Source organism: Lycium ferocissimum, chromosome 4, assembly GCF_029784015.1.
Source record: "Lycium ferocissimum isolate CSIRO_LF1 chromosome 4, AGI_CSIRO_Lferr_CH_V1, whole genome shotgun sequence".
NCBI classification, from domain to species: domain Eukaryota; kingdom Viridiplantae; phylum Streptophyta; class Magnoliopsida; order Solanales; family Solanaceae; genus Lycium; species Lycium ferocissimum.
Window position 1 is genome coordinate 37,749,092 of NC_081345.1, and position 144,179 is coordinate 37,893,270.

Here is a 144,179-nt window from a genome sequence, read left to right on the forward strand (position 1 = left end):
TTATGGACTAATCCACTTTAATATAAATATATTTGTACACGTGTGTGAGCACGATGGGGTGTCCCCCTACTATTTCTTTTTTGTTTTGTCTATTTTCAATTATTTTTGTTTCAGGTGGGAGAGAGGATTGAAAATGGTACGACTAGTATACGTGATATGTAAAATACCTTATATTCTGCATGCTTTACTCACTTCATTTTCTTTTCCTTTTTATAGCTCACATTTTAAAGGAGTCTTCTTGCTACGCATTTTGATTTCTCACTTACTGCTAATGAGTTGATCACGGATTTCTCAAAATATTACTAGCAGAAAATCGCTAATGTATGTTTTGTAAAATATTGACTCGTCAATAAGAGATTTTGACAAAAATCAGTTAAAAACGTAATAGATGAGCCAAATTCCGATAGATTCCGATACCTTTCCTTTTGCCCTAAAGTACACTATAAATACTTAAATGTAGGTTCTGTTTTTAAGTTTTAAGAGTTATTTTGGGGTCATTCCAACCTCCTAATGATAGTTGGCCTATTCAATGGAAATTCGAATTAATTGAATTCGTTGGTTATGAATATAGAATTATTTGATTAAAAAATAGCTTTTAATGATAGAATAAGGGAATCAACTAGTTGATTGTGCGTTAGACAAGTAGACAAATCTATGTTTCATGCAAAAAAGAGATTAAAATAAAATAAAAAGTGGAGGCACTAGTAAGGTCAAAGCAGCTAATATAAGAAAAGATAGCGTCAAAAAAATTCTTTGTCCACTTTGCCTTCTTGATCCACTACCCAAATCTCACTTTTCTACCACATTCACGTGTCATTCAGTAATGCTGTTTAACATTGCACTCATCAATAATTAATTAAGTGGTCTGATTTATATATACTTACGCTGTAAAGTATTTATCTTTTTGCAATTAGTAAACTTAATAACATATTGTAAACAAGTTATCTACTTTAATTCTTTAGGTAATTGATTTCACTTATTACTTGCAGTTACTTCTAGTTATTTTCTAATTACCTAATGATATGATTAGTGTAAAAGTTAAATCTTTAATTAAGAAACAAAGAATTTTGAGCTAAAAAATAATTCTTTGAAGGTTAAACGCGCAATCTAGCCTGAAAGTAATCATGTGGTGAGAGGGAAAGAATTAGCATAAAATATTGAACTAATAACTATCTTATCATTTTAGGAGCATCCTGAACTATTACGATAAGTTAATATCACATTCTTAGTTAATAAAGTGGAACTTGGTTAAACAAACATACATATCACATATCAAAAGCTGCAGAATGATTTTAATATTTTAAAATTAGCACCAAATATATTTCTAAAGTTTCTTAATGAAAGTAAAACAGAATGATGCTACATGGATGACTAGCTCATAAGACTAGCTACAAGTGTCTTAATGGTAATCGCTTACTAGATTTTATCAAAAGTTGTGAATGATATGAAATAAACTGGGGTGTAACTCAATCAAATGAAAATTAATTTAAGAAGTGATGATTATCCAAATTAATCATATAAAAAGATCAATTTTCCATCGCCTAATTGATGCAGGACTTCAACACTTCTTTGCATATTCAGAACGGGACATCTAAAACGTGATTAATATAATATGAGGCTCATCGTAGAATAAATTAAGAATTGAGAGTTTCGCTTTGATTTTATAATAAGAAATGAATGTTGGACCTAATTTAATTATAAAAAGTAAAAATTAATTAAAAAGGTGAGAATTATCCAAAAACAATATAACGATACAAATTTTCCCTCCCAAAACCAATATAGGACTTCAATGAGTGGTGACGGTGAAACACTAAAAGACAAATTATGATACCTGAAGCAAGACAACTGAGTAATCCAACCTCATTATTGTCTGTTCAATTTATGGTCTTGTAAGTTCATGATCTAATTTACTGAACTAGTCAGGCAATTATATACTCTGAATTTAATCATCTTATAAGACTCGCAAATGAAAAAGATTGTCACAGACGGTCTGTTGAAATGGAAAACAACAAAAGTAAGTTCACTCGAAAAGTAGAACAATACCTTAACACTGATTGAACCGTCTCCCCCGTAAACGACAACTTCTTAGCCTTCTCAAATGTGCAAGTCTTTGTTACCACTTAATTTGAATCTATCCACCGATCACTTTGCCTACGTGTTGAGGCATCACAAATCTTCCAATCACATTTGTCCATTTTAATATGACCTGGCAAATGAAAGCCACGTCACCCTACTTTTAATATGGCCTAAATTTTAATTGATGTCATATTATAGGCTAGTATGGCATATTCTCTTCTTCGAAAGACCCGCCCGACGATATTGACGAGCATCAAATTAATCTATATATACTAGTCTCACGAGGCCCGTGCTAAGCCCGGGCCCAACTCAAGATATAAAAAATAATATTTTAATTAAAGAAATATAATTTATGTTGGTAATAATTAAACTTCAAATAAGTATATTTTCAATATATAAAAACAAAACTTTCATTTGACTCCTTTAATATCTTAACTTTCATTTTGATGAAATTATTTACTTCAAATTAAATGGGGAGCCATAATTTGAAATATATGAGTTTCGAATCCTAATTTTTTAAGTTATTGAGCTCTAAATTAATAATTTATACATATTTAATGAACTTTTAAGACAAATATAGAACTTGAATCAAAGTGCTACCGAATCTGATCAAATCGGTAGCTGACACTCTAATTTCCCCCTACTTCAGACTCATTTTGTGTTTAAAAGATTAATTTTAGTTAACCAAATAAGAGATTTTAAAGATAACTCGATCTTGAGTGATAATGTTGTCTTCATTTTCAACATTATATGAATCATTTAATAATTTTTAAAACTATCTATAAATCATTTTTGTACTAATTTTGGTAAACACAAATGAGCTCATTAAAGTATAAATATAAAGTAAAAGAAATGTCTACATATGATTAAAAGAATTTTTAGAAATTCTCAAATTTCATAATACAAATATAGAGTAAAAGAAATACTTACATGCAAAAATCTATAATAAGCAACAAATGAAAAAGAAGAAAACAAAGAGCAACAAGAAGCAAAAATATCTAGCGAAGAAATGACTATTTTTTAGGTTAATAGATAAGAGCAATAGAAGAAAGCAACTGGGAAAATAAAGTGTAGCGGATGGGGATATTCCTCCCTTAATCAGGGGTCTCGAGTTCAAGTCTGAGTATGAAAAAATCCTTGGTAGGGAGCGCTCTTGGTAGGGAGCGCTTCGCCCAATTGGGCCCTATACGACGCGAATCTGGATTAGGCTAGCTCCAATGCGAGTATCGGATACAGGATAGAAAATAGATAAATAAGGCAGAATGTTCGATAGCTTTTAAAAAGTAAACCTGAAGAACAAAAAATAAATTTGACTTTAAAAAATAAGATCGGGACCTAAAAGTAATTAATTGAAAAGTTTGACATTTTTTTGGGAAAGTTTTGTGAGGACTACAAAAGCCCCGGCCGGGCTTAAACGCAAGATATAAAAATAGTTCTCCTCCGTTTCAATTTATATGAACCTATTTTCTTATTAGTTCGTGTAAAAAAGAATGACCCATTTCTATATTTAAAAATAACTTACTTTATGCAATAATTTATAACGCATAAAATATATTTGACTCATTTCATTTAACATCCGTCATGTTTTTAAAGATCTTTTCGTCTTTTTTAGTTAAAGAAATATAATACGTATCATATTCTCTTTGTCGCATAATTAATACTCCCTCCGATTCAAGAAGACTGTTATTTGCACACCCCTTAAGAAAATATTAACTTCTAGGCAAAAAAATAGATAATTTGACTAAACTATCCTAAATTATATGATGTTTTAGTTTGGACACACCCTTAAGAAACCACTTACTCTTAGAAAGGAAGAAGTATTTTCACTAAATTACGCTAGATTAATTCTACCAATTTAATATAGATTCTTGGTGATGTAAAAATTCACTTATCTAATAAAGATAATTTTGAAAAGCAAACTATTGATACTTTCTTGAATATAAATAATTACTATTTTTCGGACTAAATATAACACTTAAAAAAATACCGGATAGTATAAATCAAAGAAAATAAAAGGCAATAAAGATTCATCAAAATTGCTGACAATATCCAACGATTGACACACATGATTGGACTTAAAGAAAAAAATCGTGCAAATGGCAATTGGCAATAGCATAGCAGGAGCACCATAAGGAAAATTACTTGTATGACCACAGTTATGAGGACAAAAACATTGTCATCCTCACTTATATATACTAAATAATATTTAATATTAATAAAGTTATATATTTTTAAAATATAAAAGTTATATAAGTGTACAACAACAACAACAACCACCATATACCCATAGATCCCATAGTGGGTAGTTATATAAAAGCAAAATTTTCATTCCCACTTTAATATTTTAACTTCCATTTTGATGAAATTATTTAATTCAAATCAAATTTGGAACCAGAATTTGACATTATAACTTATGTATCCTAATTTTTGTTATTTAGTTCTAAATAAATGATCTATACATAGTTAATGAACTTTTAAGACAAATACATAATTTAAGATAAGGGTCCTCTCTTAATTAGGGATTAGGGGGTTCGAACATGGATATGGAAAAAAATCTTTGGATAAGCGCTCCCGATAAGTACATAATTATTTTTTGGGCCAACATAAGTATTCTCGTGAAAAACTTTCGACGACTTTTAAAAGTAGACTTTAAAAACAAAAACAAAAAAATTGACATAAATAAATAAAGACCTAAAAGTAATTAATTAAAAAGTTTTAAAAAAATTTGAAAATTATTTAAAGGACTACAAAAGTTCCTATTCGATTTTTTTGTTAGACTTTAAAAACAAAAAAAAAAAATTGACTTAAATAAATAAAATTAGGACATAAAAGTAATTAATGTAAAAGTTTTTTAAAAATTTAATTACTTTATCCATATCCTCTTTTTAGGGATTAGGGGTTTATGGATATGGAAAAAAAATCTTTAGAGGAAGCGCTTTCCGAATTTTCATACATTAAGTAAAAATAAAGGTGAAAAAAGAGGAGGTTCGATGGTTGAAAAATATATTTAAAAACAAAAACAAAAAAATTGACATAAATTTCTAATTAATTAAAAAGTTTTTAAAAAATTTGAAAATTTTGGACCAAAACGATTTAAAAACTAAAAACAAAAAAATTGACTTAAATAAATAAAAGTAAAATAATTAATAAAAAAGTTTTTAAAAAATTTGGGAAATTATTGTGAGGACTACAAAGTCTCACATTCCCTCTTATATATAATAGTAAAATAATATTTAATATTAATAAACTTTTTTTAAAATATAAAGTTATATATTGCAACATATTAGATTTTTTGCTAGACACTAGATTAATGTATATGTTATGGACGTATAAATTATGTTGACTTTCTAAACGACAAGTACATCTAACAAATTGAGATAAAGAGTGTATAATCGATAAGTACATTATTTTTATCCAACATAAGTATTCTCCAATGGACTTGCGGTCTTGCCGAAATAACAAGTTTATGATAAGAATCTCATGACATCCTTTAAAGTACTCGTTCCTATTCATTTTAGATGGATTGCTTTTAAAGAAGTATTATGTAAAAGGATAATTTAATTACTTTATCCATATTTTTTTTATGTCAGTTTAATATCGTTTTTCCTTTCATACATTAAGTAAAAATAAAGGTGAAAGAATTGGTTAATATATTTAATCTTGATTTTCTAAAATAATTATTATTTTGGAATTTCTTCCATCCATGAGATGATTCCCCATCTTGTAATCTCCTTTGCCATTTTCCCTCTCCCTACCGCTTATGTAATAATAATAAAAAGAAGAAGATGGATTGAAGAGAGTGAATACGTCGAGGCGACAAACTAGACAACTGAATTTTGACTTTTTTGAATTTTCCATCCATGAGATGTCCCGGTGCACTGGGTCGATGAATAAGTTAACACAATTATAAGCTTGTAACCCTTATAGAAATAAACTTATATTACGTGTTCGACAAAATATAATAATTTTGATCAAAACTATGCATTTGAGTGAAGCAACCCACTTAATATACATAAATAAGATTTTTTAAAATTTAGAATTCAAACTCAAAATTCTAGATCCGTTAAACACCAGTGTATCAATACATTCATTAATTTTAGAACAACAAAACTAAGGACCCGTTTGGCCATAAAAATAATTTACTTTATTTGTAAATCAGTGTTTGACCATGAAAATTTCAAATTCAATTTAAAGTTGTATCTCAAATTTGAAAAACAGCTTATAACCTATTTTTCAACTCACTTTTTTACTTTTTAAGTACATTCAAGCACGGATATTCTTTGGAAAAAGTATAACTAAACACAATTCCATCTTTAACGTGAACTCCATAAATTCCAAATAAAGTGAAAAATATTTGAAATAAATGGCCAAAATTACGCAGGCGTTTGGCCATAAGAATTATTCAATTTATTCCGGAATTTTTTTTTCACTTTTCAGCGTTTGGCCATAAGAATACCAAAAACTCAAAAAACTTGTTTTTCAAAAAAATTCACTTTTTTACAACTACATTTCACCAAAAACTATAATTTAAAAAATTATGGCCAAACACAACTGTAACTGCAACTCCAACTCCAAAATTCCAAAAAAAGTGAATTTTTTTTGGTTTCTATGGACTAACGGGGCCTAAGTATTGTTTTGGCATAGGTTATGTTTCAAAGTTTTTAACTCAGAAAAAACATTTTTAAACCTTAATGCTACTCCTAATTAAGCCACAATGAGAGTAAAGATAAACCAATATTATTAAAATGGCTGAGATAAGAAAATCCTGGTAATAACACGATAGTATATTAGTACGAAGAAAAGGCACAAGTATCGGGTCCGCAGTTTCTTGTTTCCATAACTCTCACTTCTCTCTCTATTTTTTGTCATTCTTTTTGTGACCTTTTTCGCTACAGAGGTCGACAGGTACGTCTAAAACTTTGTTGATTTGGATCGGTAAATCAAGAAACAAAATGGGTTCTCAATTATTGAGAAATCAGTCCGATGAGCAGGTACAAAATTGCTTTGCTTCTTCTTCATCATCTTCTTTGTGTAGCGAAACGCAACGTGGTTGTTCAAAAGCACAGAATTGTCTGTTTAAGATTCTCAGAATAATCTCCACTGTCCCACCACAGAATAATACTACCCCAACAACTCCACCTTCTTTCAGTTCCGAAAAATCCAATGGATTTGCTATTGACTTAAACACTGGGTTTAATGTAACGGAATCTGGGTCTCCGTTTAACGGCGGTTTAGCCGATGAAAAGAGTTCTGTTGCGGCGGAGAGTGACGGCGTTGATGTTGGGAAATGCAAAAAAGTGGAAGAAGAGAAATCGTGTAGAAGTGATAGTTCTGTAGTTGAAGAATCAATGGAAAACGAGGAAATAATAGAAAGTTTCCAGCTTGAGAATTATGGGGTTTCTAAAACGAGCGATTCAAAAGAACAAGGATTTATGGGTTTGCTCATTGAAGCAGCAACATTGATTTTTGGAGACTTTGAAAACGAAATTTCCAAACCTGAATGCGAGACAAAAAGCTTCAAATCTGAGAAATTAAAAATGGATGAAGATGATGATTATGTAGCCGTTAAAAAGCAGGTTAAACGAAGAAATTACGAGTTTACAGAGGAAGCTATAGAGGATAAATCATCATATCCAGTGGTTAGATCAAAAAGGGGAAGGATTCAGGTTTTGCCAAACAAATACAGGGACTCAATTCTCGAGCCATTAACGCCATTTTCAAGAATCCGATCAACTGTTGTCCCTAATAAACGGCGATCAAAGTAGTAAGATCAATCACCGTTTAACTTTATTTCATATTTACTCGGAGTATTATGATTAGTATATTAAGCTCATAATATTAGCAACAGCTATGTAGACTAGTAATAGTCATAGAAGAGGAGAAAAGGAAGAGTCAATGGGGATTTTTGCAGAAGTTTGAGGCTTCTGGAATCTTGTAGAAGTCGAACTAGTTTACATCTTTACAAACAGTCGTTTCAATTTCTATTGTACTTTAAACTTATCAGTTCATCTGGTGTTTTAAGTGTTGCAAAATTTATGTCCATTTTTGCTTTGGAGAAAAAACTGGATAGGTATGAGTTTGCTCACATTATCGGTTCCAAGTAATCACACATGAGAGGTGTGGTAGGCATTGACAGTTAGCGCAAAATTAGTTAATTTATTATGAACTTTTACTCTACATGATAAGTTACGACGTGCTCACCTAGACACGTGTTATGATTCGGCTAAAATAGAGCCACATTGATGACGAAGATTCATAAAATTGAAGCAACTTTACTTTGGGGTTGAGGTTTAGTTGTTGTTGGTTTGTATTATGGAGAAAAATATGGGAGGATTTGTGTTATTGCTAAATCTCGAGTTGATCTTACAAACCTAGTTCAATGTGTTACAACTCGGAAACAATTGAAAACGTCAAATTTGTTGGTCAAACAAGGTAGTGCCAAATTAGGGTTCGAAAAGGCAAAAGGGAGGACATCCAAAGTCGAGACTTATTGTACTCTTGATGGGAGGCATAAGAATAGTCTCACATTGAGGTTCACAATGCCCTTGCCTCTGGGGAGGTTCGGTTCATGAGATAAGGTGGGATATCTCATAATTAAGTTTGAGTATAAATTTATATTTTGTTTAGGTATAAATATATATTTTGTTTGGGTATTATTTTATCCCACATTGTAGGTTGGATATATTAGTCCAAAGATTATAATTCTAGAACTAAAAAATTTGAGATAACTTAATCCGCGAACCAAATAACTTGTGGTCTAACTAGGTTTTGTCTTCTTTTTTTGCTTCACCTTTTATCATTTTTTTTTTTTTTGCACGGATTTCCCTTCAAAGGCACTGGTCTTTAATTTTTGTCCCTCAAATTTTTGTCTTTCGCTTAAAAATCCATGGGTTCCGGGTTCAAACCCCCTTCAGTCAAAAATCTAAAAAAAAAAAATAAAAAAAATCGCAAAGTCAGAGTTATGGATTCAAACTCTACCTTAAGGTAGAGTTTGCCTTATGACTGAAGGCAAACTGAGAGTTCTGCCTTAAGGTAGAGTTTGCTACCTTAAGACAAACTCTGCGTTATAAGGTAGCAAACTCTGGCTTACGAGAGAGTTTTGCAAGCAATTCTGCCTTGCGAATCCAAACTCTGTCTTGTGATTTTTTTAAAAAAATTTTGACTGAGCGGGAATTCGAACTCGTAACACATGAGTTTTTAGGCGAAGGACAAAAATTAAAGACCAGCAATTTGAGGGACAAAAATTAAAGACCACCCCCGAATAAGGACAATCGTGCAAAATTGCCCCCTTTTATCATCCAATACTATTAATGTATATTCTCGTTTATTTTCTACATGACTTGAACTTCCAATCTACATTGTTAATTAGGTCTAATTTCATAGAACAATTAAAAAAGAATTCTCTAAGGGCCTGTTTGGAAAGCCACCTGGTAATTGGAATTGGTGTAATTACTAGGGTAGTAATTACATAGCCTAGTAATTATACATTAGTATAATTACAATGACCTGTTTGTTTGTCATAACGTAATTACAGTGTAATTACAAGCATGTTGTTTGGTTGCACAAGTATAATTACACAGTTAGTTTAATTTAAAAATAAAATTTAATTATAAAAAATTTAAAAATTAATATTTAAAAAATATTTACCTTTATAAATGATATTAAATTAGTTATTTAATAACACATTGTTTCTTGAAAATATATTAATTAATAATCATATATTTGTATTAATATTGTAAAAAATAATTGAAATATTTTTCAAATTAATAATATTTAATTTTAATTAATTATAAAACTTAAAAGAAGTATTTTATGTGAGAACATCATGGATTGAATGTTTGACAAAAAAATAATATTTATAAATATAATGCCATAACATTATTCAAATGTTTGACACAAAAAATTCATCAAATGTAAGTCAAAAATAAACAATATGCAATGTGAAAGCAAATAACTTAAAATTGAAAATATAACCTAAATTCAAAATCCAAAAGAAAAAGTTTAACATAATACTCTTATGTCAAATTCCAACATTATATAAGTAAATTCCAACGTAACTTAAGTAAATAATTCAAAAGAAAGGGAAAATATAAGTCTATAACCTCATTCACAATGAAATTCTACTTTAATAACGTCACTCGTTATATGTCAAGTTTGTTAATGACTCATTCTTTCCAATATTAAGAGGTGTAGTTTCCAAAATTAGAATAATAACACGGTTATGCTAAATGAATAAAATAAAAAATAAAAAAATACGAGCAATTACATGGAACCACAAGAAGTAAAGGTTGGAAGGGGAAGAAAGGAAATGAAAAATAAATAGTATAAAAAGAAAAATGCATTTTAAAAAATAAAAATAATTAAAAATTAAAAATTAAAAAGCAATTAAAGTAATAGAAAAAAATTAAAAATCAAAAGAAATTAAAATAATAGAAATAAAAAATAAATTAAAAATAAAAATATATTAAAATAAACAAAAAAGAAACAAACAAAAAAGTAATCCTGTAATTACACCCAATTGTCAACCCCCCCCCCCCCCCGAGAATTGGAGAGTGTAATTATACTCAATTGCCACCTAATAAGATAATTCTTCGATCAAACAAAAAGACCAAACTGTGTAATTACACCAATTACACCCGATTCCAATTACTTGGGTGACTTTCCAAACAGGCCCTAACTATTTGTCGAAGGAAACACGAGGAGCAGCTTTTGGACCCAGAAGGAAAAAAAAATGAACATGCACAAAAGTTACAAGAGAGAATATTACTTCTACTTTAATTGAAAGTCGCTATCTTGAAGCGTGGAGGGGAAAACTTGGCCATGGAAGACTTTGACGGGAAATATAGTTGATTAGGTCGACAAAACAACCGTGTCCTATTTTATCATCCTCTTAAAATAACAAATACTACATATATACCCTAGATTGAAAGTGTAGAAATATATTCGTCCTTAACAATCAACGGTCAACATTGTTGAGTTAAGCCAGTTCAAGTACACGCTTAACATTGTGTGATATTATTTATTTTAGGTTAAATTTGCACGATTTTTTCTAAAAAGTCCCACGTCATTAATATCCCCGAACCTTATATTTGCCTTCTTCTATTTTCTGATCAAATTCAATTTGTCAAAAAAGAACCTGCTTTTTCTTTTGGTTAAAATATTTTTCACCATATCCAAACTTGATATAAATAATTGAGGCTAATTTGACTTCTTCTTTTTTGTCGAAAAGTTTATTAGTTGTCCTCTTTAATAAATAAACCTAAATATTCAGAAAGTGCAAATTATACCATTTTCGTTTTAAAATAACATGAAAGTTTATAAAACAATTTGTCAATCTTTTTGGCGTAGATCTATATCTAATGTGAATCTTTATACGCCCTTGTGCGGGTTCACTCCATTGCCAAATAAAGTTCCTCCAGAAATCAGATCTCAGACCTGCATGTGTCCCCACTTGGCCAAAAACTATACTGCTACTAAAAATAATTGGTTAAGGATGGAAACACAGGTTGTTTTTGGAATAAAAAAAAAGGTTGAAGGATGGAAACAGAATGTTCTTACTATCATGAAGTTACTCTTCGGTTTGACTACATATAATTAGGCTTAATACTACTACAACAAAAATAACAACATACCTAATATTATCCCACAAGTGAGGTATAAGGAAGGTATGATGTACGCAAACCTTACCTCTACTTTTATGGGGCAGAGAGGCTTAATACATCAACATTTCCTTAAAATTGCAAGTAAATCCTATTTAGACACTCAAATTATGATTTATTTCAGTTGAGCACCTGAGCACATGATAAAGTACTTCTATTGAACACTGTCGCTTCAAATTTTGAAAAAACTTTTGAATGTGTTCTCAAGTATTCATTACGTAGTAAGTTAACCCCTTATAATATGGCAACTTCTTTAATTATACGCATTAGCCTCAATAAGTCAAAAACCTCGAGTTTGTTCCAGGGGCTGACCCACGTGTTATGGTACAGTGCTCGAGCACCCGTTAACCCGAACGCGAACTATGTTTTTATATATAGAAATTTCTCCAAATTTGAACATATGGGCTGAATAGAACCCACCGTTCAAAACTTGGGGTGGATGCTTTGGTTCAGTGCGTTAGTTGAAATTGCACGGTTGGCTGAGGATGGTAGGTTCGATTCCCAGTGCCCACAAAATTTAAGACTCCCCTCTTTTTTTTTTCTTGACTTTTCCTTAAATAACTTAAAAAATAGGTAAAAAATATCATGTTTCTTAGTTGTTCCAGCTGACTTTTCCTTCTTTTTCTCCAAAATATTTATCTTCTTTGTTTTACTTTTTTTTTTTTTCCACTTCTCACCTTTAGTTTTTTACTTTTTCTTAATGTTCTTCGTTAGTTTTTTCTATTATTGTGTTTAAATAATTTTGCATTTCTATTTTACGAGAGAAAGCAACTTTACGGTAAAGAAACATCAGCACCCATGACATTAAAATGCTGGGTCCGCCACTAGTTTCAATTGAGACAGATGTGTATAATTAAATGAAATGACATATTTTATGTGGTTAACTACCTATTTGACGTTTGAGAACACGTGTAAAGATTCCTCAAATTTTGAAACCGAAAATGTCTAATGGGAATACTTTATCATGTGTTCATGTGCTCAATTGAAACAAATCTTAATTCGAATGTCTAAGTGAAATTTAGTAGCAAATTTAAATGGCTGCAGATATACTAACAGGGGCGGAGCCACGTTAGCTCCAGGGGTTTCAAATGAAAAAAATTTTATTTTCAAGTCAAAATTATTTTATTATGTATATATAGTAGATGTTGAACCTGACTTTTTCGTGTATTTACCTTTATTTTACTACAATATTAAGCCTATAAATTATAGTAATGCAACAACTTGCACTCATAACTCCGAATTTGCCTCTCATCAAGCATTAGCAAGAAATCATAACAGGAACATATTAATTTTCTCTTTCAGTCTGGTTTATTGCCTTAATTACTGTGCTCATCTCAATTTCGGGCTCCAATTATTCAGTTGGGGAAGTTACACGTCTGGCGGCTCAACAAAAAATATTTATAGCCGCTAATCAATATAAATATATTATACATTTATCGGTCTCTTTTTTTTTTTTTTTTTTTTTTGAAGAGTCATTATTTCAGTTAATTTCTCTTTTTGAACCACACCTCATAACAACCCAACAAGATTTGACAACCTAGAATGAAAACATTTTTTTGCGTGGATTGTCCTTCATTTGGGATGGTCTTTAATTTTTGCCCTTCAAATTGGTGGTCTTTAAGTTTTGTCTGCTGTCAATGCGAGTTGTGGGTTCGAACCACTTCGGTAAAAAAAAAAATCGCAAGGCAGAATTTGTAAAACCCTACCTTGCAAATTTTTTTAAAATTTTTGACTGAGTGGGGATTCGAACCCAAAACCAAATTTTTTTTAGCGAAGGACAAAAGTTAAAGACCATCAATTTGAGGGCCAAAAATTAAAGACCACCTCCATCGAAGGACAATCCTAGAAATTGCCCGAATGAAAGTGCTCTTTATTTAACAATGGAGCCCATTGCAGCTTCATAAATGGCCCAAAGGGTATTTAGATACATGGAAAGGAAGAAGCAATATAATTATTGCGCAAATAACCTAATAACACCACTTAAGATTCTGTATTACAAAATATAAAAATATTTTTTCTTATTGACAAAACATACCAACAAAATTACAAAATATATCAAATTTGATCTTAATGGAATACCCACGATTTTGGCCTTTTTTTAGGAATAGAATCTAATTTTTAAATGTGAGCTTAATACTAGAATACTTACCAATCAGATTTTTCTTCTTTTCAAAAAGATCTCTCTCTCTCTCTCTCTCTACAGAGGTTGATAGATCCCATTTTTCGGACCTAAATTATGTTACATTAATAGTAGAAATCTTTTGATTACTGACATGCGTCTTGAATGTATATATATATATATAAATTGGTGTACCGTTTTGAGATATATACGGTCTCTGTGCATATGAAATCTATACAATGTTGAAAACTAATATATGTATGAATTTTGTATTAATATAATATATACCATTTTTGAGATATATGCAGTCACAATGTGTATGAAATGCGAATAAATTCGATATAAATTAGTCTTAAAAATATTAAAAACTGATATGTGTGTGAAATGTGTATGGAATATGGTTTGTATTAATTACAGAATATGTTATTATTATTATATACACACACAAAAAAATTACAGAATCATTTTCAAGTGATATCACTTCACTGTTGCAATTGAATTCGATTTCATCTAGCACCAGCAAGCTACTTCTGTTCTCCATGTTTGAAGATGTAGCAAAATTATAATAAAGTTGTATTATAATCATATGTTGAGTTGTATGAAAATTATATTTTGCAGTTATATATTTTATAATTAGTTCCATGAAATTTGTTTTTAAGATGTATATTGTTGTCTATATTTGAAGAATACAATTTTAATATAATTTTTATACAACCGAGAATTACCAATTAGAATAGACTTTTGAGCAAAAGGTGAAGAAAATCAGGGAACAATATCTCTTAATTTTGAATGGAGAGAGAAAAGTGGATAAAATAAGGGAAGATCAAGGTGGAGAAAATTAGGGAACAATATCTCTTAATTTTGAATGGTAGAGAAAAGTGGATAAAATAAGAAAGATCAGTGTCCTCATGTTATTTTCATGATTGGTGCCTAATTTTTATTAGTTGCTTTTTAATTTACCTAATTAGTATAGAATTTGTAAGAAAACTGTTGATATATTTTGTAAATTAAAAAGTATCGTCATGTTCTGTAAATATCTTTCCTTTCTCCTCCTTTCCCTAGCAAATAAGCAATTTACTTTTCGAAAAAAAGAAGAGGGAATTAATCAATAAATGGTTCCTACTAACCTACCACGTGTCCTCATTTTCAAAATTACTCCTATTAGTACTAAGTACTAACTAAAATGAGAAGCTGTAGTAATATTTAATTTTCACATAAAATTTATTTTCTCATTTTCTCGGTTTTGAAAAGTATGGAACTTCTTGATGAACCCATAAGTTAGAAAAAGTAATCTATATCCTTTTATTAAGTATAAGCTGAAGCATACGACTTTCTCGCTGTTTTTACGGCCAGCAAATGAGATAAAAGAGTCGAACTAATTCCATCAAGAGAAAAAGAAAAAAAAATAAGAAAAAGAAAAGAAAAGAATACATCCAAAATCATGTAAAATAAAATGGAAAAAGTCTTATAGGGAAAGTGAACGCTACAAACAATATACCTAATTTCTAGCGTTTACACAGTTGTCCGCTTGACTTAATTGCTTGAATCGCCGTCCTTTTGATCCTTAATTTCGTACTAATTTCTTGCTTCTAGCTCTGAACTTCACCAAATATTATTTAAACTATCACATGGAACATTACAATGCTAACCAATTATTTCTTTATCTTTCGGCGAATCAATTAATCTTTCAATATGCTCTAGAATTTCATGTATAATTACTTTTAAGATTCGGAAATATCTTACGAAACCATACTTTAAGCGTGATTCAAATCATTTATCTTATGCACTTAAAGCTTATCTTATTAATCCTTTTGTGATACATAATTCTTGAATATGTCCTTTTCTTATTCATTCGGCTGACTGTCTTTTTACAATAGTTAATGCATCAATTTCTGGTGCGAATTGGGAAATTGATTTTATGACATTACATACTAGAATTTATTGAATTTTCCCCACCAACTATTAAAGGACGGGAACATTTTTTTTTTTCATATGATCTTAAATAATCTTTACCTCTTTATGTGATCTTAAACAATCTTCCCTTCTTAGACGCAAGATCTATTTTTTTTTTTTTTTTTAAAGTTACTTAGGTACAAGATTAATAATATCAATTGAATATATTATTTGACTCTCTAAATACTATTCTGTGGAAAATTCATGGGGAAACTTATTTATAAGCTCTTTCAAATAATCTCCATAATATTTGTTAGTTCACTCGCCCCATTACGAAGTGGAAGAATTTTATTGTTGATATAATTAGTATTTTAATTTTCAAAGATATTATTTGATGAATGAAACTTCTTCACTTTTAACTAAAAGTTTTCAAATTCGACGAGTCACTTTTCTTTTATGACGTGAATATAAATGAATTGTGTCAAGTGAATTTATTTTATTTTCTGAAGAGCTAGTAAGTTTGGTGTCACCAAATGTGTGGAAGTCCTCCAAGACCGACGTCTATTTCATGAACTAAAGGGTCGTTTGGTACACCATATAAGGTGAGATATCCAATATTAATTTTGAGATTAATTTTATACCATGCTTGATAGAAGGTATACATTTATCCCGAAATAAATTTATACCTTCTATCAAACAAAGTATAAAACGAAGCTCATATGAGATATCCCACCTAATTCTATTAACCAAACGACCCCTAGCAGTCACGTCGTCTCTCGAGCCACTGAACAAACATTACTTAAATCATCGTTACAGTTATATTAACAGGTAACTGGCAGTTACCCGCTACGCCTTTAGTGTCTTAGGGTTATACTTTGTTGCCTTGGGCGACTGAAGTACTCGGTTACAGGTTGTCTTACCTAATGACATCATCCATTTGACTTTCCGAAATGCTGCTCTATTCAATTTCCCCCAAATAAATAGGCCTATGCATAACCCCCATTTTCTTCTTTCCTTCTCCTCTGATTTATAAGCTTTATATTCTGCCCTGTGTTTCTTCCTTAATCACCATTCTACCACTCTGGTTGTTCTAGCCGCTGCTCACCGGAAAATATCGTACTCCCTTCTCAATTTAAGTATCACTTTTTTTTTTATATGTCGAGAAAAAAATTTCTATTTTTATTTTTAGTAAGTTGACAAATATCGCAAATTCAAAATCATAAGATTTAGATGATATTTTATTACATTAGACATATCTTTAATCTACCGTCATAAGATTCAAAAGTTTCTTTTTATTCAAACTTTATGCACAATCAAACTAAGACACTTGAGTTGGGGACGGAGAGAGTATTTTCTACACTGTGATGGCATCTCCGAGAAGTCACCGGAAACTAATCGATGAGAAGAATCGAAAAGGAAAGTTATCGGAGAAATTCATGTCGTTTCAAGGAGATATTTCAGGGACCGTTTCGGAGATGTCGCGAAGGCCTAGAACTGTTCCAAACTTGTTTTCCGGCAATGGACCTAACGCCGGTTCTCTGCCGGAGTTGCAGGTTAGGCCGAAGTTGACGAAGTTGCTGTTGAATGTTACGATTCAGAGGAGTCTAGGCCCTGTACAGGTGTTGATATCACCGGAATCAACCGTAGATGATCTAATCGCCGCCGCTATACGGCAGTACTCGAAGGAAGAAAGACGTCCAGCACTTTGCTCCATGGATTCCTCCGGTTACGGTCTTCATTACTCGCAGTTCAGCTTAGACAGTAAGAGCCGTTCGATTACCTTTACTTGAATAATCACCGTTGAATCTGAGCCTTCCTAATTGCCGCAATTTGATTGGACAATGAATTGATTCTACTCCATTACTGCCCTCGGTTTTTCGTTTTACTTTCCTTTTTAATTAGTTTAAAAAAATTGTCCTCTTTTTTTCTGACTTTTTAATTTCAACTTCCCCATGCTACTATGTTTAAAGAGGCATCCCGGTGCACTAAGCTTTCGCTGGGAAAAAACCGGACTATTAAGGTCTATTGTACCCAATTTTACTCTGCATGCATGCATTTCTGGAGGAGACTGTTTTTATAACTTGAACCCGTAACTTCCTTGGAAACAATCTCCCCATGCTATATTTAAGATCATAAAATTAAAATATTTTGATACATTCGACATATTTTTAGTTGAACATCACAAAATTCAAAACTCTTTTTTACTTTCTTAAATTTCATGCCAAATACAAACAAATCGGAACCGATGAAGTACTATTGATAGGTATTCACCATTGAATCTGAGCCGTCCTAATTACTGCAATTTGATTGGATAATAAGTTGATTCGACTCCATTATTATTGTTTGTGCTAATATTTGATTGGTGGGTGCAGGTTTGGACAGTGCAGAGAAGCTGATGGCGTTGGGAACAAGAAACTTCTTTTTGTGCCCCAAAAAATTAGGCCCTGAAACTTCGATGTGCGGTGAATTAACGGCGTCGTCTTCAAGATGTAAAAAACAAGCCGACATTGATATCAGTATGTATTTGCCTTGGCCCAAATTCATGGATTTCTTGCTGTGAAAATTTACAGCTTCTCAACATGGTAACTTCTTTTTACCCCCTCAGATTTCTCAAGGGCGGATTATAGGGCAATTTATGGTGCCTGTGAACTCATGATTTCTTCGCCAAATTAGATATTTTATGTACATATTTTCTAGAATTGACCTAATATTATCTGCTAGTATCCATGCTCCAAAAAGGCTAAATATGATGCACTTGATTGAATGCTAAGTTATTTACTAAGTTACCTCTGATTGTACATAATCCTAATCACTGTGGAAGCTCCGTGTAAACGAACCCCACATGTAGCAGCCTTTCAGGTTGTCTTGATGTAATTAGTTCAATCTATTCTGTACAGTTATTTGTAAATATTTTTTATGTGACCTCAAAGTATAAAATTTCTCTTGCAGCTTTCTCTCTATAAAAGTAAACTCATTATATGTATGCTATCTTTCTTGGGTTTTCAAGTCCGTATACTAGCACCCACCATCAAGAATTTGGTGGAATTGATAAAATTTCTCTGTTCTCAACTTCAGTTCTCGAATTTATGCTCTAGGTAAGGCGGAACCCCTCAGATTTGAGCCATAGGTGTGCATAAACTCTTGATAGAAAGTGATTTCCTCTTTAATGGCCATATGTGATACGAATTGAAATTAGTAGGGCCAATAGTTTCAAATACCATATGATTATTAGAAAAAGTCGTGTAGTACTCATTTCTCACTCTTTGCAGTGTACAAGAAAATAAAGTAAAAGCTTATCCGCACCCAAAGTTTATACCAAACTTACTACGATTAAGTCCCAAAGTAAGGTTAGAATGTATAAGTTTATACCAGAAATAGTGGCTCCAGTCTCTTTCCTGGATTATTGCATATACTGGTTGGCTGACCGAACACAAATAATATTATCTTATTGTTATGGTCATCTTTCATAAATTCAATGAATTGTCAAGCAACCAAACCAGAAAAGGACATGATTTTAAATTTTATTCTAGTTTTGAGATTTCAATTTATTGTAAGTTACGACCGCGACTATATGTGAAGTTAAAAGTGCATTCGGGCTCGGTCACGAAATCGGGTACTCGATATGACCACGGGCTGTGTGTAGCTATCCTCCACTCCCACCAATTCGGATCACGTCTGCAGGTCTCGATCAGAGTGTCGTAGCAGAAAGGCACTTGTCTTTGCAGTCTTGTCACATCACACGAGTGTTAGGGTTGAAAAGTCCAAAGTTGGTATATATGGTAGCTAGTAAAGAAGGAACTGGGATTTATTCTCATTACTTATATCTTGGCTCTTCCCCTTTGTAGTACTCGATATGACCACGGGGTGTGTGCAGCTGTCCTCCACTCCCACCAACTCGAGTCACGTCTGCAGGTCTCGATCAGAGTGTCGCAGCAGAAAGGCACGTTGTGCTGCAGTCTTGTCACATCACACAAACGTTAGGGTTGAAAAGTCCAAAGTTGGTATATATGGTAGCTTAGCAAAGAAGGAACTGGGATTTATTTTCATTACTTATATCTTAGCTCTTACCCTTTGTAACATAAAGGACTTCTTTCCGAGGAACGAACACGGAAACAATATTTTTCTCTCCTTTAGCTATTTGAATCTTAATTTATTCCTTGTTATTTGTTAAAACATGTCTCACGATCCAACTTACTCTGGACTAGGCTCGTACGAAAAGTTATCGGGATTGAATACGGCTCACTTGTCTTCGAATTCTAGAAAAACAAATCTCTAACTGATTTTTCGGTTAAACCCGATTTCGCCGGAAAACAATGACATCACTTATTATGATGCATATAAATATTTGATTGATGGTTTGTTCTCATATTTAATCCGATGGACCTACTGTTATTTTTCTCTAGAAAATATAGCACATTTATGAGAACAAATCAAAAGAAAAAAGTAAAAACAAGGCCTCCTCTTGGTGATGGGTCAATTCAGCCAATTAATTGATTTTTTCCATAATCTGCAACTTGGTGTTGTATCTTGAATTCATGAACAACCAGCGGAAAGTCAGATGACATGGATCACGTTAAAGGAATTATAACACCTACCAATAGCTGAATAGTGTATTCACATTTAGGTTATACTAGCTTGAAGGTTACATTTATTTCTGGGGATCCCTCCGAGCTATATTAGGTAAAAACTTATTTGTACCTAAGTTTATCAAATAAATGAATGTAAGAGGTGTGTCCGGCATATAAATAGTTTGTCACTTAATCATGTTTAACTGATATGTATTCTCATTTTTATTTATGACTTTTATGGTTAAATTGATTAATGTAATGTAAACGTCAGATATGCATACAAGTACTTACTATATTTTCCAGCGAGAAGTTGAAATACTCCGGTCATTGATTCTACAAAAAGAAAAAGTGTTTTTCACTGAGCAGTCACTGCACATACAGTAAGATTATAGGACGGAAGCAACTTATTCATTTATCTTTATTTATTATTATTTGGTGTTATAATTGGATACGGTCATGACAAGTCATTCCCCACTTGTACTAATACTACTCTTTAAGGCAAGACCAGACCGTTTGCCTTAACTCCGAGTATAATTGAAGGAGAATCAGAGGTAGATGTCTAAACACAGGAACCAGATAATAAATCAAATAAATAGAACTGGAACACATTACGCTGTTTCTTTATAATACCCAATCGATAAGGAAGCCCAAATTGCACCCATATGCGTCGAGGCCCAGACAAGTTTTGGATTGTGAAACAAGCCAACCCAATTTCAAAACATTTTTTTGCGCGGATTGTCCTTCTTTTGGGGCAGATTTTAGATTTGCTTTCATGCCTTTAAATTTTGTCCTTCGCAGTAAACTCGGCGTTACGGGGTTCAACCCCCGCTCAAGCATAAAAAATAATTTCGCAAGGCAAGACTTGAGAAAGTTATGCCGGAGCCGGCATACGCGCGCTTAAGGCATGACTAAGCATGTCAGTTATGCTTGTATCCAAGAAAACTTTTTGTGACAAGTTTTGGTGCCTTATGGGGTAGAATTTTAGTTAAGACATAACTAAAAGTATGACCCATAAGGCGGAATCTTTCCTTAAGGCATAGACTTTGCCATATAAGGCCTAACTTTACCTTAAGGAAAAGTTCCGCCTTACGACTTTTCATACGGGGCTAGTTCGGTTATGCCTTATAAGCACTAGTTAAGGCATAACTAAAAGATGTCCTATAAGGCTTAACTTTTCCTTAAGGCATAACTAAAGCTTGCCTTGCAAAGTAAAAAAAATAAATATATGCCTTAAAGAAAGTCTGTCGCCCTGCCCGAGATACATGGCTATCTTTAAGCGCGCTTTTATGCCAATTTTCGCATAACTTTCCTTGCCTCGCGAAATTATTTTTTATTTTTATGCGGAGGCGGGGTTCGAACCCAAAACCCGGCGTTTCTACGCGAACCCTGCGATTTCTACGTGAAGCGAAAAATTAAAAATCAAAGAATTGAGAACAATTAAAGACCGGCCCAAAAGAAAGCAAGGGTCCTGCGAATTGCCCATTTCAAAACCCAATGAGCTTGTGGCAATTTCCTCTCCATTCGACTTAGGAGCACCAACCGTCAAAATTCAACTGTTTCTGTTATGTTCAGAGGGGGGTGGGGAAGTGAAAATGCTTCTTCCAATAATTTTAATATAGAAAATATACCAGTATAGGATATTCACGTAAGACTTTTATTAGTGCATTTGCAGCCAGCACCCTCTCTAAACTGAATATGAACATTGACCACGTGAATGCAACGTAAAATACAAGTACCATAAGTCCATAACCTGATCTAATCTAATTAAGAGAGACAAATCCATAAATAGATAGATAGCATGCAAGTTCCAGCTTGAAATTCCAATCGTAGATAACTACTATATATACAAAAGTCAAGTACGTATATGATAAAACTTTTCAATTCACGTTTGCTCCAATCATCATTCCATAAAAAACAGATTCTTTTTCTCAGATGCATCAATAGGTAGAAAACCAGCGTTAGGTCAAGGATCCATAAACCTGAGATATATTAGACAAGTTATTATTTCAATCGACAAATCAACCAAATAGGCCTTAATTATAAACTAGATGTGGTAAAGGGGTGCGAATTCCAGGCTCATCACAATTGGATTGTTTCAATGACTTACCTGCTGTGGTCCATTTGAATGTTGTTTGCTAATAACCATGAAATATAATGAAACAGTTAAACATCGAAGGTGGTTTGCCCGAGTGGTTAAGGGGGAAGACTTAAGATCTTCTGCACATAAGTGCGCGTGGGTTCGAACCCCACAGCCACCACATTACATTGCTTTTTGTTTTTTGCCTCATTGGTCCGAGACAATATCCGTTCTCTTTCTCTATTGAAGAAAAATATTCTTTATAGAATTTTTTTTGGAAGCAAACGCACCTAAACTCGCATAATATTTAAACGATTTATCATGTCAAATAACCTGCTTGGTGGTGAAAAGAAAATGGTAGGTATTTTACTTCATTTTAAGCTTTGATAAGAATAAAAGTCCATGCAAGTATAGTTAATGCAATGCAGTGTTTAAAATTTTATCCTCACAGTATGTGATTGGTAGGAATATACTGTGGTAGAGGACTAGAGGTATTGAGGGCTGGTAGTATTGAATAGATAGTTTGTTTTCATTTGATAGGTTTTTGTTAACATTGTACAAATTTTCCTTGGTAATTAATACTAACATGTTTACTTATTAGGAAAAAAAAGAAAAGAATAGCAGCAAGATGGATCATCATTGCAAAAAGTGCGTCTGCCGGGAGTCGAACCCGGGTCTATTGCTTGGAAGGCAATTATCCTAACCGTTGGACTACAAACGCTGTTATTGTTTGCCTGTGTTCAGTTGAATTCAAACCAACTTGACTGTAAGGAGAGGAGGGCATGAAAATTTGACTTTGATGGCACGACTAATAAAATAGATTCCCGGTAACCAGCCGGCATTCTACCAAAGCCATCACCCTTTAAGATTAAGACCAAAGGTCATACGAAGAGATACATACTCCTCCATTCTTATAATCAGAAGGTCGAGTCCAATAAATAGATCTAGTCGTCTTTGATCGGAGCGATTTACTCCTAAGTGGGACTTCCAGACACAACGTCGAATTTGTCAGGCCCCAAATTAGCTAGTACTAAACACCTCGTGGTAAATTTAAAAAAAAAAAAAAAAAAAACTACTCTTTAAGATTCATCTCCTTTTTACCATTAAAATTAACATCGTTTCCTTTAGTTCAACCTTTATATATGTGGAGTACGTAGCTTAAAACCTTAAAGCAAATCAATATTTGGTAAATGTGACCAATTGTAGATTTTGGAGAGTTTGGGACTTGAAGTTGGATTAAAATTAACTTTTCTTGTCGCATGTCTTAGGCATAACGGATACGAGCCTCGACTTACTATCCTTATCCGCACCCAAAGTTACCCTTTTCATTCAGTAGAATTGAATTAGATATTCGATAGTTGGAAGAATTGCCTAGATATCTAGTGCACAAATGAGACCCGATCACCTTATTATACGTCATGAAATGTAATGTACGTAAAATCAGGGGAGCACGCCACCTCATTTGACTCGAGGTGGGCCCATCACACCCTAGTAAGATCGGGGTGTGACAAAAGCAAATTCCTTTAACATTCAAAATATTTAAGACAGTGGATAGAGTACACTAATGCCTTAATAAATTCCATTAGTATGTAGAAGACTCTTAACTTCCTTCAGACAGCAAGTAAAATTGGAAGTTAATAAAGGTTGGGAATCACGTTCAATGATAATTAAAAAGAGAATATTCTGTGGGGATATATATAGACAACAATAAGCGACCCCTTTATACCAGCAGTGATGGGGTTGGGGTTAATTAAGGGGCTTGGAGTTGGAGCAATCATGATATTAAATGGAGGAGTACTAGCTAGCTAGTTTGTAATGCAACTTAAGAACAAAAAAGAAGACAGCAAAATGAGGGAGACCTCTCAACCAACAAATTCAGTCTTTCCTTAAATTGTTTCATACGTACTCTTGTGATTCACCAACAAATTCAGTCTTTCCTTAAATTGTTTCATACGTACTCTTGTGATTCATTCTCTTAATTGGATCCCACCTTACTATACTTGTCATTTGTCATTGTCTACATTTCGTTAATGTATGTGAACAGAAAAGAGCCCTTTCATCTGGAAAAGTCATTCACCTTGCTGACTGTAAGTGCCACGCTACTGCAACTCTGCAAGGATATAGTACATACGTATTGTGCTTTGGGTACAATTAAGTTGGGATCCGTTATAAGAATTCTCACCATGTTTATTGGGTCAAGCATTAATTCAGTGCTGGCTCTATAGCAAGGCAACTAAGGCATATGCCTTAGGCCTCCAATTTTGGGGGGCCCAAGTTTTATCAAGAATAAATTATGTGATAATTTTTTTAAAAAATAAAATTGATTATTTATGATAAAAAGTAATAGCATTTTTTTTAAACTTATATTATTTTATTCTCTTTAATCTTTTTCAAATAGAAGAAATTAAGAAAACGCTTTTTTGCCTTCTTGCATTCTGTTGGCTCACACTCACGTTATTTTATTCTCTTCAACTCCTTTTGTATCCTCTTTCTTAAAATTTCTGATAAGTTATAGTAGTACTCTGTCAGAAATAAGAGTCAGTAGTCGAAAGTGTTGAACAAAGTGAATTGCAGATTCTTTTTTGTTTCTTCGTAGATTTTATGGGAAGACAACAAGCATACTAAAGTGGGGTATACCAAGTTATCAATTTTTTGAATAAGATTCTATTGTTCTAACTCTATTATTTTTATCTAAAATTTGTCAACTTATTGCTTATAGAATTATGTTAACAATTTCTGTAATGATTGTCTCAGTAGAAGGATGTTTTTCAACATTCAAATTAATAAGATTTTACCTAAAACTAACAATTGAAAAAGAAAATTATTCGAAGAAATAGATTATAAAAAACTTATTAAGTAATAATTTAGCATCTAAAAAAAAGTTAGAAAAATAAATTTTGAATAAAATATAAGCATATGAATTCTTTAGGTTTTAGGTCTCTAATTAAAATTTCGCTTTAAGCTTTCAATTATGTTAAGCCGCCCCTTAGCATTATATAAAATAAATAGTACTAAAAGTTCTCTATATATTCTATATGGATGTACAATCTCTAATAAGGCTAAAAGACATGTACTGTGAGTAAAAGACATGTATTGGACCACATCACTAGTTGGTCCAACCTTTTGCCCTTTTGTTTTTGGGCCTTATGGCTCAACAGAAACAGTAACCTCTTTAACAATAAACATGATCTCCCATCCTTTGATCACTCTTATAGATTGACTGTTGAATATGATAATTTGGGCAACCATTAGGGTAAAATCTAAAAACATGAATCTCCATTAAATGGGAACCCCCTGATAGGGGCACCTATTAGCTTAACACTGATGGATCTTGTCTTGGTAATCCTGGAACAGGAGGAATTGGAGGAGTTTTTAGAAACAATAATGGGGACTAGATAATGGACTACTTGAAAGGCATACCCAATGCCACCAATACTTTGGCAGAACTAACCGTTATTCTGCAGGGACTCCAAATTGCTTTGGATAATCACCTAACACCTCTGGAGATAGCTACAGACTTAGTTGAGGTAATTACTATGCTACAAAAAAGCCATCTAGCTTATAACCCCATTATTCTTAAATGCAGATCACTAATGGAGGAGCTGGGTCATCCGGTAGCTAGGCATAACTACCGGGAGCAGAACAAGGTCGCGGATCTTTTGGCAAAGGAGGGAGCGCAAAAGCAACTTTTTGGACGAGCTCATATTCTCCCCGTTCTCCCCATTTTTGTGCATGATGTATTTTGGGCAGATGTCTCTAAAACTGCTTATGATCTTTTCATTCCTCTTAATGTTTCAAACCTTGATACTCTGGGCGGGAGCTTACAACCTCATGCAATTATGTAATTTTGTTAAGCAGTTATATATATTAAGTATATGTTCACCAAAAAAAAAAAAAACATGTATTGTGAGGATTCATCATGAATTGACATATTAATTTTACGTTGATTACCAATTACTGCAATATCCATTCTTTATCCAGATTTTAGATTGGCAATGTGAGCAAGCTAAGCTCACACAGTACAAATTATTATACACAAATACAAATTCATATGTTTCGTCTTCAGTGGCTATCATAAAAGAATAATTATTAGAGAAGAAACCTAATCTTGCATACGTTGTAAGTGCATAATTGATTAAAGGGAAATCGGACCATTAATTCGAGGTGGGGATTTTTTGTGAATTCTGGCCACTCATCAATGTGAGGGTGAGGCAGACACAGCCTCAAGATAACATGTTGTTTCCTTTACAAAAACATATTGCAATGTGAAGAAGAAAACTCCATGTGACTTCTTGACCTTTATTGTAGCTAAACCCCAAAGAGAAGCATCACATAATCTACTCAATCTGGACATATTACCATAAAACCCCTTCTAAAGTAAAGTTCTCTTGTCGACTATCCAAATATCTCTAGATCGAACCTACTAAAATTTACTGTTCAAGTAGTAATTTCTAGTGGTTAATTCAAGAAAAGGTTACACAGTAGAAATTATTATACACACATACAAGTAGATTCTAATGCATGCTAACAAATGATATATACCTTCAAAATTATTTTTCACCTTTTTACTTCATACATAAGATTTGTTTGTTCTATAGATAAGTGCATAATATAGATTAAAGAAAACGGCGGGAGGGTGGGGGGGTGGGGGGTGGGGGGTGGAGGGAATATTATAATACTAATAAAAAAGAGACAAAGATAAATAATTTAGAGGATACATTATATATTTAAATGTTCAAGTGAAATTAAGGGAGGAGAATGTCAATTATTTAAAATTGGAAAAAATTAAATATTCATTTCTTAAAGAAAAATTAAAGGTAAATATGATTTTCACCATAATTATAGAAAGTTAACTAATAGGGGAGGAAAAGACACTCTTTGTGTTTCATTATTACTCATAAATAGACAAAACATAAACAATTAATCAAGGTCTGCATCATTCTGCCGACAAAGATAAATCCACCATTCGTAAAAAGTGGTAATAATTCTGTTTCTTTCCCTTTTTTCTCATGGTTACAAGAAAAAGCAAATAAGATGTACTCTCGTCCTTTATTTTTTAAGTTATCGCCTGGTATTTTCGAATATTGAATTTCAAGGACAAAATATTAGTGTAGTAGGGATTCATCTAAACTTAATAATTTTGGCTCAAATCCTATAAATTTATTAAAAATTCCACTAAACTAATATAAAAGGAGATTTAAATGAACTATGATAGAATTTTGAATTCGAACTCATAAAGTTTCAATTCTAAATTCGCCTCTGTGCTTGAATTCGAGCCACATAAGAACCATTAAATATGAATGTGTTCCCAATTTATTTCATTTTGAAGCCTCGAATCTATAATCTGTCTGATGCCCAATATGTTTTGCTTAAAACGTGATAATGCTGACATATATATCTAAAGAAAAGATGCCTTTCATTTGTCCAGAAAATGTCTAACATACCAAAAGACATGCAATAATTTGAGGGTCCTATGATTTGGGTGAATATCAGAACTAAATTTTTAAGTCACCATCATCAAGGATTTGATTAGAACATGGAAAGCGACGATGAAATTGTGCAGCATATTTCCTGAAAATAACACTGAAAAAAGTTAATAAGAAAAACTAATTAATAAAGGCAACATTTTGCACTGTGTAACTTTATTTAAGTGGACCACTAATAGTACAATTTTTACACGCTTTTGTGGATTTCAAATCCAAAGTTTTGATTAAAATGTTACCAACATATGAAAAATCCAAAAATACCAAAAAGTCCCACTATCATTAAAAAAAAAAAAAAAAAAAAAAAAGTAAAGTGAATCGCTTGTGGACTCAATCTGTTCGCTTTTTGCACTTCAATCTAATTATGCATATCCATGCATGCCCAATAAATTGTGTTTAGTCAAGGTGATTTTCTTGAGGATGAAGCTTAATTAATCAAAGACTTTTATAGATTAGGTTAGGATACAACAAATATATGGCTGCTAATTATGTATAATAGAAAAATGATATTAAAGGCAATGATTCAATGAAACTTCATTGTGACCCCATCAGCCAAAAAAATAATATTTGAGTGTCTGCCAAAAGCATAAGGTAATTACACAAATAAATGTTCAGTACTCTAGTCTACGTTGTTTGTCCTTTAAAGTAGCAGCCTTTATATGACATTGGCTTTGCTTATAGAAGTTTCCAAAATCTCAAATCAACAAATGATTCAACTGCTGGTATCCCAAATCCTTTAAAAGAAAAAAAAAATTATATGGTAGGACAATCTTTCATTAAAATAACAACTTTTTCTTCTCTATTAGCAAAAGCTAAGATTCTACTCATGTGCTGATGAAGTACTCTTGTAACAGAAGTAAAGCACACCAATCAATTTATCAGCAATCTGTTGGATAAAGAAAGGGCATAACGCCTTGTCTAAATGTACATATGAGCTAACTATGTTCTTCTGAAAGTGCCTCAATATATAGGCAACTATAAAGATTTTTGTTTTCACATTACATTAGCCAAAAAGAAAAAAATATAACAGCAAAACACTCTTACTTATAATTTTTATAGTAAAAATATGTTAAGAAGTATTTTAAAAAGAAATAATCATTTTAAAAGGAAAAAGATACAAATTCTTACGTTAACTTTACAATATTATCCAGCTATCTTTTTGTTTTGTTGGGTCAAATTTACCCTTGCCGATAGATAGATTTGCCCTTACTGACGAACAACATATGTTGTCACACGTGCGGATTTTTTACAAAGGTAAAGGTACAGATTTGCCCTTGAACTATACGAAATTGTCCATATTTACCTCTGGACAAGCTACTGGATATCTACGGATTTTCACGATCATTCCTGTCAGGACACCATCAGAAATTCCGCGGGCAATACACATATAGTGAATCGGGAGGAAATATACTCATGAAGTTGAAAGTATCAAATAATAGCCAATATGTGAGATTTTCTAGCTAAAGAACAGAAACTGCATACCTTGTGAAGCTGAGTTCACAAACTTCATTTCAAAGTTGAGGGAAAACTGTCACTTTGCCCAAGGGTGCTCTCTGATCATCACATATTGGTGAAACAGAACTGTGTTTGGTTCTTGATAGAACTGAATATGAATTTATACAGAAAATCTTTCAGACACCAGTAAATTACTGAAGCTGTCAAATATTTCAAAACCACTAGCTCCTGTTATATACATATTTGTGGAGTCTTCATGATACAATGATCATCAAAAGAAAAGAATTGAAACTAGAATGACAAAAACTTGATTACAAGTTTGACCCTTTTCTCAATATCCTGAACTTATGTCCCCTCTTGAAAGCCAAAGACAAAGGGAACAACAAGAAAAAAAAAAAATACAAGCTAAAGAATTACAATGTCTCACAACTTAAAAACTTCAAAAGAAGAAAAATACAACCTATCTAATTCCACTAACGCATCTGCTTTATCTGCTTCTTCTGTGTTCTGTGCTAATAAAAACATCTCTTGGCTTTTTCATTCTTTTTTACCAGCATTTTATCTCTAGGAAAATTCTCCGAAAATTGTTGCAGGAAAGCACTCAAACATATATTTCTGTGTAGAAGAGGCACTACAAGAAAACTTTTCGGAAGTTTCTGCTATTATGATGGGACTATGGTGCCAATGTAGCCAAATCCAGCAATTGTAAAAGTAATGACTTGGAGGAAGATGTAAAGGAAGTACTGGCTTTTCCCATAGAGGACATCATAACATCCGCAGAAGAAAAGGAAAACTGCAAATCCCAATTCTTGTGGAAGAATCCTGTACAATTAGGCCAACCGATAATGAGTGGTTAACAAATTGGTGCAATATTCTAACGGTTCAATGTTATAGAGAACATGAAAATAAAGATTTGTTCAAGAGAGTTTCCTCACCTGTCTCCAAATAGAGATCCTCGGGGTTTCTTGCTTTGTTTTGTTTTCTCTTTGTTCTTGAGAGCGTCGCCTAATTTCTCTGTGACAACCCATTCATTAGCCCTCTTTGCTTCTAGCAAGCCAATAATTGTAGCCTTGGTTCGTTGGAAAGCCATCACGTTCTCGAAGAGAATCCAGTAGAAGAGTAGATGAATTGACCTGTAAATTAAATTCCCAAATCAAATTAGAAAAAAATAATTCTGCATAGAAATAAAAGAGAACTTGTTAGGCATATTATAGTAGACCTTGGAGTTCCAACAGAATTCAAAGTGGTGATAATGCAGGGGATGTAGATGGCACCCCATATAGGGACTTCAACTTCGGGAACTAGGAGGCTCAACGGAAGAACAACACAAAAGAAGAAAAATGTAACCATGTGAGCAATAATCTTTCGGACGAAGAAGAAGCTGTAGATCACGTAAAACTTCTTCCAAATATCCACTCTCTGCAAACACGAAACAAAACAATTCAGAGTCTTTTATTATTGTCTTTCATCCGTTTTCAAAATGGGATTATTACATTGCAATTTGCATACCTTGTTCCTAACAATCTCCATCACCATTTTTCTGAACAAATTGGCAGGGCCACAAGACCAACGATGCTGCTGAAAACGGAAGGCTTTGAATGTACTTGGAAGTTCACTTTTCACCTAGAGTTACAAAATTCTGTTTAGTAACTAGAGATCATCTTCAAGTAAAATTTGGCAAAAACAAGTGATTCTTTGAGGAATTTTATTAAACACCTGGAGATCACCAAGATAAAGAAACTTCCAGCCTTTGAGACTAGCTCTAACTGCAAGGTCCATATCCTCTACAGTTGTTCTGTCTTTCCATCCACCAGCTTCATTAATGGCTGCTATTCTCCATACTCCTCCAGTTCCTGTAAAATTAAGACTTCTTGTTAGGAGTACAAAATTGTACGCGGACCTTGTGGTCCTCTTTCTTACGTATCCGCATGAGCGGGGCTTAATCTTGTGAATTCTGTCTTTTTTTTTTTAAGCAAATGCTGGGCAAATTCAATCAAATTGAACAATTTTTTATCTTGTTTAAATTAACATTACCAAGCTCAATCCCCTTAACTTCTTCGCATGTTTATTATTTATTTATTTTTTATATATTTTGAATTTCTTTAATGAAATCCTAGTTCCACTACCGGTAACCATAACGGGGTAGTAAGTAATACATGTCTGGCTATTGATTGGTTTCAAGTACCAGTCAAAATGTACACTAAGATGGTAGTGAAGGGTTATCAGCTTGATTTTAGCAAGAGCTTCATATAAATTACGTACTTACAATGATTAATTGCTCTTATCTTATGTTATTAAATTGAAGTCACTGCCTACTAGAATATATTCAATGAAGTGAGTTAATTTAATTTTGAGTATGTAATAAGTAATCAAGTACTATAATTAGACTTCTCTATAACAACCATCCTTTATAATTATATTTCACTATAGCAATCAAGTTTTCTTTAGAACCGATTTTTAATATATTGTTAATATATTTTTGCTATAACAATCACAAAATATCCAAACAAAAGTCGTTATAAAAAAGTTTTACTGATAGTGCAAATTTTTCAATTACCATTGAACCCAAAGAATGCATGAGTAGATGAACCCACTTCTTGCTCCACCGTGAAATGGTAATCTAGTGACATCTCTTGCATTCTCGTCAATAAGCACTCATTTGCATTCACTGTAACAAACAAAGGATTAGCTCAGTTAAAGATGTACGGAGTACAAATTTATTTTACACTGTTAATACTTAAATGAAATGAAAATTTATTTTCCACGTCATCAGACACCATGAAAAAATCATTTTCAGTTTCCATATGTTGTCTTTTACATGTACACATCACACATGCTGTTCGAATGGAAGTGTCGGCGATAATAGCACATGAAGACACTTCGAATGACGAATTTACCCCTCCATTGACCTCACATTTGACTAAATGACAAACCTACCCCGGATATGTAGCAGTTCCTCGCCGGTAACTGCGGGGTCTATGACTCGGTCTCAACAAATAGACAGGATAATAACGTCATTAACCATTGCTGACACTACTCATATATCCAAATAAACAACGCTCTGACAAAATCTTCAGAAATCTCCTTTTTAAATGCCTAAATAAATATTTCTTGTGTTTAGGAAAATTAAACTAGAAATCTAAATTCGCACTGATCATTTAAAGAATGAAAATGGTCTTACTAAATAAATATTAAATACTAAATCATTCCACTTACGGCTAAAATACGATTATTGGTTGCATGCAATCGTACAATGATTCCATAGAAAACCAACTACACCATACACAAGATCAATATTGATTTTGCTACAACTAGTCATACCGTTGTACATATTAATTAACCATCTAGAGTTGAGGTTTAACCAAATTAGAGTTGAATTAAAACAAGAATCTCATAATTTTTTTTTTTTTTTTTAGAAATAGTGTAGTTGCTAATGTGGAATTGTTATGGTCTAACACGAGGTGCACGGTGGAAAGTAGAATGGTTGGGCCCACCACCCGTGACTGATGGATTCGTCATGGGCCCACACAAAAATAATTAACCAATCTTTAAATAATCCTAAAATTTCCACACAAAAAGATTTTTTTTTTTTAAAAAAAAAAGAAGTTACACAGCGGTGACCAATATGCATAAGCATAAACGTGCAGTAAAAGTAATCAGCTAACCCCAACAGTGGAGCAAGAGCACCGACACTTTGGTTATATTAGCAATAATGTATTTAATGCTACTAATTGATGTAAATGATTAGCTTAATCATAGTTAATATTTGAGCTTACCAAAACGCCAACGACCTTGAACAAGTGCAATTTCCGAGTTATGTACAAGAAATGGAATAGCTCGCCGTAGAAAATCCGGTTCAGGCCGGAAATCAGCATCGAAAATGACGACGTATTCGCAATCTTTAACATAATCACGTTTTAATCCTTCTTTAAGAGCTCCAGCTTTGTAGCCTCCCCTGTTTTCTCTAATTTGGTATGTAATGTTAATCCCCTTGCTTGCCCACCTTAAGCATTCTTTCTCAACCAAATCCTTCAACATTAATAAATGCTTCATTAATTATTTATTCATAGATAAGAAAAGTGAAGGAAAAAAAAAAAGGGAAAGGAACCCATAATCATTTATTGAGTGTGTATCTACTACATGAAGAAATTGGAGGGAAAATGTTGGTTGTGGTGGGTGAAAACTGAAAAGTGGGTAATAAAAGCTAGACATTCTTAATCAAATTAAACTGAAATGCATTAAATTAAAATTTAATATAACTGACCAAATGTTGTGGAGCTTAGAATATTATGGGAAGAAGTAAACATCAAGAAAAAGACAAAATTACAGATCTAATGTTGGATTACTAAGTTCATGCCAACAAGATTACAAGAAGCTGAAACTTTCAGTAGAGAAGAAAGAAACAGAGCACAAGAAAATAAAATTGACAAAAGAAGTGCCACAATCCTTTTCTTGTTTCCGCCTGGGCGTTAAGTACCCGCCTTGACTCTTGATTAATTTATATTTGTGCCACATAAATAAGTATTTACTACCAGAACTTTTCCTATAAACTCGAGATCTCTAATTAAGAATGAACTATCATATTCATCCTACCGTGACTCTAATAGTATCAGAGTACATATGCTTATATTCGAACGGAAAATCAAGAAATTTATAGTTAGAGTTTCCAAAGAACTACTGTATACCTTAATGAGAGGATCAGTAGAATCATCAAGAACTTGAATCACAAGTCTATCAGATGGCCATGAAAGGTTACATGCAGCTCCTATGGAGATCTTGTAAACCTGTCTCAAACACCATAAATTTAACTTTAAAAACTGTTTCTGCAACATAATAAACTTAAAATAATAAAATAAAATAAAAACAAGAGAAATGCAGACCTCTCTTTCATTGAACATGGGGATTTGAACAAGAACCATAGGAAAACTTGCATTCCCACTCTCCAAATCCTCTCGCATTGGTTCCCAATTATACCTTTTTTCTGGTTTTTTCATAAAGAGTTTAACAAGAATAATAACTATACCCATATAAAGCCTTTCAATGAAAAGCATAAGTTCCATAGCTAAACATATGTACATAGCAACTCTCAATAATGGAACTATCAATGGGGCTCTAATAAATTCCCACATTAACCCAATTTGCCCTGCTATATCTACTGCTGTACCCTGAAATGAGTCTTGTAACAGAGCATTTGTAGAAACCTCTGTCATTTTTTTCTTTAGCTCAAAACAGAACAAAAATAGATCTCTGTTTCAGCCAAAAAGCAATACTCCTCTTATCTTTTTTCTATAATAAGATAGAAGAGGATTGCAGCATTGTGCAGAAGAAAGAGAATATGTATGTGTTATGTGTAATGTAATGTGTTGAGTGAGTGACTGAGAGAAGGAGAAGGGGGAAGTTTTATAGTAGTATAAGTTTTGAGCTTATTTTAGACTCTTCTACAGTACAGAGGACACTGACTTTTCAGTTTTACCCTCCGCCCCTATTTTCTCTTATTTTTAACTAAACCTGGTTTGTGACCTTTTGTGTTAACAAAGTATAGTATAGTAAAAATCGGAAAGAATCGGCACCGGTTTACCGGTTAAAAACCTGAAACCGGAACCGGTCCGGTTCAAACACGTCCAAAACCTCTTTTTTTTATTTTTTGTATAGTATATATATATATATATATTATAGTATTTATTAGTATATTGTAGGTATATTTACATATGTTATATAAGTTTATAAGTAAAGTTTATATATTTCGGCAACGATGGTAATAAAAATAATAACTCATACGCATAAATGTGTATATATATATATATATATATATATATATATATTAAGTTATATGCTTAAGTTATTTGATCACATATATCTAAAATATAGTAAGAATATACCTAAAATATAGTAAGAATATACTTATATATTTCAATATACTTAGGTTATATATATATATATATATATGTTTAAGTATACTATATATATACTTATAACTTATATATTATAACTTAAGTTATTTATAGCTTAATTTTTTTCTAAGTTTATAAATTCGTATATATATATATATATATATATATATAACTTATATATATATATTTAACTTATAATATATATAACTTAAGTTATATATTTTACTATAAATAACTATATATTATAAGTATATTCTTAGTATATTTTAGTTATTTTTCAAGTATATAAATTTCTAGTTTTTAATTTAAGTAGATGTATATTATAAGTATATTCTTAGTATATTTTAGGTATATTCCTAACTTAATATAAGTAAAAATATGAACACAAGTAAATAGAAGAAAGCTCAATGAGCCATATATTTTATTCATTCTTGGATAACATTTATTTACTAGTTGTAGTTTTTTTTAACTTGCAAATAATACATGAGTTGTAAAGAAATAGTAGAATAATAAAATCATCAATTCTCAATCATTTGGTTAATTTCCCCATATCATATTCGGCCATAGAGATATCTTCAAAGTCTTCCATTAGCCAATTCGGTCCACTTCTTTATCAAATCTTCAATCTCTTTTTCGCCTTCCTAACTTCTAAGTTTTGGTTGCGTGTCGATCTAATCCAATCCCAAATGCATATTTTAGTACTTGCAAGCTAAAGCCGGATAATGAGTGTCTATGGTCTCCAATTGTTGTCTTCCTTGGCTAAATGCACTCTCGGCCACGGTTGATTTTGACCGTAAGGATATCTCGAGCCATTCTTGAGAGTATCGGATGACTTGCCTTGTATTTCTTCCACCATGCTAAGACGTCCAACTCATCTAGTTCCTTGATATCCACATTTATCATTCGCATCAAATAAAAGTTATATTCATCAAAGTTTGCACTACAAGAAGGAGTTATTTTTGAATGTAAAACTTTTAAATCGACAAACGACAAGCCCTTTTTGCTACTTTGAGAAGTAGTAGGGCGTGGAGCAACGGGTGTAACATGTTCTTCCAAATTAGAATAATGAGTAAAAACTTTTCTAAACTCGTCATCAATAGCGAGGTTTTTCCATTAAAGATGGTTGAACTCCGCTTCAATTTCTAAAAATGTATAAATTTGACCAACCAATTTTTAGTATAAACACTTTTAAACAAGTATTTAAAAGAGAACCCAATATAAATAAAGTTGGGATGGAAAAAAAATACTTCTTAAATTTTGTTGTCATATCAAAAATAGCCGCTTGATAATCGGGTTTATATTTATATTCTTGTAAAACTCTAGCTATTTCCGCTAAGTAGGCTAAAATTAAGGTTAATGTGGGATAGAATTGTTTAGAAAAAGTTTGCATTATAAAAATTTCTAAGTTCAACACATTCCTTAACATCTTTGAATATAAATTTAACCAATCATCATTATTAATATTATATTTATTGTGAAAAACTTGTTGTAAAGTGGTCAAACTTTAGCTTGTTGTAGCATAATGTAAGTGTAGTTCCACCTAGTCTCAATTTCTACTTGAATTTTGAACTAGGTCTAAAGTTATTTTCGAGCATTCTTAAAATCTCTAAGTCTTCCCCTATTAGCATTAAAAAAACCTTTTAACACCATCTCTAACTTTTGAATAAAATCGTCAAAACACACAAGACCATCTTTAACAATTAAGTTTAAAATGTGACATGATACATCTCACATGAAAAATATTTTTTAGTGGAGGGTTTAATTCTCTTTTTAAAAGACAATCGCCTTTGTATTATTAGAAGTATTATCTAAAGCAATACAAAGTATTTTTCTATAAATGTTTAAAAATCTCATAATAGTAGACATTGAATCCGCTAAAATTTTTCCATCTTCTGACCTTTTTTCTTCATCATATAAAAAAGATATAATTCTTTTTTACACTAAGTTTTCATCAACTCAATGACATGTAATAGCAAAAAAATCTAACTTGTTAAGACTAAGACCCAAATCGACGTAGAGAAACATTACAATTTAAAGAATTAAATACATGGCGCAAATAAAATCTATATTTTTTATATAAACTATAACATCCGCTCTACGTTTAGGAATCTTCAAATAAGGGATTATATCGTTGAATGTATGAAAAAACCCACAGAAGGAAAGGAAAAAAAAAAATCATAAGCTACCATTTTAGCTATTTCTTTTTTTTCTTGTCATACTTAAAATTTTTTACCGGTTCAAATCGTCATTTGAATACCCCACATTTGAACCCGTTTGCTCTCCCAAACATCCATATGTTTCTTTGGTTATGACCATTTATTGTTCAATAAATCTAAACTTGCCTAAAAATAAAAACTTGTCCACTTACATTGAGCTATTTGACAACCTTAGTCATAAATTTTCAAATTTTAGCGTTATGTACGAGTTATAACAGGCGGTTTGTCTTGTGTATGTGATTGTACGGGACATGTAAACTTGGGATTTTCGGGGGCTTGTGTTTCATCATCATCAATTTCATTAAAAGTGTCGGTATAATGTTGTTGCATTGCCTCATGACCTAAAAGTGAATTATTTCCACCAACATCAATACCTAAATTAGGTGTTTCTTATACAAATATTTTCTCATTAAGCCCAGTAACTTACCCTACTTTGATTAATGTTAAATCTCTTCAAATTATTAAATAGAATTAATTTAAATCACACTCAAATAAATCACAAGAAAATAAATTGCAACAAATTAAATTGCTAGAATTAAATTGCAAAAAATAAAGATAGAGTTGGAACGAAGGTACCAAATTGCCGGACTAATTTCCAACAAAGTGAAGGCGGCTAGAATTGCAAATCCACCAAAACTAAAGCGGAATTGTTGCAAAATCACCAACTCCACCAACAATATTATAATTGCAAAATTAATAATTGAAACTATAATAAGACTTTATAATATTTATTTTTTGTTGGGCTATTTTGTTCAAAGTGATTATTTGGAGATTGAGATTTGAGAGTTAAAGATGAGAGAAGAGTGAATTCGTGGATTAAAATGAAAATTTGGATTTATATAGGGGTGGGGATGGGTTAAAGTGTTAAAAAAAAAAAAAAAAAATTGGGGGTTGGGGGGGGCAAAAAATGGGTTTGGGACTGTTTGTTCAATTTTTTCCAAATGGACGTACATTTCTACCAAAACAAACGTACCTACAATTAAAAAAATAAAAAATTAAATCGACCGATTTTGGTTTGGTTACGGTTCAAAAATAATGGGGGTAGTTAATATACGGTTAATCGGAGGGTTAAGTGAATCATTCTTAATCAATTAATGAAATTTTTACCGGTTGATTATTTTTATTTTTAACGAGTGGTTTGTGATCTTTTGTGTTATTAGTAAGTATAGTATAGTAATTTAAAGTGTCAAACTAAAGCCCAACTGTTCATGATTTTCTTTTTGTTTCAATATTAGGATTGTTAATGTACTTGTAACTTTAGTTTAAATCATTTTTAACATTACTTCTTCACCTTTTTCTTGAAGAAAATAATAACTCATAGGAAAAATGGGTAATTTGACTAACTCGCTTCTAATTAAATATGTATTTGGATTTAATCTTAGCACTTAATAGGGCATACTGAAAAAATAAGGTTCTCTTTCTGCTATTTAATAAGTCCAATCTTTTTTAACAAGAAAAAAATGTACTACTCTTTTTTATAAGTATTTGTATTAAGAAATTCACTAGATATGTATAAAAAAATCAAATACTCATACTTAATTTCATTATTCTAGATTTAGAACCTATAAAGTTCAAATTTTAACTACGCATCTCTCTACTAATTTGGATTTGTGTTGTGTAAAATCTATTAAAAGAGAAAATGTTCCGTACCAATTTTTTTTTTTTTTTTTTTTTAGGGTTTTAACTCAAATCACTAGTTAAAGATGGAGAGGTTATCCATCCTACTGCAATATTTGGTAATAGTTGTTCATGATCCAAATGGATGGATAAAAGAATATAAAAAGAACAGAAAAATGAGGCAGGAACCGTGTCAACTGTTCCAATTTCCGGTGCTAACATTTTTACCAAAACAAACTGTACCAATAACGAATAGGTCAACCCTTTTGGTTTTGGCCATCAGAAACACCTTATGGGGGTGTAATTGAACATTGTGAGGAATAAGTGAGTAATGCTTAATCAATTAATGAATTTTTTACACCACTGATTACTGTGTGAGTAATAAATTTATCTGATTTAATAGTATAAATTATTTTACGCTATATATAGATATTAAACTCCAAAGTAGATATATTGCTCGATATTAATTATTAATGTACTTGCTAGTAAATCATGGTAACATTACTTCTTCACCTTTTTCTTGAACTTACATTAATAAGTGCACATCTATGTGTCTATGACAATCGCCCTAATGCCAATCTTAATTTTTCTTGATGCATATTGAGAGAATATTCTCTTTCTGCTATAACTAATCCAATCATTAACAAGCAAATGTACTAATTAAGTCCATAAGACAGAGTATTACTCTTCTAGCCACTCATACTATGCATATAATTCTTAGACAATAATTGCATATGCTCCAGAAATGGTAGATCTTGCATCCTATACCTCCCTAGGCACTAGTACCACTTCTTGTGTCTCTGGAGTCTAAATCAGTCAGTAGGCAAAGACCTTTTGTTCAATGAATGTCCTGCAATTAAAATTATTTTTAATTAAATTATATATATGGATAGTGTAATGATTGTTATAACAATTAAAATCGGTGTTTAACATATTAATATCAAGTAATTTTTCATTATTTATAGGTTACCGGTCAATGTTTCTGTAGAGTACTTGCACTTACCTTTTAAGTGGCCCTATTATGTAAAATCAGTGATATCATATAGTTACATGTAATTACGTTTTAAATCACCAGATTTTGTAGAATACTTTTTTAGTTCTTGCTTTCTGATTGGGGAGAACACTGGCACGCATGGACATAGATAAAGGATTAAAAGCAATAAGCACAGAGAATTAGTTTCAGGGTAAGTACTCATCGAATCAGATGTTCACACTAAATTAATTCAATTTATTATAATTTAATGAAGTGAATATATGTTAATTAATAAAAATTAAATGATAGTTGTGTATGTTCACACACATATCATACATTTATGAATTTAATATAAATAGCCGATACAAATTTACTCTAATTTGATCAGTCACCTAAAGATTGAAAGGGAAGGTGAGGAGTAGTTTGATTGGATCAAGATTCATGTGAAAAACAGATAGACAGACAGGGTTCTCAAATTGACACCAACACATGATGAAATTTTCCACAAGACCACAACCGACTTTGATGTCTTAACCGCCAAACTTTCCTTTATGTGGTATTTCCTTTTATTTTGGGCTCTCCTTTTTTGATCGGTTGAGGGTGATGTGATTAGGCATGTTTATTATTTTATGAATTTTTAGAAAAACGAAAATTGGAATTTGTAAGTAAAACTTTTTGGAAAATTAGAAGGTCCTCATTTTTTTAAAAGATAATATTTTGGAGAATTCTTAACTAAGTTTTTGAGAAAATATAAGTATCTCTAAACAGTGTTTTCTTTTTATATTTTTATAGTAATAATAAAGAACTTGAAAAATAACAGTAGTTATAGTGTTTCCCTTTTTATATTTTGTAATCAAGAAATCATCGCAAAGGAGCCGCACTGGTTTGGGCGTAAATTAAGCATGGAGTTTTGTGTGCGTGTCTCCCTCATGCATGCGCCTTATAAACTTGAAACTTATCCCATATCCTGCAAAAATAATTGAAAAAGAGAATTATTGACCGATGCTTTTGGCTCTACTCAAAAAAATAAAAACAATTGATGAAGTGAGGAAAGATAACTGGAGTTCAAATATTTTTTTTCTTTTCCAAAGAAAATTGATTCAACAATATTTGCTAACTGTCGGCAACTAAAATGAAAAGAGCCAAAAAGAAAAAGATGACTTAATTATCAATCTATTTTCAACTCTATAAATAAATAAGACGTATCTCAAACTTCAACCTACTTAGAGCTTATTGATGTGAGCGTGAGCAGAGCATCATATTATGCTTGTGTGCTTGACCAACTTTATATTTGACTATACAAATGGTTATGGTGGGATAAATACAATTTATTCGCCTTTAAGCAGTGGTCTTGGTTTCGAATATTTAGTGTACATGGACAAAATTTGATATGGAGCATTTTCTTTTCAATAGGTTTTGCCAATACAAATTTGAATTAGTCGAATCTTCAATATAGATATCAAACATCAAATGAAAAAAAAAAAAAATGTTTGACTGGTTATCAAAGTGGTAGACCAACAACCATAAAAGAGTCCATTAAATTCCACTCACATTTACTCATTCCCATGTACTTATAATAATTAATTCCAACGGCGGCACAGAAAAGCAAGACTTTAGTTAGGAACTGAAATTATGCTGCATAATATATGCAACAATTGATGTGTAGAACAACTTTGAAGTCTATATATAGAAGATACGCATGTTTTCTTTCCCATTTTACTTTTTAAATCCTTTTTGCTGAGTCAAAATAAGAAAATTGACCAAAATGTGTATGAACAACCGCAGGAATTGGCGCGATTTGCTATAGGATTATGGATATTACAACTGCACCCTTTGGCAGGTAATACTAGCGCATAAATACCGAAAACCTCAAAAATCGGACCAGGCTGAATTAATTTTGTTCTTCGGTTTCGATTACAGTTCTTTTTTTCTTCTAAAAATTCGGTGTTCGGTTATGGAGTTCCGATTCTTCAGTATTTCGGTTTAAACGAAATTTTTTTACTAGATGAATACAAAAAAATTATAATTAGGCTGCTGCTCGTTTGCGCTTTGCTGGTTGCTGCTAGCCAAATTTTGGCTGCTCGTTTGCTGGTTGATTTCCAACAGCGTCCTGCTTTTCTATTATTTTACAATGAAAATATGAAATAATGGTGTCTTACGCCCTTTCTCTCTTGGAATGTTGAAGTGTGAACAAAGCCCATTTTAAATTAAACTTTGAAACGCAACTTAAAATAGCCCATTTTGAATTAAAAAACATAAAATACCCTAGTTTTAATTTAAAAAGTTGCCCATTTTACTAGGAAAAAAAAAGCCCATTAGTCAGGCCCATATCGAAAAACCGAATTAGAAAAATCGAATTGAATTAAATTAATTTGGTTCGGTATCCCGTACACACTTTCGAAGAATTGAAAACCAAAGAACTGGACGCTCACCCCGTAATACTAGCTTGTTAAAAACATTACTATCAAGTTTTGTACATTTAATTCTACGCATCAACGTGAAGTAGAAAGTGTCTGGGGTTCTACGGTTTATTGAAGCAAATGCGTATAATTAAAGGACATAACATATGCGGTTAACTTAACTAATAGACAAATGAAAACACACGTAAACATTACAATTGAAAGTGTTTAACTGGAACACTTTATTAGGAGTTGAGGTGTTCCATTGGAACATGACTTAGTTCGAATATCTGGAATATTCTAACAAGTTCAAGGGGGTTACCCATGTATTAGTAGCTTATTTGCCAAACTTCTAAAATCAACTTCATTTGAAAAGTACTTTTTGTGAGAAACAGTTTGTATTGGACCAATTAATTTAAAAAACACTTTTGAGAAATAATTAGTGTTTGACCATTTTCTCAAAAGTGTTTTTCAAAAGAGTATTTTTCAGGAAAAACTAGGGGTGTCAATGATACGGTTCGGGCGGTTATTTTGTAAAATATATACCAAACCAATTTTTCGGTTATTGGATTTTGTAGAACCAAAATCAAACTTTTCGAAACCGTCCCATCATCTCGGTTTCTCTTCGGTATCGGTACGGTTAGGTTAATTTTCTTCTTTTTTTTTTATTTTTTTTTATTTTTAGAAAAAGAACATCATGTTGTAGTCACTAGTAAAAGTTAAAGACATTATATCATACATACTTCTATAGAACTTTGGCAAAAACTCTCTAGATATTTTTATTATTTAAAGGGTGGTGAATCAAGAAAACGTGAAAGACGACAAGAATAAAGATTGATCCCACTAATTTACGATAGTGTAAAATAATGTTAAGCAAAGACAAAAAGTATAATTTAGATCGCACGAGGGGGAAAAAATCAATCAAGATGGGACTCAAGAATGGAGTCTATGATTAGGTATCCAATAAGATAATTTAAAATCATACGAGAAGAAAGATATCTAATACTTTGTCGCATTTTATACAAGATTATTGGAATACCTTGTAGCTAACAAGCTAGTTACTACGTCTCGAGATGCTAGAACTAATTTAATTTCAATAGGAGTAGTATAATAGGTTTCAGCGAACTTTAGGTGTTAATTATGTTGTCGCCTTATAGTTGTTTTCATCATCCCGAACCCAAGGCGAAAATTTTAATCTTTTGTTATATTTAAATTTGATATATAAAATATATTTTACACATATAAACGTATTCGCTATGATTCGGTATTTTTAGGTTTATTTTTATAAAATTGAAACCAACCTAATTATTCGGTACGGTTATAAATTAATATAAAAATCATCGATTTTATTAAAAAATTCTAAAAATCGGTTCGGTACGGTACAATTCGATAGGTTTAGTCGGTTTTTGAAAATCATTGACTCCCTTAGAAAAAACTACCTTTTTTTTATTTCTGAAAAATAGTTTCTGCTACTCTCCAGAAATATTTATTTTCTTCCAACAATTTAGCCAAAAAACACCTAACCTTTTTAATATAAGCACTTTTTGAAAAGAAAAAAAGCACTTTAGACCTGCCAAAATCTTGGCTAAACAGGCTATAAGCCCTTTTTTTTGTGGTTACTAATATGTTTTCTTATCCTTTCCTTTGAGCACTTGACCGTTAAAAGCAAAAGTTGGTTTCCCCAGCACTTATTTGAACGTGAAGAAAATTTTGGCGGCTCATGTATAATCAATGGATCTTTCCCGCCATTTCTTTTTCTTATTTCTTTATTTTTTGTGGACCCGCCAATCTTCTTCACTATGCCAGAATAAATAAATGAATATATCCTGAAAAAAATTAATCAATTACTATTATTTTGCTATATATATGTATTCACATTAATTTTGCGAAATATATATATATATATATATATGGCGGAGTCAACTTATCCAACAAGTGTTTATTGACAGCCCTTTGCTAGAAAATTACACAGTGTAAATAAATAAAATGGGATAACTACATAGCATAACTAACATTAGTACATATTTATATTTAGTAGCTATAGTTTAAAATAAATACATTCCATAGCTAATAATTATATGATAAATACAACTTATGCTATATATATATATAAAATAAAATACCCTATCATCACATTATCATTCCAACCAAATCCTCCCATCTCTCTCTCCCCCTCTCCCCGCACCCAGCCTCCCACGGCTACCTTTTTGTTTTCAAATCCGGTCAGATCTGGCGGAAAGAAATCATTCGAACTTTTACGACAGTATCTTGGTCGAGCTCTTGAAATAACATCAAAGACACATAAATTCAAATTCAAATAAATTGATAATTCATAAACCGGACCTTAGTACTTTGTAATTATGTTTTGCTATATATATATATATATATATATATATATATATTATCGTTGAAAGCGGAGTCAACTTATCCAACAAGTGCTTTTATTCGATCGGACGAAAAATCAAGTTTCTTTTTTGTATTCATTAATTTTTTAGATAAATCATTGTATTCATTAACCGTGTAAATAAATAAACTTGTATTTATTAATTTTTAGGTCAATTGTATTTTTATGTAAAAATATATTTTGTGTAATTATTGGTGTGTATGTATTGCTTTTTACTTGTTGTATCATGAATAAAATAAGCCAATTTATGAATACGTATAATTATTCATGAATACGGTGAGAAAAAATTATTTTAGTCATGAATACGGGAAAATAAAAATTGAAGACAGAAAAAAATGGAACAAAATGCAAAATGCTAGATTTTTAACCCTTAAAATGTAGTCATTTATGAAATTTTCCCAAATAAAATTTAGGTAAATATTTTATGTATATACTCTTTAGTGGAACAAAATGATAAAAGTATATATTTTTTTTTAAATATGGTGTGTGTGTATATATATATATATATATATATATTTGATTTATCGAAGAGTTTTTTTTTTCTATTATGAATTTGTCTATTATTCACTTATGAAAGTAAGAAAATAAGTTTAGATTTTACATTTTGCTTATATTTATACTTATATATAGCATAACAAAGGTATATTTTTTTTCTCCTAAGGTGGAAGACAATTTTTTTTTTATTAAACTAGTCCAGTCTAGATAATTTTTTTAAAATAGTTAATTCCAATTAAAATTTCTTTTATTTCTGGGTATTCAAATACCGCCAAATCGCCCGAGTCCGGAGTTTGAAACTCAGGAAATAACTGTCTTCCCATATTTTCTAAGCCCACTAAAAGCCCTATTACCATAAACTTCGTGTTGCAGATTTTAGGGCATAACCCTCTTCACACTTCACACCACAACTCCACAACCGTTTCAAATCCTCTAATCCCTTCAATGGCGCTGCATCATCTTTAACAAGGTAAAAACATTCATATCTGGATACTAAATCTATATATCTCTATCTGTAATGTGTGTGTGAATATCAATTTTATATATATATCAGTATAGTGTATATGTATGTGTGGATACTCGCCTGTGAACATATTGCATATTACTTCCTCTATAATGGCAGACGCAGACTTAACATTAATATTGAATGCTTCGTATTCTGCTGATGATTTGTTTTTATTTTGAGTTATTTCCATTGATACGTCAAATAGGTGCGATCGGAACCGATAAAAGTAATAAGGCTGTCATTACTGTGGTGAATAACTGTTTTATTGTGTTTTTAAAACAAATCTATATATGCATGTATAGTGTGCGTGTGTAAATACTAAATTTTTATATGTATACTCAATTTATATATCAATGTAGTGCATGTGTATGTGCGGATACTCATGTATGAGCATATTACATATTCCTCCCTGTATAATGGCAGACGCGAACTTATATGTTTTAAGTTGAGTTCAAACATTAATATCAACTTAAATGTACAGATTGAATGTTTCATATTCTGCTGATTTGTTTTTATTTATTGAATTATTGCTATCTATGAACAAAGCCCTAACACATTTGTTGAATATGTCAAATAGGTGTTATCCAAACCGGTAAAAACACTGGTTTTTGTTGTGTTTTTAACACAATAAATTGGTGTATGGTGTGATTTGGATTGGATTGTGAATTTGGTTGGTGGAATGGAGGCTGCTGTGGACAGATCAGAGAGGCGAGGTAGAAAAAGGCGTAGAAACGATGTTCAAAATGTTAAGGTAGATGGGGGTGGGAAGAAAGGTGCGGTGGTGTTGAGGTCTAAGGCATTATTGGGAAGATATGTTACAAAGGAATTAAAGGGCAGTGGGATATACTTGGGGAAGATCATATTTTATGATACTGGTTTATATAAGGTTATTTATGAGGATGGAGATTTTGAAGATTTGGATAGCAGTAAAGTGAAGAAGGTTTTGTTTGAAGATGATGAGTTGAATGATCAATGGTTGGACAGGAAGAAGAAGCTAGATGAATTAGTAGCTAGTAGGGAGGTACTAGGTGCTAATTCTAGAGTTGAGTATCCAACTGAGCCACTTATCAGTGTAATTGATAAGTCTGAGGCCAAACAACTAGGATGTGATTCTGATTCGAGTGATTTGTCTGAAGATTATATGGAGCAGGATTTTAGTTCAGAGATGGAAGTGCCTCTATTTCCTGCACCTCAACTGCCTCCTTCATCTGATAGTATTGGTATTCCGGAGGAGTATGTATCATACCTCTTGTCTGTCTATAGCTTTTTACGGTCGTTTAGTATCAGATTGTTTTTATGTCCCTTTGGACTTGATGACTTTGTCGGAGCACTCAACTGTTCTGCTCCAAACACATTATTGGACTCTGTTCATGTGGCCCTTATGAGTGCTTTGAGGCGCCACCTCAGAAAGTTGTCATCTGATGGTTCTGTGCTTGCATCAAAGTGCCTCAGGTAACCATATCTAATTATTTCATGACGGAATTTTTCATCACGTGGTTGATCGTTTTAATAAAATTTTTGATTCTTGATTGTTCTAATGAAATTCTGTTTTGATACTTTTTTCCCTGAGAGGTAATTGTTGGTACCGACCTTCAACAAAAATATATGAAAATAGAAGAATGTTTAGAGTTCTTTTTGCAGAAAGAAACTAAGAGCTAGATAGTTAGACAGAGTTATGAAATTGATGAGCGCAGTTTACCTATTGCCATTTATGACTATACAGTTTCATTACTACTTAGTCTGCCCGCACTTGCACAGGTTGACCTGATTTTGCTGCTGATACCTCCCTAAAGACATTGGAATGCCATGATTTTCTGATAGCCTTTGTCTAAAAGATATAGATCCAAATATGGCATTGCTTGTCCTTAGAATGTGGATGAATAATTTCCACAACGATCATGCAACTTTATTGGCAGAAGCCAATGTTATTGCTGATATATCCTTCTGTGGATGAGCAATAGCCAGGGAACTTCACTTTACATTGCATGTTTATGCTTATAATTCTTGCATCATTTCATATTAGGTGCATTTTGGAACATTGACTGATGAAAAGTCTAAATTTACTTCTGCTGCTTGCTGTAGGGACATTGATTGGAGCTTGCTTGATACAATGACTTGGCCAGTGTATCTGGTTCATTATCTAACAGTAATGGGATACACAGATGAACCTGGTTGGAAAGGTTTTTATACCCATACGTTGCAGAGGGAATATTACTTGTTACCTGCTGGCAGGAAAATCATGGTTTTACAGATCTTGTGTGACGATGTTCTATACTCCGAAGAATTAAGGGCAGAGGTTGACATGCGTGAAGAATCAGAGGTAGATATTGAGTCAGACAAAACTAGAGGTGTTGCTTCTGTCAGTGCACCAAGAATAGTTCACCCCAGATATGCTAAAACTACTGCCTGTAAGGAACAAGAAGCAATCGAGCTTTGTAAAGAAAATCATGACAGAAAGAAGTGTTGTAGTACTGATATTTTAGGATCCAAGGTTAGTGGCGAAGATATTGTCTCTGGTGTAGATCAAAACATTAACAGTGATGAATGCCGTCTGTGCGGCATGGAAGGGACTTTGCTTTGCTGTGATGGGTGTCCATCATCTTACCATGCAAGGTGCATTGGAGTTAGCAAGATGCATATACCAGAAGGGACATGGTATTGCCCTGAGTGTAGAATCAATGAAATTGAACCGAAAATTATGAGGGGAACAACTCTGAAAGGAGGAGAGCTTTTTGGTGTTGATTCCTATGGGCAAATCTTCATGGGTACTTGCAGTCATTTGCTTGTGTATGTCTCTTTAACTTCTTTTCCAATCTACTCTGTTCAGTTGCCTCATTTGGCTGTGGGCTGATCTTCTATTTGGAGATACAGAATGCACTAATCCTATGTAGTTAGGCTGAAATCAGCTTTAGCCCCGTCTCTTTATTAAACATATTTTTGATCTTTGATTGTAGGTTGAAGGCCTTGGCTGGCGCAGACTCTATTTTCAGATACTACAACGAGAAGGACATTCCCAAAGTCCTGCAAGCACTTAATGCAAATGTGCAGCACAGTACTTTATATCTGGAAATATGCAAAGCAATAACGCAACACTGGAAAATTCCTGGCAATGTCTCATTCCCGGATGGTGAACTATCTGAAATTGGTTCCGACAGACCAAATGGAACAAAATGTGGCAGTCCTGAGAGAGAGAATACTGGAAGTTGTGTTACTGAATCCGGTTCAGAAGATGCTTCTTTAAGTAATTTCGCAAAGGAACCTATGCTCAACAAGACTTTGGGTGCAGTTATCCAACCTGATGGTATTTGTTACCAGGTGAATAGCGATTCTTTGGCAAGACAGAATGCGCCTATAGACTTGCTACCATCTGAACAAGTTGGAGTGAAATATGTCGTATCTGCTGGTTCAGTTGGTCAGCAGGTCGTTCCATCTGAGTGGACTCAACCAGACGACGCAAAGTTGGTAGAACTTGCTACTTGTACCTCAAGAAGCAGCAGCAACTCTGTGGAACAAGTTAATAGTAATTGTACTGGAATTGCAGTGTCTCTTGAATGTGAAAGCGCTTGTGGCAGACCCAGCAGAATAGGTTACAGAAAACCCACTGGTGGCTGCTTATACATAGGGTCATCCTTTAGACCTCAACGGTACATAAATAGTTACCTGCATGGAGATTTTGCTGCATCTGCTGCTGCAAATCTAGCTGAACTTTCTCATGGAGAAAACCACGTGAGTCATGCTTCAAACAATAGGCGGAAACTTTCTGCTAATGTTTTACTTCAAGCAAAAGCTTTCTCATCATCAGCAACACGCTTTTTCTGGCCGAATACTGAAAAGAAGGTTGTGGAAGTACCAAGGGAAAGATGCAGTTGGTGTTTTAATTGTGAGGCTGCTGCGACTAGTAAGAAAGGATGTTTGTTAAATGCTGCAGCATCAAATGCTATTAAGGGGGCAGTGAAGATACTTACTGGTCTTCGTTCTGCAAGTGGTGGGGATGGAAATCTACATGGTATTGCCACATATATTATATTGATGGAGGAGAGCTTAACTGGTCTGACAGTTGGACCGTTTCTAAGTACAGCTTTTAGAAAACAATGGCGTAAACAGGCAGAAGAAGCTACTAGTTTCGCTGTGATAAAGTCTATTCTGCTTGAAGTAAGTTATAGAGGAAATTTATTTTTGTTGATCTTGTTAGCACCTCGTGAAAGTGTTTGTCACAACATGCTATGTTCCTCAATTTCTGTTTCTCGGTTGACTAGATTTGTGGTAAGAGTTGTTTTTGCTTATTTGGTATAAATGGGGGATTCCACTCAATTCCAGAGGGTTTGAAAATTCTTAAAGGGAGAGCTGTATACCTGTCTAGTTCTGCTTCCGTAAAAAAACAAGGCGAATAGGAGTTATCCCCTCTTCTCTTACTTCCTCTCCTCTTGCCTCTCTTTTTTCACCTCATCCAAACATTATTCCTTTACTGGACTATAAACTAAGCCGTTTTAGGCATTCTAGTGGCTTTTAAGATCAGACAACATTAGTCTTGATAAAAAAAAAAAAAAAAAAAAATCATACCACATTAGTGTGCATAATAAACAATTTCCATTAACAAGGAAATCTAGTAAATTAATGTTATTGCTCAAGAAAGCGACTTTATTCTATGTTTTATTAAGAGTATTTGCTATTACATAATGAGAGAATTGCATGGGAAATAAATGGAGGAAAAGTTACCATCAGGCAACAGCACTGAACAGCTTCTGAATTCTGTGGCTGGAGGAAATTCAGAGGTGCATCCACACTATTTGCACATGTAGCTTTTGTCTCAACTTTTTGCTTGTTTATTGAGGAATATCTTTTCTGCCACAAGTGCCGTAATGACATGAACCTTGTGCATTGATTACACTAGGGGCTCGTCAAACTGAACTTCAATAATGAATCTAGCATAAATATTAGACTGCAAAGTCCAGTTTTGCTAAAATTGTACTCTTGATTTGATATTTTACGAATTATGTGAGAAGAACTGAATACTTGTTATTTGTAAACTGGTGGAGAATTCCAAGTTGTCGGCAACAAAGCTTCTGCTTTGTGGTAGCTTTGCATTTAAATAAGAAGCCTTATACTACTTTTGAACTTTTTCTATGCGTTCTTATCCAACTGTTGAATTGTCGAAGTGCTATTGGATCCAATTGTAGATTGTAGCTATCATTTGCATATGATGTTACCTATACACTTCATGCTCAAGAACATAGTGTATGCAATGCAGTTTGAGGAGAATATCCGGTTTGTTGCTTTTTCTGGGGACTGGTTTAAGCTTGTTGATGGTGGAGCATCTGAATCTTCCATCTCTCATTCAGCTGCTGGTGCTGTGGAATCATCTCTTAAGCATAAACCAGGGAGGCGGGGTAGGAAACCATCGTCAATGGTTAAAGTAACAGCTGATGCTTGCCAGGATAAACGGAAGAACTTCACCTGGTGGAGAGCAGGCATGCTCTCAAAGCTTATCTACCAGAAAGCAACTCTACCCCGATCAATGTTGAAGAAAGCAGCACGTCATGGTATCTTGTGTACCCAATGAAGCTACTTTTTTCCTTGATAAAAGATCTAATATTTTGTGTTTTCATAAATTCAGTGGAATAAAAATATTGGAGAGGGGGAGAATCCACTAACAACTTTTACTGTAGCAGGTGGTCGGAGAAAGATACCTGGTATTTATTATGCTGAAGGTTCCGGGACTGCCAAAAGAAGCAGGCAGCTTGTATGGCGAGCTGCAGTTGATGTGTGTAAGACAATTTCACAACTTGCACTTCAGGTGATTTATGACAAATTGCATTAGATGATTTAATTCCTTTCTTTCTACAGGGAAGTCTGAGTCAGGCTAAGTATTCTTATAAGGTTTGGTCTTGCAACAGGTCAGGTACCTAGATATGCATGTGAGATGGAGTGATCTTGTTAGTCCCGAACAAAGCCTACTGGATGGAAAAGTTCCGGAGTCAGAAGCATCTGCTTTTAGAAATGCTTCCATATGTCATAAAAGAATTGCTGGAAGTGAGGTTAGATATAGTGTTGCTTTCGGAAACCAGAAGCATCTCCCATCTCGTGTCAAGAAGAGTATAATAGAAGTAGAGGAAAGCCAGGAGGAGGGAAAGGAAAAATATTGGTTATCTGAGTCTCGGATTCCTTTGTATATAATAAAAAATTATGAAGAAAACTTGGAAAAAAATCTCCCCTCAGCCAACAAGTTCACTAATGCTTTTCCCAAGTTGCAGAAAAGGTGCTTGGTGGCTTCTTGTAAAGATATATTTTCTTATCTTGCGCAGAAGAGAGATGGCAATGATAAGCATTGTTGTGCTTCATGTGAAGTGGATGTGTTACTTAGGTACCCATTTAATGTATATTTCAAAATTCTTTTTCAGTTCTTTTACACAATCCTTTATTTATGTGATCCCTCTTCTCCAGGAACGCAGTCAAGTGCAATACATGGCAAGGTACCATGAGATACATATATCTCACCATTTTATCAGCTACTTAAGATATTGTTTTTTGGCTTGCACGTCAGTCTGTTTATCAGCAATTGATCTAATAAACTTCTGAGAATTTTTCTTGTAGGTCTATGTCACAAGCAATGTGCAATTAGTTCAACAGTTATTGCTAATGAGGAAGTTGAGTTTATGACCACCTGCAAACAGTGTTACAAGAATAGAGCTTTAACCCAAGCCGAAAGTGGTAACGAATCTCCCACTAGTCCTTTACTCATGCAAGGAAAAGACATTCTGATTCCCGCGTCAGCAAGAAAAGGAGGAAAGGTTGGTAGTTGTAGTAATCCAACTGCATCCACTGCGACTCAAAAGCATTCTTCTAAGGTGAAGCCTGCTAGTTCAAATTTGGCGACAAAAACGAAGCCCCCCCACTGGGGTGTTATTTGGAGAAAGCAGGACGAGGATACTGGTGATTTTAGATTTAAACACATTCTTATAAAGGGCAATTCAGATAGGGATTCATTAAGACCTAGTTGCCGCCTTTGCTGTAAGCCATATGATCCTTATCTAATGTACATCCGTTGTGAAACATGTACATGTAAGTTTTGTTTCTATGCAGGAATCTTGTTTTTTTGTCTTGAATTTGTTGGTTACCTTTCTTTGGGTTGACAATTAATCTTTTGAGTCGCAGATTGGTATCACGCTGAAGCTGTTAAACTTGAGGAGTCAAAGATTTCTGAAGTGGTCGGGTTCAAATGTTGCAGGTGCCGTAGGATTAGAATGCCCATCTGTCCTTACTTAGATCCAAAAAGCAAAAAACTGTTGGAGGAAAAGAGGATGTGTTCAAGGGCTTCAAAGATGGATAGTCGAGGAATTGAGCCTTATTCTGGGTTCATTTCAGAGCTACAGAAAGATCAGGATATGGCCACCCCATCGATGCCTTTGGAGGGACCCACATCTTTCGAGGATACTAAGCATCTTGCTTCTGCTGTTGAAGAGCTTACTGAGCACTTTCCAGTAGGTGATTGTGAACGGAATGCTGAAACTATATCTGTGCCAGGGCAAAGAGAACAGCCAGTCAGAACTCATATAGAGAATCATCAGACAGATTTAGAATCTTCTTCTGAGTTACCCACTGCTCTTGGAGGAAACATAGTGGTTCCTAAAGAAGAAATGTCAACTCATGTTGAAAGGGGTGCTAAACAGCCAGTAAGAAGACATATAAGACTTGATAAGGATTCAGATACTCCTTTTGCAAACAACCCCTTGAAAGTTGATTTATCCACGCCTTCTATAGTTGGAAGGGATACTTCAAGATATAGTTCCGAGGAAGCTGGTCAGGAATGTAAGGATATGGAGTTTGAACCTCAAACCTGCTTCTCTTTCGATGAATTAATTGCATCTGATGATCTTGGCCCATTGGAGGGAGTTGACTCGTCAGGCACTTTGACCAAGAATGTTGAAACATCATCAAAGTTTCTACCTGATAAGAATGCTGATACGTCTTATTTCGAGCACGAGCCTGCAATTAGCACAATATCTGCAGCTGCTTTTGCAGTTCCTTGTAAGATGTGTTCACGTAAAGAACCATTGCCTAATCTTTGTTGTGAAATATGTGATATATGGATCCACCGTCATTGTTCACCTTGGAATGAAGAGGAGTCTGGAGAGGATGATTGGAAGTGCGGCAACTGTAGGGAATGGAGATAGTTGATGCTTAATCACTATGCAAGATGGTGCATATTGGGCATGCATAATGGCTGATTGAAGGGGCTTACTATTGATGCTTTTTGTCACAATTGGAGAATGAATCAAGATGAGCAAGCCACTCGTGATTTCTGCCAAGTAACTTATCCTCCTACAAGTTGATTTGGTCCATGGTGGTTGTGCAGCTGCAACTTTTAATCAAACTCCCATCATTTGGTATCACTGATTTTGTCATCAAATGGTACTCATGTTCCCATGATACAGGAGCATTGAGATGATTCAGGAAAAACAGTAATGCACAAAATCCCATAGAAAAGATTACTAGGAGAAGGTTGTGGTATTTTGCTCCAGCCTTGACGGATAAGCAACCTACTTCATTGGTGCTTATCTGATATTTTTTTACTGTAAAAAGAGAACTTGAGTTACCAATTCTTTTATTTATATTTATGAAAATCTCAACCACTATCTGCTTGGTTGAACATCAACTAAAGAACTAAAGTTTATAGAAAGAGGACACGTGATGTGGATAGGATATATGTACTTGCTGACATGATTTACCAGTCAAGTGATCTCTTCTTCCATCTGTTACTGGCTTTCCTTGCGATTATATACTCTGCCTAGAATAGTAAATAAAATTTGCTTTTAAAATCTTGAACCTGATCAACTCGATCGGTCGATCCCTTATGTTCTGGTATCTTTTGCTTGACCCTCAAAATAATAGGTGAACTGAAAAAGTCATTCATACCATGACGCTCTATATTTAGCACTAAATAGAAAACTTAAGTGGCCATCATGATAAATTATGGCTACTTTAACCTTGCACAATTGAAGATGACACTACCATACTATTTTTCATAATTTCTCGTCCAATTAGGTTGTGAGGCATTCTTTAGACTGCAATTACAGTGCGCTTTGATCCATTAGCTGGACCCAACAAAATACATGTTTTTTTAACCTATAAGCGATACCGCATGTCAAAAACTAAAGTGCAAGCCTAAATAGCTTTCACAGCTCAAGACAAGCAATAATGAAATGGAAAATAGTCCTATAGGACCATATTGTATGCTGCTAAATTAACAAACAGTGCTTCTGCATAAGCTTCATTTAAATTGTTGAGTTATCAGATAAAACACTTTTAACACGTCTTCAAGACAACAATGGACAAGAAATTCAATCGACACTATATTTCTTTTTCCTAATTATAATCGTAGGAAACTAAAATACATAGGAACAAACAAATGCGGAACTTACAATCACGAGTTATTGATACTACAGAAACCGATTGTGTAAGCCTGACTAAAGGCAACTATAAAATTTAAGAAAAACAATTAAATAGACCCTCACATCTAAAGACTACAGACCTCACAAACGCACAAGATATTTGTGCAAAAGAATCTCAAAACTCCGATTCAACGTCCCAGAAATGCAATGATATGCTATGCCGATCAGAAGTCTCACCCTCTCTTCCGCCAGCCCTGGCATCCCAATTCTCAATGTCCATCTTGCCTTTGGGGACGTGTCGGTGTGCAATATAAACAAATTTTACAGCCGTTGTTCGTGGACAAAGTCCTCCACAAGTTGAAAGCCACTTAAAGCAAACCAGCAAGCAGCGCCCCGGGGTCTGATACCGGTGGAGGCGGAGAGGTTGGCTGAGGTTGGGGAGGAACTGGTGGTGCAGCAGCGGTGGGAGCTGTAGGGATAATAACCAATTGCTCCTTAATGAACTCCTTCAACCTACATAGTGAGAAGAACCAAAAGTTAATAATAAGTTGGCAATGAACACCAAAAGTCACATTACAAATGCACGTTATGGTCGTACTCGAATGTCAGAGTAGGATCTCCAGAAGCAACGGTCATACGCAGTTGAGTTCTATCAGCTGGATCTGTTTCTATTCTTACCTGTATATTACAACCATAGAAGTGAGATAATAGCTGCACAGTTTTGTAGTTTCAACCATATGATGAATAACTTTTGACTACAGGCCAGTGTAAAGATTTGGAAACAGCTCTAATCAGTCACAGTCACAGTTACAATGCAATTTCTTTTTCCCACCCCAAAAAATAACTAGAGAGAACATTTGGCCAAAGTTAATGAAGAATGAACAGAGGGAGGTACAATATCCTCTTCTGCTATATACTTCAGCATATCATAGTTATAAAATTTCTTTCATTTAATGACAAAACAATATCAACAAATTGGCAATGAATGGTTATGTTGAAATCACACAAATACAAGTAATCATTTTTACATGAAGGCTTTTTATTGAATCATTAAGGCTCTAAAACCACAACACCACTATCTTACCAAACACAACATGGCTCGTGTACTCTCGGAGTAGAAAGTTGTGCTAGCAACCAAATTATTTGCATTTGGATCCTGAATAAGAAATCAGATAGTGCAACTTAACAAATTGTTATAAAACCCAAAATTCACATGGACAGAGCCACACTCGAAGAAAGATAAAAGATAAAAAACTTACAAGCCCTGGACAAACCATCAACAGTAAACTGTTGAACAAGTTCGTCATTTCCGGAAGCGACATTGGCCTTACACCTCTAACCTGGTCATATTAGCCAAATAAGTTAGAGATGTTAATTGAGATCACAATTTAAACTACATTTACGAAGGTAGAGATAAGTCCAGGATTTTACTACTAGCATGCTTAATTCACGTATACCAACAGGGATACACTAATTTCACTCTTGAACTACACTCTATGGTGATAGCCAACATGATAAGCAATCAAGACTCTAGAAACCTGAAGCTTAAACAGATCATAAGCAATCTGTTAAAGCTCCAGAGGAGAACAAACTTTCAAGTGAAGCACTGTTTCAGGGAGTGCAACCAGGTTGCAGATAGTTTGGCTAAACTAGCATCATCCAGTGACCAGAATCAATTTGTACACTCTTTTGCTGAGCTACACAAAAATAATAAAGTCCCTTTTCAACTTGATAAGCGGCAAAGGACCAAATTTGATAGATTTGTTAGTTAGATGATTATGTTACCAGAAGCTGGCTTGGCTTGTTGGCCTCTTCTGGTTTTGGAGGTGACTGAATCACCAATAAGTGTTGTAATTGAGGTCAGGTTTAGCCCCCCTCTGTAACCTTTTTGCTAATGCAACACTGCCCAGAGTAAGACTGGGTACTTTATTGTTAAAAAAAGAAGGTAAATACAGATTACAGATAGAATGTATATTCCCTAAGTCGAGCAAGAATGAAAAAAAAAGACATACCACTTCTTGGAGCTTCAGTGGTGGCCCAGATAGTGATCTCCACTGTGGGAAAAACTCTTCCGCAGATACTGATATAGGCTGAAAAAACTTATTCAAGATGGCAGGAAGTCGAAGTTTAACATTGACCTGTAAATGCACAACTATGTCAAAACACATATAACTGTAAGAACTGTGGTTTGATGATCAGAAAATAAATGCCTCGTACCAACTGCGCCCCAAAATTATATGAGAAGTCAAGAACAGCCACATCCCTACTTGGACGGAGGTTGACTACTTCAAGAGGACATTGAACCTGCAGAAGATCATTATATAATCAAAAGGTGAAAAAAGATTAACAACAAAGTGCAGGAAGTCCACTCCTAACAGAAGCACAATAATAACCTAACCTGTGCACGAGGAGGAATTGTCTCGGGTACTAATGACAGTTCAATTCTCAGATGAGATGGGGGCAATATCAGAGCCTGAACCGAAACAAGCGGAGCCGTATTCTTATTTCCCAAGAAGAGGACAAGTCGTCCATGATGTGCTCGCCACTCTGCTTTTATGCCAATCTGGAATTGTGCAAACAAACTAAACTAAGCGCTGAAAAGTCCATCAGTGACAGTAACAAAAAACTAGAAACAGAGTAAGTACCTGAATATAAGGATCCTCATACAGTATACCACTGTCTTTGAGGCACAAGGCATGAAATCTTTCTGCAATATTTCCTATTGGCTACAACCATGAATCATAAAATAAGATGGTTAGAATCATGAACTAAGAGATGATGAGGGAAACTGCAGTGAATTATAAATGCGGCAAACAAGCATTTGGAAATGTTGATCATATCAGATGTTAGCTGAAATACGTTTGACTATAAAGAACTTCCACTGGCCAGAGACATGTATTTGTGGCCATGGCAGGAATGCCCCTATTACTAGCCAAACACTATTTGGAGCTTATTTCGAATTTAGTTAAATAACCATGGGAACCACAATCAGAAGGACAGGGCAGCCTCTTTCTCTCACAAAATTAGAAGTCATCACATGAAAGCCAGAAAGGGGTAAAGCAAATTTACCGAAGTTGGACAGAAGCAGTACCTGGACTGTTGCAGTCTGTTCTTCAATAGTTGCAAGTGCTAACGCATCCTCTGCATTTGGAGCAACGCCGACAACGGAGCCCAAATTATGCACTGGTTGGGTAGCAGCAGGTTGAGAGCCTTCAATAGCCAATGGACCTAAAAGATCTCCCAGGACATCAGGCGAAGATGCTGAAGGAGGCTGAGGATCCACAACAGTCAAAGTTCCATTTGGCTCTGTCTCCCCCTGATCTGGTAAATTACGATCCTGACCATGTAGTAAATGTTAACTACAGTCTTATAATCACAGAATAAACCATTAAATCGTCAACATCAGCATAATGGTGCAAGAAACATCTTACCACGTTGGTCATGGTTGGAACCTTCACTAAACCAAGGTGACTGACTGGTGGAGTACCATTTGCAGAGGGTTGGTCTGTTACTACTAGAGCATTAGAGTTCTGTTGCTGTGTGCGTAACTTATGTGCACTTTGTTCAGCAGTATCAGCCTCAGTATCTTCAGCTTTTTTGATCAATGAGGACTACAACCAAAGAGAATTTGTGTTTATCAATGATAACCAAAAAATAAAAGAATAAAATGATATGATGTGCTCTTGAGAGGGCATGATGCAGCTGAAGGCTGCCCCTCAAACCAAAAGGTTAATTACGCAAACACAATGAAGATAGTAATTAATCAAATGCAAAGTTTCTTGCATACCTGTCGCTCAGGGAACTTAGGCATTTCAGCTAAGACATCCATTAAAGCTGCCCCTTTCTTACTCAACTCTAAGTATTCCACAGCTCGTTGCTGAATTTCAGCATCAATGCAACTCTCATATCTAGGATATTTGTGCAGTTCTATCCATTAGCTGAAGTCATTTGAATATAGCACAATGAACAACATATAGGGTGCATAAATTATATCACTCTAAAAACTTACTTTCTGAATATTGCCAATATTTGATTCTGTAGCTCGGGCTCTGGTGGTTGTGTGTGCATCAAAATTTTTGCGTATGTCGAAAGAAGAATAGGAATTGTTGAAGTCCTGAACAATATAACAGGTGTAAGATAACAGATAAAATCAGAAATGATGGCAAAACGAGATCAAATGTTAAATTGCCCTTACGAAACAGCAGGAAGCTTCTCATGAATGAGGCTGAAGATTTCCTTCGGACTACATCCTGGCCTTCTAGCAAGAAGATGGCTGTATTCTCCAAGGATATATGCACTTACCTGCTCCATCATACAACACCAAAATTAAATATTCCATTAGCTTCTCGATAATGTTTCGTTTCCATCATTGACATGAGGCAGGACCCACACACATCAAGATTTAGAGTAGAAACTTGTGGAGAAGAAATTGTACTCTTAGGGAGCTTATGTTTGCACTATTGCAATTAAAACTAGAAAAAAAACTGAACACTAGGCAAAACTCTAAGACACTTCTTTTTATTAGTTAAAACAATATGACAGAGTTAAGTATTGTAGCCAACAATGGAGTACAAGGCAACCAATGTTAGTTAGAGGAGGCAATGCAAACCTTATCGTTAGATATTATATACTTGAGTCTGCAATCTAGGACCAACAGGAGGCCCATGCAGTGTAATTAAACACCATCGCTTTTTCGTTTGAACTGAGCGACCAAAGTGTGCAGGGTTATAGCTTCATGGATGAAGTCATCCGCTTCATAGAAGTGCGCACTTCAAATAATGACATGCGAAATGACCCTACTAGAAGTGGTCGATTCTTTGAACTCTCAACTTTAACGAGTTGGATTAATACCAGCATTTGTGTATTGAACATGGTATTCAAGATTCTGATTGCACTTGATAATTATAGTACTAAATTTATATATGTTTGGTTCTTTTAGATGTTTTAACAGTAAAGAAGCGCATTTCACGTATCGCTTTTCGCTTCAAGCCCCATTGACCTTGTCACATTTTTGGCTTTTCGCTTCTAAAAGCATTGGGCCCATATAAAACAGAAGCATGCAAGATCGTGCCCAAAACTGAAAGGACATGGCTTAACTTTTGAATCTTCAAGAGAAGCCTATCCTGGTATGGGACATGCACTAGATCAAGGTGCAACAGATCTCTCTTGAAGGGTTAGGAGATGGTGAAGATCCTAAGAGAGAAAGTTGTTTACAGTGGTGTATTGGCATCTTACAGACATCTCAAGTCAACCTCTCTCTAAATTGTGGGAAGGGACATGTTCAGCCATCCTTCCACCAGGGAATTAAAGATCTAAGACTTGGTTTTCACTACTCATTCCATGTCCCTTCAGGTGATCGGAGCAACCTCTAATCACAATGTCCTGAGAATTTTATATGCCAATTGCCAATGGTAAATAAAATCAGATGTTGAAATATTCTGAGCTGCTCATGAGTGTTTCTCCAATAGGTAAAATAAAATACAATCAAGCATATGCAAAGACAAACCCCAAAATCAGATAATCCCCTCAAAAAAAACTCTGCAGTTTTTAGATTTCCACAATTTGCATTCCTGTCATAGCTGACGCTGCTCATGCAAGCGTTCAGTGTATCAAATTACTGGGCTAGCCATTCCTATTTTCAGCTAGCAATGTATAGCAATGACAATTGCGCAGCCACAACATCACAATTGTGCAACAACAACATCTTTATAATTTTTCTCATTAACATTAACAGTAACAGGGTAACATGTTATAGCAAAAGAACGCACCTTGACCATTGTTTCATGAATGGCAGGCTTATCAAGATATTCTCTGGCTTTCAAAGCTGCATAAGGCTGAGGAAAGAAGTTTGAAAATAAGATACAGAGCAGACTGAACTCCACCTATAAAGAAGCTGAGACCACACTGCACCAATGGAAGGACAGCTATAGTTACCTGAAGATCTTCGTTGTTTGTAACAAACTGCACAACACGGAACCAAATGTCATCACTGACAAAATCGCCAGCCTTGTCAATTAATTGAAGGATGACATCGACATACCTGCATGTGAAACAGGAATACACCCTTAGATGTCATCACATCTTATACCAACAAGGAAATAGTTCTCAGAAACATCTAGATCTGAGTGTTAAAAAAAAAAAAAAGTAAAGGCTAGAGCTAAATATGCACAGATAAAAACACGAAAGCTTCGCATGAAACAATCTCTCAGGAGTGACTTCACATAGTACATGACAACAATGTGCATTTTCTGTTCCATATCAATTTCATACCATGACAGATCAGGAGCAAACTTCTCTGCAAGAATTGCTATTTTAAGTGACAGCTCTTCACGCATCACGAACTCTGCTGTACTGAGATACTGAAAACACATAAAGTTAGTTGTATATTTCTTCTTTACCTTCTTCAACATTTCCATTCCATAGAAGAGATATCTAAATACATTGAAAAGAAAAATTTGAATATAAGCCACTCACAGTCAGGTGGTTATATACCTGTAATAATTCTTCTACTATGTCCTTTGCATTAGAAACATCACACATGCCATACAGTAAATCAAGGGCACGTCTCCGAATGCTGTAAAGAGTAGTTAACATCAGTAATGGAAGCAATTGAATACTCTGAGTTGGAAGCATGTACTAACTAAGTCTCAAAGTAACAAGGCAGGGAGCAGACTTTACAAGGAATCTTTTTCCATGATTTTATCAGATAAAGCAAAAGCAATTTAAACACAGAACATTGCAGATAATCAAATAGGACTCCAGATGTGTTATCAGACAGTTGATAAGCAGCGATAGCCAACCGAATTTCTTAAGAAGTTACCAATTTCCAAAAGAGTTTTACTTTGCTTACACACAGATGTCGTAATATGGAAATATCAAGAACAGATTACTTCTAACTTTTTTTCAGCAAACCGAGCAAACTGGATATACCGATTCATATGGCCAACACCAACAGATTTGGTGTCGAGAGTTGATTAATTTTATATTTTTAAAACCATCAAAGCTTTGGGGAAAGAAGATCAGGGAAAAACAAGAGACTCAAAATCAACCTGATATCAGGGTCCTTCAGTGAGGTAATAATCTGAGCTTGATGTCGTTTTATTATGTCCTGTACATCTGTAACCATCAACATCCGAGTCATATTTTCCTGCATTTCGGCAATAATAATAAGATAAGGAAATCAGACAGTCGTCTAGGCCGGCATGCTATTAACTGGATTTATTTGCAAGTTAGTTTGTGAGAAATTTAACATATATAGGACTAACGTGTTACACAGTGCCGATGATACTAAGAAACCTCTTACAAATAACATGAGTTTATATGCTGCTACCACTTACCAAGCCAAGATAACGAATATTTGGCTCACGGACAGCAATGAATTTCCCAAGTAATGCAACACACTGAGACATCATTTCCTTTTCAGCATCAAGATGCATGACCTGCAGTAAAGCGTTTAGAATTCAACCCTCAAGTCTTCCAAGAAAGTAGGGTCACAACTCACAAAGGAACTTACACCAGCAGTAAAGTTTTTAAAATCTGAATTGTGGAAAATAGCATGTCTTAGCACATAAAGTGCGCAAAGGGTTAAGAGTGCATATTTTCTTAATACACAAGCAGCAATCTGATAAAAGTTACAGCTATCTGAGTGGCAAGAAGAGAAGCATAAGATATCAGTTTTGACTTACAGATAACCAGGCATTTCATTTGAAGAAAACCGTTCTTCATAAAGAACTAATTTATGAAAATGTCAGATGTCATAGCCAGTAGCACTGAACTTCACAGAAAGCATGGAACTGTACCTCAAGAACACGCAAGGACAAGGACTTGATACAAATAAAAACTTACAAGAGCAAGGGCTTCAAATAGGACTGCATGTGACGCATTATTTTTGTTCACGTTTTTCACCACATCAGTTCCCATCAATATCCGTTGTAAAACCTAATTGATTAAAATGAAAATGAAATGAGTTTTGGGAAGATTTTTTTCCTGACATGTACCAAAATATGATATTTTGTGATATTTTGCAGTAAAAACCAAAGAATCTTTCAGATATGATAGTACCTCAAACAATGATCTTCTAGTGCTTGGATCTTCAATAGTTGGAAAATATTGAAGAGCCCTCATAGTCTTCACCTGAGAACAAAATCATCAAATTTAAGATGATATGTTAGCAGAGAACATCATCCTGTTCTTGAATACTGGCATTGGTGCATCAAATTTGTGATTTTCCGGATTAGCGCATCCATTCAACCAATTTTCAATTTAACTATCATCCAATTGGGAAGCATAAGAGTATTTCAAGGTCCATGCGCACAATATGCACTTTTATCCACAGCAAATACTGGGTTCTGTACTTCTGCATATTCAACAGTAACGAGTAAACAAACCTGAAGCCAGGGAGACGGGATCCCATAGTAAGTATATTCTTGTGGAATATCTTGGTTCCTGGCAAGCCTTTCCAACACTTTAACACATTTTGGAAGACAACTCCAATATGCTTCATGGTTATTGGCCACTAATGCAACTAGAAGGCTCATGGAAGATGTTAAGACACCAAAATCCCGTTCATCTAGTAGTTGTGCCATCCTATCTGACCTGGAATATGAGGAAAACTCCAACTGGTGAAACACAAGTTAAGTCACTCCATAAACCAGTCAAATCCATAATTACACATACCAGCCATCAACATTCACAACATCAGGATTTTTTCTAAAAAGACGCAGGAGACATAGAGCAGCCTTCTTCCTCACAAGTGGCCTACAACTGCTTGATATCTTGCAGCACAAAAAAAAAGGAAAAGAAGAGAGTTAAATCACTTTCAAACTCTGACATACCAGCTAAATCCTGCAAGTATCACTTACGAGTAACTTTTGAACATCAGGTGCCAGAGATTCAGCAAATTCCCTTCCTCCAATATTTCCAACCTGTGCATATACGTGAAATTTTTTAATTTGTAATATATGATAAAAGAACACCACAGCTTCAATTCACTTAGCAGACAAAAAAAAATCCTTCCAGGAATAAAAAATAACCACACAAGATATGCATATTTGCCAGTGAAGAACCACCAAAGATCTACAACTCTTACCAAAGTCAATGCCAGACACTGGAAAGTTTCATTGCGACCTATTATGTCATTGCGGACTGTATTAATTGCCAATCTCAAAAAATCGTGGTTCTCATTGAGCAAACATGATGTCACTATGTACCCCACCTGCAAAACACAAAAAGGAAACAAGCAGTCGAACCTTTAAGTCCTTGCTTCGAAAACTTACACAAAACAGAAGCTGCAGCATAGCGAAGACTAGAACATGCACCTCCTCCGTCTTGCACTAGTATGTATGTAGGGAGATTACAAGTGCAAAACAGCTATATGACATAATAACATTGCTCCAACTATTTCAATCAACAATTTTTTTTTTTAAAACCAACTATTTCAATCAACAATTTTTTTATTTTTAAAACAAACTATTTCAATCAAAATAAAGCGATGGTTTCAATAGTTTTAAGAGAAAGTACAGCTGAAAATTCAGATCTCAACTTCTAATAAGATACAGGATTACCTCATATTTACCATAACATCCCAAGGTGATTATTTATCCATTTGATTGAATGAAAAGCAGAATGAGGATATACCTGCTTCTCGGGATACTTTGGAGCAGATATCAGAGATACAGCTTCCATGTGACCAAAATCCACATCATAACCAAGCATATAAATGTAAAGCATTTTCCAGACATATTTCTTCTTCTCATAAGGTGTCAACCCCTGTTAAAAAGAAGTATAAAACTCCATCAATAGGATTGAAGTCAATCAAATTTTGTAGAGAAAACAGCTCTACCACGCTAAATAAATAAATTAAGAAACACAGAAATTAAATGAGCAAACAGAGTAAAAGAATAACTAGGATGGAGCAGACAAAACAGCTCTAAGTCCCTAACCATGCTAAATAAACAATTAAGAAACACAGAAACTAAATAACCAAACGGAGTAAAGAATAACTAGGATGGAGCACCTGCTCCCAGGTATTTAAGTAAGTAAGAAAGAAATAAGCTACATAGAAACATCATGATCTGTGGTCGGAACATTCTGAAAGAAAAGACGCCAGTTTTTTTTTTTTTTTTTTCTTTTTTTTGAGAATGAAGAAAAGATGCAAGTTTTAAGGTGTGACGCTAGTTGTTTTTTCTTTTTTAAACAGTTCAAGTTGTAATGCATGATTATGCTTTTATACATCTTGATATTCTTAGGAAGGTAAGGTGATATAACCTGCAATAAATATGGTGACCAAATAAAGCTCTCATTCAATCCATATATTTGTGTTGGTGCTAACTTTGCGTTGTTTCCTAGCTTAAAAGGGTGTTGTGGTCTACAATGGATGTGAATGATCTACAATGGTATTTGTGCTGGTGGTGGGAGGCAGCAGGTACCCCCCTGGAATTAGTCGACGAGCATGCAAGATGGTCCAGACACTATGGTTATTAAAAAAAATGGTTATGAATGATCTACTTCACTAATTTCAGGGACAGTGGAGAAAATGGAAGTATAACTGCCTTTTCCATTTTCATGCAATTGAGATACAACATATCACTACCTGCAGACCAACAGTGTGTAGGATCATATTGCTTCCTTTGTCAACAGTCTATTAGAATTCTCTTTGGTTTTCAATTTAAGCACCAATTGACTATATATCTATAGATTCCTCGAAAATTTTAATTATAGATCTATAAGTCGGACTATTCGATATCAGGACAATACATCCCAAATGGCGTACATTTTCTTAGACTTTGTCAGTATGGAGGTATTTTTGGACATTATTAGTTCCCTATAGTGGTAGAATAACGCAAATATCATTGTAAAAGAGATGCTATATTTGCTGAAATCATGATCATCTTCTGGATACCAACTGAATGGAAGTGTCTCACGTTATTTAGAGAAAAAAATGGCACACACTGTCTTTGATCATTAAAATGCTTCTCTCCCTATAAAAAGAGTTTCTTTTCTGATAATCCTAAATAGTTTTTAAGCTTTCGATATGAGTATATCTAGTGAATAAAGAGATATTAGTTCCTGTTCATAAGCACCTTTCATCCTATCGGAAATTTTTTGGATTGATTGAAAGGATATACTAGCATTCTTAAAGGGGAATCTTCATTGCCTCAAGATGCTCACTATGTAAGGAGGCCTTGGAGACAAACAACCACCTTTTCCTACATTGTAGAGTTACAGCACAAGTTTGGGCATTATTCATCAATTTGGCTATGGTGAACTGCTCTATGCCAGAAGCACAAGGTAGCAAGACCCAGAAGATGTGGTGGAGAACAATTCCTGCCTGCATTTGGTGGAACATTTGGAAGGAAAGAAATGAAAGGATTTTTGAAGGAAAAGAGAGCTCCTTCCATACAGAAGATCAAGTGGAAGGTGATCACTTCTTTATGTTTTTGGTGTAAAGAGCAATATATAGAGGAGGAAGTTCAGTTAGATGACTTCATAGGATTACTGTAATTAGTTTCTGTTAAGTGTAAATTTTTGGAGGTGGCCAGCATGCCCTTAATGCTGAGGAATACAAAGTTACCAGTTGCGGAAAAAATATATACTAGCGTTCTTTTTTGATAAGGATATACTACCATTCTTATTCAATACTTAGAGCCTGTTTGGATGGGCTTAAAATAAGCAGCTTATAAGCTGGAAACAGCTTATAAGCCAAAAAAAAAAAAAAGTTGGGGTAGGCTAACTTATTTTTTTTTTGGCTTATAAGCTGCTTTAGATAAGCTAAGCCAAATGGGCCCAATTATTTTTTTGGGCTTATTTTATGCACAAAATGGCTTTAAGCTGGCCAACCAAACACTCAAAAAAGCTGAAAACAGCTTATAAGCAACTTATAAGCCAATCCAAACGGGCTCTTAACCTCTTAGAATCCCTATAATATTGGAAAGGGATTCCTTTCTTTTGGTTTTCGCTGACTATAATTTTATAACCAAGAAATTCCCGAGGAAAAGTGGTGCACGGTTCAAAACTCGGTGAACTTGGGCCCACCTTCTCTACCCTTTCCGATTAAAATACAGGCTTTTTTCTGAGGCAGCGAACCGCGCTCTTACCCGTAGACAGAATCCCTAGGGGCAAAGGATATACCCACATTCTTATTCAATGCTTAGCTGTAGACAGAATGCCTACCGTTATTAAAAATAATTAAATAAATAGAACAGATATTACGCAACAAAAAACTGAATAAGTTGATAAATTCAATCATTATAATTTCTAATGCCTTTCCCTTGTTTATATCTGACCATAACCTCCAATTCCACTGTTTAAATAGAAGAGAATCAAACAACTATGAACAAAGTAGGCATCAAAACTCCTTCTAATCTAACTTTTTGCTCTCATCTGCCCAAGCCTTGGTGGGCAGAGAATTAATTGGTACCTGTGTTGGGGTGTGCTGGGGAGGGAGCAGTAGAATAGTCAAGATGCACATAAGCGGACCCGGGTCCTATCGTTATAAAAATAATTAATTAAATAGATAAAATATTGAAACAACTGCGCTCAGGAAATCAGGCCAAGACGTCGACTTTGACAGGCGAGATGAAAAAGAATTCCTTACACTACAAAAAACTGAATAAGTTGATAAATTCAATCATTATAATTTCTAATGCATTTTCCTTGTTATATTTGACTGTGTCCTCCAATTCCACTATTTAAATAAGAGTATCAAACAACAAATTAGGCATCTAAACTCCTTCCAATCTAATTTTTGTTCCCAACTGCCCAAGTCTTGGTGGTAGTGTTACCCGATATCTGTGCTGAGAGAGGTAGCAGGTACCCGGAAAATAGTCGAGATGCACGTAAGCGGACACAGATACCACCGTCATACAACATAAGATAAAAAATAATTACACTACAAAAAACTGAATAAGTTGATAAACTCACTCATTATAACTTCACTAAAGCATTTGCCTTGTTTATATCTGACTGTGTCCTCCAATTCCACTATTTATTTAGAAGAGTATCAAACAATATGAACAAATTAGGCATCTAACCTCCTTCTAATCTAACTTTTGTCCCTTCCATTTCAATTAATAGTCATATGTAGTGTCACTAACAATAGCTCAAAAAGAGTTCCGTAAAGCTCCTTTTCTCCTCCTTCCATCCTCTAATCCCCTTTGATTGAATAAAAAAGGAGGCTTCATAAGATGTTTTATCATCTAGAGAAAATGCTTTTAAAGATAACCAATGCTTACGAAAATGCCATCCAGTTAACTCCTTCCCCGCCTTTGAGTAGCACCTCAACATAAAAAGCCTTTGAGAAATCTTCATTAAAATCTATTTCAACATCTTTCTTTGTGTTTAAACTAGTCAATGTCCCATTTTTGAGACATAGGACCTAAGTTCAATACCTTACATATGCAAGAAACCTACAGAAGCATGAATAGATTTTTTTTTTTTTTTTTTTGTTACTACAATATTCTCAGTAGATCAATGCATACCAGCATGCATCTTAAGATATTATGCGGACCTAGCGAGAGCATTACCTTGTATCAACAACATAGTAGAAAGAACTCGATATTGTTCTTGTTGAAAAGCCAGCCCTGCTCATATCCCTTTTACCTTACACAATATTCTATTAAAGGCTTGTAATTGCAGAATCACTGCACCCTCAGTAAGCAATAACTGTTTTGGATGCTACTTCAAAGTCTTTAACTTCGCCGCATCTTAATAGAACACCATCTCTACCAACTTGAATCTAAATAGTTCTACAGCTTATACCTAGAGTTTGCTTCAAACTTCTGTCCTTTACATGATAACACATATAAGGAATTCGGATTTCACTCCAGTTTATATAATAAAGCACTCTTTTTTCCTTTTGTTGCCTTAGTCTATCTAATAGTGTTAAGGGAACAGTTCTTAAGGGGTTGAACAGATACGTCTACGAGAACCATTTCAAAAGTTAAAACGAATTATGTGGATATATGGTTCCACGTATAGGTAGAAACAGCCAGCTATTGCAAAGACCACAGAATTGTTCCATTTGTACAATCACCACAAAGTGATTCCTCACAGCCACAACTCTAATTGTTAATTCACTATCATCCATTAGAAAATTTAAAGAGATACTCCCTCCAGTTCAGAAAGAGTGTCCACTTAGGAATGGACTTGGACAAGAAGGTTCACCTTCACATTGCTGTCTTAACTAGCCTAAATCGGGCATTCTTTACCCAACAAGAAAATAACTAAGTATCTCGTAGGTCCAAAATCTGACCAGTCTAAATGGTCTCTAACTAATAATTCAAGTCTTCGACAGAATACTTATACTGTAAACGACAAGCATGAATTCAATAAGTGCATGTTGCCTTCTAATTAACTAGCAGATAAACCCATTCACTAGTAGACATCCAATTTAACCCTACAATACGTAGCGGCGGATCCAGGATTTTAGTTCTATGGGTTCAATCTTTAAGGTTCTTAACCTTGAATTCATTATACTTTTTAAAGTAATGGGTTCATATCTACATAAATTTCTGCTCCGCGTTGAAAGTATTGGTTTCAGATAAACCCGGTACGTCAAAACCCCACTCGCCCCTCACAATACCCCATTCTAAGCAGTTTAAACCTAAACTCAAAATCAAACAAGAACAACTACCACTTACAACAACATAGCTCACAGGACCAAAAAAATCCAATAACCCTTCAACTGAAGCTAAAACCAAAGGAAAACCAATTATTGCAATAAATGGAAAGACAAACTCATCACATACATATACACATGTATAAAATAACAAACAAATCGACCACAACTAGTTTCGAATTGAAGCATATGTATTAGTTAAAGTTGTGACTTTTAACTTATACTGTTAAAAAAAAAAAAAAAAAGCATTAATTCAATAAGTCCATGCTGCCTTTTAATTAACTAACAGATCAATTTAACCCTACAATACCAACCCTAAACCCAAAATCACCACTCATAACAACATATACACAGCATAGCTGATAGTACCAAAAATCCAATAACCCTAACCAATTAGTGCAAACAAATCTGATAGAAAATATGTAAAGTTGGAACCTTTTCGTTTTTGAAGCGAGTACGAACATTGCCAAGCTCTTTATCAACACGAAGACGTTCCTGTTCTTTGTTTTGGCAATTACGAATGTCGCTAATGAATACTGACAAACCTCTCATGCCTGATAACGCCATTTCCCCCTTCAGATCCAACAAGGCCGCTCTCTCTCTGTTAGATCCCCCAGATCGAACCACCTAAATTCTTTCCTGTTTCGCCCGCCTATACATACAGATATTATGTATGTATATGTACGTTGTGAAGAGAATGGGGTGGACTGAGAAATTTAGAAAAGCCGTCAGGAACACGAAGACGACTTCTAGTTTAGTTTAATTTGACGAAACTGGGAGCTATCATTTTCATTTCTCCCATTTGAATTTTTAGTTTTGATTTTTTCTTTTTTGAACAAACGGCCTTTTTTTTTTTTTTTGGTTTATTTATTAGAATTAATTGCTCACTGTTCGTCATGTCAATGTAACGGTTGGGCCCAGCTTTTTGAATTTTGCATGGTGTTCTCGGGTCCCTTTTTGACCCGAAAACAAAACGTGGATCCTTAGATCCGGAGGGGCTGTTATTTTCTGTTAAGAACAAATTTTAAATTTCAGACTCTGCACTTCTATTGGTGTACATAAGATTTTGCGCTGGCAATACTGAATTATTTTCATAATAATTGGCTTTGTATATGGGTTTGATTTTGAGATTATGGAGGTTTTAACGATTTTTAATTCTTTATTTCAAACGTTGGCCTATTGAAAAAAAAAAAACTAAATCAATAGATTGAAGTACATAAAATATTAATAGATAATGATAGGGATAAATCTATCGAATATAGAATATGAATCGATAAAAGATGGTCCATGCCAATTGCTTATCTCTCTTCTTAGCATTCCAATCAAGAATTACCTGCCTAATATTCTCAGCTTGATATCTACTTTAGAATCTCTTTTTTTAATACAACAAAACATCTTCGTAAGTTATGAAATTGTTTGGTTTACTTACTAATTATACGGAGATTATAATGCAGAGATTGTTTTTGTGATGATTAATAATGAACGAATTATTGGAGTAATGAAAATTGAAATGATTGTTGTACATGAATTACTCATGTACTTACTTTAGAAGAGTATTTTTGTCTCTAAATAGTTATTTATCGCATTGTTAATACATGTATTCTCATTTCACATTCTATCTGTATAAACTAATACCTAGATCACATCGTAACTTAATATGGGTATAGTTTAATATCGCCAACCAAACACTTGATTAGCTATTCGATGATTATTATTTTTTCTTATGCAGTCAACCAAATACTGTTTTATTTAATGAAGGATTTTATGTTAGACTAATTACTTCACTACCGCAACCAAACGTCTCTTAAGACTACGAACATATGCTCAATAGTAGAAGTCAGTAACTCCTTTTATGCCATTAACTAAGATTTGTTAGAGGTCAGAGTGAGGCATGTCTTTTGTTCAATTCTAAGGTATGATCGAGACTGATAGAAATAAGGTTTCTGTATTTCGTTAATAATATTATCTACACAAATAAAATAAATATTCTGCAAAGTGGTGTCGGATACGGTGGTGCAGGTAATAAGGTTTTCTGGTATGGGAGTAATAAATTAGGATATACTACAAACACATATTTTATTAAAGTATTTTAATTCAAGTTGAGAATAATAAATTCACCAACTATTTCAACGTATATCAGTCACTGCGAAGAACGTTCAAAATTTAAAATGGGTGCCTAATAAAAGTATTGGCATGTGGCAGTTGGATCTCATAACACAATGTTTCTGCTGAAAGGTGCCAAATTAAATTTTAATAGGAAAGGCAAAAAGAGTATAACAATAAGAAATTAGAAAAGATGTGTGTCATGATTATGCTTTTATCACGTTGTCAGCTGTCTTGCTAAAGGATAAAGGACACCTAGCATTATCATTATTTTTGCCAGTTCTTCTCTCTTTTGGACATTTCATTTGGGTGTGATTTACATATTTTCTTTAATCATTAAAGATCAGAGCAAAAAACAATGAATTTATTCACAGGAAAGTAGGACATCTTTTAGCACCAGGGGTGTGGTATAGTGATCCACGAAGTGGTTGAGAATCATGAGGTTTCGGGTTCAAATTTCAGTAGAGACAAAAATATTAGGTGATTTATTTTCATCTGTTTTATCTTTGATGGGAGATTGCAGGTATCTCATGGAATGAGTCGAGGTGCGCACAAGCTGACCCGAACACCACAGATATAAAGAAAATTGATGGGAGATTGGTATCTCATGGAATAAGTCGAGTGTATGAGAAATGTTCGACACTGACACCGTATATAAAAGAAAAAAAAAGGGTAGGATATCTTTAACAATTTCTATTTTCCCGTACAGGGTGCACTAGACTTTGCGTCGGACTGATATTTGATTAAACCCCAGTCAAATTTTATAGAATGACCAAGGCTATCATTTTCGAATTGGATTAAGATGGTGATTTTCAGAGCAGACCATAATATTCTTTATAAACTTAATTATAATCATGAGTTTATGACAATAAATTTTGTGCTAAAGGAGCAAGGGTCATGTCAAACGGTAAATGTTTTAAAACCGTCACACGTGAAGGCGGGTAAAGTAAACTACCTAGTACCTATTGAACGAAGTTGACTAGAAACTAGAAAGAGGTCCACCTAGGTGACAAAAAGAGATAAAAAAGAAGCACACACCCGGTGGGACTCGAACCCACAATCGCCTGATTAGAAGTCAGACGCCTTATCCATTAGGCCACGGGTGCCTTTTCGCTTTAACAACAATCTAAGTTTACTTTATTTTATACACCCAATCTAAAATTTAGGTGCCACTTGGCCATAAAAATCAAAAACAAATTAACTTTTTTTAAAATTTTTGAAGTTGGAGTTGTGTTTGGCCATAGTTTCTAATGCCTTTGCCTTGTTTATATCTGACCATACCCTCCAATTCCACTGTTTAAAAAAAGAGAATCAAACAACTATGAACAAAGTAGGCATCAAAACTCCTTTCAATCTAACTTTTTGCGAAAAAGATATATCTCATCTGCCCAAGCCTTGGTGGGCAGAGAATTAATTGGTACCTGTGTTGGGGTGTGCTGGGGAGGAGCGGTAGAGCGGACCCGGGTACTATCATTATAAAAATGTAAAGGCTGGCCAGACGCAGATTTCTTGGACCAAGATTGACAGCTAATCCACTAACGTATCAGGAACATGGTAAGTGTGAGTACCCAAAGGTGAGATTTAATGACCAATAAAGTGACTAAGGACTGATGAGAACAATACGGTCTCGGGTTCAAATTTCAGATGAGGCAAGAAATAGTAGATGATTCCTTCCCATCTGTCTTGATTTAGGGTGTAGAAAACCACCATCATCCCAAAAGAAAAAAGAAAAAAAGTGAAGTAAATGAGCTCCAAGATCTTTCACTCTTGGAGCTGAGTGACACTTCAGCCGCTACCACAGGTTTACAGAATCATGAAGCCACCCGCAAGTATAATCTTTTGCTACAAGCAAATACTACAAGATAATAGCACAAAACAGAGGAATCACAGTGCAACATATCTAAAGGAAAGACCATAGACCATAAGCACTTCGTACTGACAAAATGCACCCCTCCCCCCCCCCCACCAAAAGAGCTACAAGATCAGTTACAACCTAAAATTTCTATCCGCTTCATTTGCAAACAAACTGCCAGACATATTCCACACAATGTCGGTTAGAAAGGACAATCTATATAGATGAACAAATGACCACTGGAGGCAGCAGGTCTAAAAAATGATACAAGATGTGTTTTCATATAGAAGAATAAAATGAATTGACAACGAAATATTAAAAGGACATTACAGGCTTCCCTTCATTTTATGCCTGATAACTGTTGTTGACAACTCTCCAGTAACATTACATCGACCTATGACACAATTTCCTAATGACTGCTGTCACAACTCAAGAAGATAAAATACATGATGCTTACAACGTCAGCTATTATAGATTTTCAAAACGTGAGTGGCAAAAAGAAGTTCCGTATTTTGAGAACTGAACCAAGAAGATTCACTTGGATAGATTCTGTAAAGCAATTGAAAGACCTGCCGACAAGCAGCACGTCCTCGAGAACTACTCCGCCTTCACTCAATTTGCAGTTGTCTTTGACATGGCCTGCTTGATAGCCTCAGCATACGTCCTGTGTTGGTACGTGAGTGTGGATTCGAGCAAGTCCCATAGGGATGTCTTCGGGTGCCAACCTGGTCAAACAACCATACAAATGTCAGATTATTCTTGACCTGTAGAATGTCTGAATTATTCAATAGATCAGAAAACACATGCATACCAAGCTGTTTGTTGATAATAGTCATATCCGGAATTCTTTTGTCACTGTCATCATACCCTTCTCCATAAAATTCTTTGGAACTTACATCAATGGTAGGCGTTTCAAGAGAAGATTCTCCACTCACCTTCGAATAAACCTGTTGTTATGCAAGAAAAGGAGTTGAGAAAAATGACTGGTGGGAACAGAGTAACTAAAACAAGATTGAGGGAAAAACACAAAGAAAATCACTCAATTAACCTTGGTCATCATTTCAGCTAGCTGGCGCACAGTAACTTCATTGTTAGGGTTGCCCACATTAAAAGTATGGCCATTGGCCCTCGCAGGATTTTCCTGATTGAGAATAAGAGAATCAACATTTAGTTTTATGCATCTGAAAAATTCACATGAAAGAAGAAGGAGGTCAAACTCACGATCATCAAGAGAACAGCCTCAATAGCATCCTTGATATATATGAAAGTTCTCTGTGATTCCCCACCATCCACTAGTTTCAGTGGTTCACGTCTTAAAAGGTTCTGAAAAGAGGGGGGAAATGAAATAACAGAACGTGAGATACAAGTGAACATATGTAAGTTTCAATCCAATCAAAATAAATCAGAAAACAAATCAATCATACATTACTAAAGCAAGCTAACACCCTCGGAACACCCTCACTAGGACCATCAATGCCAGGAATGAAATCCATCCTGGGACCAATCCAATTGAACGGCCTTACAATTGTGAATTCTAAGCCATTCTCAGCACCCTCAGCTGCAAAATAAGCATGCATAAGAATTATAGGAGAGAATTCAGAATATTCAACTTTTAAAACAGCCAATCAGGCAAAACTTCACATACCAAATATCAACCTCTCAATCAATTGCTTTGCACAGGCATAGGACCACCTCTGCTTCTCAATGGGTCCAAAAATGCAAGGGGATTCATCTTCTTTAAGCACATAGTAAGCAGGATCCTAAGAGATATCAGGAGAAAGATTTAAAACATCTCCAAAAATGTAAATAGTATCAGAAAATGGTGAATGGATGAGTCCTAAATCATCCATGATTCTACAACAAAAGTAACAATTTAGTGAAAAATGCACAAAACTGAATGGTTCCTCATCCATTAAGATTCAATCTACATGATAATCCATGCAACATGCCAAAAAACCACATTGTGATTATAAATATATACGCTCACAAATCTTAAGAATCAAAAACTCCCTGAAGTTCTTATTTTGATATTAGGAGGAAAGAGATTCTTTTCCCTGCTTTTCCAGGAGAGTGACATGGAGGAAAATCCCACATGAAATCCATAGCACCACAAGCAAAAGACAAAGTAGAATCAAAAGACCAAGATCTTAATTGAACAAGTTAAATCTACCTAGAACAATTATGGGACAAAGCAACTTAAACACTGTATACAAGGGCCAGTAAGTAGTAATAGTATAAACTAAGCCCAAATTAACCCTAAGAGGAGCACTAGGCAGGACCTGTCAAGATTACCCTTCCTCAAGGCAGTAAATGACAAACCATGTCGATAACCAGAACTCTATGAACACAACTAGAACTACTGGAGGCAACCTTTTCTCTAACTTACTAAACTATCTTTGTCAACAAAATTTGCTAGAAGCAAAATCAATCATCAAGCTTCACACGAGCTGTTATAGACAAAGATAACTAGCTTCATAAACTTTTCCGATACTTGAACATCTTCACATTAATTTCCTAGTGCCTCCTTCACTTTACTCAGTTAACAAATTCATGCAGTCAAAATATCTTAGAATTCACACAAACATCATATTCCGAACATATTGCAAACATGGCTTGATCAGTAAACTAAATAAGCCAAAATCTCAATATTAGTATTAAGAGCGAAGAGGAGGGAAAAACACACCAAACGGGAGAAAAAAAACAAGAACCAGAGGCAGCTAAGTTGAGAACATATTGGATATCTACATTTGCCTTTAACACTGAATAAGACTAAATAGAGAAAAAAAATGAGATGAGGAACATCATTCCAAGTAATACCTAAATAGAACATCCAAGTATATGCAATACATCACTATTTGCAATACTAATACCAAATACAGAACATCCAAGTATGCTATACAAATAACAAACAACCTAGTGGAAATTTAATTGGCATTTATAAGGATAGGACAAGAACTCCTGAAACAACATGATACATGACGCAAGTTTCACCTTAAGTTTTGCATTAAATATGGCATAAATAAGATGTAAGTGAAGTCTCACCTGACGCAATGGGCTGTCTTTGGGTAAAAAGGCACCTATTGTTTTCCCGTAAACTTCACAGGTGGAAAAGTGAATAAGACGCTTTGCATTTTCAGAGCAGTACTTCACCTGTATTAATCAATCCACATCAACTTGACACACTAAATTCAATAGAAAAAAGACAAAAAATAATATCCAACCGTCAAGTAATAACCTCCAGAATCAAAATTATCTATCTCAAATGGATTAATTTCCAATAATAACTACTCCCTCTGCCTTTTTAGTCCGTTTAAAAAAGAACGCCTCTTTCCTTGTTTTGGCACTCTTTAATACCAACTTTCCACGCCATGTTTAAGACCACAATATTAAAGGGGCATTTTGGCACATTCATACATATATTTAGTTTAAGACCACAAGATTCAAATGTCTCTTAAACTACGTGCCAAGTTAAAACCAAACATACAAATTAAAACGAAGAAAGTACCTGATTAGCAAAATATGAGCAATGAAAGGCCAAATGAAGTTAAAAAGTGAGAGATGCATACCACTGGAAGAGCATCAATGAAGTTGCTGTAGATAGTGTCAAGTGGACGAGTGTTGTAATCAGCTGGAGTGCAGATCGCAGCAAGATTGATGGTCTACATCACAAAAAAAGTCACAAGTCAGCAACAGTCAAAGAATTGACCAGATCAACATTTAAAAATTCAAGGAAAATGATGTGTCGGTGCATAAAGTAGTCCATAATTACACCAAGATCACACTAAAATAATAAAATAACCCAAAGATATAGTAAGATTAAACAATATATTCAAGGACACAAAAAGCTTTTTTCTCAGTAAGTATTCAAGGACATTAAAGCTAAAGAAACCTCTAGAAATTCTCTTTAATTTTAAGAAATCTGTGAAAATTCTTTCAAGAAACAAGACAACGATTAAATTCAATTCAGATCCAATAAGATCTCAAGTTCACAATTTGGATCCCAGTAATTAATGATCCAATACTTGTTTCAAAATACTATATATTAATATCTCGCAAGGATATTCATTTTCAAAAAAATTTATCTCGCAAGGATATTAAGCATGCTATAAATGGTACGAATAATAGTAATAACAAATAAATCTACAAACAGATTTGTTATCTTGAAATTATCTAAATGTAACAATTTTAACACAATTTCAATAAATGTAACAATAAATTCAGATTTGTTATCTAAGAAATTAAGCTTTCAATAAATGTAACAATTTCGCAATAATAATTTCATATTCACAACGCACAGATCCATATTTTCATACAAAATGCAGGAAACAAGAAAGAGAACAAAAATGCGTGTGAATTACCAGATCTGCCATCTTGATAAGGCCTTCAAGACGAGAATCATTCTTAATATTGATACGGTGAAACTGGATGCGACCAGCCCATGTAAGAGTAGCCGGTTCAAGCAAGTGCTTGATTTTGTCATTGTAAACATCAACAGCTAGCACCTTATGTGGTGTCTCAGACATCAATTTCTCACATAGATGTGACCCAATAAAACCACCAGCACCAATCATACATATCGTAATTGGCTTTATTGGATTTCCATCCAGATCTACTCTTCCTGCCATTTCCAAAATTCACTGGTATTTCTTATTCTTTTGTTAACTTTATTCGTTGCTTCTTTGAAGGAAAAAAAAAAATTGGGTATGGGAAATGACGGTGAGATTTTTGAGGGGATGTATTTAAAGGAAATGAAAAGGAGGGAGCAATGGGAGAGTGTGTGGCTGTGGCCAGGCTGCATCAATTGCCTATGTACGCGCTTACTGCACACGGAAAATGTTACTGGCCACTGGATTTTCTCTTACTCGTCTTATTAATCTCTCTCCAGTTGGTTTATAGTTATAACTTGCTAAGATTTTTTCACTACTCCCTCCGTCTCAAATTATTTATCATGATTATTAAAAATAATTTTAATTAATTAATTTTTATCCATTTTATACTTGGCGAGAAGTGCCATATAAACTCTAAATTATTCAATAAGGAGTTCAAAATATAAAAAGTTAAAAACACACGAAGAAGTCAAAGGATTTAACATCTAATATATTCATATATAAAGAAAATAATTAAATATATATAAATAAGTATAATTTTTTACCGAAGGGGTTCGTAACCCTATCTGGCTCCGCCGCCGCTGCATATAAATAGAGTAAATATTTAATAAATAGAGATTATCAATTATACATAAATAAGGGCAAAGTAGGTCAAATGGCTCTCCAAAATAATATTTCTTAAGGAGTGTGTAAAATAAAAAATAATTTGAGTCGGAGGGAGAAATGTATTTTCCTTCGTCTCAAATTATTTATCGCTTTTTAATTTTACACATCTCTTAAAAAATATTAATTAAGAGGAATATTTAACTAACTTTACCCTTATTTATGTTTAAATTATAATCATGTTCATTAAATGTTTACTCTGTTTGTATATAATATTCATTAATGATAAAACTCTCCTAAAGATGAAAATAAAAAAAATTAATTAATTATATCTTAAACTTCTAAAATAATAAATAATTTAAGATAATTATTTTTAATAATCACCACGAATAATTTAAAACTATTTTGTGAGGAAATGGTTTAACACACTACTTTTGTCATAGGCATCAAGAAAGCACGGTGAGAGATTAGAATAGAAGGGAAGGAGGTAAATAAAGAATCAACGCAAAGGAAGCAATTTGGAGGTTGACGTGTTAGATATGGCACTCACTCTCTCTCTAACCATGTCACTTGTCATGTGAGCAGCTGTAGTCAACCAATGAGCTGTCCATTTCTCATGCTCACATGGCTTATAAATGATTCCGGAACCAAAATAACCTTAGAAAAAAGTTTTTGAACTAAATTATCCCAACAAAAAAAAATATTACAAAATTGCGCTAGCGCGATAAATGCTATGCCTTTAAAGGGATCCTTATTTTTTTTTTTTTGGCCTTTTGGTTAACTCCTCTTTCATTACACTTTTTAATGTACTTTGACCATAGATTAATCATGCTTCAGGACCCCGAAACTTCAATATTTTATATAGAACCCTACTTTTTTTTTGTGCGATTAATAAGGTAGGCTCAATACATCAAGGATAAAAAAATCTTCGAATTGCCGTTTTAGTGGTTGAAAAGTGCTCGAACGTCATTTTTGTTTGAAGGCGTGGTGTCATTAGCTTTAAGTTCTTTACGAATACTTAAACTTGTTCATTAATAATAAACCAAAAGTAGTAAAAATACAATCATCAAAAAAAAAAAAAAAAATAAAAATACATTCATCAATTCATGCCCTTGAGTTGATGAAAAACTAAACATACTAATATTCTTCAAAATAACAACATCATCATAAATTAAACTTAAAACTAAAATCACAACATTCTTAATCATCATCAGAATAGAAGTCCTCAATATCGCCCTCAGAAAAATATTGGCGGTTTCTTAAGACACATCTTTTTTCAGTAGATGTTAGTTCTCTATCGGTTGATGATGCTTGTTCTTCAGACAACTTTGGCATGTAAAATCTACATCGTCTTGCCAGCATTCTGTTGTTTTCTTTTCTAATCCTTTGTACGGCAAGCTAGCAAGTTTCTAGACCTACTCGAGGCATGGTTATGGAGTACCTTGTTGGGATTGAAGCGTTTACTCCTTCCAAGTCACGAACAAGACGTTCTGATTCGGCAAGCCGATGTGACCATTCTCGGCGTAAACCGCAATAATATTCTCGCGGATCTGAATATTTCACACTGCAGAAATCATCATACGCTCTATAAAGAAGGTGGGGATTTAGCTCATCTAGTTTGAAATCACCGGGTATCGCTCGAAAAAGCGCTATGATTTGAACTCTCATCATCACTGTAATTTGGTTCTTTTGGAAAGAGTAAAGACCAAGCTGAGTTTCTACTACTCGACGTTGAATACGTTGTAGTCTAATAACAAAAGAAAGTGCTACTTATATAGTTGCAAACCCCCATGTACTCCTAGTTGCGAGGGGGATGTCTTTATAACCCTACCTACTTGCTTTATATAAAAAACTATTAATCTTCATCGGACATCTCACAGTCCGAATCCCACTTGGATCCAAATCTTGTGCTACCATGTACACCATATTCTACCCTAAGGTAACGTATTTGCATCCGATTGTTCTCTTCGCGAAAACGGTTAAGAGCAAAATTAAACTCTTGTGGAGTTACACGAGGCATTGACATAGCACGTTTTTTTGGGCGTTTAAGCCCTATTGACCCTAACTTTTGCTCCAGTGCTGCAGCCTCCCTAACACGCCAATTTCACTCCTCTGTCATCATATTGTTATAACGTTGGTTGTATCTCTCGTTCGAGTTGTTTGAGTATTCAAAATCTTCACCCAATTCCCATGTCCTACCCATTGCGTTGAATATGTTTTCTGGAGTGAACGATATAACACGACTAATATCTCTAAATTGGTCAAAAATGACATAGTAACTCAATTTTGTGTGGAATTTTGCTATTTGTCAAATTACGTTATATAACACTTAAAGTTTGATTCGAATTATGACGTTTTTCTGTATGACAGTTGAGGTGACAACATATTGCAGCGGTATAGCGCAGTAAAATACTGCATTATGACAGAATAACGCAGTAATTTACTGCGTTATACGTATATAACGCAGTAATTTACTGCGTTATGTCAGAATAACGCAGTATTTTACTGCGCTATTCTGCCAGGGACTGACATAGCGCGGTTAATTCATGCGTTATGTAATACTCCGTACTTAATTTGATTTGACATAACACTGCAAGACACACTAATTGCATGCATGCGTTGGTTCAATATTTAAACTTCAAATCTTATTAATACATATTTCGAATGAGAGAAAAAATTCTAAGTTTCATCCAATTTTAAACACAAATTCTAAGTTTCATCCAGTTTTTGCATTTTGTATTCCTCCTAAATTAGTCAAAAAATGGAAGATGTTTCAAAAATTAGAGTTTATTTATTCTGGGACGGACAAATTATATTTGAGGAAAATAATTTGCGCTATGATTCTCCCTCAAAATACCATGTTAAGTTTCCACTTGACTTAAAATTCTCAAAATTACTCCAAGCTTTGTATAATAGACTACAAGTTAGTAGGAGTGATTTTGATTTAAATGTAATTGGAAAATATCCAATGTCATTTACGCCGCAAGGTATAACTAGTTATGGACAGTGGTACATTTAAGACGATAGTTCTTTGATGGATTATTTGAAGGCGCCTTATGACTATAGGGAATGCATAACTTTAAACGCTCTTGAAATGTACATAGAGAAGGTCCCCATTAATCGACTTGAATTCATGGCTAGGGCTACTTGGGAAGCCCGAAATAGACCTCGTCGAGAAGCCCCGTCTAGAATTCAGGCCGAAGTCACTCAAGCGGAACCTACTTATGAACATAATTACCCTGACATGAGTACTTATGAAGGCATTTTGACGAGCCAAATACCTCTGGATAGTTTAAGTCAGCAATTTGATGGGCAGTGGTAAATATTAATTTTTTACATCATTATTATTATTATTATTATTATTATTATTATTATTATTATTATTATTATTATTATTATTATTATTATTATTATTATTATTATTATTATGTGTAGTGGCTCTTGAATGCTACTAATGATGTCAATTATATTATTTAGGATTTATACACCTGATATGGATCATATCGGACGGTCCTCTCAATCGGGATGGATGAATTGGGTTGGAACATCCTCAGCCTATCCAACTACTCAAAACGATGGTCCTTCCTCAAGTTCCGGTGCAGTTGATTACTATCGGTACGTCTATTTTTTTAACATCAATAGTATTATTTGATGTGTAGTAGTTAAAATACTCTACTTTCTTATGTAGGGAGAATGTGGTGGTTGCACCAAATTATAGGCAAAGACCTGCTATGGATGGTCCAGATTATCCGAATTATATAGTGATATCATCAGGCGATAGTGAGGAAATACCTAATGCGGAGAAAAGTGACGATGAGCAAAGTGAGGATTAGGTTGAGGTTGGAACTAATCCTCAATATCAAGTAGAACTATTGCGAGATATGATGAACAGTCTGGCACACTAGGAGGAACTGAATTCACAGCAGCCATTTGAACAGCAAGAATTGACTCCGGTTCAGCCGCAAAGCCAATTTCAACAGCAAGAGTCGACCCCGATTCAGTGGCATTCCGATGAGATCCCAGATCTTGATCATCTTCAAGATTGCCCAGATGGATTTGTCTTTACTAGGGATGATGATCATATTCGGCGATGTTTGTGGAAAGAGCCAGTGGATCACAAAAGGCTCATATTGAAAAAGGCATGATTTTCAGCTCGAAAAGATCATTGCAAAGGGCTGTTAAGATTTATTGCATCCAGGAGATGAGGGAGTTTAAAGTTGACGATTCCACACGAAAACTTTGGCGATTGGTCTGCAAGCGAAAATATCAAGGCTACGAATGGATGCTCCGTGGTAAGGAAACTGCTGAAAAGATGTGGACTATTTCAAAGTTCTACACAAAGCACACTTGTGATGTGGGTGACCTCCCAGATGATCATTGCAATCTAGATACCAATATGATTGCTCGTGTGTTAGTTGGCGACATTGGAAAAAACCCAAGATATCCCCTTCGCCTAAGTTTATTTTATTTTTGGTGTGAATATAATATTCCTCGTTGCTGTATGCTGATATTTCAACTTGGTCTGTGTTCCCTATTAAAGATTGTATTACGTGCCCGTCCCGAAAGTATATAGCAAAACTGTTAGTAAGAGGAAGGCGTATCTTGGGCGTAGGCGTGCACATGAGATATTCTACGGCAATTGGGAGGGCTCTTTCAAGAAGTTGCCGAGATACATGGCGGCTCTACAACACTTCAATCATGGTACTGTTGTTGAATTGAAGCTCAAATCGGCTCCTGGTGTGCCCAGAATATTTTTGAGTTTGTGTTTTAGGCATTCAAACCATACATTGATGGTTTTGCTCGTTGTCGGCTTGTAATATCAATAGATGGAACACATGTGTGCGGGGTATACGACATAAAGCCTCTAATTGCAGTTGGAATGGATGCAAATGGAGCTATATTCCCTCTAGCTTTTGCAATTGCAGCTAATGAGAGCATTAGTACGTGGGGTATGTTTTTGGACTACTTAAGGCAACACGTTATTAAGGATCGCATGGGAATATATTTGATCTCAAACAGAAATGCTGGCATATTGCACAATATGTTCAATTTGCGGGTGGCGAAGCACTTTGCCTACCATCGTTATTGTTTAAGGCATTTGAAGGCAAACTTTCAAAAGGCATATCGAATCCCAAAGACTTTTGCAATTGGATGTGGTCATTGTAACAAGAGCCTCGGTGAGAAGAAGTTTAACCTGGCAGATGGACATTATTAGGCGGGCGAAGGATAAGGAAGCCTTCCACCGAAGAATGCAATTGATAAAGACAAATGGACATTACACATTGTGATGAAGGTAGGCGATGGGTTATGCAATAATGACAACAACAAATTTCCGAGTCATTCAATGGCTTGTTGAAATCGACGGGATCATCTGTCACCGTAATGGTGAGAATGACTTTTAAGCAGGTTGTGGAGCGGTTCATCAATAAATCAAAAGAGGCCAAAGCACATGTAGCAGAAAAGTCTAAAATGAATGCCAAAACCGTCACAACTGTTCAAATACCACAAATATAAGGCTCGTAAAACATGACTGGATGGAGTACAACTCTGCAGAGCGCATATTTGAACTCACAACAAGTGTGCACCAAGGTAAAGGAGATAACGTCCACACAATTTGTGAGATTCCAAGAATATGCACATGCGGCAAGTGGCAATCATATCACATGCCATGTTCTCATGCCTTTAAGTGTTTTATCGCAATGGGAAAGAACGCCTCCCCGTACATGGCTGAGGAATATACAGCTGAAAATTATGCAAGAACGTATGTCGGAAGGTCTACCCACTTGGGCAAAGGAGAGTTATTGGCCACCGGATCCATTTTCAATTGTTGCAAATAAAGTATTTATCCGTAAATTCAAAAAGAAAGCATACTCCCGTATTCATAATGAAATGGATGTTCCACCGGGGAGATATACTCGAAAATGCTCATTTTGCAATTATGTTGGTCATGATAAGCGCAAGTGTCCCTTACGGCACGGTGGTCAAACTACATCTCGCGGTGGAAGTATCTCTCGTGGTGGAGGAAACTTTCGTGGTGGTAGATCTAGTAGTGGTGGCATATCTCGCGGTGGTGGCACATCTCGCGGTGATGGCCGAAGATCAACTCAAGGGCATTAATTGATGAATGTTTTTTAAGTTTTTTCTTTCTTTGATGATTGTATTTTAAAAAGTTTGGGTTTCTTATTAATGAACAAGTTTAAGTATTTTCATATTGTTATGAATGATGCAATTTAATTATTTTGATATTTGTATGAATGCTGCAATTTTGACTAAAAAATAGTAAACTTAAATCTAAACCCAAGTATTTGTAAAGAACTTAAAGCTAATGACACCAAGCCTTCAAACAAAAATGGCGTTCGAGCACTTTTCAACTACTAAAACGGCAATTCGAAGATTTTCTTATCCTTGATGTATTGAGCCTGCCTTATTAATCGCACAAAAATAAGTAGGGTTCTATATAAAATATTGAAGTTTCGGGGTCCCGAAGCATGATTAATATAGGTCAAAGTACGTTAAAAAGTGTAATGAAAGAGGGGTTAACCAAAAGGGCCAAAAAAAAAAAAAACAAGGACCCCTTAAGCACAGTAAATTACTGCGCTAAACCACTTAACGGTGCCATCCCAGTTAAGTGCTTTACTGCGCTCAAGGCAGTTTTGTAACTTTTTTTTTGTTGGGGTAGTTTGGTTCAAAAACTTTTTTCTAAGGTAATTTTGGTTCCGGACTCCTTATAATTTTGTATAACTATAAATAAGCAGTACTTCATCCGTCTCATAATAAGTATCATCTTAATAAAAAGGGATAAGGGTCAAAAATACACCCCAACTATCACTGTTTTTTGAGTTTCATACCTAAACTATCAGAAGGTTGAGAAAACTACCTAAACTATCACTATTTAGTTTGCAAAACACACCTCAAATTATTCTTAAATGGCATGTGATCTACACTCTTCATTTTATATAAAAATGTTGTCAAGTGTTTTCCACGTGGATAAATAATGTCACAATGGCACCTACATGGAATTTTTTTTTTAAAAAATTGTTTTAAAAAACAAATTGAAAAATAATAATTTTTGTAAAAAAACTATCAAAAATTATAGAAAATAAAAAAATAGTTTAAAAAATGGAAAAGTTATTTTTTTTTAAAAAAAAGCGAACTGATTATTTAGTTTTCATTTTAAAAAAAAAAAATCAACTTTTTCATTATTTTAAATCATTTTTTTAGGATTTTCTAAATTTTTTGATATTTTTTTACAATTTTTTTTTTTTAAAATCCAGATTTGTTTTTTTTTAAAATGTTGATTTTTTTTTAAAAAATAATGTAGTTTTTAAAAAAATATACATTTTTAATTTCTATGTAGGTTCCATCATAGCATTACTTATGCCACGGGGACAAATTTCTTGAGAAAATTTCAGCTTTACTTGCCTTTTGGAGTGTGAGTTCACACATTTAGTTCAGGTGTGTTTTATAAACTAGATAGTGATAGTTTAGGTAGTTTTCTCAACCTTAAGATAGTTTAGGTATGAAACTAAAAAAAAAGTGATAGTTAGGGTGTGTTTTTAACCCTTATCTCTAATAAAAAACACGTATATTAAGAGATCAATAATACAATGTGAAGTTTACTAAACTATCCTTATATAATAAAACTAAATTACTTTTCCCTCTTGATTAGAGCATGCAAGAGTAATGTTTTTGATATTGGGAATCCAACAATACTAAGTTACTATATGACTTGAATACACAAACTTATCACTTTTTATCTAAGGGTAGAGTTGAAAAAAATTAGTCAATTTATGTCTTGATTTCCTAAGGTGACACTTATTATGGGATAATTTTTTTTTTAGTTAAGATGACACTTATTATGGGACGGAGACAGCAGTATATAGTTTTATTTTTATTTTAGAGGACATATATTCAATTCCCTAGGTCCCCCATTCTTAGAGTTATTTCACGCCCCTGAATCCTTTTCTCCATTCCTTACAAATATCAAAGTTGCTTTTCTATCACTAAAAATTTAAGAGGACCGAAATGGATGAGATTGCTTGTATCCTTAAAATTGTTAACACTTGTTATATATGAAAAGATGTTGAATTAGAAATTCACGTGATCATAGAAAAGTACAATGTTATTATTCTCATAGTATTATTTTTGTGTATTGATAATATTTGTCAAGTTCGTTATCTATCGTTATAATTATCAAGGTGATCTGAATAATAAAATAACTTTAATCAGTGAATTTTTCCTTTTATGATGATTAAACCATGAAACTAGAATAACAATCTTATAAATGATACAATCGACCTCAAGAATATTTTTCCTTTTAAAAAAAAAATTGAATATAATTTTTACTTTCCCTTTCAATTGTGTAAAATGTGTAAAATTTACGTACTCTTCTATGTACGTAAATTGTATTGTCATGCTCAACGTAAACATGTCATATGAGCATACAAATACTAATATGTACGTGGTTCCAGAAGTTGACATCAATTTCTATTTTGATATTTCAATTAAGGGTGTTTCTTGTTTATATTTCAACTAGTGAAATCTACCGCGCTTCGCGCGGATTAGACTTTCGAATATTAAATTTTCTATTTTTTTTTTTAAATATTTCAAGTTTAAACCAATTGTATTGTTAACACTTAGTTTATATAGTTTACTATGGTTTTTGGTTACTTAAAGGAGTTTTTAGTCTTCTGAAAAAACTTGTAGTATAATCTATGCAAGGGAAACAATATTTTTTTCCCTCTTAGAAAAAATAATCTTAAAACAACATGGTTATGTCATTGTACATTTAATATATGCATATAATAGGAAAAAATATATGCTTTTTATTAACTAATTTTGTATATTTTGTCTTGTTTTTTCTCTTCTTTTCCCTTCTACCATCTTTATGTTTTATCCTTTTTATTCTTTTTCTTAATTTCTTACTTCCCGATATTAATTGCACATTTTCTTTTTAAAAAAACATATCAAATCTTATTTTTCTTTCTTCCTTAACTTCCTACTATAAAAATAAGTAACCAAAAGATAACATTCTCCAGTGACAACATAAATAAATATATAGAAAAGAAGATCATAAAGAAATAGTGCATAAGAACATATTATAGAATACAAAGAAGTATATATATATATTATTATCAATTAATTATTCTATTTACTTTGAGAATATGTAAAGAATCAATATAGTTCAGAACATGATAAAAAAAAAGTGAACAAATTATTAGGAATACGAAAATTAAAGAACAAAAAAAAAATTATAAATCAATTTAATATTTTTTCTTTTTGGGATCATGAAATATTTAAATTTAATCAATTTTTTAAAATTCCTAACATTAATCCACAACCTATTCTTTTCGTACCGGTAGTCACTTACCTTCTTTTTTTTTTTAAGTTTTTTTTTTACTATAAGCTTTTGGTCCCTATAATTACGGATACTGAATGTTGTGTTTGGTAGATGATTTTAGGGTGTGTAATAGTGAAGATAAATCTTTTAAAACGATTGGTCGCAATTTAATATTTTGTGAAAGACCATCGGATTAAGTTTTTCATGACCACAATATTTTTTGATTGGTCACCAAAATAATTATCAAGTAAAGCGATTCAAAAAAAATTTTTTTAAAAAAAAAGAAGATGAAAAACAGCATAATTAACTTAATATTAGCTAGATCTCACTCAATTTCGAAAATCTTAGAGGTCTAATTGTTAGCTAACTGAACTTTCACCTTATTGGTAATGATTCGATTCTCTTATGTCTGTCATTTCTGTTTCCCCACCTTTCTTACATATAATTATGTACATAAAAACAATCTTTGTCAACAAAAAGAAAAGGATAAGAAACAAATAAAAAGAAACTTTTCTCTGCTGACAAAACAATTTCTTTACTATCTTAATTGTTGTAGAAATATCAACAAAACAATCTGTAGAAATATCAACAAAACAATCTTTTTGGCCTCCGATGTAAACTAAAACATAAAATCAAGAAATAATTATATATAATTTTTCTTTGCTAAAGAAAATTATAGTATTAAAGAACCTAAATAAGTAGAGCAATTGAGTAGAAATAATGCAAAAAAGAACTCATTTTAGTTTTTCAAGTTGAAATGAGCTTTAGGACAAAACATAATTCAAGATTCCTCCAAACTAACATGTTTATCTTTAAGATTCCTTCAAATCAATATTTTTCTCCTAATCAACCTTTTTTCTTTACACCATAAGATCATCCTCCTACTTAAAAAACATAATTTCAGGTTCCTCTTTCATCACAAGTTCATCCTTTTATCAATAAAAAAAAATGGAGTAGTAAATATATATAGTTAAAAATTAAGTTCATTTACATCAACCAAAGAAATGTCCTATTCTACAGCTTATGTCCGATTTCACAGCAAATGCGAAGCAAATCATCATTTCTAGATTTTGCCTCTATTTTTTTGATCGTTAAGGTTCAAATAGTTTCCAACGTTCCGTGTCAATTTCTAAAACAAATCTAATCAAAAAAATTATGCATTGCAAAAAAGAAATTAAATTAAAATTAATAGGAGTGGACGAAAGTTTATGAATTTTAGAGGGTGTATATAATTACCTTAAAAGAAATGCATCCAACGTTGAAGTAAATATCACCGAGTGTGCGAGGCTCTTTTTGATGCTGATGACATAACATAAAACACTAAAATTTAGCAAATACTGAGTAAGAAATAAATATGAAACGTAAAAGTGTAAAGTTTTCAACCAAAACATTGGTAAATAACGTTGTCAAATCTTTTGCTATTAAAAAATGAGTCTATTTGAACTTACAGGCGAGATAGCACATATAAATAAATTCAATCGAGACAAATTATTCACTAACACATAAATTTCACAAGATAAATTGTTACTATACAAAGCAAAAAGAAATATACCTGGATCTCATCTTGGAGAATTTTCTAATGCAAAGCATTTGTGGAGCTAAAATGAATGAACCATATATGAATAGGTTAAATTAGTTCATTGTCTTTTTATCTCCTATCTTAATTAGCACATTACTACACATTAATAAGAATCAATGAAAGGGAAAGGAGAAGAACTAACGTTTTTATCTTCTCGCCTTTAGGACATTATAACCATAATGTTTAGAGAATTTAATAGAGACCTCTAGGCACAATAATTTCACTTGTCAAATAAATACCACATTCAACAAATATTAAATTCACAAAAAAATTAAAAAAGAGTAATTAAAAGGAATAAGAAAGGAGAAGGCACGATTGAAGTACTTGAAAGCTGATGGTGGCTTTTCAAGTTTCCACTAATAATTATAATAATTAATATAATAACTTATACACAATGAATTAATATGGTTGTTAAAGAATTTAATGAAACTTAATAAATATGGTAGAATATAGTTAATTCTTTAATAAAAAAAATAAGAGAAAAATAGAGAAAAATGTCAAAAAAAGGAGAAAAAAGATAAATGTCAATGGAGGCCATAGAGAGGTGCCACATAGGATTGTCTATGCCTAGCTTTATATTATATATTGATTCCATTAGTGTCTATTAAACACTCTACTGATAACCAGTCAAAGAGCGTAAACACTCTCCCTCCTCTAAAATCATTCATTTAAGTTACATGTACACTAAGTAGGCGTTTGGCCATGATTTTTGAAACCATAATTTCAAACCAGCGTTTGGACATGCGTTTTTATTCATGGTTTCAACTTTTTTAAATATAAAATTTAACCCATAAGTTGGTAGATATTTTTAACAATTACCCCCGTCAATCATTTACCAATCTCATTAACTTACACCAAATTTTATTTATGTCTACCAACCTTTTAATTTATATATGTCTACCAATTTTATTTATGTCCACCAACCGTCCAATTGATGTTGTATTTTTAGAAAGGTCTTCTAGTATTAATTTTGAGCCGGTTGATATGAATTAGCGTATTAATTTTATTATGAACTATGACTTGCTCATTTGCTAAGATTGTATAAGAATTGAGAATGTTTTGATAGTTTTCACAACTTGTGGATTTTTATATCTATAAGAGAAAATACTCCTTAAACTATCCAAATTGCATGTCCAAATATGATTTCAAACCATATCCAAAAGGGGCCTAATGTATCAATAGGTTTTTGTATGCCGTCTATAGCTGTTGACAAACGGTTAAATTGCAGAAACGAGCGTTGGCCAATGGCTAAAAAGCAGACATATTTTTTAAATAAAAATACGGTGAAGTGGGCTGGTGCCCCGGTGGGTCTGTAACGAAGCTACAATTTGGGCCGGTCTATCTAGCCCAGTTTCCCATCCGATACAGCCCTATCCCACATCCTCTAGCCAGCCCCTTTCACTTTCTACTCGGTTTGTCCTTCAAATGGACTGGTCTTTTATTTTTGCCCTTCAAATGGGCTGTTCTTTAATTTTTATCCTTCAAAATCGAACTGCCTAGTGGGAATAAGTTCTTTAACGGTGCTGATATAACTTTTGAATATTATGACGTGTAACTTACGCCCCTCTAGATATAAGTTTGATTTTGAAAGGCAAAAATTAAAGACCAGCACAAAATAGGGACAAAAGTGCAACCCATTTAGAAAGACGTCATTTGCACTTTTTCACTATTTTTCAGGCTGGGCAATTCGCAGAATTGCCCTTCTTTTGGGGTGGTCTTTAAATTTTGCCCCTCATATTTGAAATCTTTAAAATTTGCCCTTCGGCTAACACCCATAGGTTCCAGTGTTCGAACCCACGCGCTCTGGGAAAATTTTAAAAAAATTAGCAAGTGCAAGTTTAAATTTCGCTATGTCGGACCTCGCATACTTTTGTTAAGGAATTACCAAAGTTATGCGGACTAGGCATACTTATGCCTTGTGGGCGGACTTGGCGTAATTATCCGGTCCGGTATAACTTTGATAATTCCTTCACAGTTATGCCGGTCCGCATAAAAGTTTGCCCATTAAAAGTATGCTCACCGCATAACTTTGTGGAAAGAATTATCAAAGTTGCCGGACCCGCATACATGCCTATGGGCGTACTTGGCACGCACGGGGTCCCGCATAACTTTGATAATTCCTTCACAAAGTTATGCCGTCCGGTGATAAAAGTTTGCCCATTAAAAGTATGCCCCCACCGCGATAACTTTGTGAAGAATTATCAAAAGTTAGCGCCGACCCGACATACTTATGCCTTACGGCGTATTTTGGCATAAAGAGCCGGGGTCCGGCATAACTTTGATAATTCCTTCACAAAGTTATGCGGTCCGCATAAAAGTTTGCCCATTAAAAGTATGCCCCCACCGCATAACTTTGTGAAGAATTATCAAAGTTATGCGGAACCCGATACGCGCTAAGTCCGCCCATAAGGCGTGAGTACGTCGGTCCGCATAAAGTTTGTAATTCCTTAACAAAAGTATCGGGTCCCGCATACACGCGACTCAAACTTTGTCTTGCGATTTTTTTTTTAATTTTTGCTTGAGCGGGGGTTCGAACTCAGAACCTGCGCGAAAGCTCAAAGTTGCAATGCGAAGGGCAAAAATTAAAGACCAGCAATATGAGGGGCATAATTTAAAGACCACAAATATGAGGGGCAAAATTTAAAGACCACCCCAAAAGAAGGGCACTCCGCGCAAAAAAATGTTTTGTGCTAGTCTTTAATTTTTGTCCTTCAAATGGACTGGTCTTTAATTTTTGCCCTTAAAAATCGAACTTATGTCTAGAGGGGCATAAATTACGTATCATAATTATTCAAAAGTTATGCCAGCACCGTTAAAGAACTTATCTTTCGCCAGGCATAATTTTGATTTTGGAGGGAAAAATTAAAGACCAGTCCATTTGAAGGGCAAAAATAAAAGAGCAGTCCATTTGAAGGACAACCGTGCAATTACTTCTTGTTTGTTCTGTTTATTTCCCAATTAAGTAGTACTAGTTAATAATCAGGTCCACCCTAACCGACCATAAACTACTTTTAGGTATCTGTGTTTTTTGTAACGTGTGCTTATTTCCCGATAATTGGGCTTGGATTTTCCTTTTAAATTAAAAGACTTCTAAGTAGAGGCAAAGGATAGTTTTTAGGCCTCTACAATTTCGACAAAATAAAGGCAAACTTGCATACGAAGAAGTGTTGACGATTGAGAGAGATGGACAATTTTTGCATGCATTGCAAAGGCCAAAGACAGGTGTCTTTGTTAGAGAACCCTTCAATTTCGTCATACAAGAAAATGTTAAAACTTACTAAAAGACAAAACCATACCATTCTCATGAGAAGAAGTTAAATTTTCTCTTACGTTAGTTGCTTTCACCATCTATTGCCACGTGTTAGTGCTCACTTCCGTTAACGCCTATTATAACTAGCTTAGCACCATGATCACTTCTTTACCTAATGGGGTTTCAATATTTTCCAAATTTTTGGTACAATTAAGTCCAATTGTTACTCCCTTCCTCTGAATTCTGCATTTTGAATTGATGGGGTTTTTCCATTTCTTGAAAGAAGAGCTTACTAGAGTTTTGCAGGTCAATTTGAGTGCTATTTCTAACTATCTAGATTGTAAAGTTAGAATCATGAGTCCAATTCTTCAGTTTTGGAAGTTCTGTTTTCTTGAACCAGTAAACTTTTCTTCAGTGAGCACTCAATCATTTGAACCCCTCAAATCCCATGTTGAGAAAAAACAAGAAAATGTAGTTATTGATGAGAAGCCAAAACACAAGAAAACCAAGAGGCAAACTAAGGAATGGAGGTGTATAGATAACTGTTTTTGGATAATTGGGTACTTGTGCGCAACTTGGTGGCTACTTTTATTTCTATGCAATTTTTTGCCTGCCAATTTGCCAGGACTTAAAGTGGCTGAATCACCTGGGACTAGGCTAAAAAATGAAGGGTTGAATGCTTATCACCCTGTTGTTTTGGTGCCTGGGATTGTAACTGGTGGTCTTGAACTTTGGGAAGGCAGGCCTTGTTCTGAAGGCTTATTTCGGAAGAGACTTTGGGGTGGTAGCTTTGCTGAAATTTTCAAGAGGTTTGTGTTTGTAGACTCGGTTAATTTCATCTATGATTACTGAACTTTATCCACTTTAACAGCAAAAGGTAAAAGAGTTATGTTTGTTTTGTCACGTTAGCAACTTGTTTGGATGACTGTTACCTACTGTATTATTCCTGTTTTGATTGTTACTATAATTTTATTACGACGACAAACGATACAATCTATTTAGATATTGTATTTATCAAAACAATACAGTACAATACAATACAATGTAATACATATGCAACGATATGTGACAATCATCCAAACAAGCTGTAACTAATTGCATTTTACCAACTATAACCGTTAAGTTCAGTGATTATGCGTGAAATTAACCCTTGTAGACTTTGAATTACCGTTGGTTCAATCAGAAAGCTTAGAGTTTGCTGAGAGTTAACTCCCAATTGAAAAAACTTTTCCGCAATTGAATTAGGCCTTTATGTTGGTTGGAGCACCTATCTTTGGATAGTGAAACAGGGCTTGATCCACCTGGGATTCGAGTGCGAGCAGTGACAGGGCTAGTAGCAGCTGATTATTTTGCTCCTGGTTACTTTATTTGGGCTATGCTTATCGAAAATTTGGCGAAGAATGGCTATGAACAGAAGAATATGTATATGGCTTCTTATGACTGGAGGCTATCTTTCCAGAATACAGAGGTATAGAATTACTTATTTCAGGTCATCATAGTCAAATGTGTAACAGTAAATGCCACTCTTATCATCATTTACTATGCAAGTTTTTTCTATTCCATTTTTTTTATTGAAAAATTTGTTCCTTATGGCGTCATAATTATCACTTTAAGTAGAGGCAGATCCAGAATTTTAAGTTTATGGGTTCCTATATAGATCTCAAGTTAATATACAATATAACCAGACCAACGGACTGGGTTCCGTGCTAAATATTCTTATACATTTTATGAATTTTTAATACAAATACATGATGTAGGCAAAAGTTATTGGAGTCACGTGAACCCGTAACCATAACAACAACAACTACGCCTCAATCCTAAGCAAGTTGAGGTCGGCTATATGAATTCTCACTGTCTATGCCACTCGATTTTTGGTAGTAGTTGTAGATACAAAAAAAAAAAAAAAAAAAAATCTACATCGAATGGAAGAAAAAATTAGTTAGTTTCTTCGTTCATTTGGTTGAAAAATCCTGAGGAAATTCGACGATTTGAGGTTTCTTGAGGTCACAAGAGGTTGCTTGAGGACATTGTGACTTTCTGGATTTAGATAGAGGTCATTCTAATGCATTGTTTATTTGGAAACAAACAGATCAGAGACCAATCTCTGAGCAGGCTAAAGAGAAAAATTGAGCTTTTGTATGTAACAAATGGTTTTAAGAAGGTGGTGGTAGTGCCTCACTCAATGGGTGTTACCTATTTTCTCCACTTCCTTAAATGGGTTGAAGCAGCTCCTCCTGTTGGCGGGGGTGGTGGCCCGGGTTGGTGTGCCAAGCATATCAAAGCAATCATGAATATTGGTCCAGCGTTTCTTGGAGTTCCAAAGGCAGTTGCTAATATGTTGTCCGCTGAGGGAAAAGATGTTGCCTTTATCAGGTTTGTCTTGTAATTCATCCAGCATTATCCTCTCATTCTTAATGGTACTCAGTTCCTTATTTTGCTTTTGCAGATCCATGGCTCCTGGTTTATTAGACTCGGAGACCTTTGGCTTTCAAACTCTTCAGCATGTTATGAGGGTTTTTCGAACATGGGACTCTGTCGTTTCATTGCTACCGAAAGGAGAAGAGACAATCTGGGGCGACCTGAATAAGTCCCCTGAAGAAGAAAATGTATGCCGTTCAGCGAAGACGCAATACCTGCATTCGTCTCCAAAGGAGAACAATGGAAATGAGACTGACCCTAGGAGGAGGATTATCCAGATAAAAGAGCTGGCGAAATACGGAAGATTAGTATCATTTGGGAAGGCAGCATCAGAGATACCTTCTTCAAAGCTCTCTTCTATTGATCCAAAGGTAACAACTACGAGTTCTGTGTCTTATCTTATATTTGCATTTGGACATTTCTGATGATATGTTATTCTCTATAAATTGTGTAGTTGATTTGACAGAGCACCCTTGATCATACGTACCTCTTATTCCCACTAAATGTGGTTAACAATGAAATAAATGGTTTTACACATAGCTAATATGATAGACGTCTAAGCTTTGACTCTATTGTTGAATATAACAGGAATTCATGTATGAAAGTGTGCCCATTTCCAGCACACCATGTGAGGAGTTGTTAACAGAGTATGATGGGATGAGTCGGGAGAGCATCAAGAGAGTGGCTGAAAATAAAGCCTACACAGCAAGAACTCTAATAGACCTCCTCAGGTTTGTAGCGCCGAAAACGATGCAGCGCGCTGAGGCACACTTCTCCCACGGATTAGCAGAGAACTTAGAAGATCCGAAGTATAGTCATTATAAGTACTGGTCAAATCCACTTGAAACCATGTGAGTGCAAATAAGTAGTAATCTACTATTCCCCATTCTATTGTTTCGTCAAAGGCAGCTCCTTTGACTTTACTTAATCCTAGTGCAATAAGCTAATCATACCCTAATGAAGAAGCTTGCTGCATGTAGGTCTCTTGAGTTTCTTAGTTTATTAACAGTTGGCATCCTTTTTCAGCTTGCCTGATGCTCCTGAGATGGAAATTTTCTGCTCATATGGAGTGGGAATTCCCACAGAAAGATCATACGTCTACAAGATGTCACCTTTTGACAGATGTAAGAGCATTCCTCTTCAAATTGATATCTCTGCAGACGGAAGCCATAATGGTTGTTTGAGTGGTGGAGTAAACTTTGTTGATGGCGATGAGAGCGTGCCAGTCGTGAGTGCTGGCTTCATGTGCGCAAAAGGATGGCGAGGCAAGACACGTTTCAACCCCTCGGGCATTGCTACTTACGTAAGAGAATACCAGCACAAGCCACCAGCTAGTCTGCTAGAAGGGAGAGGCACAGAGAGTGGTGCCCATGTTGACATTCTGGGAAACTTTGCCTTGATTGAAGATGTTCTACGAGTTGCTGCTGGTGCCTCAGGTACAGAGTTAGGTGGTGATAGAATTTATTCGGGCATCATGGAAATGTCGGAACGGATAAATATTCAGCTATGATAGCAAAGAGGTTTTGATGCATGAATGAGGAACTAAGTTCAGAGTCAGATAAAATGAGTAGAGATGTGTACAGTAACGTTGTTATTAGCTTTTGCGGAACCTGGACTCAGGAAAAGATTTAATAGATTTTTATGACAAATGACTTAAGACAGAGCTCCAAGAGAGTGGACAAATCCAGTTGGTAACAAGGGCACCATTGGCATTGATTGTAAATTTCCAACTCAGAGAGTAGCATTTCTGACTTATGTAATCTACTAGTAATAAATATTCAGTTCCTCTAATCGAGTGTAAGATTCTGGTCTCTTAAATTTTTTAGGTCTGCGGTGTGTAATGATCATTGTGTCGCAAGTTCTTTTGTAAACTCTTTTGGATTACATTGGTCTTAGTGAAAAGTTAAAATTCAGTTTTGCTGCGAACTACAAAAGCAGAACAGAAGTTAGAAGTTAGAATATTTCTCTAGACGTAAACTACTGAAGAAATACTTATATGGTTACCATGCAGAGTAATCTTGTTTTACCATACCAAAGAGCAGTTTCTTTCACTGAACAAACCTCTTTTTTGCCATCTTCTACTTATCTACAAGTTCGAACTTCGATATGAGTTTGATGTATCTTTTCCCACAGATGGCTAGATGAAAACAAACTTTATGTTCTATGGGAACAAACCAGTTTTAAATCCTCAACAGCGGTGCGAAAATTGTCCCCTCGCTCAATCTAACTGGCTGGAACTACCGACTCTGCGAGCCTAGCCGATGAGGTCAAGCCGTAAAGAGAATCGTATAAATGGATCCAATAAAAATGGGAAATTCCGACCGTGGAGACACAAACTAGAATTATTACTTTAAATATTCAGAGTCCACGATAGTACAGGTAATTATTACTTTAAATATTCACAGTCCACGATAGTACAGGTGTAGGTTCTTTAAGCATTTTAATATTACAAAAAGATAATATTTCAGTGCATCCACTTCACATTTCTTGATAGTGGCATTTATGCCAATTAGTCTCTGCCGTTTATGGCTTCATAAAGAGGCAGAGAAATGGTTTCATAATTTCTCACGTTGTGGTGATATAAAGTGGATGAATGTGACCATTATTCAACTTGTAACTTATGCCATAATTCTTTCATTATTTATCTATATTATTATCCCACCTCGCCGCTTCTTCTCTAATTTATTGTAAGGATGAATTTCTCACCTATAAATAAAAATCATCCTTAGCGTTTGGTGGGTAGAAAAAATATTAAAGAAATATTGTGTTGTAGTGTGAGAACATGTTGTAAAGTGAGGTTAGTGTAGTGAAAGAGAGAGTTCAGAGTAAGTCTCCAACTAATTCACTCCAAAAGAAAGTAATTTTTTATGTTGAGGAAGGTGTTTTTTTGGTGGAGCTTTGGACTCTTTAACTAATCCGGAGTTGTTTGAGTCACACGACGTTGACGCTATGTATCGGGAGGACAATCGGGTGTTACTTCTTGCGGGACTGTGAAGATTGTCATCGCAAGAGGCTTGAATCTCCTTAAAGAGAGCGAGATATCTGCGCTTCAGCCTGAATATTTATTTATTCATTTTATTTTTCAACTGTAATTTATTGTAATTTATCGGTATATTCACCAACAATTTTAAGGAGATTCATTTTTGTTATAGTTTGAAAAATCACGGATATCAAGATAGGAGATGTCAACATCATTCCGCTTCGACCTTGCTAGATCTCTTTAAGAGATGGACGGGTAAAAAGTTATTTTTTTTCTACTTGCTCAACTCAAGCGGAGGAAAGGTAAAAAACTGTTTACCTTATATTTTTATGAATAAAGTGATACTACTTTTCAAGAGTATAAGTTATTATTTAAATTCTCAAAATAGTGGGGGCTAAAGAAGTGAGAAAATTGTATATCATGAAAAGTGATTTCTACATCCTTGAGAATGTTTTAAAAAAAGTGTAGCAAGTGAATGTATTAATTTTGAAAATTCACATATTACTGTTGCCTCAATGGTTGATCATTTGTTGATCTTTGGCTCTAACATTGGTGTTGTTAAATTAAACGAAAAGAAATGTGTAACAACCATTTTGACATGAGAAATTTGAGTGAGGCAAATTTCATTCTTGGAATGAAAAATATAAAAAAATTATGTAATAAAACTTTTGTTAACAGTCACATAATGTTGAGAAAATTGTGAAGTACAATGTTGTGGATTGTACATGTGTTGCAATTCTTTTTGATTAAGTGTTTATTTATTTCCAATTCAAAGTGGAAAATTTGTGATAAATAAAAAAGAAGTATGCTAGCCTAAATATGAGATATGTGACTTCGCACTTGGCTGATTTTGTGTATGTAGCAAAAGTACTTAGTAGGTACAAGCAAACCAGGTATATTTACTTGGAAAGAAAATTTGTGACTTGTTTTATAAAAAATGTCCTTCTGTACTCAAAGTATATTTTGGTGCAGATAAGAACACTTGGTGCTGTTTGTTGGACATTTAAAAAATTAATATTGACAACTCTATCATGGAGGCTGAGCTAATTGTTTTAGCATAAGCTAGTAAAGAAAAGAATTGATTGAGAATTCTATTATCGTATTTTGAAAATCAATTTCTTCTAATTTTGATTTATTGTGAAAGCACCAATATTATTGGTAGAGTATAAAACCGTTATTACAACGGTAAATCCAAACCTATGAGGAGAAAATATTATATTGTGATATCATATTTGACGAGTGGTACCATTAACGTTGATTATGTCAAATTTTGTTATAATCTTACAGATTCAGTGACTGAGGCCTCAGCAAGAACAAGGGTCTGGAGCACATCGAGGGGGATGGGTTTGAAGCCAATAAAAAATTCCTATGTCATATATGAGGAAACCCAACCTGGGAACTGGAAATCCTATAACCAAGTTCAATGGGAAAAATGAATCGTATGATGATTTGTTGAGAAAAATGCACTATTTTATTTATTCCCTTCCTATGATGTGAGTGCATTATTCTGTAACAATTTGTGGAGGTTGAGTTTATAAGCTCTTAATGAAATTTTATAGCTCGTATGAGTGGGGTGTTAAAGTTACAAAAGCACCCTTGACAAATTTCACCTATATGAGTGTGGAAGAAGGCTGCTTCCTATGAGAACTGGGCTTATTCTCAAAAGCACTTATGAAAACCGGGATGACACAAGGCCGTAATGTGCTGATTGTTAAAGCTTATGTCAACACCTTGATTATTATGTGTAAGTAGTGATACTTTATTTACCTTAAGCAGTCATAGGTCAATGCGGAGCACAGTACTAACCCTGGAGTAGAGATTGATGTTTTACTAAGTGAAGGTTCAATGCAGAGCACACCTTCATTATGCATAATAATCTCCCTTCAACTAAGTCGGTGGTAACTCTCTTATTTTAATATTAAATGAGTGGGGGATTGTAGGTTCTTTAAGCATTTTAATATTCCAAAAAGATAATATTTCAGTGCATCCGCTTCACATTTCTTAATAGTGGCATTTGTGCCAATTACTCTCTGCCGTTTATGGCTTCATAAAGTGGCAGAGAAATGATATCATAATTTCTCACATTGTGGTGGTATAAAGTGGATGAATGTGACCATTATTGAACTTGTAACTTATGCCATAATTCTTTCATTATTTACCTACATTATTAACCGCCCCCCCACCTCCCCACTTCTTCTCTAATTCATTGTAGGGATGAACTTCTCACCTATAAATAGAAATCATCCTTAGCTTTTGGTGGGTAGAAAAAATATAAAAGAAATATTGTTTTGTAGGGTGAGAAAGTGAGGTTAGTGTAGTGAAAGAGAGAGTTGAGAGTTGGTGCAAAAGAGAGTAATTTTTTATGTTAAAGGAAAGTGTTCTTTTGGTGGAACTTTGAACTTTTTAACTAGTCTGGAATTATTTGAGTCACACGACATTGACGGGCTGTTGAGAGGACAAAAGTTGTTACTCTTTGGACCGGTGAAGAATGTACCGCAGTGGGCTTGAATATCCTTAAAGAGAGTGAGATATCCGCGCCTCAGCCTGAATATTTATTTATTCATTTTTTGTTCATTTTATTTTTCAACAGTAATTTATCGGTACATTCACCAACAAGTAGTGAAAAAAATCCTATGCCTCCCTACTTTTAAAATCGGAAACTTGTTGCTGTCTTTGGAGTCAACATGGTGTCATGGGCAAGCAATAAATAAAACGCAAGTATAATTTATTTCACAGAACAAAGCTAATCGTTATAATTTATTTCACAGAACAAAGCTAACCGTTCTTTCCAGAGTCCCACCAACAAGTCCAAGATTCTGCCAGGTACAAATGAACAAGTGTAAAATCATTTCCTTCTCATAGATGAATAGAGAACAAGCTTTAAGCCTGGCAAGGATAAATCAAGTGAATGTACATGCAACAGAAAAAGAATGCTTGACAGCAAACTCATGGTTTTTTGTTTCCACCAAAGAGCAATCCATACGACAAAGCACCATGCGGCAAAATTGGGATGTGAGAACATTCAACCAGCAGTGTTCTGCCCAATTTCATCATAGGTGTAACCTTGTTAATGATATTGATGTTAGATAGCCGCTAATCATAACGAAGTAAAGCATCTGAATGGACAACTAAACAGAGAATTAGGCAAGCTGCACGACGCTCTGGTATTCTTCTAAAAGCATTGTTGGATGGAATGGCTTTTTCAAGCTACTTAAGTTACTTGTAGTCATCAGTGATTACTCCCAAACAGCTCGCAGTTAGATACCTAAACACCAAGCTGGGACAAAGGCTCATCCAATCAATCAGCACCATGATTTACGAGAGAAGAAGAGCTTCTCAAGGGCACTCAACCAAGCGAACACTTGTAAATTCTCCACAGATCCTTCCAGATGGTATTCTGAAGTGAGGTGATTTCCTTTTTGCTGTACTGCCCTGAGATGCCCCGATAAATGATAGATGGTCATGCATCTTACATCATCATGTTAAGATTAGTCCATAGTTGAATCATTCATGAGTTCTTCTGCAGTAGACCTGTGGGAATAGGCGCTGTCATTTACTTTGAAATGAAGATTGTATAGCCAGCTTAGCAAACATTTTTCTATTTTCAGATAAAGTAGTCACCCAATAAACATGAAACAAGATAGGGCGAAGATAATTCTGAATTTGGTTTATGAAACATAAGTGGAACAATAGATGAAGCTGATAAACAAATACAATCAAATCGCCAACAGGAATAAATATTCTCAAGCACATCTGAATTCCATTTAGGATGGTAACCAGATAGAAAGTAAAGAAGATCTTACTTGGTGTATTTGCAACAGTAATGCAACATTTTATCAACCTCTCTTTCATTCACATAGCATCCCTCCATATAGAGAGTTCCCTTCAAGTGGTCCTCAAGAGTTTTCCATCGACTTAAAATGTCAAATATTCCTTTTAGCTATTCAACAATGAAAGAAAACAGAGAATTTGGAAGGTAACATATCAATCAATCAATTATGTCCTAATAGCAAACTAGTTGGTGTCCGCTATGGGCACCTCTATGCACTATACTCAGGCACATTCCATTCAAATACTACCAGAAGGTAACATCATTTTAGAAAAAGAAATGTGGATACTAGTGAGGATCCCACTGGATAGTGTTTTTGCTAGTAAATTCTTTTATCTCCGAAAATGGAAAATACTTCTGAATATATATATATATGAAGAAGGATACAGCAAATGTTCTTGCTGCTAATTTGGTCGAACTTCTATGGTCTTCACTTGAATCATCAACATTGTAGTTAAGAAGCTCATCCTCAACCACCTCTGACTTGCTTGTGAGAATTGAGACATGCTGGTGCAGATATGAAGGACTCATATCAGTTTTTTGAATTCGAACCAGTAGCCTTGCAAGAATGCTCCAAATTGCACTTTGTGCTTCTATATCATCAGAAGCAAAAGGAAATACATCAAGTAGACCCTGTAAGAAAAGCAAGTCTGAAATAATCCAAGTGTCATTACTGATTCGATAATTGACATAAACTAGGGCCAACAAAATCGGACTAGCATATGTTGGTGTAATTATGAACCCTCACCCTGTGATATCTCTAAAGCCAGATCAGTTGCATCAGTCAGAATATTTGCTGTCAAAACTGAAGCAGTAACGCAACAGTTGGCAAACTGCAGGCAATGCATAAATTAGAAAATGGCCTCTGCTTAAAAACTCAAATACTGCAGTAATATTTCTACACCACCTATTCTTCTTTTTTCTGGGATGAAGTTATACACCGCCTATTATATAGTTTACTTCCACATTTTATTCTCTCAAGTTGTTTGATGGATACATAACCAGGGAAAGTGTCCTTTCCCTGATCTATAGCTCAATTTTAGATACTGAAGAATAAATATGAGAAGGTTCTGCAGACTGTCAACAGCATACCTCAGCTTTATCTGGATGCTTGATCAATTGAACAAGTAGTTGGAAGAGTTCCTTGTTTGAGCAGATTTCTTGTGAATAATCATCATTGACAGAAAGAGCTTCAACAGTCTGAAGAATTAAATCCAGAATGGAATATCTGATGTAGCAAATAACACTTATCAGTTGATCAGTGAACTGCAACCACAAAGATTCACAACAGATGATAATTTAAAGGAAAGCCCATGCATGGGCATTAGAGCATGAGGGGCCTTGGGGGAGGAGGGGGTGACTGCGGAATTTATTGCAATCTGTTTCTATGTAATATATTTCCCAATTCTTACACAGAGAAAACTTGTAATGCAAACTCCAAAAAGTAGAAAGTCTATTGACAGCACACGATATGATAAAGTTTAACATGGAAAATTATTAAGGAAAAGTATAATATGCCAAGGCATACAGTGCTGAAGATATGTATGCAATAATTAGCAATCATATTAGCAGTGAATGGGAGAATAAATTAAACAGCTCCTCCTTGAAAAGGCCAGCCCAAGATAAGAAAGGACCATACCTTTCAGGTGATCTTTCCTCCATTAACTTGCTTAACTCGAAAGATAGGAGATCAACCAGAATCCGTGGGAGGCCTAACTTTATCAGTGGTGGTAGCAATATAGCAACCACATCCTGCTTACTTTCAGCCATTGCTAAGAGAAGACTAATGCTCTGTATACAAGAACAAATTACATCAAATGCAAATGCTGAGCAATAACATTACAGAAAACAATACAAAGATCATAAAAACTAATAAAAAAATATTTCAGAAGGACAAAAGATGGTATTAGATCTCTTTCAACACACTAACAAATTAGGAACTTGATGACCTTATCCATAGGACAGATACTCTTTCGAGATACCATTCTACCATCCTTGAATTGCACTTGATTCAAAGACAGTTGCCACACCGGTAACAGTAGAATAATCTTTATATTACAAAAAGAAATTCAACCTTTTGCTACCTCTATAGAAGTCATTGGTAGAAGTATTTTGAAGTCTATCCATGTCATGGTTTGTCTATCAGAAAAATAGAACAAGTTTTTTGGGAGGGAACAGTTAAATAGAAGTCAAACTCAGGCGCCTTACATTTCCTGGGAATCAGTAGTAATTTTCAGAACATACCACATGCAGGTTAAGGTGACACAAGTAAAAAGGTAGACACATGTGACATGACCAATAAAATAGACTATTATGTTGATAGAGAATTGTAGATCATCAGTTAGTCTATCTAGCAGAGAATTACAGACATCAATGAGTTTTATCATTTAATTCTAGTATTGCTATTCATGATCTATATCAACTATATATTTCCCCTGTCCCGCTTCTATTTAGTGTCTGTACATCCCAAGAATCTAATGCCAACGTTGTTTCCCCTTCATGATTTGTCTCAACTGTCGAGTCCCACATATATGTGTGTATGTGTATACATGCTTAGATATCGTCCACGTTCAATATATGACAGCCCATCTAGCAACCTTAATGATTGACAAGATCGAAAAGGAGAAGAATACCATCAATATTATAGGAGGTCAAAAAAGAGTAAAATGTTTTTTGATAACCGGGAGGTCCCTGAGGGTTAGCAGTGCATAGTTTGAAACTAGGTGGATAATGGGTCCACCCCTCTCACCACTTAATCAGACTTTTGACTGCAGCAAGGTTCGAACACGTGACGTGCACCTAACCCACACATCAAGCACTGTGCTCTTACCACTAAACCAAAGCCCTAGGGGCAAAAAGGAGAAAAATATTATCCAATGAAAGATTAAATAAGTACTCTGCTGAATAGATAATTCCAGATGGAGATTAAGAGTTTAATCGTTCTGGTGACTGAAAAACTATGAACAGAAAAAACAGTAGGGCTAAAGTGTATCATCTCTTAATCAGTGATAGAAGAAAATTGATGATGATTGTGACCACAATACCAGTGATTATGATCCTTAATCACTTGTCTAGACTTATGTTCTTCAAGAATAATAATGATAATAATAATTCCTTGCAAGACTGTCTTCGAAAGGAGATATTTATTAGTCAGAGATAAAATTAAGCAAATGCCATATACACTCATCCAGCAAGGAACATATATCCCACACTGTAAAATTGCAAGACCCCAGATTCAAGAAACTCAGAAGCAAGCTACATGGAAAAATTGAAGCCAGTGCCATTGCTACCTTCTCAAGAAGCTGGATGTTCAAAGTGTTCTCTACAATCCACAAAATACGGCATAAAATATGTTCCGATTGCAGTGCTTCCGCCAAAAGAACACTTTCATCGCTTGGAAGAAATAAAGTTACCAGCCTGTAGGCAATGCCAACTATAAGAAAATTTGATCGAGATAAAGCTAAGCTACAGGAAACTATGATGCATCTTATCACGTGTTCTCAGAAAAGAACAATAACTTCCATGCATTACTATAGTGAACTGGGATCATCAAGTCAAAGGTACAGGACATTCACAATCACAAGGACATACTGTGGGTTGCAATTAAAAAAGAAGTAATACTAAACGGTAACAAACATAGCAATGATTCAAGATTAACAGTAAGAAACATAACAGGGATTCCAGATTAACAATAACAAGCATAAGACTGCTATTTTCCATGACAGCACTGTAATATAAGTATTACAGCCATTTATGTTGCCCCCCCCCCCCCCCCCACACACACACAACAAAAAACCCAAAACGAAGGTAGAAAGAAATTCAATGTGGGTTAAGTTATACCCCTCTGTAAAGTTACTGATATTAGAAAAAAGAGAAAAAAATATCACGGCAGAATCAGTCACAGAATTGTCATAAAGTAATATCATACCGGCATGCTTCAGTGAGACATGGCGTGTCATCTAGAAACAACTGTTGCAATACTGCTCCAATCAGACCATTTGTCGAAGTGATCTTTTTCCGCGGAACAGCATGGCAAGCTAGGTTCCCAATAATACCAAGGCTAATTTCCTGTTTACACGTAATGACTTCATCAAATATAAATTCTACCATCTCTCAAGTTGAGCTCCATGTAGTCGTAAGAATACCCAAAAATAATGAAGTAAGCCTCCAGAAAGAAGAAGAATGAAGGAAGACTTACAGTGATCCGTGCAGATTTTGAGACCAACAGAGTCGCCAAAAGCACTTCAAGAACAAAGTTTTCAACCTGTTCATAAAACTTAATCATCTCTCTGAACATAGGAACTTGAGTAGCGGACATGTGCATATGGAAGGCTATCCTTCCACCAGTAAGAGCAAATTCAAACCCCCCACCCCCGCGGGAGTCCCAATTACCAAATAGAGAAAGACAAGGAGAATGAGTACAAATAAACTTTTTTTTATGAACCACAACTAAGTACACTTAACAGTACTTTGATCCTTTTCTTCTTTGGATAAGTTTATAGTGTTTTGATCTTCCAAATGAGAAGTTGCTTTCCTAAGCTGTTGGAAGCTCTCTTGTACTGAAAAGGAAAATTGGATGCCAGCATACAAGCAAGAAACCGCCTCTTCTTTCTTGAAAATATTCTCGATGACCTAAGAATTCGAGTGTCCAAGCCTAGCCCTAAGAGACTTCAGAATAAATGCTTCTTAACCAGAACTTCAACTAAGTAATAGGAAGGCCACTTTTGCAAAGCCTTCAAAATAGCCCTGATTGGGAGGAAGTATAAGAAATTCTTATCAAAACCGATAAACAATGAACGGAAGATTTCTGCTTTAATTATAAGGTAAGTATCAAAAACAGAAAAAAGGGTGAAATGACCACTTCTTCCTCCAGCCAACCGAAGAAGATCAAGATGCTAGACAAGTGGGGGTTCTCAATACCATGAATTCAGCGTGATTTTTACTAGCTGCTAGATCCCATAAAATGCAGCCAAACTCTTCCCAAGCCTCTTCTCCTGCTGCTACATCCTCATGCTTATTTTGACAATGGAAACTGTAATCTACTGGTTGTTCAACAGAATTTTCAATGTTCTCCGTAGTTTCAGACTCATCAATAGACCTGCTCTGATCTCCTCCATTCTCAGGTGGAGAAGATGTGGTTATCTTGCATATCTCTCCATGCTTCACATTTGCTGGAAGGAGCTTCCGGATCAAGGATATTATATAACTAGGATCAACTGTGGTTGTTATATCAAACAGCTGCAGAATAAAACATAATGCCTTGAGATAAGAAGCCAAACAGATGGACAAAAGAAAAATCTAAAACAAATGCAGGCATAATCTATCAAAAATTTTGAGCAGGAAGTAACAGATTGCTGACCTAGAATACAAAGAAAAATACACGCAGGCAATAATTAGAAATTCTATCTTCTATTTATGTGATGAGAAAGGCCTTGCTAGATCAGCAGTCAGAAAGACCCAACAGGAATTCTGGTCAACCCTCAACTTATCAATGCTAAACATGAGTAAGAAAGTTCCAAATGGATTATACTTGGTGCCTTTACAACCTACCAGATATTCTTGGATTTCGATAATGTATAGAAAAGCCCAATTGTGTATATATAGTCGTCAAACTTTTTGCTGATTCTGTCAACCATAAAAAATTCACATAACCACATAGTTCTTTGTTGTTGCCATAGTGCCAGTAACAAAGATAAAACATTCTCTTTGTGCAGTTTTGCTTACTACACTAATGCTAAGATTCTTGTCAGTCTAGTTTATTAGCATTAGGAGTCAAAAGTCTAATACGGTCATCATCAAGCTAATATGAGTCAAAATTGGTAATACATAGATCAATATTGATGAATTAAACCCTCTATTCAGAGACATTACTCCCTCTATCCCAATTTTATATGACACTCTTCCACTTTGGAAAGTCTCAAAATATTCGTCAGTCATCACGATTCCATACCAATGCAACTTTCACATCCAAAAAATCGACCTTATAAAACTTTGATCTATTGAAAAACTTTTCAACAACTACTTTAATTCTTTTCTTTCACTATAACTAACATAACATATAAATCAAATTAAAATTTTGAACTTTTTGCTGTCCAAACACCATCATATAAAATGGGATGAATGAATTATTATATAATAGAAGAAGATAATGAGTTCTTTTGCCAATCCAGCTAAAGCAAATCATTTTTCCTCACTATATATCAACTACGCCCTCCATTACAATTTGATTGTCTTACTTTTCTTTTTAGTCCATTTAAAAAAGAATGTCTCTTTCCTTTTTTGGCAACTCTTTAATTCCAACTTTCCACATGGCATGTCTAATACTCCCTCCGTCCCAAAAAGATTGTCCTCTTTTGATTTTGCACAAACAACAACAACAACAACCCAGTGAAATCCCACAACGTGGTACGAGAGGTAAAGTGTACGCGGAACCTTACTCCTACCAAGTAGGACGGAACATTTCCGAAAGGCCCGGCTCGATAGAAAGCATAAAAGAGGTCGGTCGATAAAGCAAGAATTCAAAGCGATATGGAAATGAAAATAACGAAAGCGACTAAGCCATGATGAAACGGTTGCAAAGAGAGGCTATCACGGATAAAATAAGTTAAATCAAAGTACGAGAAAATAAATATATAGTAGCAGAAATCAAAGCACAAGAACTGTTTCTAAACTTTGCACAAAGTTTAAGAAATAAAGAAAGACTTTTAAAATGTGTGGTCCAAAACAAACCTTAGATATTTGTGTGGTTGTAAATCATCTCATAAAGTTAAATTGTTTCTAAATATAGAAAGGGGACAATCGACTAAAAAGGAAAGGAGGACAATCTTTTTGGGACGGAGGGAGTACAACATTTTGGTACATTCTATATATCTTTAGTTAACAACCACAAAATTCAAAAGTTTTCCTTACTTTCTTAACTCCGTGCCAAGTCAAAAGCAGACAAACAAATTGAAACTGAGGTAGTGCTAGAAATGGAGTTAGCAGGAATTTAGTACGTGGATGACATCATCTCGACCAGAATTCCTTACATGATGTATTAGCTGTTGCATGGCCAATAAAGTAAATAAATATGCAACAAAACGTAAATTTCCCACAGAAAACAAACCAATAGAACCCTAACAAAGTTACAGGTTATCAACAGGAATTGGTATTTGTGAGTGATGAATACATTACCTCATCGGAAGGAGCTGGAGGGTGATGACTACTTCTCTCAAATTCTTCTTCAGAGGGCGATTCCGCTGGAATTGACATGGCCAAACTGTAAGCTAGGGTTTTCGCGCTCTTTTTCCCCTCTTGAATGGTGCAATTAAGGAAACACTCAGGTTATACACCTCATAAATAATGTAATACCGTACGTATTGTTTTTCAGATTTTTAATTTACATTTACTATACACTTCACTGTAGCACTAGCTTGCGGTGAGTTTACAAGGTAAGTATTTTTCTTTTCCACAATACATTAAAGGAAAAATATGTAGGCCAAAATCCCCACAAGTACTAGAAAGGTTTAAATAGGTCATTATTTATTTATAGGAGTTTCTAAAAACTTTATGCACATTTGTAGACTAACAATTTCAGCCATTTAATTATAAGGTCATTTTTCAGCTCAATCTCAACTGATATTACTAATTCTGAACGTTTTAGATTTCAGAATGAAGCAAAGTTACACGTTAGGAAACAAGTTGTACAAAATTTTCATCATGCCTTTGAGGGTTGCGTTGAAAATGATTATATGCTTTGGCGTCTTTTCTTTTAATGCGTAATTTTTATTTACATTTACATGCTACTTATAAATTGCTCATATTTTTGGGTGATGATTTCTTTGAAACATCGGGTATATTGCTATGGGTGTCAAACAACCGTACATGTAGTAGTCTTGCATGAGATGCACTAAACTTGACGGCAATAATTTAGCATTCCGAAGTAATTTTTCTCTTCACATTAAGAAATTGAAATGGCCGTCAATAGAAAGACCGGTAATGGTTCGGTAATTCACCATTTGAAAGACAACATGACTCATAGATGGACTGATAATAACCCGGTAAATTCACCATTTGAAAGACATCATGATTCATATACCCTACCTCAACTATTTTCGGATTGAGGCTAAATTGATTGATTGATAACTTACAACATTAGATAGAATTTATTTTGGTATTGTTTCGGCTTTTTATCTATATGCACTCCTATATAAGAACAAGGAAAATACTGTAACCAATTACCAAATTCCCAGTTAAGCCGTTTGACGTTTAGCATTCCATTTAGCTTTGAAATACATATGTTTCTGTAGCACAATTTATAGCCAGTGCCATTGCGTGTTATCAGGAACTTGGCATATACTCTAGAAAGTTGTTGCAGCAACATGAATTAGGTGTTCATTTGATCCAGAAGCAAGATCCTATAACATGCTCGGAGCTAAAAGAAATACGGAGTTGCTGTAGAAACCACATGGTAGTAAGTTTATACCGCAGATGTCAATAAAAAGTGGTACTGAATAAAGTCATATAAATAGCAGAAGCATGAGATACTTGTTATGTAATAATATAAATAGTCACTAAATTTTGACATCATTGATTTAATGTTCTTTCACTGAAGTGAGAGCGTACAACCAAAAGTTAGCTTATAAAGAAACCATTTGAAAGATAGCTCATAAATTGTCCTCCAAAAGTTTTACAACCAAAAGAATCTGTTTCACTCACCAAATCAACAATAACGTGCTGCTTCCTCAGCTGTTTAAACTTGCCAACTCCCTAAAGTTAGAGAAAGAAATTCTATCAATCAGATCACAGCCTACCGAATCAAAATGGATAATAATTATTTGGTCCATTCAACTCACAGTTCAGGTAGGGATGGTACGATTCTACCCACAGTGAAGCAAAGGAGTCATTCCTGCAATTTCTGAATGCTCACAGCACTGCATTCACCTGAAACAAAGCCATCAATTGTAGGCTTAGCGTATCAATTATGCTTTTTTTTCCTTTTCCCTGTCTGAAAAATTAGAACTATAGTAGCGATAATCAACATCACATGTATGTAGGATCAGGAGACAGAAATTTAAGATTACATGGATGGTTGGACAACTAAAATACCAAGATTTAAAACTAAGTTTCCCAATAAAGAAGCCAACAGTGAGGATAAAATGTTCAACTTAAAAGTATACAATTTCCCGAGAACAAAAAGCAAACGAGCGTGGTTTGCCAAGACACTCTGACACACTGTAGTCAAATGCTTCAACTAGCAGCACAATGCCGCTGAAGATTGTAACGTTAAAAGAATGAAGAAGCAAATAATATTGGCATAAAAGAAACAAAGTGCTCATGGTCCATTTGCAAACTTTGATAGCGGACCAAAATGGTTAATGAAGATGTTCGTAGCGCAACCTGAATCAGTCAACTATGTCTTCCTAGCAAGATTTTAAGATTGAGAAGCTTTGACTAGCCCAGAAGCCCCATCAATTGCAATATTGCCCACTCTAACTTCCATTGCCTCCCTTTCATCCTTCTCTCGGTTTTTCTTTGAAACATGGTTTTCAGTTGCTTCGGATAGAGAATTAGTCGAAGGAGCAAGATGCCGAGGGCCTCCAGTGATCCATGGATGAATAAGACATTGAGCCGCTGTCGGCCTTTTCTCAGGCACAAAGTCAAGGATAGGTATAAGGAAGTCTGCCATCTCATTCGCATCTTGTTCGCAGACATCATACTTTTCCATAAGCACTTTACCGAGAGTCCAGAACCGCAAGCGTCTGATGTGCCTCAGATCTCCATATCGGTTAAAAAATTCTCGTGAATGACGTCCACCTAAGGCAATCTGCAGGAATACTGAAAATTAGATCTATTGCGGGGTTATTTTAATCAGAATCAGCCTTTAGTTGCTTCTTGCCAGATATCGAAACACACCTTGCGTGGCATCATCCCAAGAAGCTCCATCATGAGGGCCAAGTGATCCTGTGATGACGATTCAGGTGAATAACTAAGCAGGCGTTTGGACATAAATGATATTTGACAAAAGTAGTTGAAGAAAAGTTGAAAAAGGGTATTTGATCATTTGGAAGTTAAAGTTGTGTTTTTACATGCATTCAACTAGAAGAAAAAAAAGTTTTGTGAGTGGAAAAAAATCACTTGAAAAACTGGTCAAAACCACTTTTTCGAACTTAAACTCATCTTCATAAATATTTTCAAAAAATCAGTCCAGTGTATAACCAAACGCTGTTTTGAAAATCTTTTTTTTTTTTTTGGTTGAAAAAAAAGGGAAGTCATGTCCAAATGGACCCTAAAAGAAAGCATTAAACTAAGGAATTATTTAAAAAGTTTCTACAATGAAACCAGACGGAAGCTAATCCACCAATTAAGATAACACAAAGTCTGGCAGGTAATCTTGTACAGCATAGGGCCATGGAAAAAAAAAAATCTTTTATCAGAAAGACTTGGCAAGCTAGGGCCACTGGAAAGAAATTGTGCTTTCAACATACAGCCATTTCCAAGTCAATAGTAGGGTTAATGAATACTTTTGTTAATCGAAAGAAAACAACTTACTCTCTTTCACCAACAAAGTGACTGAGACAGATGTTTCTAAGCAAGCTAAAATGACAAACAATAAATTTTAGCAAGCCCTCCAAATAATAATAATAATAACAACAACAATAGTCCTAAGTGCAGAATAATTTGAGCATCCAATGCAAAAACTCAAGGCAATGGAAGTGGCCCAGGAAATCTTAAACTCCCTTAAATCTTAATCAATGAGCACAGGTGTATGCTCTAACATCCTCCCCGGGCATGTAACACGATTCTAGAGTTTATAGGTTAAGTCAATATGTAAGACACGTCATTAGAAGTGTATAAACACCCAAACTAGTTCATGGGAAAATCTAATTGTTTGAGCAATCTTTGCTCTTTCTTCCTATACAACAGACGGCAAAAAACATTTTCTTTGCAAGAAAGTAGAAAACCTCAATCTTTAAGTTTCAAAACAAATATATGTCAAAAAGGTGGTGGATGTGAACTCAGGCTATATGAACTTTTTTAACCATAATGAAGAAGGTGACCTGCATATATGGATCATTATCTCAGAGTTTGACATTATACTCCATTTATAAGGAGAAGTTGAGCATATATGAAGACAGAAGGTTCACTAAGAACAAGAATTCCTGCATGCTACTGAAACCAAAACCACCAACACTGCTGACATATGTTTCAAGAAACATCAAGCAAAAATAAGGCCCTTTTGATATACCAATAAGCTTCCAAGATTAGAGTCCATCAAACAGGCACATCATACTCATAACATGCAACACGTGACAATTAGCTTAAGCCACAAAATAGGTTTAAACACTAGCCAAAATCCTATCAAAGAGAATTGTTTGTGCATGTCAGCATGAAAATAGTAAAATGATCAAAAGTAGAGTTTCTATACCTCATCTCTATCATAATTGTCACCACTGTGAGGATCAAAAAGAACATCACCAGTTGTGAGCTCAAAGCAAATGCAAGCAAGGGACCAAAGATCTGCTGAAGTAGAATATTTAGATCCCAGGATAACCTCCGGACATCTATACTGTCTTGTCTGGATATCACTTGTGAACTGTTTATACGTCCAACATGCATTACCAAAGTCAACTAATTTGCACCTAACGTCAACATCAACCAATAGCTTCTCCCTAGCAGACCGGCTGCCTCGTTTATGCCTCTGATTTCTCTGGCGCCCTTCCTTTGTTGAGACATCTTCACTGGCTTTCATACTAGTTTGTTCCTCAACTGAGTTCGCCTCAGGTTCATCATGAGTAGAGTCTTCAGGGCCGCTAGCTTTATTATCTGGTTCAGTCTCCTCAGAAGCTTCCTTGCCAGCACACTTTTGAGCTACCCGCTTAGCTTTTTTTCGAATTTTCTTTTTCTGGTTCTTGGTCAGGTCACCGTTTAGACTCTTCACATCTTTAGAAGCCCTAGATTCAGAGAGAATCTTACTTTTATTGGACGGAAGAATGACAGGACTACCTGACTTTGTAGGATCTTTAGCTGGATCAATCATTGATAGAAGCAATACATTTTCTGGCTTTAAGTCTGTGTGTATGATGGAAAGTTGGCGATGTAAATAATCCAATCCCACCAATATATGAAAGCAGATTTCTTTAACTTTGTGAATAGGGAGCCCTCGGTAGTCTGAATACTTGATAAGTGTCAAAAGATTATCTCCCAAGTATTCAAATACCATACAAACATGCTGCCCATTAGGACCAGAATGCTTAAAGTGATCCAGTAGCTTCACAACACACTTATTATCGTCTGGATCTCCCTCAGCAATCTGCTTTAATATTGTAACCTCATCCATTGCCGCTTCAGTATAGTGCTGAGCACTCTTTTGGACTTTCAGAGCTACATACGTCTATTTCCGCACAAAAACATAAGCAGCAATTAGCTGAACAATCCGTAAGCCTGACAAGTTAACAAAATTTAAGCATCTTCTCTCACGGCCATACCTAAAACTCATAGAGCTATATACCACTAGTTCACGGATGCAAAGTATCGAAAATGAAGTTGCAAACTTCGAACATTAGAATCAAAGCGAATGACAGGCTTCTTATTTGTGCATGAATGTCGTCAAGATTCCCTTTTCAAGTGAAGCGTAACTCAACATAATGCAAGATTACAATAACAACAACTACTACACCTCAATCCTAATTAGCTTATAACTATGTTCCTTGAGTCGAGGGTCTATCTGAAACAGCCTCTCTACCTCCCAAGGTAAGGGTAAGGCCTACATACATCCTACCCTCCACAGACCCCACTTGTGGGATTACACTAGATATGTTGTTGTAGCTTATAACTATATGAATCCTCTATATCCATTCAGTTTAAACCTATTTCATTCCACTACTCAGCATCTTTATCTTTTAACACAAATTAGTGGCTCTCCATAACTCGAGATTCTTTAATGACACACTTGTCATTACACTGGCATATACATCTCTACATAAACTAAAAAAGACGCTCGGCAATCACCAGACTGTAAAGACTAATTTTTTTTCCCCACAACTAGCAGAAACACCCAAATCCAAACAAGAAATGAACTACTCCCTTTGTTCCAATTTATGTGGCACCCTTTTCTTTTTAGTAGGCGTTTGGCCATCAAAATTGAAACCATGGTTTCAAACCAGCGTTTGGCCATCAAACCATGGTCGTGGTTTGAAACCTAGTTTGAAACCATGGTTTGAACCCAAATCATCCAAAAAAGCTTGGTTTGGGTTTGAAACCATGGTTTCAATTTTTTTTAAATACAAAATTTAACCCATAAGTTAATAATTTGTAAAAAAAAAAAAAAACTCATAAGTTGGTAAATATTTTTAACAATTACCCCATCAATCATTTACCAATCTCATTAACTTCCACTAACGTTTATTTATGTCTACCAATCTTTAATTTATGTGGGAAGATTATATTAAATAGTAGTTACATTACTATTCATGTTAAATTTTCGATTTTATTGAAGTAAAATTTGATTAATTGATGTTGCATTTTTTAAAAAAGCCTTCTAGTAGTGTACTAATTTTGTTATAAACTATGATTTACTCATTTGGTAAGATTGTATAAGAATTGAGAATGTTTTGATAGTTTTCACAATTTGTGGGGTTTTTATGTCTATAAGAGAAAATACAACTTAAAATATTCAAATTGTATGTCCAAACATGGTTTGAAACCAGGTTTCAAACCATGTCCAAACGGGGCCTTAGTCTGTCCCATAAAGAATGTCAACTTACGGACAAAAACATAAACTTTAAGATTCCCCTTCTACCCTCAATGAAATAATTTACAGCCAGCATTGTTTTAGACCATACATTTCAAAAGTCTTCTTTTCTTTCTTAAACTTTGTGTCAAGTGGAACAGTGCCACATAAATTGGGAGTGAGGAATATGTTAAGAGTAACCAGAAATAGCTAAACAGGATCTACAACCAAATTAGGATAAATGAACAGAAGAGAGAGGAAAACTAACAGATTTGAGGACATCCCAAGCGAGCCAAACAGTTGAGAAATGGCCCCAACCAAGCTTACTCTGCACTACATATCGTCCGTGTTTAAACGTATCTCCGATTTGAACAGCGTGATATCCACCACGCTTGTAATCCTCTGTCCCTTCATCCTCAGATGTATAGTCACTTTCATCGCAGCCGTTCGTTCTCTCCTCTTCTTCCGCCATCCAATATCACACAGATCCAACACACCAATACTGGAATTGGAAAAGGTTTAACCTTCCTCTGACGGAGAGAAGAAGAAAGTAGGGTTTCTAATTTCTTTGTTAGTTTGAGTGGAGAGGCAAAATTACTCAAATGATTCTTTTTTGTTACTCTCTTCGTTTGCCCTTTTCTTTTTAGTCCGTTTATAAGGAAAAAAATAATTATTTGAGTTTAACCTTTTAGACATTGGTAAGATGATAAGATTAAAATTATTGTGATGACTACAAAAAGTCACGGGTTCATATGCTTTTGAAAAGTAGACTTTAAAAATAAAAAATAAAAAAATTGACTTAAATAAATAAGATTAGGACATAAAAAGTAATTAATTAAAAAGTTTTTAAAAATTGGAAAATTATTGTGAGGATTACGAAAAGTTCTCACATTCGCTTCTTATATAATATAGTAATATTTCACGTATTTTTAATTTAATATTATAAGATTTAAAATTATTTTTTATTTTTTTAAATTTTACGTCAAATCAAAATTAGACCAACAATACCATACACTCTTTCATATCTTTGTTTCTTGGGATAGCTGTCAGATGTAGGATTTTGTGTTGTGACAAGTACTGACTATTGGGACTGCACATGGTTCGACTGAACTAGATTTTCATTTTTATTTTAAAAAGGTAAACTAATTATAGTTTGTTAAATTTGTAAACTGAACCAAAATCTGCAAAAAGTCTATTTATTTTTCCGGTTTAAATAGTTTTTTCCAGTTGTTTTGGTGCTTTTGATTATTTATTTTTTAATCACACGAATATTAGGTGGGAAAATGGCTTTTTTCCTGTGAAGTGTTACTAACTTACTATAAGTTGCTTTCATTACGGAATTTCACAAACAACATGATAGGACTGTTTGCCAGAGCTCCAGTATCATAGGTTATTTAATACACCAAAGGGTGTATTATCTTATCTCACCACCACCATAGGATAACTTATCCATGAATAGCTTATCAATGGATAAAAAGCTAAAACGATAAAATTAGCTTTGTTTTGTTCCAAGAAACCTATAAAGGCCAAGCATCCAAGGGTATAGTTATAACAAATTATTTCTTAACTCTTAAAAATAAATAAATATTCAAATGGTATCTTTTGTGTCCAATTTTAGTGCAATGAACCAAACACCCAACAAAAATAATCTTTGTATGACTAATCCATGTATTACTAATCCCTACATTACTAATCTCTGCGTTATTAATTCACGTATAACTTGTCTTTGAACCAAACGACCCCTAAGTCCCCAACCAGTTCTGATAGCTGGTGACTGCAGTGAATAAATTATTGTCACTGTTAACAGATTTCTTTGTTACATGACCTTATTAGATCTTGGTGTAGACTGCATATTGAGGCAGGGAACTTGTAGTTAAGAAGATGGTGAGATGTTGTTAAACAGGAAAATGTGAAACAGAGTTGTAGAAAGACATTTAATAATTTCTGGCTTTTCTCCTTTGAGGCTAAATCTGTAGTGGTGACATTTTTATAGCATCTCTATAAAAGTTTATAGATGCCAAACCTCAGCAATTTCTTATGTTATACATCCAGTTCTCTTTAATACCTTTAGGCCAATTTGCCATCTTAGATCAAATGGGTTGGCATACACAGCAAGACTTTATGTAAGCAGTGTGGGCTGTTGTCACAATTGTCTTGTAAGCCCATCAAAATCAAACTGGAGATATATATGGTGGTTTTAAAGCTTTACTTCATATGCTAAATTTATATTTACTTTGTATTTATTTTTTCAAATGATATCTCCCTTCACGTGTTTATTACTTTTTTGGAGAAATATTACTAGCATTTTTACATGTATATAAGAAGCTTTTTAATAGTTCGAATGACACGTCTTACTAAAAAGTGTCTCTGCCACTAATTGCAACATAATCCTATAATCTTTCTCAACCATTATCCTTATGTATCTTAATTTTTTTTATTTTTTTTTCCCACCCATTTAGGAGGATTTATAGTGTTTCCACACTTCCCCTCCATGTTCCGAACCTGCATCTCACTTTTTGCTTACCACTGAGCCATCCCTCACTTGTCTTATGTATCTTAATTACAAGATAGCTTTTACTCTTTTTTTTTTTATTTTTTTTTTTTATTTTTTTATTTTATTTTTTTACACTTCTTTGTACAGTATCTTGTAGTTGCTGAGCTTCAGTGCACCAAGGACAAGAAATCAACTCCATATTGGATTATGATACAAATTGTACAGAAGAAAACTACTATTCTGCCAAGGATTATGTATCATAGAGGATTGTTACAAATTAGGAAATATTATCGAAGTTCAACATTAGATCGAGATACTGGTTAAATGTGTGTTAATTTGAGGTATTTTAAGTGCAATAATAGAAAACACACAAAAAATTGTTAATTATTTTCCGTTTTAAAACATGGCAATTTACTAGTACTAGATCACAAATGTAGAACCTTCCAAATTATTTTTATTAACCTTTTTTATTCTCTCTCTGTTCTTCCACCTTTATGCTTGCTATAATCAGTACTAAAACTATGTTATTGTATTATTATTATTATTATTGTTTAATTTTCACATGAATTGATATGAGAGGGAACCAAAGTAATGGTTGAATATTTATAAATTATAATGCAAAATAAATGGTTCATGCATGTGATGTGCGGTGTGGAGATCTGTGTAACAAACAAACTCCAATGTTTTGAGATCAATGTAATCAAGATATTTTCTAGATGAATGTTTCTTTCCTACCAAACAAATACACTTCATTTCGGATTATAACTAGATAATTTTCCAGTATTTCTTTAACAAAAAGGTTACTCAATCTCCGGCTGTATGGATCGGGCACAAGGATACAACTAAATGGAATTTAACTCCCTTGTTTTTGCGAAAGGAGTACGCGGACTGATTGGTGATCAGGTTCTATTGAAGGTTGGAAACTTAGCTACTTAAGTCCTCCTCAGAAAGTCAAAGTAAAGGCGAACGGCATTCTGTTCTATAGCTACAACACAACATAATCAGATCCGGTCAATATAGTCTTGTTTCTCCAACCTCGAACCATCCAATCAGGGACCTGCACCTTCACCCATATAAGGCTTCATAAGGAGCCATCTTGATGCTAGAATGGTAGCTATTGTTATAAGCCAACTCTAAGAGGGTGGGGGGGGGGGGGAAGGGGTGTTAAATTGAGAATTGAAGGACTTACGACTTCAGAAAATGATGTTTTTGAACGTGCACACATACGACATTCTGTGGCGAGTTCCACATTGGAATGAGAGAGAAAAGTGAAGAGTTTTTTAATATATAAGGCATATCATAAATTTGCATGGTACGTGTACTTTTGGGCTCTATGGTGGCATAGTCCAAGCCTCTAAGGAATAAATTTGTAACGTATGTTTGATCAAAACGAACAATACGTGTCACAGCCTTGTGTTGTGACACTTTCCAATCTTAAGTCGTCTTTCCATTGTCCCAGCAATAATGTATAGTGATTAAGATGTCACAATTGAGTATTTCTTATTCCATTATTTTAATGTGAGAACAAAGTCATATATTCAACTGAATTTCTAAACTCAATTTTAACTTAATAGTATATGATCAATTGTTTGCCTAAGAGATCTAGGAACACAAGCAGACAAACTGAATCCTTTAGTATTAACCGTCATGTGCAAGATGACATAAAAATGTCCGTATTTTACTCCGTTTCAACCAATACGAGCAAAAGTTAAATAGAATGATGTATGAGATGATGTGTTTACTCCTATTCCTTAGATTATCCATTGATAGAACTTGCCCAACTTTCAGGAGCGAGATATATAATTAACGATCTTGAAGTTTGAACTAATTTATGAATACATTATATTGTTCAAGTGATTAGCCAACGTAAATTCCAACAAATGATATTATTTCCAAGGCCAAATCTCAGCATTCAAACAAAATAATGCAAGTACAATAAATTAAATAATATGTAAATAGAGACGATTGGAGAGAATCTTGAAGTAGTTAGAACCCTGCCAACTTATTTCCAGCTATAAACTTTCATACCTATAATGTCGAATTAACAAACAAAAAAGAACTGAATATATTTTAGGATAACTTATTTACGCCATGCGTAATCGTAAATTAGCTAGTTAGCGACGACTCGAATAGTCCATTAACGATTAATTAATCTCATTATAAGCAGTTAGACCGGGCATGTTCAGTAGCGAAGTCACAATTAAACAATTTAGATTAAAACCGTCTTCGCCCACATCATGTGGATGTAATTATAAAAGAGAAAATTACACTGTATGTTAATTAGGGCAACAATGCTATCAACATTGACCCATTTTTTTAATTCTTACAAAAAATTGATCCAAACTTCTCTCTCTCTCTCTCTCTCTCTCTCTCTCTCTGCCTTCTTATATGTTTGTATATGTTGGTATATTTTGAGCTATTTTTTGTAATATAATTTTTGAGCTATTTTTTTGCAATGTAAGTGACCAACTTGTATATTTCTAAAATTTAAATAGATGTATGAGATAATGTGTCTGTATATATTTGTATATTTTGAGCTATTTTTTGTAATATAATTTTTGATCTATTTTTTTGCAATGTAAGTGATCAACTTGTATATTTCTGAAATTTTCCTATTATAAAATCTAATGGACCAAAACCACTTGAAAAATGTGATTTTTGTAAGATTGTTTTAATCGAGTTGTACGCCGCTTTTTTTCAAAATTCGAACTTAGAGTATTGCTCCTTGACTTGAATATATCGAGAATCTAAACTTTCCCGATGAAAATTAAAAGAAAATGACGTTATTTGAAGTGGAAAACGCCTCCAAAGGCTTTTTTGATTTTTTTTTTTTTTGGTTGTGTAGGGGACCAGTGGTGGAACCCGTTGGGGATTTGTGTTGGCTCCTATAGCGCAGTATTTTACTGCGCTAAAGGAGAGAGAGAAATATCCTTTAGCGCAGTAAAATACTGCGCTAAAGCACTTAACGGTGTCGTTACAGTTAAGTGCTTTAGCGCAGTATTTTACTGCGCTAAAGATACTTTTATACTAAAAAATTTTTAGAGATATTTTGGTTCACTTGAATTTTTTTTGGGTCATTTTGGTTCCGGACTCTTTAGGAGATGTCCTGGAAAAAAAAAATTGATATGAAGAAATCTAACCCAAATCATCGTTACATAAGAGTTATGAAGAAAGAACTTTAAGAAAGCATGCTGTATAAATAATCTAAATTAAAATTTCTGAGGGAAAAACGAAAAAGCATCAATTGAAAAAATAGCTTCATCACAAGAAAGAAGCCCCTCATGAAAATGAATTTCAAGTCCCAAATATCAACATCACCAACAAAAACCCAGAAATCCGTTTTGCTGAAGAAACCTCTTCCGGTTAGGGGTGGGCGTTCGGTTTTTCAGTTCGATTTTATCAAACTTCGGTTTGGCTATTTCGGGTTCGGTTTTTTGAAGGTGGACACCGAACACCGAACCAAACTAGTTCGGTTCGGTTCTTTCGATTTCGGTTTTTTAAAGTTCGGTTCGATTTCGATTTTTTCAATTCGGTTTTTTTGATATAAGATTAGAAGCGATTCCATTGACACTAATTCATATTCTCAAAAGCAATAAAACATAAACTCGATAAATTGAAATCAAAATCAAACAAACGGTGATACACAAAAACCGTAAAAACTATAATCATGATATAGGATTACTAGGTGTTATATACATACCGTAAAAATAATTAAGAAAACACATAAAGGACATACATTAATCCTAAAGACATATCCTAGTTACCTTTCTTTGTTAAGGATATTTGATTTTCTCAATTGAAGTGGAAAATTAGGATACAAAATGCAAAGAGGACTTATTACAATTGAGTTTTTTTTTGCTTTAAACTTAATGGGCTTGGACTATTTTAATTTTTTTGGGTAATGTATTAAATTTCGGTGCGCGTTCGGTTTTTCGGTTCGGTTTTATCAAACTTCGGTTCGGCTATTTCGGTTTCGGTTTTTTTACGGTAGACACCAAACACCGAACCGGTTTGATTCGGTTTGTTGAAGTTTCGGTTCGATTTTTCAATTTTCGGTATTTATGCCCAGCCCTACTTCCTGTAATAGTGAGATTTATCTCTGATGGGTTTTAAGAAAACAAAAAAGTGAGAAGATTTACTTCAATCTAGAAAAACTATGGTAGAGAAGAACAGAGAGAAACGTTGCCTATGGTTAAGCTCTTTTAGTTAATCAAACAAATCTGAGCCATTGAATTATCGTGAAGACACATGTCATAATTTTAAAAGGGTAATTTAGAAACTGGACAGATGATCTCATATTGGAGGGAAGCCAAATCCATTTTCTTCATAGGAGTAATTAATAATCACTAAAGATTGTGGTGGAACAATAAATATGCTTTCATTTTTTATATTGTCTTGAATTTGAGTCTTCAAAATAAAGTCGATTTTGATAGAACGCCTGGACTTTTCTACACAAGTTGAACAACGAAGCAAATACCGAAAGTGAGAGGGAAAAAAGGTAATAACTGCACTGCAAGTCTGCAACCATCCACAGAGGCAGAAACAGATTCAGAATTTAAACTCTATGAGTTCAATCCTGTGATTTTTAGCATTAAACTTAATATATTTTTAAAGTTATGAGTTTATATCTACTATTTATAATAATTTTTATAATTTTTTACATATAAATTTATGCTCCGTATCTAACACGCTAGATATGCCTCTGCACTAAGGTTGACAACATTAGCAACAACCACAGAAAAAAGGTTGACCAACATTCATAACAATGGCCAAGCCGCAACCAAAAGTATAACGTGTTGAACAGTTGAATACGCGCCTTTAATTTTTGCAGACAGCACAAGAGATAGCTAGTTTTCGTGGTACTTAACCAAGGTCTATAATTTATTACGCATTATTACAGATACGTGACAAACTTCAGCTTTACCAAATCATAAATTTATCAATTATCTCCTTAATTAATTAATTTCAATATACTAAAAGGACAAAGAGGTAGTTGCGGGATAGACTAGAACATGGACACAGATGTTCAATACAAAAATGAACTACTTATCTTTTTGAAACCTACTTCTTCTTCTTCTTCTTCTTCTGCTTTTTTTTTTTTTTCATAATAAATTGCCAGAAGAAAGCAAGAGGGATAGCTAGAGAGAAAATTAACGATCTCTTCTATCATTCAACAACATATATATTTCCACCTTCCCTTGCGCTTAGCTATGAGGATGAAGTCATACATTAAAACTTTACAACATAGTAAAAATAAAAGGAGAAGGCTAAATATGACTATCATATATCACATAATTGTGGATCGTCGAAGTCTTCTAGGAGTAATTCTCAAGCAAGTCCAAAGAATAGCAAATTTTCTTGAAGGTGGGCAAGTTGTCTTGAAATAGAGGAATGAAAACATCAATGCTTCCATCTCCAATGAAGGATGGGAGAAGAAACATCATGCCTTCTGTTGGGAAATAAGAAGGCATGAACATGTAAGGACAACCGGTTCCAAAATCAAGGTCGTAGAATGGAAACCTTAACCAGCTGTCAACTTCGAGATTAGGGCATAATATGTGCTTGCTCATGTCTGCAGTCGGGATGAGATCTTCTTCCTTCACGTTGTGATTAGCAAAGTCGATGAATGATCTAAAATAGTTATTGTTTACTTTTATAACTGTGTCATGAATGAGCTTCGCTGCATAAGGAAGAGGCTCTCTCAAAAGGTCCTTCACTTTTGCGGTTGGAAATGCCCAAAGGACTAAGTTTCCAAAATACTCATTGGGTACTCTAGGGTTCAGTCTTGGTCGACCATTGACTGAAATTCTTATATGGGTAGTCTCAAAGCCACTTAGGCCACGAGCTTTAGTGATGGCCCTCCATAAATGTGCAACGAGGCTCTCAAAGGTGCTATAGGGTTTATTGTTGCCATTCATGGAAGACGCCTTCGCCTTGAGCTTGGCTAGAAACTCTACTGTGAAATGGACTTTGTGCACCACTACATCTTCAGTTACATGATGAGTTTCATTGAGCGAATTCTCCTTTTTGACAAACTTTGACATAAACTCTGCCCCCTTATGCTCATACTCGATGAGAGGAGGGTTTCGAGGGTTAAAAATAGTACGATCATGCAAAGGTAGTATATTAATGTCAAGCCCTCGACAAGCTTGACCCCATGCAACTAAAAAGTTGCTGGTGGAATGGCCATCCGCCACAGTATGGTGGGCGGTGAAACCAACCACCAAGGAGCCACATGTGAATCTCGTGACTTGAACTTGCACCAATTCCACTACATTATTCAAGCTAGGATGTAGGTTAAGCAAAGAAGCTGAAGGCTTAAAGGGCATTATTTTATCAAGGGTGCTATCTGATGATGCCTCGACGAATCGAACACCCTCATCATTGAGCAGAATTACCTGGTTTCCATGTTCGTCTTTTCCTAATCTTCCTGCCCATTCCCTATAAATTGCTAGTGCCTTCTGAAGCCCCAATTGAATGGCGGCATTTGGTGCGGTGGGAGGGCGATAGGCGTAGATGACAGCAATATGGGCTTCGTAAGTGACCTTGTCAAAGACGGTAAGGGGAATTGAGCTTCTAGTAGAAGGAGGAATGTCTTCATAAAAAGGCTTAATGATTTTTGAACTTTCTACTTTGACCTTCATGGTTTTCTAATGCTTTGATTTTGGCTAAGTGGATAGAGAGAAGAGGAGAATGAAGGATTGTTTAGCTCGAGTTATGGTGAAGGCATGCTTGGGTTTTTATAATTAATTATGATCATGCATATGGTCCTACAATTGGCTAGTTAGACGTGTTTATATTATGGAGAAGAAAAATTTGCAAGTGGGCAACAGGAACTAGAAAAAGAGAAAAGCAAAAAAAAAAAAAAAAAAAAAAAAAAAAAAAAGGCAGCGGGGGCCAATCATTCAATAGTTAGTCTTTGAAATGCTTCATAGCCAACTTTCATATTATTTCTTTTTCTTTTATTAAAAATTTTGTGATTAGGGCTTGACTTTCATCAAAGTGGTATTAAGCTGTTAATCTTTAATTGAACTACAGTCACCTCTTGCCAACATTGTGACTGCATACAGTGATAGTGTGATACTAACAACCATCTTGTTAAATGTGCAATTCATTATATGCAAGAAAAAAAAAATTGGTGAACAAATAAATCCATGACCAAAACCGATCTAGATGGAGCATCTTTCACTTATCCGTCTCAATTTAATGCCAAGCTTCATTTATCGAAATTTAATTTAATTAATTTTCGAAACTAAATTAGATTAGATCAACTCAATATTTTCAGATTAAAATTTAAATATTCAAAAGCTTTACGAAAAATACTACTCCATAAGCTGCAATTTTTTTTCATCTTAATATGATGAAAAAATACATTCCAAAATATTTCAAAGTTCACATAATTTAAATTTTGAAAAAAAAAATATATCACATAAATTGAGGTGAAAGGTATGTTTTTTTTTTTTTTTATGTAGGCGTTTATGACTTCATTTCGTGTCATGATTTCATGGAAACAGTGCCAAAACTTACGTAATTAGTTGTCAGGATCCCGGTGTGCTCTTTCCTTTATGTTTTTTTTTTTTTTTTGAGAGTATTTGATGAATTTATATGTCTTTGAAAAATGATGAAATTACTAAGAAAACGAATTAATTTTATAGTGTAAGAATGTTAAAAATAGAAGAGAAAGGCCAGAAATTATAAGGACTTTCAGTGAATGTGAGAGTTAGGCCAGAAATTATAAGGACTTTCATATGCGGCCCCTGAACTTGTCCTTGTTTTCCATTTTGGTATCTCAACTAAGTGTTGTTCCTATTAAACCCCTAAATTCGTCCTCAAGTGTGTCTATCAAACCTCCTAAATCTGATTTTTATTAGAAGCGTTTAAACTAAATTGGGGAAATGAAGGTGGAGTAATATTTTAGACATGTGGTAAGCTATTCTTTAAGTCATGGATATGTCAGTTTCTGTTGGTTCTGCTCTTCCACTGCCAGCTTAATTAAGAGCTACTCTTTTCTTTCCCTCTCAATTGCTGCTAATCTTAGCTAAAAGATGGCATAATTAAATTAAAATATATATTAGTATGTTACAAAATTAAAGATGGAATACTATGTAAGTTGGATTGTGGAGTTCAAGAGTTCAATAGGAATAATATTTAATTAAGGTGCTAAAATGAAAAAAAGGAATAAGTTTAGGGGGCCGCATGTGCATTGAGCCTAAATATTAAGGTAGGAAGAAAAAAGTTTGAGTAAATAAGTAAAGCATCTGCTGAAGCCAAAAGGAAAGGAAAGGAAAGGAAAGGAAAGCAGCTGGTCAGAATGGAAAATGAAAGAAATAGAGAGAGAATTAGGAACTTTGCCCCCTTTTTCTGAAAGTGGGACCCAAAATTTCACTTGGCAAATTATGAGAAGAATCTCACACAGGTTTTGTCTGCCACCTAATATTTATACCTCACCCATCATGAGATTCTTCTGATAGAGAGTTTGTCTTTGATCCATCTTTTCTTTCGTAGTTCTTTCTAAAAAATCAGGTTTTCTCTATTCTGTTTTGTTTTTTAATAAAATATGCTTAGGACAAAGATTTTCGACCTTCACAATAAGTAGCCGTTTGGCCATGAAAATTAAATATTTTTCACTTTATTTGATATTTTAGAGTTAGAGTTGAAGATGGAGTTATGTTTGGTTATAGTTTTTGCAAAGAATATTTGGTTGTTTGAATGTATTGAAAGTGAAAAAGGTGGAAAAAAAAAGAAGTGAAAAATAAGTTTTTGTTGTTTTTCAAATTCCAAATATAACTTCAAGTTGTATTTGAAATTTTTATGGCCAAACACCATAAAGTGAAAAAATATTACGGAAAAAAGTAAATAATTCTCATGGACAAATGGGCCCCAACTATAACTAGGCGTTTGGACATGCGGTTTGAAACGATGAGATGCAATCAGTGTTTGGACATGCGTTTGAAACCTCAAATCATCCAAAAAGGTATGATTTGGGGTTTCAAAAATTTTAAATATAAAACTTGACCTATGAGTTTATATTTTATTAAAAAAGATCCATAAGTTGGTAAATATTTTTAACAATTACTCCCATCAATCATTTACCAACCTCATTAACTTCCACCAACATTTATTTATGTCTACTATGTGGGAGGATTATATTAAAGAGTAATTACATTACTATTCATGCTAAATTTTCGTTTTTATTGAACTAAAGTTTAATCAATTGATGTTGCATTTTTTAGAAAGGTCTTCTAGTAGAGTATTAATTTTGTTATGAACTATGACTTGCTAATTTGGTAAGATTGTTATAAGAATTGAGAATATTTTGACCGTTTTCACAACTTATGGGGTTTTTATGTCTATAAGAGAAAATACAACTTAAGATATCCAAATTACATGTCCAAATATGATTTCAAATCATGGTTTCAAATTATGTCCAAACGGCTCCTTAAGATAGTTGTGAATCGTCATTCCTGACGAGTTTTGATTCATATATAAGGCATTGGACAAAATATTCATCCTTAAGATGTTACGTAATGAGTAGGGGCGGATCTAGGAGGAGGTGAGTGAGGGTGTTCACCCGAACCCCCTCGGCAAAAGTTACACTATATGTAATGTAATTTCTTTATTTTTTATGTATATATATATATTTTGAATCTCCTGAACATAAAATTAGAGGTCAATTTAGTGGTTAAGGGGTTCAAAATTTAACTTGAGGTAACAAACGCAAAAAATAAAAAAGAGACACTACCCCATTATGGTGGACATCTAAACGTATGTGATTGGGATGAGATAACGTTGATAATTACAGTCGGGGTTCTAAAATGTATACTTATGTGTTAATTTTTGTTTTTCTTTTTTAATTTATCTTTACGAGCATACAGTAAATTCTCTTTTTCAATTATACAATTATTAATGATATACTTGACTTCTAGCCTCAACTGACAACTCTATTCGGTTTTTAATAGTAATGAATGCAGAATCAAAATTACTATTAGTGTATATATAATAAGAGTTAATCTAACTTTTTGATAGTCCTTAATTAGATTTCTTAATTACATTACAATTAAGGGTTGCTTTCTAAAGGTTTTCTCTTCCACATTTATCTTTGTATTTGTCTTTTATTATTTCTTCTACTATGGGGTGTTTTAGAAATATCAAAGCACTTTCAAGTCTTTTTTTATATACAAAACTTCTTAGACTAATTTTTTTGAAGGTGATAAGAAATATGCCTTATTTGTACTCCTACTTTATTTCTTTATTATTTAAAATGTCACACTCAGTTTTGGTAAATGTTTGAAAATTTTAAGGTCCTCTTAAAACGCTTAAAAAATTGTGAATTGTGATGATGTTACTTAAAAAGCACCTCACTATGCATAATTTGATGAGAGAATACACCACATTTGCAATTGCCTTAATTAAAACATGTATTGCCCACAAAACTGAAATTTCTCTAATTAGCAGCTCTTTAATTGTTCAGTGTGAAACATTAAAAATTTAATTGATCTTCATTTGGATTGAATATTGTTACCTAAAATATTTATTTTTATCTAATCGTTTTCTAACAATATTGAAATTTGAATCTTTTCATCGGCATGTTTTGTTGATTAGCCATATCGTTCATGTTTAACAAAATTAACTTTCTTTTTTGGATATTATTTAGTGTATTATAAATTTTATTTTTTAAATTTGATGCACGTGTACTTAATAATATTTTCTATGCGTAACGAACATTGTAAGTTGTTATACTCTTTTTTTGGTTAAATAAGTTGTTTATACTCCATTCATCCAAAATAAATATGCAAGGCATGCTATGCAGTCAATTACTTCAATTTTTTTTTATATGAATTCATAAATATATTTCTTATTATATATTTAAAAACTACATAAAAAGAAATTATAATTTGAACTTGATGGAGTAGTTTAAATGTTGAGAACATCTTTGAGAAATATGTAGTTTGTGAAACAATTTTTTAGCTTTCCAGGCAGTAGTAATGTCAAACAATTAAAATAAACATTTTATAAAATAATATTCCATTTAAACTTACAAACGAAAAAAATGTCATTTTCTCGTCATGTAAAGTTGTAGAAAGTAAGAGGAAAGTCTAATTGTATTAAGAAAAGTAATTTGTTTCTTCATCTTTTCAATGTATTTTGTATAATTATTGAAATTAACATATGCAAACATTTGTAACGTATAAATTTTTATTTTTATTTATTTGAAACTTATCTTTATTTATAAGTAACCTCATTAAAATCTCGACAAAAGAATAAATATTGCGTATCTAATTGATGTCTCTAGAACCAAACTATTTTTCTTCTTTTGGAAGAAAACGTTATAGTCCTTATTGAATGTTGTTAAAAATTTTAAGAGACTTCATGTCATGTATTTATTTGCAGGTTAAAAAAAAGGTCTAAAGTAAGGACAAAAAAAAGAATTTTTGTTCAATTTTTAAATTTTTTATTCAATTTAAATTTATGGGAAATCTTTAGTTTTTAAGAGTTTGCAGAAAATATCGAAGTTTCTTTCAATAATTTAATGTCACAAAGAGCGAGAAAAAATAAAAAATAATTACAAATTTAACCTTTAATCTGTGTTTTCGGCCCATGCTAGAGTTTGCAGAAAATGTCGAACAAATATTTCAATAACTTAATGTCACAAAAAGCGGAAAAGAATAAAAAATAATTACAAATTTAACTTTTAATCTTAATTTTGAGCCCGAACTTAAGACCTCCGCCTAAAAAGCCACACTGAAGTATCTACGAGATAAAATTTTGAGATTTTACTTTATCTCTCCGATTAGTTTACATAACGTGATAAAATGACGCTAAAGAACTTTCAACCATTTTAGATGCACTTTCACGGGTTATGACAAAAATTTCAACAGTTTGTCATCTACAAAATCTCGTGAAAATGACTAAATATATATACTAATTTCTTACCTTATCAAATTTGTAGAGAAAATTAACAAAGATCAGAGATGAGCTATCTTGACAAAGTTAACAAGTTCACACTTCGAATTGTTGTTTAATTAATTTGCATCTTAGGTTTCAAGCATGTAAATGTCAAACAAATACTCATAAAACATGGAGCAATTATTATTTCTGAAAATTAATTTTTATTAATTTATTCGATGAATAATGTCACTTCGCGAAGTTAAAATCATCGTGGTATAAAAGTTTTATTGTCTAATGAATTTAAGTTCAATGTCCGGATGATGTGAAAATTGCTTACATAATCAGACTACTTATTAGTATATAATTGCAGATAATTTTTTTGATAGACATTAATATCTGATAAAAATGATAATTAGTCTGATATTACAGGTTAAATCATTGATAGTGTAAACTTTTTTACATAATCAACGGAAATAACTTAAGTAGGCGTTTGGACATGCGGTTTGAAATCATGATATGAGATGAAACCAGCGTCTATACATGCATTTCATCTCATGGTTTCAAAAATTTTAAATATAAAACTTGACCTATAAGTTTATATTTTATAAAAAGGACCCATAAGTTGGTAAATATTTTTAACAATTACTTCCGCCAACTATTTACCAACCTCATTAACTTCCACCAACTTTTATTTATGTCTACTATGTGGGAGGATTATATTAAAGAGTAGTTACATTACTATTCATGTTAAATTTTTATTTTTATTGAACTAAAGTTTGATCAATTAATGTTGTATTTTTTAGAAAGGTCTTCTAGTAGCGTATTAATTGTGTTATGAATTATGACTTGCTCATTTGGTAAGATTGTATAAAAATGGAGAATGTTTTGATAGCTTTCATAACTTATGGAGTTTTTATGTCTATGCCTAAAATATAACTTAAGATATCTAAATTATATGACCAAATATGATTTCAAATTATCCAAACGGCTCCTAAATCATTTTTTAATATTTCCTCCCAATAATTTCTTTCTCTGACTTCTCTTCCTTTCTAATTCCATTTAGTCCACACGTACTTCGAATTCTGAACTGATATTTGAGAATCGAAAATTCGAAATCGCTGCGTGTCAACATTACCCGTAAAAGCAGCTGAATTAGGTGAAGAAAATAAATACCTAGGTAGAAAAGGCTTCATTTGGCAAAAAATTTCACTTTGGCTAGGACTTAGTTTTGTGGTAGCTGTGGAAAGAGGTGTACTGCTTGGAATAAGACGTGTGTCTCCTAGTCTACAAGAATTAAATTGAAATATTCGGAGTTTCCTTCTAAAGGACAGTAGGTTTAACTGACTTCAAATGAGACTACATGGGACTTGCTTTTATAATTTGTAGGAATGATAAGTTCTATTACTTCCCTTGTCCCAGGGGACACGTTTTGCTTTTGGAAATTCAACTATTTAAACTTTGATTAATATTTTAAAACGCAGAATTATTTTTTTAATCATATTAACATGAGATGAATTGCAATTTATTATATATTTTATACAGTTTTGGAATATTTAAATATTAATTGATCTAATCCAATTTTACTTCAAAGATTGGTTAACTTTGATTCTGGAAAGGAAAAGTGCACGGAGGAATTTTTATTTATCAGTTCAATGTTCACATTATATTAGTTGGGGGTGTCTACTGATGTAGATCTGAACTCCCATGTCAAGATGAACTACCAGACGTTGATGGCGTGGAAAAAATGGTGTAGTAGGTGTCATTGTTGTACTCTGGTTTCTTTATCTGGGAAAAATTTCCAAGCAAATGCACCTTTAATTTTTTTAAAAGTGGCATGTATGTCCAAATATTTTTAATTTTCGAATATTAACTTTAAATATATATTTTTTCAAATATTTTGTTTTTGTCCAAAGGTCTACTAAATATTTTTAGAAAAATGGGTGGTTAGCAAGTTCTACTCTGGCCCCTGATGTATACTCCCTTTCAATTTATATGAATTCATTTGACTGACACAGAGTTAAAAAAAAATAGAAGACTTTTAAACTTGTGATGTTAGATAAGTCACATACACATATATATATACTCCCTTCAATTTATATGAATCCATTTGACTGGACACAGAGTTTAAGAAAAAAGAGAAGACTTTTAAACTTGTAATGTTAGATAAGTCACATATATTTTGTATGGTTATAAATCATTGCGTAAAGATAAATTATTTTTAAATATAAAAATAAGTCATTTTTTTTACACAGATTAATAAGAGAATAGATTCACGTAAATAACAAGGGAGTATGACATTTGGCATATTTTAGAGAGGTCACGCGACAGAATGGACACGTGCTGCATTATAGAGGAGATCAAATCTTTTGATATCTGTGTATGAACAATTGTTAACCACAGAGACTAATTGCCCTGCTCGTCCATTTGCTAAATGTTAACCCCTATCTCTTTCTCATGTATACTGTGTGATGCATGTGTTATGGCAGGGGCGAACCCACGTGTATCTGAGAGTTGTCATCCGACACCCCTTGGTAGGGAACTTTTTTTATTTATATATGAATAATACTTTGCAGAAATAATAAATATAAAGAGATGACAGTGATGAGCAATACAGCTTCGGTAGCTCATTGGTGAGGCTCTTCAATAGCAACCTTGAGGTCATGTGCGACCCCATTTTACAGCATATTTTCTGATTTTTTATTTTCATTTTTTGGCTTTCTAAAAATAAAGAAGCTAAAAAGACTTGAACCCTTGACGCTTGTTTAAATGAGAGAGAGCCATCCGCCTGAGCCAACTTCATTCTATGTATAAGATTTAGCATTATTATGTTTTTCTAACTTGGCTCTTTACCTAAATAATATCTAAACTGAGTTGGAACCCGCAACTCTTTACCTAACAAGGAGTGTATGATCGTAGCCGTTAATCAATAATTTAATAATAATGTGAAATTGGATTACTCAAGCAATTTAAAACTCTAACTTTGAAAAATTTACTCATTTTACTTTTATACTTTGTAATTTTTGGAGATTAAAGTGCCTTTGCAATTTTTGGTGTTGTGTGTTGCTCTTTCAAATGTAAGTTCTTTTAATATATTTTTTTTTCATTTTTATTTCTAGTTGAAATTTCTTGAAAACATTCATCGTTTTCTTTGGAGTTGAATTCTATGAAATTATCTTAAGTCTATCTGAAGTGATATTTTAAGTTGTAATTCAGCTTAAATTTATTTTTCTAAGATATGACGCCATTATAGTAATTTTTTTTTTTTTTACTTCTTTAAATATCGACACTGCTTATGAAAAATTCTGCGTACGCCGCCGTGTTATGGAAGAGTTTGGACTGTCGGAAATTGGATTTGAAACGATGGTAGACTGAGTTGACGAGCGGAAAAGGCCAACAAACATATAAGCTGACAAGCTTCTAAAAAACACATGATATGTTCAGGACTACTCGGGCTCCAATACTGTTATCAGACACTGAATGAGAGAAAAAATAAATATGCGCGGGGTAAATATGACATAGATAGCCAAAGGGCCGAGATAAATTAGTGAGATCTCCTAGTCAAAGGGAGTGTCGTTGTGTTAAAGAAGTGAATTTTGGCCTAAGTCAAATTCAAAAGCCAGCTTGAAAGGGAAGGATTGTCTACGGAGCCGTTTGGACATGATTTGAAATCATGATTTGAATTTTGAAATCATGAGATGAAATCACGTTTGGACGTGCAATTTAAATTTCTTAAGTTGTATTTTTTTATAAACATAAAAACCCACAAGTTGTGAAAACTATCAAAACTTTCTCAATGCTTATACAATCTTACCAAATGAGCAAGTCATAGTTCATAACAAAATTACTACACTACTGGAAGGCCTTTCTGAAAAATACAACATCAATTGATCAAACTTTAGTTCAATAAAAAGAAAAATTTAACATGAATAGTAATGTAACTACTCTTTAATATAATCCTCCCACATGGTACGAACATAAATAACGGTTGGTAGAAGTTAATGAGATTGATAAATGGTTGGTGGGAGTAATTGTTAAAAATATCTATCAACTTATGGGTCTTTTTTACAAAATATAAACTTATGGGTCAAGTTTTACATTTAAAAAATTTGAAATCTCAAATCACGCCTTTTTAGATGATTTGAAATTTCATCTCATGACTTGAAATCATGACGTGAAATCGCAAGTCCAAACGCCTACTAAGGAAACAAATTGGCCTTCGACCCTCCAATGTGGGACTCAACCGTTTGTGATGTTTGCGGGAAAGCACAGATTGGTGAGATTAATAGACTTATAAGTAGACAAAATTTCGATAAATATAATGTGCATGACACTTTGAGCAAATTTCACGAAGAAAGTAAAATGTGGTATAAGTCAAACGTACATACTCACATGATACATTTTTAAGTTGATCATACACTATAATTTCGTTTAGCTTTAGGGATAAATTTGTCAAGTCTTGTGAGCCAAAACAGATAATACATATCATGAATTTAAGCTGTGAGTCAATATATCCGATTCTCATATACGTTTCATGTATTATTTCAACTAGTGTCGTTTGGCCCGGGCTCACATTAAAATTTATATTTACAACCTTTTTTTGTGTTTTTTTTTTTTTGCTACTCTTGCTTTTTATTTTGTTTTTGTAACATTATATTAGTTGTAAAAGTAGCTCGACACTTTCTCAATGTTTCTAATATATTGAATCATCTAGAAGTTTTTGTAAGTTAGAAAACAATATTTTTCTTAGAGTATATGTAGACTTCCTTTTTATTTTCAAACAAATGCATGCACTTTCCAAAGTTGCTTAAAATTTGTCAAACTGTACAATGACAAATAATATAAAGGGTAATCTAATAGTCGACTCGATCCATATTGCGCACCCCTTAAGAAATCACTTATCCTTAGAAAGTAAGAAACATTTTTACTAAATCACCTTAATTAAAGAGTGCCCATTTAATATGACTTTTTAGTTGTGTAAAAATTTACTTATCTAAATAATGACAAATTTGATATATAAAACGATTAATATCTTCTTAATTATATATAAAAAAAAATTATTTGGACTAAATATAAAAGCTAAAAGTACCATATAAAAAAGATTCACAAAAAGTATTATAAATATTAATATACACCAATTTTAGGGATTCACATAAAAATGAATAAGAAAATAGAGTGAAAAATGAGAATAGGCTAAGAAAATCAAAAGAAAAGCCTAACCATTAATTAGAAACTAACTATGTGACTATAAAATTTTTAGATTCTCCTTTTATTATAAGTAGTAATTTCTATCAACCCAATAAGATTTGTTTGACGGATAAGATCTTTTCTTGACAAGACAAAAATGATAAAATGACACGGTCCACCAACAAGATTTTTTCTGATTGAATTGAAGGCCAGTGAAAGGACAAAGATGTGGGGAAGCGGCATACAGACCATAAAATAAACATAACATAATTAAAACCACTTGCGTTAGTTGTGTACTTAAATTAGACACAAGTTCTTAATATCTATAATACAAGTTCTTAAAGATAGTTCATTGGTTAGCCAGTGGATAAAAGTCACAGAACTTCGTGTTTTTGTTTATTTATTCGTCGGTGTCCTTACTTCCAACGCCATACATCCGTCCCTTTTATTTATTCCGACGCGTGCTCATTTTCACCAAATTAGTACACTAGTAACGTAATTATAGAAAGGTTTAGGAATGAACTTTATTTTTAAATTGCTTCACTTTATTAGGTTATCCGTTAATTCGGAAAAAATAATTCTGCATTAGGTTTATCTCCGTATTGACTTTTATTTTATTTTCTAAGGAAAAAAGTGCGAAGATAGATAAGACAGCTTTTAAAGAATGATATGTAAGGTATACGATGAATTTTGATTAGCAATTTTAATTAATTCTTAAGCATTTTATTTGTACATGTTTATGTTCACGAAAACAGAGACAAAAATTAATGTCAAAATGAAACCAAAATAGGTCATTTGACTTTTCAAGTCTTCCACTACCAATGTGAGAGATATGTCCTCGAACAATTCCCGGTAATCAGAAAATTAAGAAAAATATCATAAGTACATTTTAAACTTCTTACAAGACACTTTAGCTTATTCTGTACATTTTCCCAATAACAAAAAATATTGTCTGAAATTCCTTTAATAGCTTCCATACCCTTATATTTAAGTAAATCTTTGTTGTGTACTGACGAAAAAATCACTAGTTAACGTTATGTTCTGATTAAATTTAGTCAGATCGATCAGTATCAAGCCGCAGCTACTTAGCCCTTAAGGATGCTTCGTAGGCAACTTTTTTCTTCTTTTTTTTTGTTCTATACTTCAAATCGGGTAGTTAAGGTTTGACTTTAATCAAATTAATTAAGCTGTCTTAATTTATCATGAAACTATAATCAGTACTTTATCATTTTTCCACGTACATATTTTTAGCTCTTTGAATAGTTTAGACCATCGAAATTGCTTCTCATCAACATTACCGAACAAAACATCTTTGTTAAGTGAAGAATATTAAAGATCAGGTAGAAGATGGTACATTTGGCAACATCTCGGAGTTAGCAAGTCACCTAATTTCAGATAAGACGTCCCATAATTAAAAGAATATCTTGAGTTTAAAATCCAACCGATGCAACTTAAAAAAAAAAATTCATTTAAATCCAAAAAAAAAAAAAAAAAGAAAGAAGAGAGAATGAGATTTTAATATTACGTTAATGTTTTGCGTTCAATTATATATGTGAAAGTAGTATCAGCATAGTTCATATATTTATATTCATAAGACTGTTAATAAATTCTCGCCTTTCAAATAAGAACTGACCAATTAATGGGTATATCAAGAAGTTACAAAGGTTGTACCTGTGAACCAACCCCCTAAAGCGAAATAGGCGCAAGGAAAGAGCAATAGACCAGAGCTGACCAGCCTATAAAATTGAAATCGCCCTTGTGTTGAGGAGATTTGGAAGCACTTGCTGAATATCCTCCTAGCCAGGGGATCCCCCTTGCCCTTGCAACATAAGGCCGAGTAGGTGATGCACCATTATCCGGCAGTTCTGACGCGCCTAGGGTGGAATTTTGAGTGGGTCAAAACGGGATCAAAGTAATTGTTGAGTCAAGACCTAATCCGTCCAAAGTTTGCTTGGTTCAAAATAGGTTGGACCAAGATGAGTCAAACAACGGGGCAAAGACCTAACTCGCCGAACATAACCGAACCTCATAAAGCTCTCACTCATAGTGGAGGAAACACCATTCATTGGAGTTATCGAGCAATGCATTAACATGAATCCCTTTTTCAGTATTGTATATGCTCATTTTTTACCATTTTGCCATCTATGCGAAACGAAAGCTATACAATTATGGCCAAATTTTTTCTACAATACATTAGACTCATCAATTCTGCTTCTCATGTATCAATCGTTTTATAGAATAAATATCTTTCGACATACAAATTAAGAAGAACTGAATTAGCAAGTTTCAGTTTTGGTTGTTTGGGTTGGGTTACATTTTGACCCGGTGGGTTATACTACTTTGACCCGTTTTGACCCAATTGTTTGATGGGTCATGCTGGGTTCAACCCGTTGGGTCAACTCAACAACGGGTTGTGACCTAACCCATCAAAACATCAGATGGGTTGGGCAGGTTTGGGTTGATATTGCTACCCCTAGACGCGCTCTTAACCTATTTTGATGTTGACTGAAAACCTATCTCTAAAGTGGCTAGTTTAAGCTGTTAAACAAGTGATGATTGAATGAAAAAAAAAAAAAAAAACGTAGGGATATGGATGGTGTATCGCTAGGGTCCATCCGTAACCAGTCATCCATAATATCGAATATTTCGTTTTTGTCTTTGGTAAACTTACTAAGGGCTATAATCACAGTGATCCTCCAATTCAACTACTTTGACCATTTCCCAGCACTTCGTATCTTTTTCGGGGTGCCTTTCTTTATTTGTACATTTTCTTTAATAGTATTTTCACTTTAGAGTCGTTGGTGTTAGTGCCTTAGTGATGTTGATTGAGAAGCAAAACTTCATACCCAATGAAGTGTCTTCCACCCAATATGTTGACGGTGCGTGGAAAAATAGTACTGTTAGCGATTTTAATATTGGAGATTTTAATTTTCCAAGCAAATGCACCTAAAATTTGAGACAAATTAATGGACGACTATTAAGGTCTTCCTCTAAAGTCTAACCAGTATTACTATTATTTAAGTTGCATGGTGACATATAATAGTGTAAGCGATTGCTGTATAATTACGTATTATTTTCTTTTTAATTTTTTTAAAAGCACGTCCAAGCAAACAGTTAGTACCATTTATATTACAGTCGTCATAGTCCACAGAAGTCGGCGGAAGGACACCAATCTGGGAGGCAGCATAAAGACCTCAAGATAATATAAAACCTATTGTGGAGACAGATTAAAAAGGTTCTAAATTCTCTAAATTTTGTACTTAATAGTAATTATTCATTGGATATATATTGGGAATCAATAGATGGACACGCGGTACTCCCATGCCTTCTGATTTTCTATTTTACCAACAACGTGACGTATGTAGTGAAATGAATGATATCTCTCTATTTTTAATCAGAAGTTTCAGGTTCGAAATTTGAAAATGGAGAAATTATTAGTGAGCGTTTTTTACTTTAATGAGCCATATATGGCACGACTCTAGATTTGTGAGGCCGATTTATTTCGAATATCAAACTCCATTTAACACGCCCCTTTAATTTTATTCCTGCGTGCGATTATTTCACGTTATTAGTACAATCCAAATGAAATTATAGAAAGGTTTATGAATCACTCGTTATATTTTATTTGTTTGAACATTTAGTTTGATGAAAGTAGTTCAGGTTGATAAGGAGCAAAAACACATGCAGTGCATTCTTGGAGTTTAATTTGTATTTAAAGTAACTTTCTAAAAAAGAAGTAGTGCAATACTTAAAAAAGATAATGATTGTGCCTCCAAACTTTCCAATATTTTCCACTTTACTATCTCGTAATATCCCTATTTGCACTTGGGAAATACTCGTGGATGATTATTTTACATTATCTACTTGTTCGGAGAAAAAAAAAATCAAATTAGATTTATCTCTATACTTTTTAAAAAAAAATTAAGCCACAAGGGCAATTTTATTAATTGAGAAAATCAAAATGGTCCAACAATAAAGTAAAATGCAGAAAAGGAAAGTGAACAAAACAAAACAGCAAAAAATTACATTTGTAAACCCTATCTCTATACTTACTTTGATGTGTACTATTTTTTCTTCAAGTATTATGGTTGGTAAGATATTTAAGAACATGAGATTTAGAAGAAAAAAAAGTTACAAATATAAATTATAAGGTGATATTTTAGCATTTTTAACATTAAGATTTATGCCAAGAAGTATTATATTGAGCATTTTTAAAATTTCCAAATTCTTATTCTGAACACAGAAAATTATGTTGCAACTCGAAGCATAATAGGAGAAAGAAGACAAACAAATTGGAAAATGCACGAGCTATAGCTACATCGCAAATGTAAACCAAAAACCAAAGTAAGTAAAAAAAAAAAAAACTAATGTGTAACGATCAAAATTTAAGTTAGAAAATAAAAATCACCAATGATCTTCACTGATATTTGGCACAAATATCGTGTTTTGCGTCATTTTACATCCTACTCTTATGACTTTTATCGCTTAATTCGTGACACAATCGTCGTATTTGAACTTATGTCGTCGTATTTCATGTGTATAGGTACAGAGACGACAAATGATGGAAAATTTGGCTTAAAGTGAGCAATTTTGGAGCATACGACGAGTAGACGAGATGACGAGTCAAAGACCGATGAACTAAAAAGAAAGAAATTCACCAGAAGGCTCCGCTTTTCCTCCGCATCGCGGGAGGAAAGCGGATACACAACCAGGCATCAGAGACACGCGATCCTTCCGCATCGCGGAAGGAAAGCTTGAACCCTCAGAACATTGCGCGATCCTTCCGCGATGCGGAAGGAAAGCGGAACTCTGCGCGGTTCTCCCGATTCGACTAGGATTTGGTTTCCTTATTTTTTATTTTTACCCTAGACTATATATAGACGTTTTATTTTGCTGAGAACGGGTGCTGGGATTTATTCAAAGATTTGTAAGCCACCGTTCTCTTTTTCTCTCTCTAGGTTTCTTTTATTTTTCATCTTTTTCAACCCTAGATTATTCATGACTTCGTTTGTCTATGAACGAATCATGAGTAGCTAAACTTCTTACTTCTAGGGTTGTGGCGAAAGACATGAAAGTTGATTTGATGACAATTATTATCTATTGATTTTCCATATTTTGGGTTGCTTATTTATTCTTGATCTTAATTGTTTGATTATCTGGCCAATAGTTAGACACTATCTGTGGTGCATGAATTGGACTTGAGAAAGGGAATTCACGTACGTAATAAGAATAAATAGAGTTTGTTCGATTTAATCGATTCGCTTTATTCATGACTTCTTTTGTCTATGAACGAATCATGAGTAGCTAAACTTCTTACTTCTAGGGTTGTGGCGAAAGACATGAAAGTTGATTTGATGACAATTATTATCTATTGATTTTCCATATTTTGGGTTGCTTATTTATTCTTGATCTTAATTGTTTGATTATCTGGCCAATAGTTAGACACTATCTGTGGTGCGTGAATTGGACTTGAGAAAGGGAATTCACGTACGTAATAAGAATAAATAGAGTTTGTTCGATTTAATCGATTCGCTACTGAGGATAGAGATATACCCTTTAGCCCTACTTAGTTGAATACGGAGAAATAAATGCGTTCTTGTTACCTCTAATGACCATAGAGATATAGGCGTTACAAGAATATCTACAAAGCTTGTGAGTAGTTCGAGAGAATATCATAAAGCATAATTAACCCGTCAACTAGTAACCCAGAAATAAGATAGGTGAAATTGTCGAAGATCAACCGGATTGTCGAAAGCCATGACCCTAGATCTTTCTCTCATCCGATAATTCTTACAATCGTGTCAAGATATTCCCGATTACAACAAACACCCATCACAAATTGTTTACTTTTCGGTTGTGAGTTTAGTTCAACAAACATCTTGATTTTCACTTTCTTGAATAGTTTCATCCGAATTTGAATTAGTTTAACAAAGAGAATCTAAGTCTCTGTGGGATCGATATCTGGACTTAACAGTCTATATTACTTGTACGACCACGTATACTTGCGTGTGCGTTTGGGAGCAACATTCACCACCACCATTACTGCACAACCCCCACCACCATACACTCACTTATTAGTCACAACTATTACTGCACAACTATCACCATTATATGCTCTCTTATTAGTCACAATCATCAATCACTTTTATCCCCACCCTTCATCGCACCACCAACCACCAATCGTCTCCACCTGTAGCTACCACTATGCATTAATTTAATATCAAATAATGTTAATTGAGCAAATTTGATGAAGAATTGATGAAGAAATGAAAAATCTATGTGTAGAGAAAGAGAGAGAAATCAGAGAACTCCTTCATTTCTTTCTGAGAAACATCCACAAAAATGTACAAGTTAATTAGAATGAGTTGGGCCTCTTTCTTTTATAATGACCCGAGCCCAATGTCCAAATCTGGCTAAACTAATCAACAGCAGTGATAAATAAAAGCCCAAACCGACCTAGCCCACTAACCTACATCATCAACTCTAACACCCCCCGTCAAGTTGGAGGGTGATAAGACCCCCAACTTGCCAATAAGAAAATGATGAGCAGCACCAGGAAGGCTCTTGGTAAGAACATCAGCAAGTTGAGTGGAAGTAGGAGTGTGATGCAATGAAATCAAACCATCAGCAAGCTTGCCTCGAACAAAATGGCAGTCCAACTCAATGTGTTTAGTACGCTCATGGAATACCGGATTCTTGGCAATGTGAATTGAAATTTGATTATCACAGTAGAACCGAAACAGATCGCAAACAGAAAACCAAAATCGAGACAAGAATCTAGTTAGCCAAGTCACCTCTGCGCACAAATTTACCCTTACTCAAAGATCCGTATTCAAATTTCACCAAGAAAGAGACACTACGGGCTGCTTCTTGGACTTCCAACAAATCAGGCTACCACCGAGGAGAATACAAAAACCAGTGACTGACTTTCTACTATCAGGACAAGCACCCCAATCACTGTCACAAAACACTTTGAGAGACAAATCAGAGCAGTTGTTGAGAAACAAGCCATAGTCAGAGGTCCCTTTGAGATACCTCAACAAGTGTAGGGCTGCCTTCATGTGAGGGAGACATGGCAGTTGCATGTACTGACTTAAGTGCTGGACAGCAAAGGCCAAATCAGGTCTAGTATGAGTAAGGAAATTCAGTTTACCAATTAGACTACGGTAGGTCTCAGGATTGGGTAAAGGATCACCCACTCCAGCCTTGAGCTTCTCATGTAATTCCAATGGACATATAACAGGAGAGGAAATGTCACAGTGAAACTCTTTGAGCAGGTCAAGCACAAATTTCTTTTGATGGAGAAGAACACCAGAGGGTGTATACAACACTTCAAGACCAAGGAAATAATTCAACAACCCCAAATCTTTGATCTTAAACTGCTCATGAAGGAATAGCTTGAGAGCAGAAATTTCGGAGGAATCAGTGCCGGTTAAGATAATGTCATCAACATAGACAGCAAGGATGACCAAGGAGTCCCCAGAACCTCTAGTAAACAATGAATAGTCATTTAAAGAATGAGAATAGCCTCTTGACTGCAGGGCTTGAGACAGCTTGGCATACCATTGCCTTGAAGCCTGTCTCAACCCATACAGAGACTTTTGCAACTTGCAAACCAAAGGAACAGGAGAAGAAGCAGAAGCAGGTACGGATAACCCAGGAGGAAGTTTCATGTAGACTTCTTCATCCAAATCCCCATGCAAGAAAGCATTGTTTACATCCAGTTGAAAAAGAGACCAATTTTGTTTAACAGCAACAGCAATAAGAGTTTTGATAGTAGACATTTTTACCACAGGGGAAAAAGTTTCATGAAAGTCAATCCCCTCTACCTGAGTATCCCCTCTGACCACTAACCTAGCCTTATATCTCTCAATGCTCCCATCAGCTCTATATTTGACTTTGTATACCCATTTGCAGCCAATGGGCTTCTTACCACTAGGTAACTCAACTATGTCCCAAGTCAAATTAGCCTCCAAAGCCTCAAACTCCTGTCTCATGGCATCTTGCCACTCAGGGACAGATGCAGCTTGAGAGTAAGAAGAAGGCTCAAGAACAGGCTGCTTACTAGCTAATGAAGTGTGAGGATCACAGGCAGAGTTAGGAACAGAAACAGAAGAATTACAGATATAATTCTGAAGATAGGCAGGCTGTTTCTTAGGTCTGAGAGATGCTCTAACAGGAGCAGATGAGGAAGGAATAGGGGAGGGAATAGGTGTAGGAGAGGAAGAAGAGATGGGGGCTGGCACAGGAGACAAAGAAGAGGAGGGACAGGATGGAATAGGAGAGGAGGAAAGATCAGGACAGGGCATTGGAGGAACAGTGTCATCAAAATAAGGAGAAGGAAAAGGACAACTGGTTGGGGATCTAGTAGAGGAAGTGAGGAAGGGAAAAATATGCTCATGGAAGAACACATCCCTAGAAACAAAACAAGACTGAGATTGGAGATTGTAAAGTTTAAAACCTTTCTTGGCAAAAGGATAACCAATGAAAACACAAGGAGAGGC

At 34.2% G+C, this 144,179-nt stretch overlaps 9 protein-coding genes and 3 non-coding genes across 16 annotated transcripts; 4 read left to right on the forward strand and 8 right to left on the reverse strand.

Annotated features, from left to right (window-relative positions):
* Positions 1–16,695: 16,695 nt before the first annotated feature.
* On the forward strand, positions 16,696–19,920 carry LOC132052733 (uncharacterized). 3 transcript variants are annotated; one of them, XM_059444404.1, is made up of 3 exons: positions 16,696–17,508; positions 18,120–18,329; positions 19,327–19,586. In XM_059444404.1, exons 1-2 carry the CDS (start codon positions 17,112–17,114, stop codon positions 18,305–18,307), a joined length of 585 nt encoding a protein of 194 aa, XP_059300387.1. In that variant the 5' UTR covers positions 16,696–17,111; the 3' UTR covers positions 18,308–18,329; positions 19,327–19,586. The 3 variants fall into 3 exon arrangements, with proteins under 3 accessions (XP_059300387.1, XP_059300386.1, XP_059300385.1); XM_059444403.1 differs by lacking the exon at positions 19,327–19,586 and adding an exon at positions 19,593–19,920 and having other exon boundaries at positions 16,697–17,508; XM_059444402.1 differs by lacking the exon at positions 19,327–19,586 and having other exon boundaries at positions 16,699–17,508; positions 18,120–18,730.
* Positions 19,921–22,490: 2,570 nt separating this feature from the next.
* Positions 22,491–22,573, forward strand: TRNAL-UAA (transfer RNA leucine (anticodon UAA)). The gene has a single exon. It is a non-coding gene; the product is annotated as a tRNA-Leu (tRNA).
* A 468-nt stretch (positions 22,574–23,041) lies between these two features.
* On the reverse strand, positions 23,042–23,113 carry TRNAG-UCC (transfer RNA glycine (anticodon UCC)). Its single transcript has one exon. It is a non-coding gene; the product is annotated as a tRNA-Gly (tRNA).
* Positions 23,114–29,521: 6,408 nt separating this feature from the next.
* LOC132052734 (glucomannan 4-beta-mannosyltransferase 2-like) lies at positions 29,522–34,729 on the reverse strand. Its single transcript, XM_059444406.1, has 9 exons — positions 34,211–34,729; positions 34,016–34,114; positions 33,107–33,359; positions 31,888–31,998; positions 31,047–31,183; positions 30,840–30,953; positions 30,550–30,749; positions 30,266–30,463; positions 29,522–30,152 (listed from the first exon to the last, which is right to left on the reverse strand). Exons 1-9 carry the CDS (start codon positions 34,538–34,540, stop codon positions 29,993–29,995), a joined length of 1,602 nt encoding a protein of 533 aa, XP_059300389.1. The 5' UTR covers positions 34,541–34,729; the 3' UTR covers positions 29,522–29,992.
* A 10,785-nt stretch (positions 34,730–45,514) lies between these two features.
* On the forward strand, positions 45,515–54,600 carry LOC132052735 (DDT domain-containing protein PTM-like). 2 transcript variants are annotated; one of them, XM_059444407.1, is made up of 10 exons: positions 45,515–45,794; positions 46,408–47,282; positions 47,913–48,617; positions 48,785–49,982; positions 51,079–51,370; positions 51,497–51,624; positions 51,725–52,191; positions 52,272–52,300; positions 52,422–52,889; positions 52,983–54,600. In XM_059444407.1, the coding sequence occupies exons 2-10, from the start codon at positions 46,510–46,512 to the stop codon at positions 53,999–54,001; spliced, it is 5,079 nt and encodes a 1,692-aa protein (XP_059300390.1). In that variant the 5' UTR covers positions 45,515–45,794; positions 46,408–46,509; the 3' UTR covers positions 54,002–54,600. The 2 variants fall into 2 exon arrangements, with proteins under 2 accessions (XP_059300390.1, XP_059300391.1); XM_059444408.1 differs by having other exon boundaries at positions 51,500–51,624; positions 52,983–54,599.
* A 471-nt stretch (positions 54,601–55,071) lies between these two features.
* LOC132052736 (AP-2 complex subunit alpha-1-like) lies at positions 55,072–70,685 on the reverse strand. The gene is made up of 27 exons (XM_059444409.1): positions 70,272–70,685; positions 64,856–64,987; positions 64,308–64,433; positions 64,081–64,143; positions 63,896–63,993; positions 63,607–63,814; positions 63,281–63,352; positions 63,065–63,157; positions 62,557–62,658; positions 62,269–62,366; positions 61,712–61,793; positions 61,490–61,578; positions 61,154–61,259; positions 60,988–61,053; positions 59,415–59,521; positions 59,229–59,333; positions 59,007–59,127; positions 58,651–58,830; positions 58,311–58,556; positions 57,865–57,945; positions 57,618–57,782; positions 57,437–57,523; positions 57,232–57,357; positions 56,479–56,559; positions 56,304–56,375; positions 55,818–55,897; positions 55,072–55,732 (listed from the first exon to the last, which is right to left on the reverse strand). The coding sequence occupies exons 1-27, from the start codon at positions 70,401–70,403 to the stop codon at positions 55,588–55,590; spliced, it is 3,063 nt and encodes a 1,020-aa protein (XP_059300392.1). The 5' UTR covers positions 70,404–70,685; the 3' UTR covers positions 55,072–55,587.
* Positions 70,686–72,972: 2,287 nt separating this feature from the next.
* Positions 72,973–73,045, reverse strand: TRNAR-UCU (transfer RNA arginine (anticodon UCU)). The gene has a single exon. It is a non-coding gene; the product is annotated as a tRNA-Arg (tRNA).
* Positions 73,046–73,989: 944 nt separating this feature from the next.
* On the reverse strand, positions 73,990–78,590 carry LOC132052737 (UDP-D-apiose/UDP-D-xylose synthase 2). The gene is made up of 9 exons (XM_059444410.1): positions 78,150–78,590; positions 77,358–77,450; positions 76,834–76,941; positions 75,437–75,551; positions 75,216–75,349; positions 75,013–75,114; positions 74,840–74,932; positions 74,603–74,738; positions 73,990–74,516 (listed from the first exon to the last, which is right to left on the reverse strand). The coding sequence occupies exons 1-9, from the start codon at positions 78,414–78,416 to the stop codon at positions 74,404–74,406; spliced, it is 1,161 nt and encodes a 386-aa protein (XP_059300393.1). The 5' UTR covers positions 78,417–78,590; the 3' UTR covers positions 73,990–74,403.
* Positions 78,591–93,229: 14,639 nt separating this feature from the next.
* LOC132052738 (putative phospholipid:diacylglycerol acyltransferase 2) lies at positions 93,230–97,514 on the forward strand. The gene is made up of 6 exons (XM_059444411.1): positions 93,230–93,979; positions 94,416–94,638; positions 95,260–95,543; positions 95,617–95,959; positions 96,177–96,439; positions 96,615–97,514. The coding sequence occupies exons 1-6, from the start codon at positions 93,429–93,431 to the stop codon at positions 97,096–97,098; spliced, it is 2,148 nt and encodes a 715-aa protein (XP_059300394.1). The 5' UTR covers positions 93,230–93,428; the 3' UTR covers positions 97,099–97,514.
* A 3,810-nt stretch (positions 97,515–101,324) lies between these two features.
* LOC132052739 (uncharacterized) lies at positions 101,325–109,677 on the reverse strand. The gene is made up of 11 exons (XM_059444412.1): positions 109,571–109,677; positions 107,318–107,635; positions 106,596–106,661; positions 106,326–106,465; positions 105,688–105,814; positions 104,037–104,188; positions 103,490–103,625; positions 103,146–103,230; positions 102,785–103,047; positions 102,372–102,508; positions 101,325–102,099 (listed from the first exon to the last, which is right to left on the reverse strand). Exons 1-11 carry the CDS (start codon positions 109,646–109,648, stop codon positions 102,057–102,059), a joined length of 1,545 nt encoding a protein of 514 aa, XP_059300395.1. The 5' UTR covers positions 109,649–109,677; the 3' UTR covers positions 101,325–102,056.
* Positions 109,678–110,903: 1,226 nt separating this feature from the next.
* Positions 110,904–116,640, reverse strand: LOC132052740 (uncharacterized). Of its 2 annotated transcripts, none has more exons than XM_059444414.1 (6): positions 116,377–116,640; positions 113,805–114,770; positions 112,292–112,339; positions 111,776–112,202; positions 111,232–111,319; positions 110,904–111,145 (listed from the first exon to the last, which is right to left on the reverse strand). In XM_059444414.1, the coding sequence occupies exons 1-4, from the start codon at positions 116,578–116,580 to the stop codon at positions 111,810–111,812; spliced, it is 1,611 nt and encodes a 536-aa protein (XP_059300397.1). In that variant the 5' UTR covers positions 116,581–116,640; the 3' UTR covers positions 110,904–111,145; positions 111,232–111,319; positions 111,776–111,809. The 2 variants fall into 2 exon arrangements, with proteins under 2 accessions (XP_059300397.1, XP_059300398.1); XM_059444415.1 differs by having other exon boundaries at positions 113,805–114,820; positions 116,377–116,517.
* A 7,107-nt stretch (positions 116,641–123,747) lies between these two features.
* Positions 123,748–125,319, reverse strand: LOC132052741 (agmatine coumaroyltransferase-2-like). Its single transcript, XM_059444416.1, has one exon. The coding sequence runs from the start codon at positions 125,244–125,246 to the stop codon at positions 123,918–123,920; it is 1,329 nt and encodes a 442-aa protein (XP_059300399.1). The 5' UTR covers positions 125,247–125,319; the 3' UTR covers positions 123,748–123,917.
* Between the last annotated feature and the right edge of the window lie 18,860 nt (positions 125,320–144,179).

Bases quoted from the DNA above. Each gene is read 5' to 3' on its own strand.
- LOC132052733 (XM_059444404.1), top strand. From the start codon at position 17,112: ATGGCATCTCCGAGAAGTCACCGGAAACTAATCGATGAGAAGAATCGA. The intron at 17,509-18,119 runs GTAAGAGCCGTT...TGGTGGGTGCAG, and splicing joins CTCGCAGTTCAGCTTAGACA to GTTTGGACAGTGCAGAGAAG.
- LOC132052735 (XM_059444407.1), top strand. From the start codon at position 46,510: ATGGAGGCTGCTGTGGACAGATCAGAGAGGCGAGGTAGAAAAAGGCGT. The intron at 51,625-51,724 runs GTGATTTATGAC...GTCTTGCAACAG, and splicing joins TTTCACAACTTGCACTTCAG to GTCAGGTACCTAGATATGCA. The intron at 52,301-52,421 runs GTACCATGAGAT...TTTTTCTTGTAG, and splicing joins CAAGTGCAATACATGGCAAG to GTCTATGTCACAAGCAATGT.
- LOC132052740 (XM_059444414.1), bottom strand. From the start codon at position 116,580: ATGGCGGAAGAAGAGGAGAGAACGAACGGCTGCGATGAAAGTGACTAT. The intron at 112,340-113,804 runs GTATAGAAACTC...TCGTCATCACAG, and splicing joins ACAATTATGATAGAGATGAG to GATCACTTGGCCCTCATGAT. The intron at 112,203-112,291 runs GTGTGTTTCGAT...GTATTCCTGCAG, and splicing joins TTGGGATGATGCCACGCAAG to ATTGCCTTAGGTGGACGTCA.
- LOC132052739 (XM_059444412.1), bottom strand. From the start codon at position 109,648: ATGTCAATTCCAGCGGAATCGCCCTCTGAAGAAGAATTTGAGAGAAGT. The intron at 106,466-106,595 runs GTAAGTCTTCCT...ACGTGTAAACAG, and splicing joins CAAAATCTGCACGGATCACT to GAAATTAGCCTTGGTATTAT. The intron at 103,048-103,145 runs GTGAGGGTTCAT...GGATTATTTCAG, and splicing joins GGCTTTAGAGATATCACAGG to ACTTGCTTTTCTTACAGGGT.
- LOC132052736 (XM_059444409.1), bottom strand. From the start codon at position 70,403: ATGGCGTTATCAGGCATGAGAGGTTTGTCAGTATTCATTAGCGACATT. The intron at 64,988-70,271 runs GTTCCAACTTTA...TCTTTTTAACAG, and splicing joins CTCGCTTCAAAAACGAAAAG to GGGTTGACACCTTATGAGAA. The intron at 64,144-64,307 runs GTAAGAGTTGTA...GTATATGCACAG, and splicing joins AGTGTCTGGCATTGACTTTG to GTTGGAAATATTGGAGGAAG.
- LOC132052737 (XM_059444410.1), bottom strand. From the start codon at position 78,416: ATGGCAGGAAGAGTAGATCTGGATGGAAATCCAATAAAGCCAATTACG. The intron at 76,942-77,357 runs GTATGCATCTCT...TGATTAATACAG, and splicing joins TCATTGATGCTCTTCCAGTG to GTGAAGTACTGCTCTGAAAA. The intron at 75,552-76,833 runs GTGAGACTTCAC...GATATCTCTTAG, and splicing joins AAGACAGCCCATTGCGTCAG to GATCCTGCTTACTATGTGCT.
- LOC132052734 (XM_059444406.1), bottom strand. From the start codon at position 34,540: ATGACAGAGGTTTCTACAAATGCTCTGTTACAAGACTCATTTCAGGGT. The intron at 34,115-34,210 runs GTCTGCATTTCT...TGTTTGAGACAG, and splicing joins CCATGTTCAATGAAAGAGAG to GTTTACAAGATCTCCATAGG. The intron at 30,153-30,265 runs GTGAGGAAACTC...CTAATTGTACAG, and splicing joins GGATCTCTATTTGGAGACAG to GATTCTTCCACAAGAATTGG.
- LOC132052738 (XM_059444411.1), top strand. From the start codon at position 93,429: ATGGGGTTTTTCCATTTCTTGAAAGAAGAGCTTACTAGAGTTTTGCAG. The intron at 95,960-96,176 runs GTAACAACTACG...TGAATATAACAG, and splicing joins TCTCTTCTATTGATCCAAAG to GAATTCATGTATGAAAGTGT. The intron at 96,440-96,614 runs GTGAGTGCAAAT...ATCCTTTTTCAG, and splicing joins TCAAATCCACTTGAAACCAT to CTTGCCTGATGCTCCTGAGA.
- LOC132052741 (XM_059444416.1), bottom strand. From the start codon at position 125,246: ATGAAGGTCAAAGTAGAAAGTTCAAAAATCATTAAGCCTTTTTATGAA.